General features: G+C 37.5%; 1 protein-coding gene across 3 annotated transcripts; it reads left to right on the plus strand.

The window, feature by feature from the left end:
- The first annotated feature begins 11,112 nt into the window (after positions 1 to 11,112).
- TES (testin LIM domain protein) lies at positions 11,113 to 62,259 on the plus strand. Of its 3 annotated transcripts, none has more exons than XM_025380072.1 (7): positions 11,113 to 12,627; positions 38,310 to 38,395; positions 52,858 to 53,110; positions 54,015 to 54,350; positions 55,307 to 55,522; positions 55,861 to 56,019; positions 60,768 to 62,259. In XM_025380072.1, the coding sequence occupies exons 1-7, from the start codon at positions 12,601 to 12,603 to the stop codon at positions 60,954 to 60,956; spliced, it is 1,266 nt and encodes a 421-aa protein (XP_025235857.1). In that variant the 5' UTR covers positions 11,113 to 12,600; the 3' UTR covers positions 60,957 to 62,259. The 3 variants fall into 3 exon arrangements, with proteins under 3 accessions (XP_025235857.1, XP_025235858.1, XP_025235859.1); XM_025380073.1 differs by lacking the exon at positions 11,113 to 12,627 and adding an exon at positions 24,620 to 24,842; XM_025380074.1 differs by lacking the exon at positions 11,113 to 12,627 and adding an exon at positions 31,742 to 31,765.
- Positions 62,260 to 144,179: the final 81,920 nt, after the last annotated feature.

A 144,179-nucleotide genomic window follows, 5' to 3' on the forward strand; every position in this document is an offset into this window, starting at 1 on the left:
TTTCAGAGAGACAGAAGGCCTCCTAGGTATCTTCGAGTGGACCACATAGATATTACACATTAAAAAGAAAAGGTTTCTAAGAATACTAAATGTGTTATCCAATGAAAGTTTCGCAGTTTGAGCTCAAGATAGGGAAAGAATAATCGCAAAGAGATTTGTAGGTGTAGCTTTGACCTAATAGAATGTATTATAAGTTGATACATAAGAAACTCACAAGATTTTTTTAAGTAATTGTAACAGCACAGACTCAACAGGCAGAGTCAGTACAGCTCCATCGAACAGGCAGTTCCTCTGAACTCCCAAGTTTGCAAGCTGGAAGCTGGTTAAAAGAATGACTCAGGTGTAAACATGGAGAATTTTTGGTGGAAAAAGAAGATGACTGACTCAGATATCAGAATGAAGAGCCCAGAAGGTGAAAACAAGATCCATGAAAAACAATCTTTAAAGAGCAAGAATAAACCCTAGTCAAGAAAGTGACAACACATCCCTGGCTGGATTTCAGAACTGCTGTGGAACAGTGACTGTTAGGTGCTTCCTGTTTTACCTGTATTTGAAGGGATTTTGTATAGCAGATATTCTAGGACTATCTCAGTATACGCTGAGTGTGTGTGAAGAATGGATAACTTGTCCCTTTAATTCAGAGCTTTTCAGATCAAGAGGAATGGTACTCAAGCAGCTATACTAATTAACCACACCTGAGGAGCACTGTCCACACCTAGACTTGATTCAGACGACAGGTACTAGACTGAGCTGTGGAGACTTGAAGATCTTAAAGGATGAAATCATTCTATTAGGCAGATGGAAAGAATGTGAGCTTTTGTGTTCACAGGGCAGATGGCAAAAGAGTATATTTTCCGAAGAAGATTGCAACCGTATCTCCCATTCCACATACTCTTCTTTTTCTTTTTCTTTTTTTTTTTTTTTTTTGAGACGGAGTCTCACTCTGTCGCCCAGGCTGGAGTGTGCAGTGGTGCAATCTTGGCTCACTGCAAGCTCTGCCTCCCTGGTTCACGCCATTCTCCTGCCTCAGCCTCCCGGGTAGTTGGGACTACAGGCCCGCCACCATGCCCGGCTAATTTTTTTTTGTATTTTTTAGTAGAGACGGGGTTTCACCGTGTTAGCCAGGATGGTTTCGATCTCCTGACCTCGTGATCCGCCCGTCTCGGCCTCCCAAAGTGCTGGGATTACAGGCGTGAGCCACCGCGCCCGGCCTCCATGTACTCTTCTTAAATAACGAATACTACATGGCTTTCAAAGTCATGAAATGTCATGAACTCTACTTTACTCTTTTGGAACATTTTCCTTTGAAACCCAGTCACCATTCATAAAGACACCAAAGCAACTCACAGAAGCCTAGCTGGAGAGGAAATGATGCCCCAGCTGACAGCCAGCCAGCACTAACTTGCCAATGAATTGCCCTATTTGGGCCATCTCAGCTGATGTTGTATTCAGCAGAGAAAAGATATCCTTACCTTTCCTGCCCAAACTGCAGATTTTTGAGCAAAATTAATGATTAGGGTTTTTTTTTTAATCAACTGAGTTTTGAGGTATTTCTTTAACACAACAACAGATGATCCATTTCTGGCCTCATGTATAGCAGTGGTTCTCAACTGAGGATGAGTTTGCTCTCCAGAAGACATTTGGCAATGTCTGGAGGTATTTTTGGTTGTCATAACTGGAGTGGGATGCCAGTGGCCTTTGGTGAGTTGAGGCCCAGAATGCTATTGTACATTCTACAATACACAGGACAGCTCCCCACAACAAAGATTATCTGGTCCAAAATATCATTAGTATCATGGTTGAGGAATACTTACTTAAAGGTTCCCTTGAATAAAAATGGCAGGCAAATGTTAAGTAAATCTCAAGCCTGGCAAAAGTAGCCTATATCTCATTGTATTATGGCATCCCCCAAATCCCAAATACCCAAAGGACAGGACAGGATAGGACAGTTGTTAGGATAGGACTACTCTCCAGAAGCAAAATTTCAAATGCCTCTCTGGAAGGTCATCACAGGGGACAATGGATAAAGAAGGGCATCTCAGTAGTAAGAATTCAGTGCATCCAAAATGGAAGACCAAGAACCTAACTCCACCCCTAGGAAAGTTAGCTCTTATTTTCTCAGTTCTGCCTGATATAATATTTGCTGTGAAACAGTGTGGAACAGAACAGATTGCTTTTGGTTTTTTTCCAAGAAGTTTTACTGTTGCTACCTTGCTTTTGTTTCCCCAAACAGAAGCAAGTTTATTTGTAGTGGGTTAAATAATGTCCCCCCAAAAATTCATATATGCCCAGAACTTCAGAATGTGACTTTATTTGCAAATAGGGTCTTTGCAGATATAATTAGTTAAGAGGTCATATTGAACTCGGGTGGGCCCTAAATCCAATGACTAGTGTTTTTATAAGAGAAAGGAGAGGGAGAGTCAGACACAGTCACAGACAAACATACAGAGAAGATGGTCATGTGAAGAACAAGGCAAAATTGGAGTATTGCAGCTACCCCAGTTGAGAACCACTGCTTTGCATGATGCTAGAAATGGATTGTCTGTTGTTGTGTAACAAAATACCTCAAAACTTAGTAGATTTAAACAACCAAAACTATTAATTTTGCTCATAAATCTACAGGTTAGGCAGGAAAGGCGGCAAGGATACTTTGTCTCTGCTGCATACAGCATCAGCTGAAATGGCCCAGCTGGGACCCTTCCGTGGCAAGGTGGTGCGGGCTGTCAGCTGGAGCATCAGTTCCTCTCTAGCTAGGCTTCTAGACTGGGTTTCAAAAGAAAATGTCCAAGCAGGAAAGTGGGTGACTGGGTTTCAAAAGAAAATGCCCAAGCAGGAAAGGCAAACCAAGGAATGCCAAGGATTTCCAGCAAACACTAGAAGCTAGGAAGAGGCCAAGAGAGAATTCTTTCCTAGAACCCTCAGAGGGAGCATGGCCCTTCTGATACCTTGATTTCAGACTTCTAGCTTCCTGAGTCATGAGAAAATAAATTTCTGTTATTTTAAGCCGTCTCGTTTGTAGTAATTTGTTATGGCAGCCCTTGTAAACTGATACACCCACTTTACATTGTTTAAGTTGGCTGTTGGTTATGTTTATCATTTAGCTCATTCGAACAGAATCATGATAAGCCACATATAGACCTGATTGAGACTAATTTGTATCATCCAGATATCCTGGATTTAGAGTTAGATGCAATTGTTATCTTTGAGATGTGAAGAGTTAAATTTTTGTTTATACATGAAACAGATGTATTTTGGCAAAGCTGGGGGTGCATATGAATGAAGAAAAGGCATGTTGCTGTATCAAGAACACAAGGAATAGATGTAACTGGGAATTATTATTCTTTTCTGTTTAGAGCAGAGACCCCCCATTAGCTCTCTGGGATTCCTTATTCTGTGAAGTTTGGTGAGTACGCAAGAAATCTTGTCTATTTGCTCCATCTCAATCATAAGCCCCTCCTGTCCCCATTAGTAACCATTTTCCTTATATTTTAGCCAATTACTTCCTGCATTTTTAAAGAATTTCATTATTCAATCATGTATCCCTAGACACTATGGTTTAATTTTATCCTTGCCTATTTTTAAATAATTGATATGTCTTTTTAAGTCTCCTAATCTATAGGTACTCCTTTCATCCCCTTCTTTTCCTTACAATTTTCTATTGAAGAACCAAGATGATTTGATCTGTAGAGTTTCCTGCAGTCTGGATTTTGCTGATTTGGTGTTCTTGGAGTAGTTCAATATGTTCTTCTGTCTATGGCATTTCCTGCCAATTGGCAGCTGGATACAGAGACTGGACCAAGTTCAGGTGTTATCCCTTTGGTAGACCTATGGGAGGTGTTTGATACATAATGTCAGATTGTGTCTCTTTTTATGATGGCAGCAGTCAGCGATACTGATTTTACTCATTGTTTTGAAATGGTGATATTCTAATTCTATCATTTTTTAATGCATTAATTGGAGTACTTTCTATAAAGAGGTACATTCTACTATTTGGTTATCCAGTGGTACAGTTCATATTGAAAAGACACAATAAATCCTTGATTCTTTCTCTTTACTTACTAATTCTTTAGATCATTGAATGCTTCCCTATTATTCTTCAAAGATGCCTGGTTTTTAAAATATTATTATGAATTTATAGATATTTGATGGGTTTTAATTTACTGTAATTGTTATCATTATTGAAGCTCAAGTTGACCCATTTTTGGCTAGCAAGAGACTCTTCAAGCTGGCTTAACTTCTTTTGACATGATCCCAGTAGTTTTTCATACCCTCCTTGCTCGCTTCTATGACAACATGTTTTACGCTTAACTTACACATTTTCTGCTTTAGACCTGGAATCAGTCATTTTCCATGAAGTTCTAGGTTCCTTTCAGTGAAAATTTTGTTTCAAGATCACAATCTGGGTTCTAGAGATATTCTTTGCTACTAAGTTAGTCATTGTAGTCCTTCTCTGTGGAAAAAGCTAGTAAATAGAGAGAAAGTCAAATTCAAAACTATTATAGTTTAAGGAGTTTAGATTAACTTCTTTCTTATACACCTCAAATCCTGGTTGTCAAGATTACAGGGGATGATAAAATTAGACTATCCCCTGATTACTCATTTGTCTTACTTCCTGTTATATGCATAGCAGCAGATTATGCTAATATTACCACCAATACGAATATTGAAAGTCTGTTAAAATTTTTATATGCTTTCCTCCCATTTTATTTTTATTATATCTACATTGTCAGATCATATGGTTAATATACATTACACTCTCTCCTTTTTGTTCCTCATCTAGTTTTTGTTCTATAGGAGTCATCTATAGAGTTAACACTCACCTCCTTATTTCAATATCTCTCCAGTAACTTTGGTTGTCTGAAGCTCATTCTCTATAGATTCCTCATAAAGGGCTGATGGGATCAATATTTCTTGAGTTCTCGCATGTTGATAAAAGTTTGTCTGTGTCCTTTACACTTGAAAGTCACTTCATATAAAATCATTGGCTCACAGCATCTTTCCTAAATATCTTGCTTCTCCATTTTTTTCTGAGCTAAAGGATTACTATGTCAGATGATAATATAATTTTCTTTCTAAGTTACATACATTTTAAAAAATCTAAAAACCCAAAGGATTTTTCCCCCATTCTTGAAAGTCCAGTAATTTTACTAGGTTATGCTTTGGTATTGATTTTTCTGAGTTGATAGTCTTAGGCATGTACAGCAATCGTTCAATATCTAGTTTTAAATTTTTTTTTAATTCAAGAAAGACTTCTTTAATTATAGTATGTAGTTTTTGTTTTGTTCCTTTGGTTTGGTTTTCTTCTTCAGGGATTCCTATTATCCTTGTGTTTCACATTTTTAGTCTGTTTTCAATACTTGTTACTTTCTCTAGACTATTTCTTTTTCAAATATTCTTCTTCTGTTTTACCTTCTATTGGTCTTAGCCATTATTAGTTTTTTGCTCTTTTATTCTTTTACTTTAGTCTTCATTTTGTTAATATTGTTTTCTTAATTTCTAATTTTTTCCTAAGTTCTCTCACCTCACTTCTGAGTTTTTTAAATTCCGATTTGTGTGATCCTTTACATATATTATCTTGTTAATGCCTTTTAGCTTGTTTTCAAATAATAGCTTATAGTTTTGTTTTGTGGACACATTTTTCTGATGCTCTTTCACTATCTGTAATGATGTTATGCTGCTCCTTTTTTCTCTTTTTTTGTTATGACAACTTTGTATGGAATTTTATCTTGATAATTTACTGTTGCTCATTTTCATGTGGTATTAGCTTTCCTGAACTTTTATAATAAGGCAAAGTTCAGGAAATCTTGCCCAACTCTAGAGAGCTCCATCTTTCTTTGTTTTTTATTTTATTTTATTTATGTATTTATTTATTTATTTGAGAAGGAGTTTTGCTCTTGTTGCCCAGGCTGGAGTACAATGGCGCAATTTTGGCTCACTGCAGTCTCTGCCTCCTGGGTTCAAACGATTCACCTGTCTCAGACTTTTGCGTAGCTGGGATAGTAGGCATGTACCACCATGCCTGGCTAATTTTGTATTTTGAGTAGAGACAGGGTTTCACCACGTTGGTCAGACTGGCCTTGAGCTCCTGACCTCAGGTTACCTGCCTGCCTCGGCCTCCCAAAGTGTTGGGATTACAGGCATGAGCCACCGCGCCTCACCTCTTTGTTTTTATAAAGTGCTACAAATAAAAATAAATTAAAAATACAGCAGTACTTTTGAGATTTCCTGACACTGCTCCCCTCTCTGGCTGTGGAACATTTGAAACGTGGTCAGTGTGACTGAGAAGCCAAATTTTAAATTTTAATTAATTTTAGCTAATTAAAACTTAAATAAAATTAATTAAAATTGAAATAACCACACGCAGTTAGTGGCTACCAAATTGGATGGCGCCCCTCTAGGCTTCTTTCCATTGCCTCTACGGCCCCATCCTGCTCAATTTTTATTTCTCTCTAAGCAATTTCTGATTGTGGAAACTCGTCCTAGAAGAGAGTCCTGGAGGGTCAGCTTTGACATAGCACAAGGGCTAGATGCCTTCATTCCCTCCCTTCAATCCTTTTTACTTTTCCAGCTGCTATTATAAAATTGGCCTGAAATGCTTTACAATAAATAACTGGAGGAGAGCAATCTAGTTCTTCCATCCATCAGACACCACCCCACTGTTTTCTTCCCTCCTTAAAACATAATCGTTTATGCATATATGTCTTGTGACTTTCGGTGGTTTGCCGTCATCTGTTGTGTTTTGGGGTTTATGAAGATACCTTATTACCGAGTTTTTTCTGAAGTTTGTCCCTGGGCATTTGGTTTTGCTAATTAGTGGATCTGGTTTTTGTTTGTTTGTTTCTTAATGTAGGCTTTTGTAGAGACTGAAAATTACACTGCCACTGCTCTGTCCCCCTAAAATGCTTGAAATAATATATTTTTAAATAAGGTTTTTTCTTTTAAAATAGTCATACTAATCATGGAATATTTTGAAAAGGAGGAAAGAAATCCCCATGGACCCACCAATCAAAGGCAAACTGCTGGTGACATTTTAGTGTATTTGCCTCATGTTCTTTTTCTATGCATGGTATATTTTTGTATAGCTGTGAGCATACTGTATATACAATTCCATATTATATTCTGTTCCTCTAACATTATAATTGTTTTCCATTACAAACGTTCCTAAGTATCATTGATCAGTAACTATGCTAAATCTATCATGTGGCTCATCCATTATTTACTTAGCCAATCCCCAATTTTTGGTCAATTAAAAACGTTATGGGATATTAATTTGCTCTAAGCTACATTGACACCTATTTTCTTTAAAAAAAACCAAAAAATACCCCTAGAGAACAACCTGTAATCTTATACAAGCTGCTAATGAGGAATAATAGGTGTGTCAGACTCACAAAGGCGTTCCTATGACAGGTGTTAATAACTGATTAACATATCTAAAGAGACCTCTTGGGATCACATTAATAATTGATGAGACAGGTGTATCATTTTACTCGTGAAATTTTTACCTCATCTAGCATAGAAAAGTTTTCAATAATTATTTTCCCTGGCATATGTAGTGTTTACTCTGTGTGTGTATTTATGTGTGCATATGTATATATGTTTATGTATGTGTACTTGTGTATGTAGCATCATCTGTATCTTCAGCCCGGATATTTCTTTTGTCCACCAGACTCAGATCCTATTGGCTTTGCCAAATCAATACATACGAAACAAAACCCTTATCTTTCTCAGTCAAATTTTCTTCTCCTCTTTTGTTTTTTACTTTAAGGTGTGTGTTATATCTACCAAGTTGGTGACCCAAAATAGATTTCTAAGAGATAGGAAAATAGAATCCTAATGGATTCCTTATCCTCTCCCTTTTCAAGAATCAGTCAAGTCCAATATTTTCTACCTCTTTAATATCATTGATAAATCCTTCTAACTCTCCACACTCATTCCTACTGCTTTACTTAGGCCCTCATCATATTCCTTGTGGGCTATAGCTAGAATCTCCTGATTAATTTTCCATTCCTTAGACCTGTCCCATTCATTATCCACCCCCATTCCTAGCAATAAAATAAACATCTACAACTTTTTGCCCAAGTGGGGTTTCTGTAATTTAAATAGTTTTTGAAATGTTCAGAAACATTGAGTACACCAGAACACATAGAGCAATAGACAATGGTGCCCACTTGAGGTTAGAGGGTGGGAGGAGGGTGAGGGTCAAAAAGGTACCAATTGAGTACTATGCTCACTACCTGGCTGATGAAATCATTTGTAAACCAAACCCCGGCAACATGCAATTTAATCATGTAACAAACCTGCACATGTACTCCCAAACCTATAATAAAAGTCAAGGGAAAAAAGTTCTCCAATATCGACAGAAAGAAAAATCTTCTGCTTGTACTTCCTAAGCCTCTTCCTTTGCTAATTTCCTTGTAACATCTGCAACAGAGATAGATATCCTTGGAGGCATTTGGAAAACTCTTATTACTCCCTATAAGTTTGGGCTTTAGTCTATGTGTTGTCCTTTGTGTCTCTCAACTGGCGCCAGCTTCAGCTAATTGAATCAGAAGTCTAAGCTTATCCAAGCTGGGCTATTTAAAGTCTTTCTGTTAGAGGGATTGAAATCCCAAAGTGGGTATTTTGCTTGAACTAAGGTGATGTCAACTAATGAGCTGAGACTGCCTTTATTGGTTGCCCATGTGTGCAGGAAAACAGAGTCTTCAAAGAGGAAGAGCTAAAGCTGATGGAGGCCAAGCAGCAAGATGAGAGACCACATGACTCCAGTGAAGGAGTAGATTCCTTGTTCCAGATGTTGGTAAATGCTTGGTCTAGTTGCAAATGCATCTGGCCCTGGAGTTTTGCAACATACCTCTGTATCCTTAAAATAAAATGCCACCTTTTTAAAAGTAAACTAGCTTGAGGGTTACTATTACTTGTGATATAGTTTGTATATTTGTCCCCACCCAAGTCTCATGTTGAATTGTAAGCCCTAATGCTGGAGGTGGGGCCCAATGGGAGGTGTTTGGATCATGAGTGGCTTGGGCCATCCCTTTGGTGATAAATGAGCATTCTCTCGGAGTTCACAGGGGAGCTGGTAATTTAAAATTGTGTGGCACACCTCATCCTCCTCTCCACACACATTCTCTCTCTCTTGCTCCTGCTTTTACCATGTGAAGTGCTTGCTCCCACTTTGCCTTCCGCCATGATTGTAAGCTTCCTGAGGCCTCCCCAAAAGCTGATGCAGAAGGTATGCTTCCTGTACAGCCTGTAGAACTGTGAGCTAATTAAACCTCTTTTCTTTATACATTACCCAGTCTCAGGTATTTCTGTATAGCAGTGCAAGAACAGCCTAATATAACTTGCAATCAAGGGTTTTAACTAAGACACTTACTCATCTTCCAAGACTAAGCCAAGGTTACTCTTTTCTAAAGATTTTATAAATCCCAATACCACCTTCTCCCTGACTCTCACGTGTGCTTCCCTTTACTTGTAACACTTCATTACTCTTACATGCCTGCTACTCCCATACTAATCTATAAACTGCTAAAGAACAAAGGGAATGTCTTACGTATTTTTACATCTCTCCAGTGATCGTTACAATGAAGGGTACATAAATGTTTAACACATTTCCCTCATCGGATATTATAATTTGACAGCATAGAAATTGAATTCAACCTGAATAAATATTTTGTTCTCTCTCTCTTTCTCTCCTCTGTCTCTGTGTGTGTGCATGTGTGTGTGTGCGCGCCCCTGCACACGTGCGTAAAATCTAATATTTTTATTTACTTTTCTAAGGATAACGATCTTAAGAACATTCCTTAGTATTATTCAGTATAGTATATTGATTTCCTCTCTACTTGATTCAAACAGCAGAGTTGGGCATTTATTTGGCTGATGTTTCCATAAGTTTTGTGGAAAAGTCAAGTCCAACATTGACTAAAGCACTCTGGTGGTAACAAAGTGAGATAAAATTGTAAAGTAATATCTTTCCCCACAACTTTACCAAAAATGCACTTTCCAAAGTCACCAATGATCTCCTTTTTGTTAAATCCAAAGGGCATTTGACCCTTTTCTACAATTTGACATTTGTTAACTAGTTAATTTCTTCTTCAATTTCCTTTCTTGATTTCAGGGATTTGACTCCTAATTTTTTTCTTACCCTTAATCTAGCCCTTATCTCTTTTCTGTGTTTCTCTTGCTCAGCCTTGCTCACTTGGTGTCTTTGATATTCTTCTCTTTTATTTTACTATCTCCCAGGCTCATCTGACTTCTCAGCCTTTAATTATTTATTTATGTAGGATGTGAACCCCTAAATCAGCACTCTAGTCCAGGTTTTAGGATGTATATTTGTATACTTCATTTCAATATCTCAGTCTCAAACTCAATATATTAAAAATTGGATCCTTTATGTCTACCAGCAGCGCCAAAGAAAGCACAACTGAACAAAACCCTGACTGTCATCCTATATTTTCTTTCTGAGCCATCCATAGAGGTGATCAGGATAGAAATGTGTGCCATCTTCTATTCATTCCACTATCATCAACTACATGTAGTCATCAAACCATGCCAGTTCTACCTCCTTAATAACTGTAGCTTAAAACCTGAATAACTGAACAAAAACTTGCAATTTAATTCTTTTAACACTTATCTACCTCAATTTTATTTTTATAATTTATACATAATCTATAATTACTTTTCTATAATTGGCACAGTGATAATTCCAGATAAAACTCACTGAATTTCTATTTTCATCCTTGCCAATGGTACACACACAATGTAATGCTGAGAGGGTTGGGAGGGAAGAATGGGAGAAAGGCAGAAGTTGACAGTTAAAAAAAAAATGTTTCCAGATGGTTTTCTTAGTGTCATCTCTGCAACCTCATCAAATAAGGGTCCAAAATTTATGTTACAACATTTGTTTGATGCCTTATTTAAATTGCTTTACTGGACATTTTCCATCTGTTAAGCTCTCTGAAAGAAACAAAATTGCCTTGTCATAGCTAGACCTCATGTTCCTGTACACTTATACAGAGGGCAAACTTTGCAAGGGCCCACAACTTTCAAGGTGATTTGGGAAAATGATATAGAAAAGTTTTACATCAAGTGAAAAGAAAAATGCGTAACTCATTTTGGTAATTTCAGTTTTAATTCTTAATAGGGTAAAGGAAACATGCACATTATAAATCAATGCTCTGTGTTAACAAATAATCAAGTAAGCAGAGTTGCAAGTATTGGCTAAAATGAATTTTGGATATTTTTAGCTACCAAATTTCTAGAGGCAAGGTAGACATAGATCTGGACCTGAATATCTGCATTATTGGGGAATTTTTGTTTGTTTTATATTGTTTTGTTATTTTTAAAAGTAGGTGTCAAATTATGTCACCTGCTGTCTGGGCAATGTTATTTTTTGCCATAACCACAAATTGAAGAAAATTGACCGCTCTTTTTCCTTACTCAACATGCTCTGCTTCCAGCCCCAAACATCTTTGAGAAGATGTTTAGATTCATGAGCAATGCCTCTGTCCCCAACAGGCTAAGACATTAGGCAGGTCCCTGCACCTCTGGTGTCCTCAGTTCCCCGCAAAATGAGGAAGCTAAGACTAAGTAATCTTAGGCTCCCTTCCGGACCCACCAATCTGAAGGTATTAGATGCAATTGCTCCTGAATTAGGGCATGAAATGAATTCAGCTCTGGTGCACCAATGTGATGACTGTGCGTCATCAAAGCCTGAGCACAAGATAGGCCTAGCACCATTTCACACAGCACAAAGGGCAACCCTCTACTCCCAAAGGAATGACACCTGTTTCTGAAGTGATTCACATCATGTTTACTTTTGAACAACCCAATGCTCAGGAAACAATCTAAGAATCTTCACTGACGTTAGGGATGTAAGATACGGTTTCTTGACAGTATTTGGGATTTTGCAGAAAAGCAATCGAGGAAAGGGCATCTCCACAACGCAATAGTGAATTTAGTGCCCAAGGTCCATCACAGGAATCCCTAACGATCCCTACAATCTCTCTCTTTCTCTTTTTCTTTTTTTTTTTTCTCTCTTTGCTCTGAAAATAAACTGAGAAGTTAGTTTGAAAATAAACTGAGAAGTTGGGATACCTATTCCCCTTGACCCAGATAAAAAGTCCTGGGCAAACACAGGTACAAATTGCCAAAATGGAAAAAGTTCTGCTCTATCTTCAGCTAGAGGGAGGCTGGATCCCAGCTCTTTAAAAGCGGCCCGTGGACGCCCAGAGCATCCTCTGGGGACGAGGTCAGGGTCCCCGAGCTTGCCCCGCAGGGCGCCGCCCCGGACGCGGCCCCGCCCTTCACCTTGCCAGCGCCGAGCTCGGGCCGCGAAGGTGCGTGCGGCGCTCGGTGATTGGCGGCGGCCCGGGGCTGCCCGGCTGCCATTGGCTGCCCAGCCCTCTTTGTTCCCGGGTCCCTGCCGCAGGCCGGCTGCGGCGGACTGGGCGGCGGAAGTTCGACGGCGCCGGTCGAGTGGCTGCTGGGCGGCGGCGTGGGAGTTCCGCAGGTTCCCCGTGTCCGCAGCGGAGCCGGAGGCCAGCTGAGCCCGGCCGTGGGATCCCGGACTGGAGGAGGAGGGGACCCACAGGACGCATAAACATGGACCTGGAAAACAAAGTGAAGAAGGTAGGGGGATGCTCAGGGGGGCGCTTGTGGCGGGCACTTGTGGCGGGCAGCGGCTGCTTCACCTGCGCGGGTCGAGCGGTGCGCGGCGGCCGGAGGTGCCGAGGCGGGTGGGGCTTGCGGGCCGCCTGGCGTGAGCCCGGCTCTGGGTCTGCGGTGTCCCGGGCCCAGAGACCCGGCCCCCGGGTAGAGTAGGTGCCCGCCGGCCCTGCCAGCTCCCCAAACTCGAGAGCGACAAAATTGGAAGCGCGAGCGAGGGCGGGCGCGGGGCTCTTCTCTCCCGTCTTACGGAGTCCCAGCGGTTGGAGGTGTTGGAAACTTAATACTTAAGATGTTTTAGCTCTGCCTGTGCCTCCTCAAAAGGACGAGCTTAGGGCGAGTGCGGGCGAGACCGTGACACTTCCTGGCTCAGGAAGTTCAACTTCATTAAGCCTTTGTGGTTTGGGGCTCTGCTGTGCTTTGACAGCTCTGACCTCCCTTCCAGCTGGGCTGCCTGGGGCGCTATAAAATGAGTGTTGATTTAATGCACTGCCTTCGCACCCGTGCTGGTGATAACTTCTAATGTGAATTTTTTTTTTTTTTTTTTTTGGTCATTCATTACTTGTCTACCGAAGCACTGCCTCCCTCTTAGGGAATTATCTGTCAAAGCGCGCATTCTCCCTGTTTGGCAGGGAGTCCCAAAGGGCGGTTGTCACCAGCGTCTCAGCGCAGGGAGACATTTCCAGCCTGGCTGCTGCCTCGCAGGCATTGGAACCGATGGCCTTACCTGAGCCACTCCCGGGTTATGTGGAGCCTGGTGTCGCCTGGGAGAAAAGGGTGGGGACCAGACTGTGACTCAGAAGGAATGCTGATGTCACATTCGAGTGAATTGCCCTGTGCGAAATTTCTCCTCGTTCCAGGGGATTTGCTCATATTTTACTTTGTGGTAAATTTAAGCTAGCTCTCCCTTATCGGATAGGGAAGTTTTGCAGAGAGAGGAAGGGAAAAATAAAAGTTTGTTTTTTCTCTTACTCATGGTTCCTAATATTCTTATTTTATCTTCTAAACACAAAGTTTCTGACTTGAGCATTAATTCTATTTTATGCCCAGGATTGGATTTTTGAAAATGGATAGAAAGTATTGTGTTAGGACTGCAGAGTTTTCGGTTAGGAAGCTATTGACCAATAAAAACTTGAAATGAGAAAACAGTTTTTTTCATTCCTTAGGACTGAAATTCGCAAGCACTCAAAAAGGTATCCAGGAACAGAAAAACATAAATTGTTGAGAGTAGCGTGATTGCATTCTATTCTCTTTCCATTTGGTTTCTTTCTTTTTTTCTTTTAAGTAACTGATATTTTTGGTTTGGGGGAAAAGCGGGGAAAGCATTTTTCTCGCTTAGCTTTCTGTTGATGAATACTACATTCATTTAGTTTTCAAGTGGGTAAGAGCTACTTAATTTAGTACTTGTCTAAAACTTGAGGGGTCTTGTCCTTGCTTTTAAGTATTTATTTGAAGACAACTTTGTCAAAGTAAACATATTTTGGGTTGGCCAGGAAGAACAGGTGAAGCACAGGATTTTTAGGGTAATGACCCTATTCTGTATGATACTATAAAATGGCGGATACATGTAATTATACATTAAAATCCATAGAATGTAGAACACCGAGAGTAAACCCTAATGTAAACTATGTATGTTGGGGATAATGATGTGTCAATGTGTTTCATCACTTGTGACAAATGTACAGCACTGATAACGGGATGTTGGTAGTCCGGGAGGCTGCTTGGAGATGGGGAGGCAGGGGGGAGGTACATAGGAACTTCGAATTTTCTGCTCAATTTTGCTGTGAAGCTAAAAAATGCTTTAAAAAACAAAGTCCGTTTAATAGGGGAAGAAAAATCAAAGATATTTTTGAAGCTTTTTGAGACAAGGAGTAATTCTGAGGGAAAAAAGTTCAAAGTTAAAAATTGTATGTGCTTGCAAAGGAAAAATGCAGACGTTGTTTATAAACAATTTTCTTAGAGTTTGAAAATGTGGATTATGATAAATAATGCCCTTGACATATGGTATAGTTTTCCTCCTTTATCCCCCACTTTACTTTTAAAAGTTATGTTTTCAACCAAGAATCTTAACTTCCTCTAATTCTCCTCCTCTCTGCCTTTACCACCCCAAAAAGAATTCCGTAAATTAAAGGTTTTAGAGAGAATCCCATGATACAACAAATCCCTGTTTCACTACGTTGTCTTCACTGATGATTCTTAGAACAGAATCCTCACCTGGTAAATTGGAAGCTATTAAAAAACTGCAAAGATGTCCTATTTGACTCCAGTTTGTGTGGGTCCCTTAATAGATTTGATATTCTAACAAGAAGTTTCCCAGTACAAAAGTTTGGAAATCTCAGGAATGTATTTCACAATCTTGGCCATACTCTCAAAAAGAAATTTACGTTCCTTTTAGCAATTGTTTTCTAACACATCCAAAGAAGGAAATATTACAAGACTATCTGATTTACCAGCACAGTCTTCTCACCCTATTTTGGTACCTAGTTTTCAAGTCGCCTTTCTTTTTGACTCAGTTATACAAGAAAATTAATAGTTTGAATGTACCTTGAGAAAAGGCAGATTAAAAGTTGGAACAAAGACACAACCATTTAAATACAACTAATATGACTTCTGTTTTAAGATGTGTGACATTTTTTCCTTCCAAAACTTTTACATTGTTGATTTCATGAAGAATTTCTTCCAGACAGATGAAAAGCATTATTTTTCCACATTAACATTTCATGTAAAAAGAACTAAAGAGGATTGTCTTTATTAAGCAGTGATTGAGATAGATGATACTGTTATAAAATTCTTGGCTTGTAAAAGGAAAGCTCATCCACATCAGTTGTACAGATTGGGATTAATTACCAGTTAAAACCCACCATCACAAAGACAAAGGGTTTTTATAATTAGATTTTGCTATATTTTGTTTTGTTTGAAGTAAGCGAGCTGTTGCTAGGATGTGAGAGCTGGTTTGGTTATACAAAGTTTTTGTTTTAATAATATTTTAGAACAGAATTTGATTCTGTGTCCTTGCCCTGTCTTCTGAGTTCACATCTAGACCTCTTTCTTATTGTTTAAGTCTCTTGTTAATTGGCTTTGTGTCAGTATGGTCCATGTCTGCTTGGGAAAAACAGTGGACTTTGAGAAGGAGAAACAGTCTCATTTTGCGATAAATGGTAAATCATGGCCAACAGCCAGCTGTTTTCCTCTTTCCTTTCTGTGCTACTCTCCCATGAGAATTACTTTTTTCAATTAAGAACATACCAACAGAGAAAGAGAACTTCAGTAGTTTCCCTTTTACTGCCTGGAATTGCTGCAGGGCTTTATTTTACCGTGTTCATTTTTTGTCTCCTCTCTAACGCCTTTATTTTGATTAATCCTAATATTTTGCATACTTTTCTTAAGACTCTTATTTCTTTAATTTTACTTTTTTAAAATGTGGTGCATTTTAAAGATCACGTGTTACTAAAAATCCCCTTTCTCTGTATCCAAACTGGTTTTCAAAACCTTTGTCATTAGCCAAAAAAGCATAGTGAAACCAAGTGAATACTATTGGAAAAAGGACTGAACTACAGAGATGATTTCCATTGGAAATTAGAATGAGTTATTTGCCTGAGGTGGCCCCTGGTTGAAGTGGAAAAGGCAATATATGGTGACCTGGATGCTCAAATCTACAGTTGGATTCAAGACTTGAAGCCCCTCTTGCTGCAAGAATCATTGGCAAGGCTAAGGGTAAAGGTAGGGCAGGACACATCCAGGGCTTTGCTTTAGAGGTGTTCTGCCTCTCAGAGCAAGTGCAGAAGAAAATGAATGGTCCTTGGCTGGGCTTTTATAAAACTATTCTCACCCGTGGTGTGATTCATTACATTGGTAGAATATGAAAAGTCCCTTTCTCTTAATTGTCCTGAATATTGGTTGGAGAAAAAACTATAGTAGGTTTTCTATTGATTCTGTTCCTTTATGCTGCCCTATGAAGTAGAAATAGGAATTTATATGTCTACTGGCTATTACATACTGTGTTCCATCAACTCACACCATGACTTTGCTTGTGCATGCCCATACTCCATCCATAGTTCTAAATTTTTTCCATCCTTCAAGGACCAACCCCTCACGCTGCACACTCCTCTAGGAAATCTTTCTCCATGCTGCCACCTAGATGAAAAATATTTTCTTCTTTTCTCCTGAATTCCCAAAACATGTATTGGTAACACTTAGGACACTAATAACTCTCCACCTCTGGATTATACTTACTTGTTGTATGTTTCACCTTCTTACCTTGCGTACAAACTTCTTGAGAGATGAATCCATATCCTGTTATAGTTGCATGGTTATTTTGTTTGCTGTTCAAAGCAACCTTAGGAAGTAGGCCTTAGCCCCACTTTCAGGATGAAGAAACTAAAGTTTAGATAGTGTAATCTGAAACCTTTCTATAGAGAACTTTACTATGAACTTCAACCATAATCTGAAGAAGCCATACTCCTTTCATCATGTCGACTAGCCCGAGTCTTATGTTCTTCATCTTGCTCACTAAATATATGTGGAATGGTAACTGTTATAAAAAGAGAAATAAAATAAGATACATTTCAACATTTTCACTCATGTTTTAAAGGAATTATATTTGAGGAAATGGTTTATATTCCAATAAAATCACCATCCTACTAGTTTCTGTATATTGTTTCTACTTTATCCATGTTGTATGTATTACCTTTAGTGTAAGTTGCCATTGACATTCTTTGGGCAGAGGCAAAGTATACAAAAGTACAAGTTTGTGAAAAGGAATTTCTGGGAAACTTCTACAGTCAAAGAAATAGCATAAACTCCAATAATACTCTCTACCTGTCTTCTAAGTTTCTTCCAACTTCCTGACTTTGGTGTGAGCCAATGATAATGCTGTCTCCTAACTATGTAAAATGGCCCTGGGTAACAGTGACGCTGTATTTGGCTCTCTGTTTTGTTAAGTTTAACCAATGGCATCTGGAACTATAAAGGGATACTCATGGTCTTTTCTCCCTGTTGAGCTCTGCAGTTGATAGAAAGCCTTACACATAGCATGAGTAGGCTACACCTCTTTTCCCTAGTAGGAAAGTGTTCAGAGTACCTCTGGAGTGACAGTCCAGACAGCTAAGAATAGAGCAGCTAAAAAGAAACAACAAACAAACAAACAAACAAAACCTCATAATATTGGGAGGAGAACTATTTTTTTGTTTTAATTTCCCATTCTTCATGCAGAAACATTTCTTGTGAAGCTGAGAAGCTGTGTAAAACACCACAATGATCAGATATTTCATGAGGCTCTCATGGAGCTCCAGCATGACATCCAGCATTATGAGCATGGGATCAACATCATAGCTCATCAGTGTGCAACACGAGTTACCAAGAGGGGCCTTCTTAGTGGAAAGAGAGTGATAAATTGGTAACATGGAAGCTACTTCCTGTGTTCTTTTTCTGAGAACTAGAAGAAGGAATACAAGTTGGCCCCATGCTAATGTGTATATACCTTTTTTACATACCAGTCACCAAAGTGTGTTTAGAAATTAGGAAAGGTCAGTAAGTCTCCAGTATATATAAACATCTATAGTGTATGGAAAGGTCTTCCATAATATATCAGTTTTCTCACTTCCATTTATCAGTATAATATATTTAAAGTTGCCCTAAGCTGAGAGTTGGTAGATCCAAGTCCACTGTTTTTTGTGATGCTGACCACTTTGGCTATCAATTTCTATTTATATAAAAATCAGTAGGGGAACCAGATGATTTCTGAGACGTCTGCAAGTCCTGTGACTCTTTGATCATAGGAAATAATATCAGTAGTCTACCACATGTAATGATCCACAGCGCTTTAAAATCACACAAACAAAGAACATATAAATATATGTGTAAATAAATACATAAAGGAGATGGCATAGTTTAAATGTTAGTGAATTCCATGAAGACCCTATAGATTGAACCAAATAATTTTTTCCCACAAATCTTAGCTCGTTTCAACTTGTTTGTACTTAATTTTCATAATACTTGTGGAGGTATTTGAAGATATTAGGTTAAGTTTAATTAATTTAAATCTGTAGTATAAGGCTCTGAAGGCTGTAATAGTGTGGGTCCCATAAGTCTAGGAGTGATATATTACTTACCTTGGTATTTAATTATGGGAAAATGAAAAATAATGGAGCGTTTATTTTCTTTAAAAGTTATCTCTCTCAAAATAAGGCTGTTAAAAATTTTAAAAAAAATTTTAAAAAAGAAAAAAAAACCTATATGAGTGCTTTTTTACATACCATGCACTGTTCTAGACTCTGGGATTATAGTAGTGAACAAGAATGACACTGAACTTAAGCTTATGTCATAGAATTACGCTATTACAAGTGATGATAGAGCAATGTAAATGTTGAAAGTAAGCACAACTGGGATTATACCCGTCAGTGAACTCTTTATAGGTTAGCAGTACCTACATTTCTAACACAGACAGTCAGCAATTTTGGTGGTGATCCCTGGGCTTGATTCTTGGTTTTGCAGACTTTGTAGTTAGGGGTTCTTATTTCAGTTGTTTTAAGTAATGGCAAATGTAAAAGAAATGGGAAAGCAGCTTTTATGTATTAGAATGTGAAAAAGATTATGAATGCATAAAGCTATACAAATAGACTTACACCTATAATATACACAAACTGTAAGTCTTCTCCCTGATTACAAATGCATTACAAAAGAGTCATTCTTGGATTTCCTGTTTGCAGTCATAGCTAATTTTTGTTTGGTAACTACTGCCATGGTAACCAAAATTATGATTTTAAAAGAATTGTTTATTAAATCATTAATATACAGGAAATTGTTTTACTTTTTACAAGGTGGTGGTATCCAGGGAAATTATATTATTAATTATGAAATCAACTTTTTCTAGGAGAGGAAGATAAGGAAACAAAAGACTAATCAAAAACATTTCAAAACCACAGATTTTCAGGATTTTAAAGAAAAATAATTTGGTAATTGATAACTTCACCACTGTTCTTTGAGTAAATATCCATGTTTAAAAATTGCCTCAAACACTATTAGAGGATTAAATTTAGAAGTTATGCTTTTCAACTAGCCAACTACAATCTTTGACTCTCCTACAAAAGAGCTGCAGTTTAGCGTGGTTTTGTCAATTTTCTGTTCTAAGTGCCCTGTCTGCCTAACATTCTAGTTAGTAATGGGGAATTAGAGCAATAAGGGTATGCATGACTATAATTTTCTAAGTATCACTGCATTTATTTTGGTCAAATTCAAAAAAGTAAAAGAGCGTAGTTTAGAATTGCCAATTTCTCTGTTCCTTAGTCTGTTAGAATGGTGGGGTGTCTGCTCAGATTTGAGCATGGCTTAAAGTGGGAGAGCTTTATTAGAAGCCAGCCAGTGGGGATTGCTGAGATCTTGTCTGCTGAATAACAGCAAAGTTACTACTGTGTAAATATACTTAATCTGAAATGCTGAATTATCCTCAAACTATGAGTGATTCAACTTGTGTTTATCATTGTGACATTCTGGCCACTGTGAAAAGCTGTAAACAGGAGTTTCAGGGTGTTCAATGCATAGCTTATCTGAGCAGCGAGCCCGGCAGAAAAGATGGGCTTTCAGCCTAACAGAAATGCTTTGATATGGAGTCCATTAATGCATCTCTAGCCACAGTGAACTTTTCCCTTGCCTTGTTTGATAATAAAGTGATATCATGTTTCATTGAAAAATGACCATGTAGATGTTAGGTGGATTTTTGTTTTTATATGAGTGTAATGTGACAGTCTTAACAGAATGAGTCACAAAGTAAGGATCAAGGATCTGATTTTTCCTTTATGAAATCCTGGCCTACAATAAAAATAACTTGGGGTTAAAAAAAGTTACCGTTTGTTTTTCATAGAGAATATTAAAAGTGCAGTTTAGATTTAAAACTACAGACTCTAAACTCCATATCTATCAGTATCACCTCTTGAGCAAAATATGGATGTCAGCTTTGATAGATTTAAAAAAAAAAGGAAGGAAGGAAGATGAGTGAGCAAGACAGATGTGTAAGTTAACTACAGTGCTGGATAGAATGACGTAAGTGCTATAATACACTGTTTTTCTTATCTGGGATAAGAAACCTTTTTATAAACAAAAATTTATCATGGGCTGATATTTTTAAAAACATAGTAAAAATTACTAAAACAAAAGACAAATACAGGACCAATTAAAAAATATTAAATGCAAGAGACACAAAATTACTTTAAGTGTATAGTAGTTCCTAATTGCCTACTGTCAGTTTCTCTGCCTATCTCATCACAGACAAGTGACTTACAGTTTGTGAACTGCCACTTTGAGTAGCACAGCAATAATAGAAATAAAATGGTTATGAAGTCTCAGAAGCAGAAGTAACTAACTTTAATTGTGTGGGTTGGGATTATTTTATCAAGGAAACACCTCCTATAGAATAAAGAAGCTTTCATTAGGCAAAGAAAGCATTCTATAAAGAGGAAATAGCATGAACCAAAGGTACCTGGCTGTGAAAAGTCAGTAAAACCACCATTAACATTTTCAGTTTTGTCTCTCCTAAAATAAAGCTAAAGTAGATGAGCAGCAGTAATTTGTAATTTTTCCACAGTACAGATTTGAATTAAAGAAGTGTATCACTGAGCTAGTATAAGACCGTAGGCCACAGCTGAAGAGCTTCTGATCTCCCTTGACTTGGATGATTATTTAATACATTGTGTCATCTGCTGAGAGAGAGGAGGAAATTTCACAGTAGAGTCTAGCTTATGTAGGCTGATCTGGACTCGGAGCTGTGGACTGGGACCATATTGGTGCTAGGTTTTCATCCTCCTTAGATCAGTGAAGCAAACAGTAAAGGTCATGCCCAACTAAAGGAGCACCTTTTAAGCCTCTTCTTATGCCAAAGCAGTCATATGTCCAGTCCTGAAGTCAAGGAGAGGAGAAGTCTAGTCTAGCAACTATGAGGCTGCGGCAGGGATATGATGTTGAATGCTAATATGTGGGAATGAAGGATTGGGATCATTACCTCAGTCTACCACGTGTGCTACAGAGGGACAGTTGAATGTAGGGGCTTGAGGATACTTTTCTGAAGATCTTTCATGTATCAAGAGTATTCTGAGATGATATTCTGTACAGTATCACAGACTACACATGTTTTAAAGCAGGGTAGTTTTTGGTCATTCCAAAAAACTGTAGAGGAGAGTTAACTTTGCAGTATCCCTTACTTGATTTTTAGGGTGTCCATTTTTCAATCTAGTCACTCTTCTGTTAGCTTTGAAACATAGACCTCTCCAAATTCATTCCATCCAGGTCATGTGACTTCCGTGTTACATGAAGAAATGTAAAACTCATTTATTTGGGAAATGGCAAGTTGCCTAAGGTTTTGAAGGGGAATTACAAAATATTACCTTTTATATACGGCAACAAATGGAAAATATATTCTGTAAACATTCCGATAATATGGGTTAGACTCTACTGTGGTAACGGAATAGAAGGTTATCCCAAGAGAAATAGCAGAATTTAAAGGTAAAAAGAGGCAGGACAGATTTCAGTGGCCTAACTCCACAGCTCTTTTAAGATGTCACCGGTAAACCAGTAGTGATGTTATTCATTGTTACTTTTTCATGGACCAGATGAAATTAAGCCAGAGGATAGAATTATCCTGTGGACCACCGTTGCCCACTTTTCTCTAACAGTTAGGGAATTTAAAGGGAGCAGCGCAGACTTTGACGTTTCCAGACATAGATTTGGATCCCACCTTTGATATTTACTCAGTAGTTTGGCAACAGTTGCTCCTTGGTTTCAGAGATCTAATCTGCAAAACATGGATAGTACTTCTTTATTGGATTATTGTGTACTGTAAACGTGTAGAACAGTGCCTGACATATAGCAAGTACCTGATCAGTGTTGATTATTAGTGTTCTCTGATCAGTTTTAAAGGCCCTGGCCTTTATTAGCTGTGTGAATTTGGGAAAGCTACCTAGCCCTGTAAACCTTAGTATCCTCATCTGAAATGGGTTTCAACTATCTGCCTCACAGGGTTGTAAGGATAATCAAGATGAATATTTTAAAGCACAAAGTATGGTGCCAAAACATAGACAATAAACAAATGTGTCATAATCCTCTTCAAGAAATCCAATCTAGAGGGAAGAAAATCCTGCATAGATCTTCATGCTATTTCACAGACCCCTGAATATATCATCAAGAATTTTATGATGGCATACTCTCAGTAAATTATTGCCACTTGGTGTTTTGTTGGACACAAAGAAATAGCCATTTAAAGTTGGATAACTGTGGGATATATTAACTTACTGGATTTAATATATCCTTTTGCTAATTTAAAATTTAATATATTTAATGTATCCTTTTGCTAATTTAAAAATTATTCTGATTTTTATTTTTACAATGAAATTAAAGTTTATAAATATTTCCAGAACTTGAGTACCTACCATGTGCCAATCGCTATGCAAAGGATTCAAGGCTGTGTATATTAGGTTCCCTGAGAAAGCACTTGAGTGAACACTGCAATGTATTGTGGTCCAGTATAGGAAACTGGCATGTTTCCCTGATTGGAATCTTCCTCAGAGTTTCTGAGGTAAATTACAGAAATGGTTACAATTCTTAGCAGCACCTCCCATTAAAAAGTGGAGTCTATTTTCCTTCCCTTTGAATCTGGACTGCTTTCTGACCTACTTGGACCAGTAGAATGTGGTAGAAGTGGTGTGTGAGTCCTAAGCTTGGACCTCAAGAGACCTTGCTTGCTTCTATTGCTCTGTTACGGGTATTTAAGTCTTCACAGCCTCCTACGGTGAAAGCTGTGTAAAGAGTCTTACAGAAGACTGTCCTCACTTGAATTACCCTGATATTCCTCTGTACATATGAAAGAATCAAGAATCAATGTACTGAAACTTCTCTGATTTCATTGGTGGCTTAAGACTGAACCCACTTTCTACTCTAGACGAATCTAATTTTGATTTTTGTGCTTGTTGTTCCATTAAAGTGAAGGAAAATTAAATTAACATGCAACTGCAATTTTATCTTAGTTGTAAATAGGTGGTATATGCATATTTTGAAAATTGTCTAATTTCCTTGAATCACTAGACACATTTTAAGTGATGTCTATGTACCTTCTTTAGTGGTATAGTCTAAATATAGAGCAAAAAGTATGGTAATCCAAACTACTCTCTGATACATCAGAAGTTAAAACATGGGTCAAAAAATAGTTAAGGCTCTTTGATTTATGCAGCACAACATATCAATAAACATAATTCTTTTTTTCCCCCAGAATAAGGGATGGTATGAAAAGGGTATGCAATAAATAAATAAGCAAGCATGAGGACCTGGCAGTAGGGTTCTTACATCTCTCCCTTTCTTTCCTGGTTTCCAAGACCCCTATCCTTGCTGTAAGACTGTTTTTGTTGTAAATGCCTGTGAATGCTAATTTGGGGCAAAAGAGAAAAATGAGAAGACTGTCTTTTTCCACCCCCTTTTCTGTTTTCTTTGCTGTCTCTGTTGGGCATTACTCTGTAGGTTTCCTTGGATCCTCCTCTGGACAGCCTCCTTCAGTGAAGCCTTCTGCCAATACCATGAGCGTTTTCTTTCATTCTCCAGTCTGTGAAAACACATCTGTACTGCCATCTTTATCTGCATGTGCTCCAGTTAGATAGTTAAAGAATTAGTGGCAATAAATCACTTAATTGTACAGTCACCCTACTTATACCTTCACCCATGTATTATAATGGGTTACCTCTGAAGAAATAATACCACAGCCCTTAGGCATGGCAAGAATGATCACAGTGTTCAAGTTTGGGGATAAAGAGCCTTAATTAAGACCTCTCAAAGCAGCTCTCTGTGGGATCCACCCTTTAGAAGCAGCTGTGGAGATAGTGACACAAGACCAAATTAGGAATGGTTGCCATGATCCAGATTCTTTTACGGAACTCCTACAGATGCCTTTTGGAATCAGGTTTTCAAAGTCCCTTTTATAGCAAATAAATAGGAGGTTTTGAGGGCTGTTTATGAACGCATTCCATTGCAGTGTCCTTCAGTGGAGCCAGAGCTCAGCCAATCCTAATTAAGAAGCAATTTCAGCTGCAGTCATAGCTTATTATAATAATTGTGACATTTTTATAGCCCTACATTGTCTTTCTCAAAGTAATGGATTCTGGAGGAGGCCTTTTCTGAGTAGAGTCCACAGAAGAGGTATTCTGTTAGTAAGCATTTCAAATGACTTCCTTCATACAATAGTATAAAAATAATCTGATAGCAGTCTGTTTGAAAAATGTTTATAAGGAACCAGCTTAAACTGAGCAGATGCAATATATTTTCAGCAGTTGCTTACCTAAAATAAGTACAAACCATTTTTATTTTTAAAAAGGGGGGCCTAAATTTTGCTCCTAATAATATTGTAAGGTTACATATTAGGATTCAAATAGAGAAGTAGAACTGTGAGGGAAGGAGCTGCTAACTGTAAATACTACATAATTTGAATCAAGTAATTTTGGCTCCTTTTATCACATAGAGGTACTGAAATTTATTTTATTTTACTTAATTCCATCTCCAGGTGGATTTATATAATAGAATTTAAAAGTTTATATAAATCTTTTCCAATTTTTATTCTGTGTTAACTTTAAGGACTACTGTGGCATATTATAAAAATTGTGAAAATTTCCTCCCAAATATATTTGGTATTTTAATAATCTGGTTTGCAGCTGTCTTCTGTAACACAAGTGTGTGTGTATGTGTGTGTACACAAGTGTGTGTAACTATATATTGAGAAAGAAAATGAGACTTAGAGGCTAAAAATCATATTCTACCCTGTCTTCTGAAAGATCATTTCCTGGTTCTGAGTGAACAACTAACAAATTGAGGGGAACGAGAGTATTTATGAGGAAGGAACAAAGTTCTGCTTTAGATACCCATTGGGTGAAGAGAATTTAAATATTTGAGATGGGCCGAATAAAGAGAAGTGGTAGATAAGCACCCCATATGCCCCTGTTCCCCTTTATAATATGTCTGTCTCATCACAAATCACTTAGTCTTTGAATTTAAAATCAAAACAGAAAATAGGATATAGTAGGCAGCATCTGAGCTGGTTTCCAATTACTCCCACCTACTAGTAGTCACACCCTTACGTATTGCCCTCCCATTGAGTGCAGGCTAACCTGATCAGTTGCCAAAAAATGAAATATGGCAGAAGCGATGGCGTCACTTCTAAGATTAGAGATTACAACTTCTATCTTGTGTGCTCTTGCTCTCTCTGGAATCACTTGCCCTGGGGAGAACCAGCTACCATGTCCTGAGGTACCCATGTGGGTAGGCCCATGTGAGAAATCTTAGAAGTGGGAATCTCCCTTGTCGATCCTTGCAGCCCAGCTGACCCCGATTGCAAACTTGTAAGAGACCCTAAATCTGCGCATCTACTTAAGCCACTTCCAAATTTCTGACCCACAGAAACTATGACATGATAAATGGTATTTTCAAACCCTAAGTTTTGGGGTAGTTTGCAGCTAATACAAAGGTTGTTCCATTATGAATCTAGAAGTTTAGTGATTTGAAAAATATGAAAAGAATATTTTGCTTATTATATTGCCCCTGACTACTGCATAGTGAAAACATCTTACATGTAATATAGCAGATAATTTTTAGTACTAGTCATGTCTACACGTTTTGAGTAAACGCCTTTCAACTTTGAAATAGAATTTGTTCATTTGTATTTCTTGCTCATTCTTTTAATTTTTTTTTTTTCTCTTGCTGTAACATTGAAAGAGACCTGTTTTGCATCAGGACCCTGGAGATTTTTCTTGACTCTCACCTCATCCTTCTGAGGATCCCCTTGTGTGTGAATTTATTACCTCGGGGACTTCCATGTTAGTATAGCTGGTGTGCAGACATTCAGGTTCCTCATAATAAGTCCCAGGTTTGCCTAGGACGGAGGAATTCCTGCCTAGCAAGCAACGAGCAGTCTTTCAGATCAAAATTGATTGTTCTAGAGAAGTTACAGATGAGGAATATTACTCTTTAAATTACTATTTACCTTTGAAGTTTCAGTTTGGAGGGAAAAAAGCAGTGACTTTGTAGTTAAGCGCATAGGGTTTGAGTCAGAAATGCCAAGATGCAAATCTTACTTCTGCCACTTGCTAGCTGGGTAGTCTTAGGCAAATTAATTTCTCCGAGTCTCAGTTTCCTTTTTATGAAATAGAGGTGATAATACTTTTCCAATAGGTTGTTGGGGATTAAATGTGATGGTATATGTATTTTGGCTCGTGGGTAGTAACATTTTAACAAATGGTGGTTGAGGTGTTTTTACTAACACTTCTACCATCACAACCCTCAGTGCTCATTTTTTAAAGTATAGTTAAAAACACTTCAACGTATCCTGCCAAAACAAAAATTTATTACTGTTTCCTAAAAATATAGCAGGATGTATTTCTGCTCTTCTTCAAATATGATAGCAGGATCTATTTCTGCTCTTCTTCACATATGTTACCATATTTATTGAGGTATAGATGTTTTGGGTAATCAGCTACAACTTGATTACATCTCAAACTCAAGTAGAGAAATTGTCTCGATGACAGTACCTTTGTCATTAACTTAATACTGTTACTGCCTTAAGAAGTGTAGGGACAGATTCAGTAGGAACAGTCTACTTTAATTTGTTAAAGTCCCAGAAAACTTGACCTATTACCTCCAGAATATATTTTACTATAAAATATTTAGGCAGAAAGAACACTTGTTTCCTTTTCATTCCTAACATAATAGTCTATGTGATTATTTACTGCTGTCTGTGAACAAAAAAGATTTCTGACCATTTGGCTTACAGTGGATTTCATAATAGAGATGCATACAGGGCTTCTGGCTTTATGCATCCTAAGCTGAAAAGGTAAGGGGATGTGGAAATGAATCCTAGAATCTGCAGTAAATAGTTTTATTCCTGTTTCCTTATGGATGATCTGTGTTGACAAGTGAAGACCCTTAATTGATTAGTCTATTCTTGAGCTATAATACTTGGTCTTCAGTTAAAAATTCCATTACATTCTATTTTTTTAAACGGATTTAGGAAATAGTGCTTCTTTATCAGGGCTTTCCATTTTATGACCTATCTTTAGGCACTGTTTATTGGTTAAGAGCAGTCATAGCTCTGTCTCAGTTTCTTCATGTGGATGAAAATGTGAGTAGTAATAGTATCTCAGACTCTCATAAGAGTGTTAGGAGGATAAAATGAGATAATCCATGTAAAATACTTAGAACCATGCATGGCAGTGTAAGTGCTCAGTAAAAATCAGCTGCTGCTTTTATTATCACCATCCCTTCCAGTGTCTTTTTTTGTGTGTGTAAAAGGCAGTGGAAGTTCCTTGGGGTAAAGATACGTTATGATCAAGATAGTTCGATAATTAAAACAATTAAATAAATAAAACTTTCTAGCACTCCTGTAAATCTCAGACACTGTGGCAGTACTAGCAGTTCAAATCTGAACAAGAAGTTCACAATCTAATGGGGGTAAATTGATGTACACACAATCATAGGATGGTAAGGAAGGACTTAATAACACCATTTGTGCCAAGGGGATAGTTAAAGAAAAGTATCACAGAGTTTCTGACATTAAAATTGATATATGGGCCCAATAGAGAGAATGACTTTGGCAGATGGAGAAGAGGAGGAACAGAGATTCAAGCAAAGCGAAAAGCTCCCCTTTAAACAGAGAATGGCTGGAGGGGAGTGATGTGAGGAAGGCAGGCGGTGCCAGGCTTTAAAGGATCTTCTTTGCATGCTAAGAAAAGTGAAATTCATTGAACTTATTAAAATCATCTAGCAAGAGGAGTGTTATGATTATCTTTAGGTTTATCAAAATAATTTTGAGAATAGCAATACAACATCATACAAAATGATCAGTTAAGAGAGCGTGGTCTCAGGATGATATGATGTGAGTTTAAACATGAACCCTGGAGTGCAGATGAGGGAGGAGACTGTGTGACTTTTAGAAAAGAGACACTAGAATTTGGAGCATAATAAACATGCTAGACAAGGACAAGGAGGCCTCTGGGCCCCAGGTTGGGTGACCAAGTGGGTGATGACAACTTTGTCTTCAGTCTTCTTCTCATGTATTTCAGACTTGAGTAACTGAGAGATGGGAAGTTTTTGTTTCTATTAGCAAAGAAAGAGAAATGTAGCAGCTTTACTAGGAATGACTAATTGTAGCTCTTAATCACACTAGTTCTTTGTATTCTTACCTAAGAAAGTGGGCAAACTAATAAAGTGTGCAACTATTTTTGTATTTAAGTTTGGTTATCTGTGTAACCTACACTTTTCATTTTATTTATTTATTTATTTATTTATTTATTTATTTACTTTTTGGAGATGGAGTCTCACTCTCTCACCCAGGCTGGAGTGCAGTGGCATGATCTCAGCTCATTGCAGCCTCCACCCCCTGAGTTCAAGCATTCTCCTGCCTCAGCCTCTCGAGTAGCTGGGATTACAGGCACCTACCACTGTGCTCGGCTAATTTTTGTATTTTTTTTAGTAGAGACGGGGTTTCATGATCTTGGCCAGGCCGGTCTTGAACTCTCGACCTCGTGATCCACCCACCTCAGCCTCCCAAAGTGCTGGGATTACAGGCATGAGCCACCGCGTCTGGCCAACCTACACTTTTTTGGTAATGCAAATCTTGTTAGAGATTTGGAAACAGGCAATGAACTAAAAATTTCAAATAATTTTAAATCTTGTATCAGATCTTAGTAAAAATATATTCCTTGGGTGGGGGACTTCACAGATCACACTAGATTTCTAAGGGAGCCATTTGCTAAGATGAATTATTTAGATATGTAGTTCCTTTGTCCAGAATATTTATCTGGATGAACAAAAATCTAAAATGCTTCTTTAGGAGTGTAATATGAGTATATATGTGTGTGTATGTACATGCATATGTGTGTGTATATGTGATAGGTAGATAAACATGCATGCACATACACACTGAGAAAGGGGGAGTGGGAGAGAGATACGTATATTTCATATGATCTACCTTCATTCCAATATTATTAAAGAAGTCTTAGTAACACTTGCTTGTTTAGTAACCACATAGGATTCTTTACTCCAGAGGGAATTTGGTTATGAAAACAGCATGAATCAGATGATCTCACCCTGAATACTGCATAATATCTTCCAGACCCAAATTGTCTCCAAATCAATTCAGACCATGTTTGAAATACCAGATGTTCCATACTCTTTTTTTCCTTTCTTTTTTTTTTAAAAAAGTATCTGACATGCAATACCTTTTTCTGGGTCAGAAGGGTGACCTGAAATGTTGCCAACCTATTTGACTGCTTAAAATTATGAATATGGATAAATTGATTCCATTTCGTTTTCTTATTCTAAAATAAGCAGGGTATAAAAGAGTGTTTGGAGGCACAGATCATGTGAATATAAATTCAGTTTGTGGAGCCTGCAGTTAAAGATACTTAAGTCCTGTTTGTCTGTGATTCCTGTTTCATAGTAAATATTATATAGTCACTTTTATTTTTTTCTTAGGATATTGATAGATATTCCCAAAGCCTGACTATACTTTCTTCCAATATAGTCAATCCAAAGGACCTGTTTTCTTGGATGCTGAAGAAAAAAAATTATTCTGTCATATCCTTTTATTGATGCTGACCAGAATGTGTTACTAAAATGATATGAAGTAGACAGCTTTGAGACTTTTGTGCTTATGAAAAACATGTGTTTTTAGGCACTAAGTGTTGAGTCTGCAGGGAATACCGTATCACATTTGCTGTTGAAATAATTACGTGCAACAGGCCTGAGTTTTATCATTCACAATTTAAGTCTTTTGTTTCCTATGCATACTTTGTAAAACTACTCCACCAAACTCAGTTCCAAGTGATTCTGACTTCTCAGAGTCATTAATATATTAGCTTTTTCAAATAATTATTTTCTATTTAGTGATTAAACTTTGAGCAGTTGACCATGCTGAATAATAACCAAACTAAGAGTTAATCTGACACGATTTTCAATAAAATTAAAAGGTATCTTGGAACCAATCTAGTTTAATTTCTTCATTATCTAGATGAAGCCTGAAGAAGAAAGATCACTTTCAAAATCCCTGAACTCACCAGTGACACTCTGGGACCAGATCGCAGTTTTCCTGACTCTCCTCTAGGGATCTTTCTACATTTTCAAAGTTCCCCATTAGCTCACTAGTATCTGTAACTATATATATATTTTATCATTTCCTTAACATTTGGTAATTCTCACAACATACATATGACATACAGGCACACGTATCTTGATTATATTAGTCCAAGGATCTAGATTTCACTTTCTAAACAGCCAGTTTGCCTTAGCTGAGGAGCTAACCCTCTCTGGGCTCCCCTTCCTCCCTACCACTCTCTCTCTCACATACCCCTGTGTGAACCCTGGGCATCATTAAATAACATTTTCCTTATTTATATCCCTCGCCAAGAGTTTTCTCCAGCCCAGTCATCTGGGCAGAGACTAACCTACAAGATTTGGATGTTCAAGAATAATAATAGCCTTGGCTCTTCAGGAAAGCAGAAGGACCCTAAGGAGAAGGTGTGGTCTATGCTGAGGGTAAAGAGAAGGGATGAGAAGAATTCTGGGTCCTGGACTTCAGGGAATCTTGAATACAAAGTGAATAATGGAGAGAAATTAGAGAAGCCCTTAGAGTAGATGGGGTTCCAGATCCTTGAACTGAAACCAAGAGGAGTTGAGGAACCTCAGTTCTTGTGACACTTTGCCCAAAATAGGCCCTAAGAAACTGTGCTTGGGGCAGTTCTGGCTATGAAACTCCTCTTACCACAGATTAGAGTCCATATGCTTTCCTTCATCTGATGCACGTTTGACTTACGAAGGGGAGAATAGCAGATGATTAGATGCCTCAGTTGGAGTGGGAACAGAGCAGAAGAAATTTGCCTCACACTGGTAGAGGTATGTCTGCTACCATGCAATTTTATAATATAAATTGGATTTAACAACTGCATTCTAAATTATAATTCAGTCTGAAACTAGGCACATCCTAAACAAGGAAAACACTAGAGTGTGAATCATGTATCTTCTTTCTTGGAGAGGCATTGTGCTTGTTTCCTAACAGAGGGTTGATAAAGAGAATAAAAATATGGAAAAAGTTCTCACCCAATAATGTGGCATAAGTCAGAGATCTTCCGTGCTGGTGTCAATGAGATTTAAGTTTTGTAGCTGTATACTTGTAGCTATAAAATAAGTTTCTTACTGAAATGTTCTCAGGGAAATAAGTTTATTGCCAGTCTGAAACTCTAATTGCTCTAGCTGTTAAAAGTGATTTTGAAAACTTGGTGTCATTTTTGTTTGTGTTTTGTGTGTGTGTTTTTAATTAGGACTGTTTCCATTAGGTTATGGTAGGGGAAAGTGTATCATATTGCCGTGACCCATTCCACTCTCTTTCACTTACTTGCTCTCTGTCTGTGATGTTTAAAAGTTCCCTCACACTTAAGTCTGAGCACATGGGGAAGATGAAAGTGTTTGTGTTTGGAAAGGTAGAGGGGCACTTTCTCCAGGCAATCACAAGTCTAACTGGAAAGAGTCCATAAAGAGATTAAGTTGGCCTTCCAGGCAGGGCCCAAGGGCAAAAGAACCCTGGAACAATACTTTCTGGGTTTTCCAGGGCAGCCTACAGAGACAGTTTCTCAAGTTACTGCTTTTCCCAAGGCCTGGTCTCCTGGTCTCTGTGAGGGCTGCCTGAGCTTCTGCTAGCAGAGCTTGAGAGGTGCTCCTGCTCCTCACTCTCCCCTGTTGCCCTGTGGCTTTCCTTTTTACCAGTCTCTCCTATCTCTGAGGATGTCATCCTCTGTTAAGCCAGTAGCCTAAGGCATGGCATTGAATGCTTCATGAAGTTTAGTTTCTTCCTTGGGAAAATGAAAAGGAAAACAAAACAAAATACTCCACCTGCTACAAGGCCAGCCCTGTCACCCTGCAAGTGCTTTACAGTTTTTTGGCTCTTCCCTTGCCCTCTTCTGCCACAGGACTTGTGTATGGTGTTTCCTCTCCCCTGAATGCACTTCTCTGAGCCAAATTAGATACTGGTCATCCTTTCCATTGTAATTCATACACCTCTCCTTCAACAAAGCTTCCCCAGCCTTCCTTATTTAACTTACTTGTCTTCCTTTTTAAAGCTCTCAGAAAGTCATCTACACTTAGAGATGGTGCAAGAGTGTTTCTGGATTGGTAGTGCTTTTCCTTGGGGCAGAAATTAGCTAGTGACTCTCTTTGAAAGACAAGAGCTCCCGTTTGACACTCTAGTCATCTGCCCCAAAAGAACAGTAGAGCAGGAGCCAGATGCTGAGTTTTAGGTCTGGTTTGCTGTTTAGTAGCCGTGCAACCAGGAGCAAATTCCTCATCCTCTCTTGATTCTATTTTCTTGATCTCTTACATGAGGGAGATGCCTAGTCCTGTTCAGAATAAGAATATGTGGGACACTTTAAAAGAGCAGCAGTTCATGAAATACCACCAGCTCTAGTAATTATAATAAATAAACCAATAGCTATTTTAAGAACATATTGATGTAAAGAGTCAAACTCTGTAAAAGTATTTGAAAATCTTATTCTGAGCCAAATATGAGTGATCAATGGCCTGTGACACAGCCCTGAGGAGACTCTGAGAACATGTGCCCAAGGTGGTCAGGCTACAACTTGGTTTTATACATATTACAGAGATGCAAGACATCCGTCAATACGTGAAAGATGTACATTCCTTCAGTCTGGAAAGACAGGACAGCTGGAGGTAGGGAGCAGTCCTTCCAGGTCATGGGCAGCTTCACAGATTTTCTAATTGGTGATTAGTTGAAAGCCTTATTATCTAAAGACCTGAAATCAATAGAAAGAAATGTCTGGGTTATTGTAAGGGGGCTTGTAAGGACCAAGGTTTTATCATGCAGATGAAGTCTCCTGGTAGCAGGTGTCAGAATAGATTGTAAATGTTTCTTATCAGAGTCTGTTCTGTCAGTCTTAGGTCTCTGTGTTTATGCTAATGCTGGTCATCTGTGAAGCAGCATGCACCGCGCCCCCCCACCGCCCCGCCTCAACTCCCCATTTCCTATCATGGCCTGAACTGGTTTTTCAGGTTCACTTTGGAATGACCTTGGCCAAGAGGTGAGGTCCATTCAGATGCTTCTTGGGTTTATAATTTTATTTTTGATTTACAAAGATAAAAAGTTGGTAGGAAAAAACAACTTGCCCCTTTGCAAGATTGACTTTGTAACAGTAGTGAGCTACTCCAAAGCCTTAGTGTAAAAACTCTGCTGACTCATGGAGGTTCTAGTTACATGAGCTGAACTTTCAAGTTGCATTCAGAAATAGAGAATGAGATGGTATTGTTCCAGGATGTTTGCAGTCTTTTACAAGCCCAGCGTTGTTCAGACCAGGCAATTCTAATTTGAAGGCATGCAAGAATTTAAGTGGCCATTTAATTTAGAGGCAGAAGCATATTTCTAGATATTATCTGTCCGCAAATATCAGGATTTTATACACACATATAAGTTTGTATGTGTATATGCAAGTTCTATGTCATGAGGTAAAATGTATTCCATGTTGTGAATTACATAAAAGAGAGTTTAAAAACATCTGATTTAAGCTAAGCTATGTGATTAAGGCTTAATAATATAATCAAAATTTTCATTTGGGATTAGAGTTTATTTAGCAGGAGATGCATGAACATAGTATGAATCATATCCATACTCCAGGCACATTCAGAACTAACTCTTCTGTAATGGAAAATTAGAAAGGGCTTGAAAAAGAATACACTTTTTTGGATTTGCTTTTCATTTTACTATGGATATTGTAATAGAGAAAACATGTAATTGTGCTTCTTACACAAGACCAGAAAACAGTCTCTCTCTGTCTTTTGTTTAACCTACATTATTTCCATACTGTGTGAACTGTGATCATCAGTGACAAGGAAACAATTTGTTTTAAAAAAAAGCTTAGTGTTGACGTTAAATATACAATTTAAAGACTTTCATTTCTTTTGAAAATTGGTAATATGGACATGGCAAAGATGATAAAGCTTAACTAATGCTGGGCAGGTGTTTATTCTTTAGAGAGTACACTTTATATGGTCTAACTTAAAAGTAATGTGGGTTCCCTTAAGCAGCTGGGTGGACCAGCTGGGTTTGAATATGGCCTTAATTATGGAAAAAGGATGTGGTCATTTTCTTTAGAACAAAAGGAAAGGCTTCACTTCAACTTCAGGGCATGTCAGACTGATCTTTCAAGGAACAAGTTACAATGTGGTTTTGATTGCATAGTGACAAATAGAACTTGGTAAAGTTACAAAAGAGGGCCATTGAAAAATATCCATTACTTGTCCAGCTTGAACTGCTACTCTAGGCACTAACCAGTAACCAATTCCTCATGGTCACTGATGTGATATTTAAAACATGGAATAATCTGGTTACTGGTGGTTTGCCACTGTACTGATGTAAGACTGGCTACTCTTTTTTTTTTTTTTTCCAATATCGGTAGTTGGGTAAAACAGCTTAATTACCATCTTGTGTCCTCTGCCATCTGCACCCCACTCCTTCCACATATTAGGCCATGTCTCAGCAAGTTCTCAAAGACTATTGTTTAATATGGTGAAGAAGAAAAGATGGTTTACTATAGCAAGGGTTGTAATACAGCTCTCCACTCCTCGCCTCCCTACAGCCTCAGGCAGAAGAGCGCAGGCCTTGGAGTCAGAAAGACCTGAACTCAAATCTCTACTCTACCATTTATTAACACTTTGATCTTAAGCAAATTCCATAATCTCTGAGTTTCAGCAAAAACGTGTCAAAAATGGCAAATAATATTGCCTGCTCTGTAAGTATTTTATATGGTTCTGTAAGATTTTTTTTATAAATTACATTCTATATAAAAATATTGTCTAAACAAAAAACACTGAGAAAAGTAACATTTTTACGAGAAAACCCTCTAATAGACAACATCTAGATTCTCATATCTGCTATAGAATTCTCTGTTCTGATATGCCGTTTTGGTTGACGTACATGAAGAAAAGTTGGTTTAACTCAAATATGTAACTGCTAAAAGATAAAGTATATATTAATTTTATTATCTTTAAGTTCTAGGGTACATGTGCACAACGTGCAGGTTTGTTACATATGTATACATGTGCCATGTTGGTGTGCTGCACCCATTAACTCGTCATTTACATTAGGTATATCTCCTAATGCTATCCCTTCCCCCACCCACTCCCCACAATAGGACCCGGTGTGTGATGATCCCCTTCCTGTGTCCAAGTGATCTCGTTGTTCAATTCCCACCTATGAGTGAGAACATGCGGTGTTTGGTTTTCTGTTCTTGCGATAGTTTCCTGAGAATGATGGTTTCCAGCTGCATCCATGTCCCGACAAAGGACATGAACTCATCTGTTTTTATGGCTGCATAGTATTCCATGGTGTATATGTACCACATTTTCTTAATCCAGTCTGTCATTGATGGACATTTGGGTTGATTCCAAGTCTTTGCTATTGTGAATAGTACTGCAATAAACATACATGTGCATGTGTCTTTATAGCAGCATGACTTATAATCTTTTGGGTATATCCCCAGTAATGGGATGGCTGGGTCAAATGGTATTTCTAGTTCTAGATCCTTGAGGAATCCCCACACTGTTTTCCACAATGGTTGAACTAGTTTACAGTCCCACCAACAGTGTAAAAGTGTTCCTATTTCTCCACATCCTCTCCAGCACCTGTTGTTTCCTGATTTTTTAATGATTGCCATTCTAACTGGTGTGAGATGGTATCTCATTGTGGTTTTGATTTGCATTTCTCTGATGGCGAGTGATGATGAGCATTTTTTCATGTCTGTTGGCTGTATGAATGTCTTCTTTTGAGAAGTGTCTGTTCATATCCTGACCTCTTCAAAGAGAACTACAAACCACTGCTCAGTGAAATAAAAGAGGGCACAAACAAATGGAAGAACATACCATGCTCATGCATAGGAAGAATCAATATTGTGAAAATGACCATACTGCCCAAGGTAATTTATAGATTCAATGCCATCCCCATTAAGCTACCAATGACTTTTTTCACAGAATTGGAAAAAACTGCTTTAAAAAGTTCATGTGGAACAAAAAAAGACCCCACATTGCCAAGACAATCCTAAGCCAAAAGAACAAAGCTGGAGGCATCACGCTACCTGACTTCAAACTATACTACAAGGCTACAGTAACCAAAACAGCATGGTACTGGTACCAAAACAGAGATATAGACCAATGGAACAGAACAGAGGCCTCAGAAATAATACCACGCATCTAGAGTCATCTGATCTTTAACAAACCTGACAAAAATAAGAAATGGGGAAAGGATTCCCTGTTTAATAAATGGTGCTGGGAAAATTGGCTAGCCATAAGTAGAAAGCTGAAACTGGATCCTTTTCTTACTCCTTATACGAAAATTAATTCAAGATGGATTAGAGACTTAAATGTTAGACCTAAAACCATAAAAACCCTAGAAGAAAACCTAGGTAATACCATTCAGGACATAGGCACGGGCAAGGACTTCATGTCTAAAACACCAAAAGCAACAGCAACAAAAGCCAAATTGACAAATGGGATCTAATTAAACTAAAGAGCTTCTGCACAGCAAAAGAAACTACCATCAGAGTGAACAGGCAACCTACAGAATGGGAGAAAATTTTTGCAATCTACTCATCTGACAAAGGGCTAATATCAAGAACCTATAAAGAATTCAGTCAAATTTACAAGAAAAAAACAATCCCATCAAAAAGTGGGCAAAGGTTCTGTAAGATTTTAGTGAGATATAAGTAAAGTACTTGCCTCTATTCCTCGTGTCTTAGTCTATTCCTGCTGCCATAACAAAATACCTTAGACTGGGTAATTTATAAATAATAGAAATTTATTTCTTAAGTTCTGGGGGCTGGGAAGTTCAAGATCAAGGCACTGGCAGATTCAGTGTCTGGTGTGGGCTTGCTTCCTGCTTCCAAGATGATGGCACCTTGTTGCTGCATCTTCACATGGAGGAAGTTTCAGAAGAGATGGAAGAGAGGAAGCCCCATCAATGAAGGTGGAGCCATCATTGCCTAACTACCTAATCATTTCATGAAGGCCCAGCTTCATGATATTGGTACATTGGGGATTAAGTTGCCACATGAATTTTGGAGGAGCACAAACGTTAAAACCATAGCACTGGCATTCAATAAGTGTATATTGTAGCTATTAATATTTATCATAATAAAAATAATATTACTTCAGTTGTAATTCCTAAAATCTTTAATGCCTTGTTTGATGCAAAATATGTTATTCAGGATGAGACTTGCTTTTTAAGCTATGGTTTTCTGAGTGTTGTACCTATTGTACTACAGGGCTGTACTACGAAGCATGTAGTGGCCGAAGACATAAGTTCATGACTTTTTGCTATTTGCAATATTTGTAGTTTTCTATACGGTTATATTCTGATGCTTTTCTTTCTATGATAAAAGGCAATCAGAATATAAAATATGTTATGTATGTACTTGGAACTGCCATGTACATACCTGGGTATCATCACTGATTAAACGTAAGATTTGTTTGAAAGTTATATCAACACAAGTGGTAAGTGGAATTAAAACTGCAATTTATTGAATTTTTAGATTTGTAAAGAATGTAATAATAGATTCGCGATGTTTTCTTTTTAACAGATGGGCTTAGGTCACGAGCAAGGATTTGGAGCCCCTTGTTTAAAATGCAAAGAAAAATGTGAAGGATTCGAACTGCACTTCTGGAGGTATTGTTTTGAAAGCTGCCAACCACATTAGTAATTTATACTTTTTGCAATACTTCCTTAGACAGTGGAAATATCTTCAAGTTCTCCAGCATGCTTGCTAAGTTGCAGACCTGTTATTGTTTTTTCTGAGAAATGAATACAACATAAAGTGTTCTTACTGTCATTAAGTTTGACTTAGTAAATTGGACCATAATAACTATATTTAGAGTTGTTGGATTTGCTTGCTGTCTTTAGGATTTCTTTTGAGCCTGAAATACTGAATATATCTTTCTGGTAGTAAATAAGTTTGTAGTAATCCTCCAGGACTGTTTATTAATTTATTTATTTATTTTATTATTTATTTTTTGAGATGAACTCTCATTCTGTCACCTAGACTGGAGTGCAGTGGTGTGAACTCAGCTCACTGCAACCTCTGCTTTCTGGTTCAAGCAGTTCTCTTGCCTTAGCCTCCTGAATAGCTGAGATTACAGGCTTGTGCCACGACGCCTAGCTAATTTTTCTTTTTTGTATTTTTAGTAGAGATGGGGTTTCACCATGTTGGCAAGGCTGGTCTCAAACTCCTGACCTCAAGTGATCAGCCCACCTCAACCTCCCAAAGTGCTAGGATTACAGGCGTGAGCCACCACGCCTGGCCCTGTTTAATAATTTAATTATTTTCTTCTTAAAAATTAGTAACTTCACATCTCATCTCTACATTTTCAGTAAACAAATATGAATACTGAATTGAGAATTTATATGTTAGTTATCAGGGAATGAAATTGAATTTAGGTCTCTTTAAAATTTTCAGCTGTAAGTTACCAATGAAAAACATTGAAACACTTGAATATTTTTTTAAGAAAAAAATTAGTTGTAGTGTCTTGGTTTGAATGAAGTGCAAATATACACAAGACAAATGTTAGTGGGTCAAAAATGTGAATTTTATATAGATCTTATCTTTAGGTTGTTTTGAAAGTACTACTGCATATCATATAAATCTAAAATCAGTATTTGAAACCTGTGCTTATGAATGACTGTCAAGTCCGTAATGGTAGTTCACAAGTCTGCTCAAAGTTAGAATTAGCAGGAAAAAAAATAAAGATAACTATACAATTTTAGGATGGCAGCTAGCTATCTTGTTAGGATGACTGTCATTTGAGAGCCACTTCTGTGCTGCAAATTTCCACCGGAAACCCTTTAGAATACATACTTTCATCAGCTCTTGGAAATGTGTACAGTGTAATTAAAGGAGATTATAAACAAATAAAATTTTAGAAATTAAGCTCTTTTAAAAACTATTTATTGAATCAGTTTTCAGAAACAAAGGTAAATGTGTAAAATAGCAAAGTCAGTAGAAACCTGCTAGAACTGATACAATTCTTCAGTTTTAGGGAGCTCAGGTTTTCCAGGAATTTTTTTTACAAGACTTAAACAGCTCTCCCTTGTGCTGTCTCTTCAAGGGATGTAGAAGTGAGGCAGTATGTCTCTCATGTTTTAAAAAGGTAAAGTGACTTAACACAAAATAGTTTTCGTGGATTAGAACGTCTCTGCTCTTAATGCTCACACTGTTTTCTATTGTCCCTATCAGTTAACTTTACGGAAGGCTGCACTGCCCTCTCCTGGGCGTAGTTTTTACCTTGCAATCTTATAATACCTAAAATCCAAAATCCAAAATGCTCCAAAACCAAAACTTCTTGAGTGTCAACATGATGCCACAAGTGGAAAATTTCACATACCTGACCGTGTGACAGGTCGCAGTCAAAATGCATTCAAACCTTTGTGTCTTGTACAAAATTATTTAAAATATGTATAAGATTACCATCAGGCTATGTACATAAGCTGTATATGGAATAGAAATGAATTTTATGTTTAAACTTGGGCCCTATACCCAAGATAGCTCATTGTGTTTATGCAAATATTCCAAAATGTAAAAAAAATCGAAATCTGATACACTTCTGTTTTATTTTACTTCTGAAGAATTTTGGGTAAGAGATACTTAACCTGTATTCTTTTTGGTTCTGCTATGCAGTTGCCAAAAACTGCTCATGAGATTTTAAAGCTCATTCCTAAGAGATATCATCTTTTCTCTAAAGCAAGTCATAGTCATTTTTGTTATGTCTATATTAATCATTTTAATCTGATACTTTCAGATGAAAATATATCCGACAAGAGCACATCTCCATGGCATGATGGCATGAAAATAACCTTTTTTTTTTTTTTTTTCAATTTTACACACAGACTCATTTAATCAACTGAGTATAGTCTGAAAATCTAAGAGCCATAATAGTCTAGGGCTTTGCATATGGCCTGTCATTCAGCTGGGGTTGATAACAGTCCACCCCGTTGGTATTTCTTAGTAGTTCTGACATCTTCCTGGCATGAGTCCAGTCACGTTTCTCTCAGAATTCTTGATAATTCCCTGACTTTTTCACCATAGCTAAAAGAGCTGAAGCAGGTGCCTTTGACCTCCATATGTAGCCCCTTTCAGTACAGTCTTTGAAGTAAAATACTCTAGACTGGCTGTCCTGAGTGTAACAAAGATTCCAGGTCTTGTCTAGGGCCACAGAACTTCTGTGGGTGAGGTAGACATGGGATTCCATGACCCTGCCCACTTAGCCTCCTCCTCCAGCTTCATGGTGATCCTTGACTTAGGACCCTGAGGGCTCCACTGGGTACATTTCAAAAATCAGAGTTAAATTTTCTCTACCTCTTTATTAGTCTGGCCCCTCACACAACCACATAAATGGTCTTTTGAACATGGATACTATTATATACTTCTGATGACTTAAGAACCCTCAGTAGTTTCCCACTGGACTTCTTTTAGGCAAATTTCTTGACCTTTGATGTTAAACCCCAACATCTGGCCTCTGCTTGCTTTTCCAGCCTCTTCCACTGCCCTTCCAAGCACCCTATGCTCCAAGTGCTTGATACATACTATTCCCTGAAATTTTGTGCCTTATTGATGGTATTCTCTGCCTGGAAAACCCTACCTCCCACCAGTAGGAAACAAAAAGTCTCAGCTCAAGAAATACCTCTGAGAATTCTTCCCTGCCCATGTATGTCTTTTCAGGCCGCCATAACAAAATATCACAGACCTGGTAGTTTAAACAAAATGTACTTTCTCCCAGTTCTACAGGCTGGAAAGTTCAAGATCAGGTGCTTGATCAATCAACATGGTTGAGTTCTGGTGAGGTCTCCCTTCCAGGCTTACAGATGGCTGCCTTCTCACCATGTGCTTACATGGCCTTTCCTTGGTGTGTGTGTGCATGTGCGTGTGTGCATGTTTGTGTGTGTGTCTGGAGAGGAAGAGATCTCTCTCCCTTTTCTTATAAGGTCACCTATTCCAATGGATTGTGACCTTCACCTTGTGACCTCTTTTAACTTTACTTCCTAAAAGCCCCTGCTTTTACAGTCACATTAGGGGTTTGGGCTTCAGCATATAACTGAGGAAATACAGTTCAGTCCACAGCACCCCCTTCCCCTGCTTCCACGTACCCCCAAAGTTGTTAGGAATCATTTTCCTTTTTATCACCTTGTATACTTATAGGAAGCCAGGAGATAAATACCCAGACCTCATTCTTCTTCATCATTCTGATTTCCTGCTGGCACCTCCCATTGTCCCATTGCCAGTGCAAGGGAACCCATGGTGTAGTCCTTAAGGGTCAGCCTTCTGGGAAGTAGCACAGAGTACTGAGGCATGGAGAGTGAATCTGGAGAGGTGAATGGAAGATGCCGGATCAAGGTTTATCACCATAGTTGCAGGAGACTAAAAATGAATTATTAGAAATTTAGAGTGGAACTTGTAACTTAACTAGTCGAACCTTATTTTACAGATCAAAGAACTAAAACCAAAGGAAGTTAAAATGACTTGTTTGAGCCCATGAGTTATTAATAATATAATTTGTGAATGATTTCTATGTGTCACACACCAGTGAGCACTTGTAATAATTTTCTACTACTGCATAACAAATTACTACAAACTTTGCAAGTTAAAACAACAACTGTTAACTCAACATCCATTATTATTATTATTATATTATTACTTTTTTTTTTGAGACGGGGTTTCACCCTTTTTGCCCAGGCTGGAGTGCAGTGGTGCAATCTCGGCTCACTGCAACCTCTGCCTCCTAGATTCAAGTGATTCTCCTGCCTGCCTCCTGAGTAGCTGGGATTACAGGCGCCCACCACCACACTCACCTGATTTTTTGTATTCTTAGTAGAGACAGGGTTTCACCATGTTGGCCAGGCTGGTCTCAAACCACTGATGTCAGCTGATCCACCCGCCTCAGCCTCCCAAAGTGCTAGGATTACAGGCGTGAGCCACTGTGTCTGGCCAGCATCTATTATCTTTCAGATTAGAAGTCTGAGGTAGTGGGGCTGGCTTAGCTGGATTCTATGCTTAGCACCTCAAAAAGCTGAAATGAAGGTGTTGGCCAGGCTAAGTTCTCACCTTTAAGTTCTGGGGAAAAATCTGCTTTCAAGCTCATTCTTGTTGGTAGAATTCATTTTCTGTGGTTGGAGAACCAAGGTCCCTGTTTCCTCGTTGCTCTCAGCTGGGGGCTGGCTACTCTCAGCTTCTAGAAGCCACTCGCATTCATTGAGGTACAGCCCCTTCCATCTTCAAAGCCAGCAACACTCCTTAGAATCCTTCCTGAACCTCACACGCCTCCAACTTCCCCTTCTGCTCCCAGCCAGAGAAAATTCATTGCTTTTTAAGGGCTCACATGATTAGATTAGGCACGCCTGGAAAATTTCCCATTTGCCATATAAAAGTAACATCATCATGAAAGTAACACTGGGGACAGAATTCATAGGAGCCATCTTAAAATTCTGCTTACCACAGCACTTTATATACCTGATTGTACCTAATACTCCTAATATTTATTTTATTATTTATGATAAATCAAAGACTTAGGAAAGTTAAACAACTTACCAAAGTTAGGGCTTACAGATGGCAGAGCTGAATTTGAATTCAGAGTTTGCCAAAACCTTTCTCCATGGCAGAGTAGATACTAGAATGTGCATTTTTCACTCTCAGGGCCAGTGAACTTTGAACTGCACCAGGCTGTCGCCTCTGAGGTGTGATTGTTGTGATACAGACATCCTTGTGGACAAAGGTGTACTTTTACTGTGAGCTCTCTCCTTTTTCAGTGTGCCCGTGATTACAATAGTAGAGGAAAATAAAAGGTTCAGGAAGCCTGATAATGACCCAATAAGAAACACTATCTGCTGGGCGTGCTTTCAAGTAATATTTCGAGAGAATGAGTGTTTATTGAAACGTATGACACGGACCCAAGGTTTCCAGTTTATAGCCAGTTATTTCATATTGAAGTATAGTTAATATAATTGCAACCATGTCATTTATCATATTAAGTAACATAATTATTAGTTTTGCCTTATCTTTGTTAAAGTCTCCCAATAAAACAGTTGCAATTTATTGAAAATGTATTACTTGGTTATAACATACATCTGTTCAGAATTTCTGATTGATTTAGAGCTGAGTGAAAACTGAAAATTCCCTACCATAAATGGATTAATACTTGTGTTGAATTCTATCACAGAGGCCCACGCTTAAATCCATATATGTATATCCCTGTTATAAAAGGGCAGCTTCCAACCCTTTTAAATTATGGTTTGTAGCAATGCCATGGCCATGCTTTTAAATCACTGCGAATGCTGGCAGCATGTCAAAGCACTCTAGTTTCTACTACTTGCCTTGGAAAAATAGTAAGTTTTACAAATAGTGATACAAAGAAATTTCTTTTGGTAGAATAAAGGATAGTTTCTTGGTTGCTTTCAGCTTGAAACTGTAAATATGTTTATTTGTCTGAGGCAATACTTTTGGTAGTTTGGTTCTTGTACTTGCTATCCCAGGCTGTCTCTTTCTCTCCCTCTCTCCCTCCTTTCCTCCCCCTCGCTCCTCCCTTTCCTTCACCAGTTAGATTTAACTGTAGAACTCTTAAGTTGTAATGTAAAGTTTTGAGTGCACAATTTTGATTTGCCATACATATTAATGTTTGCATATATATGTGTTAATGGTGCTAAACTCTTTTTGTACAAACAGCGTTTAATACAAATAACCCTCCTCCATCCCCACACCTTAGAGCTTTCCAATCTGCCAGTCCACCTTTGCATCTTTTTAAAAGAATCATGAAAAAGACTTTTAAACTAACTTAATTCTGAATCCCCTTCCCTTTTCTTTTCCCCATAGAACTTTTCTTAACATCCTGTGGAGAGTCTGGAGAGAGAACTGCTCAATAGGACAGTTTAGAAAATTTAGAGGTTTGAAAACTGTGCTAAATATGGGAACTGATTTATATACTCTCTTAAAACTGTCAACTCAGTATAGCACAAATAAATTTAATAAACAAGCTGTTTAAATCTATATATGTCATCAAAAGTTACTTATGGATCATCTGAAGAAAGATAATCCACACACCGCACAAACAGCCCCTTGCACGTGGATATTGTGCTCACCAATACCCCGTTTTTGTTTTTGTTTTAGGTTTGCATAAAACCACGTTTTTAAAGTTCTTCATTTTCTTAAGGGTAGAATCTGGGTTATTTTAGGCTGAAATTGAATATGAGATAAACATCCCACTTATTCTCAGGCCACTCTCTGATAACAAGATCACAGTGGCATCCTTTTCTTCTTCAATTCCACAACAAGGTTTTTCTTTTAATAAATTTGTTGGATTGCTTCCAAATGATTTTAAAAGTTTGTATAGGTATTTCTAAAAGTAAAATGTTTTAGTTTAAATGTGGGAGATTCAAATATAAAACACTGTAGATTAGAACTCTAAGAAAAAGATTTTAAAACCTAAAAGTAGGTAAGTGGTAATAGCACAGATCTCCACAATAGATAGCTCCTGGCACCTGGTGCTGGTTTTATAGTATGCTTTCTTGCAGAGTGGTTTGTAGCTGGCTCTTTTCCTTGTAGAAATGGAGCTCCAGTGTAAGGCAACTGGAAGGGATGTGGTCATCCCAGCTGTTTCAGTGATGACAGCTCTAGTTGAAGAACCATCCCACCCTTCTTGGGTCACATTCTTACCAAGGACTCTGTCACCACAATTCACCATATTGGAGTGAGGATGCAGATGAGGCTTTTAATGTAGTCATGATTTATTAAATTATAATGAATCAATCATAGGTTTTCTCTACTTAGGAAACTGTTAATTATATGGCATAGTATGACTTAGGTATTTCTTCTTTCTCACCACTACTGCTATTGGTATGTTGTTTTAACCTGATTTTACTTACTTATTAATAAAGGTATATTGGGTGGTTAAAGGCATTGGTAGAAAAGCAGAGGCTTCCTGAGATTGTGAATTCTTCTAATTGTCAAGACAAATAATAATTTTTAAAAATACAGAGTTGGTTCTTCTATAATTAGTGAATTTAACTCTTTATATTTAACACTTTCATAGTAAATATAACTTTTTAACCAAGCCACAGCTCACCATAGTTTATTCATGCTTCAGAAACCTTCAGGCTTTATTTCACTTGTATCTTTTACTATTTATCTTTCAGATTCTAAAATCTGACCCTTCTTATTTTGTGGTTTTCATGTTGTACTGGTGTAGAACTTAGATTGTAAAAATTTCCAAAGTCCAGTATTTATTATACAGCCTTGATCCTTTAAGATACCACTTTACTAATTACTGGGATGCACGCTGTAGCTCACAGCCATAGAAGGATCTATTTAGCTATATTAAGAACTAAATTCCCACTTCACCTTTTTCCCCCCTCAGGAAGATATAATTTTAAACTTGATCCAAAAGCAGTGTGATAGTATAATTACGTTGTTGTTAACCAAAGAATAAAAGTAAAGAACATACTGTAGTAGGATAACTTGCTGCTTTCCACTAGATGGGAGTATGAGATAACCAGATGTTAGAAAGATTCTTTTATAGCTGAACTAGAATATGCAAGTTCTTCAACAAATTCTTACCAAATAAAGATTTCTGACTAGCGTGCACAAGGAAAGCAATTTGCCTCTTCACCACCAGTCTCTCTCTCTCTCTTTCTCTCTCTCTGTATCTCTCAGAATATACAAGTCAAATCTAATATTTTCAGTTTGCATACTGAAAAGTGTTTTAAGAACATTCAGAATGTAACAACCTAAAATCTATAATTAATAATGTATTATTTGGCAATGAGATTCATTTGGGTTTTTAGTTGTTGTTTTTTCTGTTTCTGATGTAGAGAAATTCCATCACTTATATTAATTTTAAATTTAGAAAACTTATTAAACTCTTTTTAATGCTAATTAATACATTGCATTTCTCTGTGATCATTCATAGCATCTATGAATAGCAACAGTTTAGTTTTTTTCTTTCTGATGAATTCTTGTAACTTTTTTTCACACTGCTCTGATTAGTATCTTCAGAACAATATGATTAGAATTGGTGATAGCAAGGTTGCTTTCTTGCTTCACATCTTAAAACTAATGCAGTAAGTATGATCTATGCTGAGTGTCTGGGTTTGTTCCCCCCCGTGCCCCACCCTGCAGAAACTCTTTCTAGAATTGTTTCTATTTCCCTTTACTAGTTTCTTCTATTCTCTTTATTTTCCTTCCTTTTACTTCAGACTTATTATGCCTTTTTCCTAACTTCCTGAATTGAACACTTAGTACTTTATTCTTTCCTTTTTTCTAATTTGAGTGTTTTAAAGTATAAGTTTTTTATTTAGTTATCTAGTTATTTCAACATGCATACTTAACCTAACTATCTAAAGTTAATCCATGTTTATATAGACTGAACAATGTAAGTATCTTTAGAATGTGTTTTAAAACACTCGGATCGCTAATCTTAATTTTATGCTGTCGTTGCGTTGTATATTAGTTCCAGCTTAAATTTTTAACACCACTCCCTACTACTCTGTTTTTCTCTGTCACCTTTTCCAGCTTCTTTTCCTCTGCCAGACTCTTTCTTGAGTCCTTACTTTTTCCCTCTACACTTTCGCCAAGAGGCACAGATGATCTCTTTAACTCATAGTCATTATATTGTTCTCTGACCACCAAATTTATATTTCCTACCAGGCTACAGTGTTTAACCTGAGAGTTATATATCCTACACTCTGTGATACCTTTACCTTGTCTCACCGGCATATCAGATTTATCAGTGGTTTCATTTTGGAGGCTTCCATCAGCCTTCCCCACTCCATACTGCAAAACTGTTCATCTTTTGAATAAACTGTCTTAATATATTATATTCCTTCTACTAATTTACTCATCTCAGAAACTCGGTTTTATTTTTCGAGGGACTGAGTGTATTAGTCTGCTCTCATGCTGCTAATAAAGACATACTCAGGACTGGGTAACTTATAAAGGAAAGAGGTTTAATTGACTCACAGTTCAGCATGGCTGAGAAGGCCTCAGGAATCTTACAATCATGGCAAAAGGGGAAGCAAACACATCCTTCTTCACATGGTGGCAGCACAAAGTGCCTAGGAAAATGGAGAAAAGCCCCTTATAAAACCATCAGATCTCATGAGAACTCACTCACCATCACAAGAAGAGTATGAGGGTAACAGCTCCCATGATTCAGTTACCTCCCACCATGTCCCTCCCACAACACGTGGGATTATGGGAAATACAATTCAAGATGAGATTTGGGTGGGGACACAGCCAAACCATATCATTCTGCCCCTGGCCCCTCCCAACTCTCATGTCCTCACATTTCAAAATACAATCATGCCCTTCCAACAGTCTCCCAAAGTCTTAACTCATTCCAGCATTAACTCAAAAGTCCAAGTCCAAAGTCTTATCTGAGACAAGGCAAGTCCCTTCTGCCTGTGAGCCAGTAAAATCAAAAGCAAGTTAGTTACTTCCTAGGTACAATGAGGGTACAGGCATTGGGTAAATATGCCATTCCAAATGGGAGAAACTGGCCAAAACAAAGGGGCTATAGGCCCCATGAGTCGGAAATCCAATAGGGCAGTCATTAAACCTTAAAGTTCCAAAATGATCTCCTTTGACTTCATGTCTCACATCCAGGGCGTGCTAATGCAAAAAAGGTGGGCTCCCCATGACCTTGGGCAGCTCCATCCTTGTGGCTTTGCAGGGTACAGTCCCACTCCCAGCTGCTTTCACAGGCTAGTGTTAAGTGCCTGCGGCTGTCCTTGGATCTACCATTCTGGGGTCTAGAGGATGGTGGCCCTCTTCTTATAGCTCCATGAGGCAGTGCTTTGTGAGGATGCTGTGTGGGGGCTCTGACCCCACATTTCCCTTCCACACTACCCTAGCAGAGGTTCTCCATGAGGACTCTGCCCCTGCAACAAACATCTGCCTGGACATCCAGGCATTTTCATACATCCTCCAAAATCTAGGCGGAGGTTCCCAAACATGTCTTCTGCATACCTGCAGGACCAATACCTTATGGAAGCTGCCAAGGCTTGGGGCTTGCACCCTCTGAAGCAATGGCCCAAGCTATACCTTGGCCCCTTTTAGCCACCACTGGAGCTGAAGAAGCTGGGATGCAGGGCAGCATGTCCCAAGGCTGCATAGAGCAAGGGGGCCCTGGGCCTGGTCCACGAAAGCATTTTTCCCTCCTAGGCCTTCAGGCCTGTGATGGGAGGGGCTGCTGTGAAGCTCTCTGACAGGCCCTGGGACATTTTCTCCATTGTATTGGTGATTAACATCTGGGCACCTTGTTACTTATGGAAATTTCTGTAACGAGTTTGAATTCCTTCCCAGAAAATGGCTTTTTCTTTTGTATCGCATTGTCAGGCTGCAAATTTTTCAAACTTTTATCCTCCATCACCTCTTGAATGCTTTGCTGCTTAAAAATTTCTCCTACCAGATACCCTAAATCACCTCTCTCAAGTTCGAAGTTTTGCCCCTGCCTACAGATTCTAGGGCAGGAGCAAAATACCACCAGTCTCTTTGAATAGCCAGAGTGACCCTTATACCAGTTCCAGCAAGTTCCTTATCTCCATCTGAGACCACCTCAGCCTGGACTTCATTGTCTTCATCAGTATTTTGGTAAAAGTCATTCAACAAGTCTCTAGGAAGTTCCAAACTTTCCCACATCTTCCTGTCTTCTGAACCCTCCAAGTTTCTAGGAATTTCCAAACTTTCTCACATCAACGTGTTTTATTAGCCCTCCAGACTTTTCTAACCTCTGCCTGTTACCCAGTTCCAAAATCACTTCCACATTTTCAGGTATCCTTATAGCAGCACCCCACTCTTTGCAGTACCAATTTACTATATTAGTCCATTCTCATGCTGCTAATAAAGACATACCTGAGACTGGGTAATTTATAAAGGAAAGAGATTTAATTGACTCACAGTTCAGCATGACTGGGAGGCCTCAGGAAACTTACAAACATGACTGAATGGGAAGCAAACACATTCTTCACATTGTGGCAGGAAGGAGAAGTGCCAAGCAAAAGGGGGAAAAGTCCCTTATAAAACCATCAGATCTCGTGAGAACTCACTCACTATCATGAGAATAGCATGAGGGTAACAGCCCTCATGATTCAATTATCTCCTACCACATCCCTCCCATGACACATGGGAATTATGGGAACTACGATTCAAGATGAGATTTGGGTGGGGTCACAGCCAAACCATATCACTGAGCCTTCCCTTTACCATCACTATATCCAAATCACAAAGTTTAGTGAGGTTTTTGTTCGAGGAGACCTCAAATTTCCTCCTTTCTTTTCATCTCTACTGTTGAATACTCTAATCTAAGCCATAGAATATTTTATCTGGACCACAACAATAACCCTCCAAGATATAAATTCCATTTGTGAAGTAGTGGCAGTATCCTGTTACTTAGAACCATGCCATTGCAAACTGGATGCATAATTAACATGTTAACTTGTCTCCCTATTTCCAGTTATGTTTCACTCCTAATCCATTTACCACATGGCAGATATTGTGATATTTATAATTACAGATCCGATCATTTTATTCCATTACCAAAAAGCCTTTGCTGCCTCCTGATTGCTCTTATGATGAAGCCCAAATTCCTTAATGTGTTCTATGAGCCCCTGCATAACTTCATGCCTATCCCTCCAGCCTTGCCACCCTCCCACTGACTCATCTTCCTACAGTCATACCAACCTCCCCTGGTTATGACACCTAAGGGGACAATTTCTTTCCTAATTCAGGACCACTGCAGGTATTCCTCTTTATACCCAGACACTAGAGACTTTTCTTTTTCTTCCTTTTCTCCTTCCCAGATACGCACCCACATACACAGTTTACACCTATGTTTCATACATCATCCAGATCTCAACCTAAATGTCACCTTCTTATGGAGTCCCTTCTTCACTAGTTTGAAGTCAAAATTACACCCTCTCAAGGGACCCTGTACTTGACTTTCCTATCACAAATGAAATTGTGTGTGTGTGCTTGATTATTTAATGTCTGTCTCCCACCAGACAGTAAGTTCTACAAGTCAGAGACTAGGACCTTTTTTTTTTTTTTTTGTAGCACTATGTCCTAGTGTGAAGTACATTGCTTGGCACATGGGCACTCATGTATGTTGCTTGAATGAATGAATGTGTGTGTGCCAAACCAGAGTGAAAAAGAGAACATTGTCCTTGAACTATAAAAAACACCATGATGGCAGAGAGCACATGGTAGGTGGCAATAAGTGTTTGAAGAAATAAAATAAGGGAAGGAAAGAGAAAGGAAAACAAAAGGGAAGAAAATGGAGGGCAAAAGAAATTGAGAAGAAAATGAGAAAGGTTGTAGTCTTTGATGGGAAAACTTTCCCTATCCCTCACTAAAAAAAAAAAACAAACACGAAACCTTGGATAATGGCTATAAAATGTTAACATGCAATAAAATACAAAGCCTGTGGCTTAAATAAAATAAGGAAATGCATATAATTTTTGTGGTTTTATTTAATTCATTTCTTTTTCTTTATTATTTATTTACTATTTGGTGACAGCATAAGGAATATCAGATGGGGTTACACTCAGACATGTACCTTTAAGTGTGTACTTTTTAATCGCAGTCTTTTATTTTTTTTAATGGTACAATTGAAGATGTCTGTTATTGGGGCCATCACCACTTCTTTCAGTGAATTAATTGAAAAAATCTTGGTTGGTTTTGATAAAAATCAAATGAATAATTGCTTCTCCTGATCATATCAGAAATGCAGATGCACGTTTGGTTGACAAAACATACTGAATTTGTTAAAACACTTTGAAAATTCAGTTGAAACATTATAGTACCATCAAAATCACAAAACTTAATTCAGTAATTTCCAAAAATACATTATTAGTGATTGATAATTCTGCTGCTTTCCTCTTTTTTTTCAACTTCCATTTTAGATTCAGAATGTACATGTGCAGTACAGGTATTTTACATGGGTAAATTGCATGTTACTAAGGTTTGGGGTACAAGTGATCCCATCACCCAGGTAGTGACCATAGTACCTGAGAGTTAGCTTTTCAAACATTGCTCCCTCTCACCCTCCTCACTCTAATAGTCCCCAATGTCTATTAGTCCCATCTTTGTGTCCATGTGTAGTCAATATTTAGCTCCCACTTATAAGTGAGAATATGTAGTATTTGGTTTTCTGTTCCTGTATTAATTCACTTAAGATAATGGCTTCCAGCTGCATTCATTTTGCTTCAAAGGACATGATTTCATTCTTTTTTATGGCTGCATAGTATTCCATGGTGAATATGTTCCACATTTTCTTTATCCAGTCTACCATTGATGGGCATCTAGGTTGATTCCACTATGTCTTTCCTATTGTGAATACTACTGTGATAAACATACGAGTGCATTGTCTAAATTTTGGAAGAACAATGCATTTTCCTTTGGGATTGCTGGGTTGAATGGTAGTTCTAAGTTCTTTGAGAAATCTCCAAACTGGTTTCCACAGTGGCTGAACTAATTTACATTCTCACCAACAGTGTATAAGCATTCCCTTTTTTCCACAACATCTGTTATTTTTTGACTTTTTAGTAATAGCTATTCTGATTGATGGGAGATGGCATCTCATCATGGTTTTGATTTGCATTCCTTAATTATTAGTGATATTGAGCATGTTTTCATATATTTGTTGGCCATATGTGTATCTTCTTTTGAGAAGTGTCTGTTCATGTCCTTTTCCCATTTTTTTAATGGGGTTGCCTTTTGCTTGATGAATTGTTCCTTATAGATTCTGAATATTAGACCTTTATTCGATGTAGGGTTTGCAAATATTTTCTTCCATTCTGTAGGTTGTCTGTCTGTCCTGTTGCCAGTTTCTTTTGCTTTGTAGAAGCTCTTCAGTTTAATTGGGTCCCTCTTGTCAATTTTTACAACCTAGCTCTTAAAAGCCTTATCAAGCAAAGTTGTGTTTTGTTTCCTTCTTGCAACTTTATGGATACATATTCTCCCTTGTAAAAAAGAACTTGCCTTTGCATACTATGCTATAGAATATGCCTAAAAGTATTTTATGAACTGTAAATGTATCAACATAAATATCGATTAAGTACGATTAATCATTTTCTACTTATTTTCAAAATTATAGAAAAATATGTCGTAACTGCAAGTGTGGCCAAGAAGAACATGATGTCCTCTTGAGCAATGAAGAGGATCGAAAAGTGGGAAAACTTTTTGAAGACACCAAGTATACCACCCTGATTGCAAAACTAAAGTCAGATGGAATTCCCATGTATAAACGCAATGTTATGATATTGACCAATCCAGTTGCTGCCAAGAAGAATGTCTCCATCAATACAGTTACCTATGAGTGGGCACCTCCTGTCCAGAATCAGGCATTGGTAAATAATATGGGGACAGAGAGTTCCTTTATTGAAGTTCCTGAAGCATTTATTTGGGGCAGTTTCTTTGGTGACCTAATCAACTTCACACATCCCAGATCTATTATTCTTCCGGGGTTCTCATTACTTTGACTTCTGATTCCTTTTCTAGTCTTTTGAATGTCAGACTAAATACTTCATAAAATTTTTCCAACTCCCTAGATATGTTTACCTTTTTGAGGGAATGGTCTAACATTCTTAATAATTAGATGGAAATAATGTTTTATATCAATCTAGTAACTCTTCTAGCTTACTCTTGAGAGGATTTCTCTTAAGATGATAAAGAAGAGAATTTTTGTCATAGTTTAGAACTAAAAAAAAAAAAATACTCAACATTATCTTTCTGTGTTTTTTCTTCATTTTATTTTCTTCATTAATATTATATAAGACCAAAAAGATCGCAGTTTTATATCAAGTGCCTTCCACTATTATAACAACTAAATGAAACATTTGAAAGTCTTTTAAGGTTAGTTAAATCATTAAAGTGAATTTTGCGATGTCATTTTTTATGTGATAAAAATGTTCCTGGTCCTGTAGACCATTCCAAACATGTCGCCTAAAAGTTTGTGTGTTCTTTCAACTGTACATTTGTTTATTTAGCTTAAGTAAACAGTAGTAAGCCAGATCTTCCAAACTGAAAAAATATGTAATTTCATGGAGAAAAAGTGTTACTTTTTACCCAACTAAATCTATTTCGTGTACCGTTTTTGAGTTTTAACTTCTTAATATACTGTGAAGGTGAGTTGCTACTGTTGGATAGAACCCACTTCTTTCTTAAGTAACTTGCTTCTGATGTGTGTTCTAAAACATCACACTGCCTAATGGCCAATCCCAGTTAACATTGGCCTCCTTCCTTGTGGTTCAGGCCAGGCAGTACATGCAGATGCTACCCAAGGAAAAGCAGCCAGTAGCAGGCTCAGAGGGGGCACAGTACCGGAAGAAGCAGCTGGCAAAGCAGCTCCCTGCACATGACCAGGACCCTTCAAAGTGCCATGAGTTGTCTCCTAGAGAGGTGAAGGAGATGGAGCAGTTTGTAAAGAAATATAAGAGCGAAGCTCTGGGAGTAGGAGATGTCAAACTTCCCTGTGAGATGGATGCCCAAGGCCCGAAACAAATGAACATTCCTGGAGGGGACAGAAGCACCCCAGCAGCAGTGGGGGCCATGGAGGACAAGTCTGCTGAGCACAAAAGAACTCAGTATGTAAGTAGAGTGGTCACACTGCTGGCCCGATTTGTATACTTTACAAAGTTTTTTCCCTTTCTTTGAACTTTTTTGGGGACTATTCCTCTGAGTTTCCAAAAGGGAATAGGTATGGGGAATAAACAGAATTAAGATTCACTTTAGACTTCCCACAGAGGGTCATCATGTTTGAAACTTCTATCTAAAGCCAAATTTTCTATGCATTTATTATCAAGGATAATTGTGAGTTTTATATACAGACAGTAGTTGGTATTGGCATGCTAATCAAGGACAGTGTATTATTCTATAGTCTGTTTCTAAACATGCTCTTGGTATTAATTGCTTATCTCTGCCCATAAATAAGAATATATGCTTAGGTTAATTCAGTTTTGCTTGTGAGAACATGCCTAAAATTCAAACTTAAATTTAATTTTTGTGGATATATAGTGAAGCTCTTTTTTAAGTCTCTTCTAAAGGGAGAAATTGAAGTATTTTGCTAATGACTTGAAGGTAGGAGGCAATTAGGACACAGATGAACAGACATAAGAACTAAACCTGCTGTAATATATTCCTCATAGCTCCAGTTAGCACACCAACCAATAAGGCTTAGTCCTGAAAAAAGAGCACTAATAAGCCCTGAGGTGATCGTTTTAGAGAATCTGCTTAAAATTGAGCTGAAAATTACTATTTTCCTTTTTCCATAAGTGACCTTAATTCAGGAAATAATGCCCTGTTACACACAGTGTGAATGAAGTAGATTTGAGTAGCCTGGAGAAAGCTGAGATTCCATTTCACAGAAGTATTAATATGTTATTATCTACAGAAGTTTTAATATGTTATTATCTACGTCGACAAATTTGTAATTTCAGTAGAAATTATCTCTCTTCAAAGTTGTTTCTCTGAATTTCTACTGAAGCCAATGATAAGAAATGGCAGTCTTCTAATGACTACGTTGTTCTGGATGGCTTCCCTTTCAGTCCTGCTATTGCTGCAAACTGAGTATGAAAGAAGGCGACCCTGCCATCTATGCCGAAAGGGCTGGCTATGATAAACTCTGGCACCCGGCTTGTTTTGTCTGCAGCACCTGCCATGAACTCCTGGTTGACATGATTTATTTTTGGAAGAATGAGAAGCTATATTGTGGCAGACATTACTGTGACAGCGAGAAACCCCGATGTGCTGGCTGTGACGAGGTATGTTCTATGGGACCACCTGCATGCTGGTGCCCTCTTAGACCCTCATACGGTCCCGTTACCTAGAAGGCAACAAGACTTAACCAAACAGCAATTGCTCTGTTTACGTCCACAGAAGTTTTAAAAAATTAACTTTTGATATCATTCATTCTGTCTGTGTTAATTGGGTTAACAAATGAAAGACTAGAAATACAAAAGATTGATTTAGACTAAATTAAATGATAGCATAAGTTCAAGCTTTAGGTTATCATTTTCAAAGTTTAGACCTGAGAAAGTATGTTGTTACAGATGTAAATTATTATATTAAAAAAATTTTTTTATTTTTATCTTCTTCCTAGCTGATATTCAGCAATGAGTATACCCAGGCAGAAAACCAGAATTGGCACCTGAAACACTTCTGCTGCTTTGACTGTGATAGCATTCTAGCTGGGGAAATATACGTGATGGTCAATGACAAGCCCGTGTGCAAGCCCTGCTATGTGAAGAATCACGCTGTGGTGAGAAGTGTTCTAAGGAGATGGTTTTGCCTCAGCCTGCTTTAGGACTTGAGTTTTTACTTTTCTTAAAGCCTCTTATAAATGGGAAACAGAAAGCACTCCTCCTAAGTAGAAAGCAAATTATTCCTACCACAGGGTGTTAAAATCAAGGCAGTTCAAAAACAATACGGGCATTGACTATGAGCCACCTCAAGATTTCTACTTGTGAAGTTTATAGTATCAATTATAGGTACTGCTTAGTAATAAAATCCTCACTTAAAAAATTCTTAATGGGAATGAGATTGTTTTATTCTCATGGTTAGCAATCAGATTCCATTTCAATAACGGTGTCTAGGGGCTATTGATATTCTTTAGCTCTATTTGAATATGATGCTTTCTGTTCGTGTTACTGGACCATCCACTGGAATTTTGTTTTTGCTACCTGGAGATTGTAAGATACCTATTTCTTAAACCCTTATTGAATTGATTTGGCATAACAAAATTTGGCCTGCATATTTAGATTTTTATGTGGGCAAACATTCCAATGTGAAAGTATATTTTTTTCTTGTATTTATTCTGCTTACACAGAGCTGCTATTGTATAATGGCCAAGTGATGGTAATGTAGATAAAGGGTAAAAAGTTGACCATAGATGGTAAAGTGTGTAAGCCAGGAGTATCCAAAAAGACATTTACTTCTTTATATGCAGCAAAACAAATACGTGTTAATGGTCCCCTGAGCTATAAATAAAGTAAAAGAGATTCCTGGCTAAGGAATGAAATTACATATAGTTTATATAGTTATGAGTGTGGTACTTTGAAGATAACGTAACAAGATTTGATGTCACTGCCAGTTTTCAGCGTTTATTCCCCCGATACAGTTATTCATTTTCTGTCAACTGTGTCTCACCAATATATTTCACATTCTCATAATTACAACCGCTCTACTTCAGACCTTTTTTTTTTTGTCATTTTGACTATTGCAGTGGCCTCAAATTTCGTTCCTCCACTTTCATTCATCTTGCTCAAAAGCTAACCACCATAATGATGGAAAATGATCTTCCTGTAATGCAAATTATTAAACTTTTAATAGATCTGGCCCCTTCTTGCCTCTCCTGTCCCTTGTACTAGTTATCCAACCCAAATCATACATTTCCACATGCTCACCAGCATTTTCTAGTTTACACACTGTTCTTTGTCTTTTGCTTACTCTTTATAGTTTTTCTAACACACCCTACTTTTCCCTGTTTCACCTGACTGTACCTACACATTTATTCCTTTAGATTCAGTTTAGCCTTTTTTCAGAACACCTTTCCTGATTCCCTGTGTCCAAACTCCATCATTGTCTCCAGGCTCTCTGTGTTCCCAATGGTGTGTGTCGGGGGGCGTGTGTGTGTGAATGTCACTCATCTGTCTCCTTCACTAGACTGTAAGCAGCTGGAGGGTAGAGCTTGCCTTACTATTTCTGTATCTTCAGTGTCGGCACTTAGAAAATGTTTGAGTGACTGACTTGTGTTCTTAATATTTCTAGCTTTGGGGCTACCGTGGGCCTTCCTTTACCTGGGGAACAAGATGTTAAATCACCATGTAACCTGATACATTATTTAGCTAAAAACTGCTTCAATGAATATTGTTGCAACAGTTTTTCTACAGACTAAAGGTATTATCATGTATACCTTTTTTTGCTGCTGTCTGACTTTTAGTCTCAAGGACTAGAATGTAACTCCATCAGGGCAGGGATTTTTTTATCTGCCTTTTCTGTTCTGTTCCCAACACTAGGACAACATAGGTGCTCAATAAAAATATATTGAAACAGATAAAACTGCTGTTACAAGCTTCTCTGTATTACATTGTTGCTAATCAATGGCAGAGAATAACCACAGATATGATTTTTTAAAATAGAATAATTTTTAAATTATTTAGTTTTATAATATAGCATCATTTTGGCCAGGCGTGGTGGCTCACACCTGTAATCCCAGCACTTTGAGAGGCCAAGGCAGGCGAATCATGAGGTCAGGAGTTCGAGACCAGCCTGGCCAACATGGTGAAACCCTGTCTCTACTAAAAATACAAAAAAATTAGCTGGGCATGGTGGCGAGTGCCTGTAATTCCAGCTACTTGGGAGGCAGAGGCAGGAGAACTGCTTGAACCCGGGAGGTGAAGGTTATAATGAGCTGAGATCCTGCCATTGCACCCCAGCCCAGGTGACAGTGTGAGACTCCGTTTCAAAAACAAAACAAAACAATAGATATATAGCATCATTTCTTTCATGTTTACTTTCTCAGTGGGATATACCATTGGCCTTTGCCTAATATTAAAATGAGCATACATATCCATCACCAGAACAAGTTCCAGCTAACAGCAAAGAGAGCTACCCACACAGCATGCTACATTATATAAAATTTGGAGAAGTTTATCTAGTTCAGGACATTGATCTGCTTAGATCTTTTAATTTTAAAAAAGAGAGAGAGAAAATACAAATTATTTTTAGACTTGAAATCAAGTGCTCAACTCCAAACAACATTTCTGAGAAAAAAAAAAATTACCTGGAAGGAAAAAAAATGGGAAATGCAGCTACTTTGTCTCTGTGTAGTCACTGGAACGCCATAGTTACCCCCAGAATTCACATCCACCAGATTCACAGGACACTCCTGCAGAGAGCTCATTCCAACAGATGTCATTAGCTGTTTTACATCCTGTGTACAAATAAAAAGAGGGATTGACAGAAATAAGAATTCTTTGAAATATTAAAGGTTTAGGAACATGGGAAAATCAAATGGCAGGTGGAAAGTGGTGAAGCACATCATCTTCCTGAAGGGTTCTGCTGTCCCCAGGCCCTCGGTGCAGCCTGGGCCAATTTTAGATTTTCAAAGAATTAGGGATCAATAGATTCGACCTGTGATTACATGTCAGATTTTGAGTTTATGGTAATCAAATTATTAATAAAATGAAATTTTATGAAACCACAAACCTTAATTCTCTATACCACTTATGTGTACTAATTACCTTTTTACTTAATTTTCTTAATTTCATGTGTAATTGAACATTAGTTATCTCTTTTTTGTAAACTGCAACTGAAAATGTGTGTTTTGGGTAATTATAAAAAGATCCACAAATACTATTATAGGTCTGAGAAAAAGTAGATAGATCATGGTCTAAAAGCAAGGGAATAAAACACAGTGTATTTTACGAGAACACATTCAAAATGCTTATACAAACAAGAAATACTGAAAGATTGAATGTTCTTATCACAAGGAAATCATATAATGTTTAAGGAGAGGGATATCCTAATTACCCTGATTTGATCACTACACTATGTATACATGTATTGAAACATCACATAGTACACCCATAAATATGTACAATTATGTGTTGATCATAAATTTTAAAATGGAAAGATTAATATTAAATGTGGAAAACAATAAGACAACGTTCTAAATGAATAATAAAGCTATAAAAATACATACAAAAAGCAGTTGCTTGCGTGGTGCAGCTACACATTAGAAATGTGCTTGCAATTGAAACATTCATTTTTGTTGTATTCAGGAATAGTATATTGATCACACAAAGTATTTTCCTTGTATCTCAGGGAAGACTGGGTTGACCTAATTTATAGATTACAGAGCTATAATCTCTGTAATCAGAAGCAATATAACTAAAAATATGCAGGTCTGAAATGGACATATATAACAGGCCTCGCTTCACTGCCTAAACCAATTATCCAGTGAGTAGCAGCCACATTTTGAAGTCTTTTTGAGTAAGGAGGCTCAAGCTGAATGACCTCCACCCACCTGTTCCTGCCCCTTATCCCTCAGTAATTCCTGACAATCACATTACGAGGCGAAGGGTGCTTAAGATTAGTCACTGTGATACCAGACAGTCTTGTTAGCTTCTTCACTTGTTATGAAATATTTAAAACAAAAACTTTAAGACAGTCATATTCATTCAGAACATGTATAAACCAGAACGGCATGGACTATAGAGGTCTGAACTGGTGTGCTGTTTTCTGCTATAACATAGGCCATTTACATGTTTGAATAAGAAAATTTTGTGTAAATGTGTGTGTGTGTGTGTGTGTATATACATGTTTGTATGTCATATATATATTCATCCATAACACATAGTGAATGGTACAGGGATTGCAAGTATTCATGTTCTACAATATTAGATTACACATAAATCATGACTGATCTTATGACAGAATAGAAGCCAATTAACTACAAGTTATCTTCTTAGTGCAAATTCATTATTCTCAAACACTGTCAGTATTTTTAATTGAGTCCTTAATTACTTTGAACATGATTTTAATTTACTAGTGTCTAGAAATTAGTGGTGTTAATAATCTCATGTGTCATAGGTAAGACAGGTAAAATTACCACTTCAAAGCTTTAATGAACAAGGAAAAATCATCTCATAAACTTCTGTGTAATTACAAATGTGCGATCTAATAAAATACATCAGAACTAAGCGCACTGCTTTGGAACTTCCCATCAACACTTTCTGCCTTGAACGCCATGAAGTTATCTCACGTGCACCACATCACCTGTTTGGCCTTCACCCATTGTTTCTCAGGATGTTCAGTATATTAACCTCTCTTAACAGTTGGCCAAAAAGGTTAGCTAGAAGGCCACCCTCCATCGTGTATTTCCGAGGTTGTCATCATGAGTTGTAATTTGTCATCTAAAGAAACGTGTTCAGTTTGTCCTAAGGTGAAAATGTTACCATTACAGCTTGATCTCTCACCCTCTTCTCTTGTGTTATTTCTTGATAGGTGTGTCAGGGATGCCACAATGCCATCGACCCAGAAGTGCAGCGGGTGAGCTATAACAACTTCAGCTGGCATGCATCCACAGAGTGCTTTCTGTGCTCCTGCTGCAGCAAGTGCCTCATTGGGCAGAAGTTCATGCCAGTAGAAGGGATGGTTTTCTGTTCAGTGGAATGTAAGAAGATGATGTCTTAGGAGGAGGGCACCCAGAAGTATCGAGCCATAGCTAGCCAAAGTGGTCTGCATTTCTACTGTAAAATGCAATTTGAAAAAAAATAAAAGGCAAAAAAAAGAAACTGTAAAGGAAACCAAGAGATTTTGTTTAATTTTTTTGGCCATTTTTTCTTGATCAATTTTTTTTTTCTGTCTCAGCTTTTAAACTTGATTTAAGCATTTGATTTGTAAAACAGTAAATAATTTTATCTTTCCATAGCTTTTCCAGTGTGAAATCATTTAGTTGGAAGCTTGGATCTCATTAAACTTCATGTCTCTATTCCATTTGTGCCAAACACTTAAAAGTTAATGTACTGAATGGAAAGATGCGCATTTCTAGTTCTACACTCCTTTTTTTCCCCTCATGTGTAAAATGAAAAGGAAACTAAATTTGCCCTAATATCAAGGCGCTACATTTATTGCCTCATCTTATTCACTGACCTTTGTAATAATACACAGTGAATTCTTTTTGACAGAGAAATGAAGTGTAGTATGCAAAGTTGCTGTTTTAATGCCTATGCATTTACTCTTTCCTGATTTAGGCAGAGGTGGCATTTTCTTTATTGCATTTCTCTTTTTTTTTTTTTTTTATGTACCCTACCTCTCAGTATTCTCTTTGTAAGTGGGTGACTTCCGTCTGTGGCCTTGAATATTTTATCACATGTGGCATAACAGTATCCACACTTTTTCAATTTTTTTTTAAATTTTGAGCAATTCTCCTGCCTCAGCTTCCCAAATAACTGGGATTACAGGTGCATGCCACCATGCCCAGCTAATTTTTGTATTTTTAGTAGAGACAGGTTTTCACCATGTTAGCCAGGCTGGTCTCAAACTCCTGACCTCAGATGATCCGCCCGTCTTGGCCTCCCAAAGTGCTGGGATTACAGGCGTGGGAGCCACCATGCTTGACCTACACACTTTTTACTTCTATACATGATTTTTGGCTTGGACATAAAAAGCCAAGCCACCCATTTGCTTTTAATCCAAAGAACATGTATACTTTTTGTACCCAGAAACTACGATTCATATTGATTGCACGTGCCTGCCATGATTTAGATAAGATTTTTTTTTGCATGGTTTTTATGCTTTTCTAACGGATCCTGTTTTATAATACTTCCAAGCCTATCCATGGATATATCAAATGTCTTCACTTGTGTATTTTCATGGCTAGGTATTTCTAATGTTTATTTTTCCCTGTGTACTTCTACACATAGCTATGCACTATGAAAATTAAATGGAATGAATGATATGTATATTACTCAAAATAAAGTTTATTTCACTTTAATAATCATTGTCTCTTTTTATTCATATCCTTTTTTGAGTGAAAAATGCTTCTGCAACTAAGCATGTGTTACAGCAGGGGGCGATGTCTCCAAGGATAAAAATTACCCAAAAGACAATAAAGGCTGCCTCTTGACAGGACAGAACAGAATCTAGATGTTTCATTCTGAAAAAAGATAAGGTTTATGAAACTTTAAAATCAGGACTTTTATGTTGTTTTTGGTCATGCAGGAGTTTTTTTTCTTTTTCAAAGAAAGGGAAAGTGTAATTTTAAAATTTGGGAGAACTTTATTTTCTATTCAGTTGGATCTAACAAGCTTTTTATATTTGGGTTTCAACTCTGGTTTCTTTATATGTAAAAATTTTAAAAGAATTTTTTCCTGACAACTTATCATGAGACAGAAAGCAAATGGGGAATAGTGGTAGATTCATTCTTCCTAATGTTAGCAGGCCATAATACTTTTTTCCCTCAATCTACAATTATTTCTGTCCCAGTCGGAGTAGCAGTTTTCTCTGACACATACCCAGAATAACTTGACTTTTTTTTTTTCCAGCTCCTGTTTGGCCAATAGTACTTCTCTTTACATTCCACTTCTCCACTCCCCTCCACCACACACACACGCACATGTGCATACCAGGCATACAAATTTATTCCTTCTGCACTATGCCTTTTTCGACCATGCAGAAGTAACTTTTGGAGCTTGGGTATGTGTCACCTTATGTAAAGTAACCTAATTCTGCATACAATTTTATAAGCTAATATCACAAGTATCATTACTGTCCATAAAGATCACTTTACGATTGCTCATATCTTTATCTTAAATGGCAACAAATATATTTTCCACAGCATATTGTCCACAAAGTTGTACAACTTAACTTTTCCCAGACATGGCTAAGTGAGAATAAACTGAAACAGAACCCATCTGCTACCAACATGGCCAATTCCCTTAGGAAATGTGGGTTGCTCTTGAGACGTTCTGGCCTTCATATGTGTTGCATATCTCCCTTTCTTCCTTTCTTTTTTCTTTAAGCCGGGGGCTGGGCGGGGGGGGGGGGGGGCGACAAATGAGGGGCTAGGGATTGTTCTTTCTTTTCATTGACTCTAGCTGAAACTTCTATTACCGAAGTCTTCAAGCATAGATTTCCAAATTTAACTTTGAATTATTTCAGCCCAGTTTCACCAAAGGCAAGGGATTCATCACTGATTCATTCTCAAGGAATTTCCAACACATAGTGTTTAAGCTTATACAACTTCACCATAGTTACCAAAGAGACACCAGCACCCAAGAGCAGCATTCAGCCTTTGTCTTGAGATGCCTCGGCATATCTGAACTTGTCTTCTGGGTATTCACTTAATTCTTTGGAAAACTTGGGATTCTGTCAATGTCTCCATAAAAAGGTGCTTTCCCACAATTTCTTACTCATCTGTCCCTTCTTGGCCTCTGTTGATTTAAATGCTCACCAATAACTTTGATGACTGTACTGAATGCCCACATGTATGCAAAGAACCCACTGTGCTGGGATATGTGTATGTGCTTTGACCACACAAAACACATTCTGGCTTGATTAATAGATTAATAGGATTTTTTTCCATATATTTAGTTGATGCTTAAGTAGCTTTGGCTAATTATTTTGTTCTTTCACAGAGAACACGTCATTGTAGCTTCTATTTGATCTGATAATATAAATTGAAGCACTCAAAATAAGATGTCATTACCTTTTGATGCTTGTTTTGAATGACATTTATGAAGGCTGCTATCAATATTTTTTCAGTAATACTCCTCACCAGGGTGTCTTGCCCCTCAGCCAATAACAAAACCAACTTGTACCCAGTTATCTTTACTAGAGTCAGCCATGAGTGAATATAGAGACTAATATTAGAGTTGATTTCTCCATAAATATTGATGGACTGTGAAGGCATCATGTTATAATTCCAGGGAGATCTGGATTTAATAATCTAGACAGACACTTTCTGGCCACATCCCATTGATTCTCCTCCTCTCCCATTACAATAGGATGGAGGACGTTGGATTTGAAGAGTAAGAAATACCAGGCCCAAGTGTTGAATGGACATCATGTATTGAAGTCATCAAGATTAACCACAGGGAAAATGGGGGAGAGAAGAGTAAGCCAGAGCTAAAGTTATCAAAGTATGTGGAGAAGTATTGTGGCATCTGATAGAAGATGGAAACTCAGGGTGGAGATGGGTGATAAAGTCTAAGTCCATGTGCTACACCTAAAAGAGCTGTGAGTGTTAGGAAACAAACAGCCTTTAATGGGAAAAACAGTAGACAGTGAGGGAGACACGCACCCCACAGGGATTGTGCCAGACTCTACTTGAAATACTACAGAAGAAGCAGACTTTGGGGATAACTAGGTGTCAGTTGGAGAAGATGATGAAGAGTTTGAGAGTACAAAGGAGTCTGCAGTTCACAGACATTGGATGTCAGTGGGTACAGAGATAAGAGTATAGGAAGAGATAGGGCCAGATTCAAAGTACAAAGCAGAATGGGTATCAGGTTTCCAGTAAGGCTGAAAAATCTAGAGGCCAGGGGTAATAAACAGGACCGAGAGGCAGGCTAAGGTTAGTTCTGGTAGTTTCCTAGGGAAAGGTGGGTTATCAGGAATGCTTTTGGCTGTAAGTTACTAAAAACCTAACTAAGAGTGGTTTTAAGACAAGATGGAGGCTAACCCAAATTTGGCTCTGACAAGTTTATTTAATCTCTCTATTCTTCCACCCTCTATGTGTTGTTGCCTTCTATCCTCATTTGTCCCTTCATTCAAGCACCATTCCCTCATATGACATCATCCAAAATAATAAAGAAGATAAGTGGCAAAAGCGTATTTTACCTCTAGAAAAGGAAGATCTTTCCCAGGGGCCGCCAGTTGATTCACCTGCCATTCCACTTAATTGGCCAGAAATATGCCACCTGCTCATCCTCATCAAAGGCAGAGGGAAACGGAGTTTCTATGGTGGACTTATCCAAGCACAATTCATACCATGAGGTCTGGGCACATGCTGCCCAGAACAAAATTATTTTGCTAATGTGTGATTGTTTAGATTCAGCATTGTTTAGATAACTAAAAGGTATGTTTGTAAATAAGCATGAATCTAAAGTTTGGGGTTTCTGTTGGCTTGTGAGATGAGTCAGGAACATCATTTGGGGACACCTTTCTTAGGTAACATTTCACTTTTCATGGCCAGCAATAATGTGAAGTCAGGGCAGGAAACACTAACATCCTTGGGGTTCTGGTTACTAGACTCTGCTTGGCTTGCTTCTCCTAGCATCTCATTCTGTCTGATCCGTTCTCAAAGCCACAGGTCACTGTTATATGTCTACCAAGCACTGCCCCTACCTCTCTCTCAGAAGTGATGATGACTTATTCCTTGGTGCTCCTACCACTCTGACTTAATCTGGCCATCTGAAACACTTATTTGAATCTGTCTATGCCTGCTTCTACATTACTATAACCAATACTTTGGCTAAAAAACTTGGCATTTCTCACCAGGTATATTGTAAATTCCTATCAGATCCCTTGTTCTAATGCAGTGGTTCTCAGACTTTAACATGCATCAAATGTACCTGCAGGGCTTGTTAAATACAGACTACTGGACTCCACTCCCCAGAGTGTCTGATTCAGTAGATCTTATACAGGGCCTGATAATTTGTATTCTGAACAAATTCCCAGGTGACGCTTACACTTTAAGAAATATTGTTCTAATCCTGAGAACATCGAGGAAAAAATTAAACTCATTTTCTCCTACTTCACTCTCACCAACACATTTCTTTTCCTCTTTTTCTTTTTCTTTTTTTTTTTTTTTTTGAAACAGAGTTTCACTCTTGTTGCCCAGGCTAGAGTGCAGTGGCATAATCTGGGCTCACTGCAACCTCTGCCTCCCAGGTTCAAGCCATTCTCCTGCCTCAGCCTCCCGAGTAACTGGGATTACAGGTGCTCGCCATCATGCTCAGCTAATTTTTTGAATTTTAGTAGAGACGGGGTTTCACCATGTTGGCCAGGCTGGTCTCGAACTCCTGACTTCAGGTGATCCACCCGCCTTGGTCTTCCAAAGTGCAGGGATTCAGGTGTGAGCCACCACACCCAGCCCAGCCTTCACCAACACATTTCTAACACCAGACGTAAGGGGGTGTTTCCCTACCCACCAAACAATCAGCAAATTCTGCAGCAGACACAAGCTGGGTGCCCTCCAGTTTACTTCTGATGCTATCTACCTGGAGGCTGTGTTAGATCCCACAGGTTGAGAGCTCACTTTCACAAGATTGTTCCCCATTTCCAATACCAATCTCAAGCCTCAGGTTGCTTTACCTGTGCTTCTGGTCAACTGGCTATAAATCAGGCTTTCCACAACCCCTTATTCAGGTTCTACTAACTTGCTAGAGCTGCTCACAACAGAACTCAGGGACACAATTTACTTATATTTCACAGTTTATTATAAAGAATATTGCAAAGGATACAGATGGAAAGACACATAAGGCAAGGCATGTGAGAAGGGGTGCCATTCCCTCTCTGATGTACCACCCTCCAGGAACCAGAACGTGTTCAGCTATTTGGAAGCTCCAAGAATCCGGTCATTTGGGGTTTTTATGGAGGTTTCATTACATAAGTACGATTGATGAAATTATTGGTCATTGTTGATCAGTTTAGCCTTCAGCCACTCTTCTCTCCCTGGAAGGTGGGTAGCGGGGAGCTGAAAGTCCCAACCCCACCTCTTATCCTGCCTTGGTCTTTCTGGTGACCAGCCCCTATCCTGAAGCTACCTAGGGGCTGCCAGCCATCAGTCAACTCATTCACATACAAAAACACATTATTACTAATAGATTACATCTATTACTTTGGAGAGTCCATGATTTTAGAAGTTAATGCCAGGAAATGGGAAGAAAGGTCAAATATGTATTTTATACTATCAGATTCATTCTCTTTTCTTCTGCCAGAGTGCAATACAGAGAAGATATTAGTATTCCTTACTGAAAAAAATCTAACAGTGATTCAGCCTCTTTTCCCACCCTTTTCACATATACACATGGTCATCTAGCCATAACTGAATGCTTGCAGTTTTCTGAAGTTAGTAGCTTCCTTCATACCTCCATGACTTTGCAAAGATAGTTACCTCTAAGAAGCTGATCGATGACCATTCCACACCCCCTCACGCTTGAAACTCATCTTTGCTTACATACATCTTGACCTATACTACTAGTTCACTGATATCATTGCCCTACTTAAGTGCAGAAATATAATTTTTTCATGTTTATTTCCTTAAAACCAAATATAGCACTTAACACATGATACGTGCCCCCAAAATGGTGAATAACAAAAAGAATTAAGTGGCATCTGAATAAGCCATAATAAATCAGGTAAGAGTTTTACTAATTGAGATGGAACTCATTTGACCAAGTTTCTAAAGGACAGAGCAAAAGAAGAAACAGAGCTCAGTAACCATAAGTATTTTTTTAATTAAAAAATCACTTGTGTTTTAAAAAATGACAGTACAAGGATCCAATTACATAATCCTCAGCAACACTTATTAAAATTCCCTCTTCTCTGCTACCTGCCTTTCTCATACCTCCAGCTGCTCTCTCCACAAGTCCCCCAAACCTCAATCCTGCCCAATTTCTTTTCTCTCACACTCTGCCATCTCCACTTCTCTCCATTGTTTCATTCATTCATTCATTCATTTGCTTAGTCAATCAATCAATATTTATTATCTGCTATGTGTCAGGAATGGTTGCAGGCACTGGGACCAAGTGATGTGAACAAGATAAACAAGATCCCTGTTCTCATGGTGTTTTACATTCGATAGAGAATAGGACTGAAGTAAATAATTCTAACAGAAAATGAAATGCTGACCAAATGGGGGCGGGGAGGGGATAGGTCCAGAACAGAGGATATATTAGTAACAACAGAAGGCCAAGGCTATTAAAAATATGTTATAAGGGCCTGCATAATACCTAGAATGGAGATTCAAATTTTCTTCTCAGATTCTTAGCATTGCTCTTCACCTGGACATGTGAAAACTGGGTTTCTCTTTGAAAGTCTGGAAGGATTGAGGGAAGGCTATGATCTCTCACATATGAATCATTTTTACCTGCTTAAGAAATTACTATTAGATCTTAATACTAACAGAGCTTCACTCCCCAAAGAAAGGTGTATATTTCCTCCTTTCTGAAACTGACAGTAATGTCAATAACTGTATCTTTTTTTCTACATTTTGACTTCCAGGAAGCTTTGAGGAAAATCTTACCCTTCACTAACATAGCAATTATGATTTAAATCTTTTTTCCAGACAACGTTGTTGTATGAACTCTCATTTCAGCCTGCTTCAAATTCTTTGTGGAATTTGGCAGGGGATCTTCTTGGTTAGGATTATTTATCTTTTCAAAGTATCAAAAAACATTGATCATTGTAAGGGTACAGGCAGGAATATAGGAATTAGCCTACAGATGGAACAGAAGCCAGGGCTGGGCAGCCACCAGGTCCTTTTCCCCTCCCTCCAAGTTCCTCCCTGAACATCTGCTTCATTTTTCTTTCCCTGCAGGCACAGTCTCTCTGCTCCTTAGTCTGCATGATCAGTTAGTAAAGATGGGTACTCTAAAATTTCTGAGTTCATAGGTTACAAATATTGTCACACTGAGAGACTGACTGGCTGCCTCTTGATTCTGATTCCAAATTCCCCAGGGGAAAAAAAAAAATCTGATTGTCTCCAATTGTTTTACACATAGACAAACCAATTTATGAACAGGGGACAGAGTCATGCAACCTAAGCAAAACAGTTAAAAATCTCATCAAACGAAGTTTGAGAGGGCAACACAGTGGAAATAAGTGAGAGTGAATCAAGGAGCTTAGGGGGATCATTGTGATCAGAAAGACACTCTGCCAGTTTATTATTATAATTGTAAATAGAGAGTTAGAAGGATAGCATGGCAGACACTGGCTAGATGATCTCCAAGCTTATTTCCAGTGTAACTATATTTCCCAGCGTCCACTGTAGTTGTGTGGAGTTTTCTGATTGAGTTTTGGCCAAGAGACCATGGAAAGAAGCGATGTAGTCTCCTTCAGGCTTTGCCGTGACAACTCGGGTAAGATGGTGCAGCCAAGAGATAAATGAGCTTTCTCCTTTGCACTGTTGTGCACGGAAACATGATGTGGGCAAGAAATATGCATTTATTGGTTCAAGCCAGTGATATTGGGCTTGTTGGTCATAGGAGTTAAACTTCCCTAACTAGTACAGATAAATAAATAATGAAGATCACGTGTTCATCCTGAAAATATCCCTTTAGTAAGTCGTAAGTCATATTGGGATGCTGGGGAACTGAGGGTGAATAGAACAGAAACTTCTGCTGTCAGTTGTTCAGAGGTTCATGGAGGAGACAAGCAGGTAACAGCAAATGAAAGTAACAAAGACCTGTCACTGACAGGAGACAATGGAAGTGATGCTGAAGCAGCTGTTTGTCATATCAAAATATCTTCTCTAGTATGAGAGGCTGCTTTCACTGTTACCCTAGGTAAGTGGATGGATAAAAGGGAACACTGCAAAAATGGAATCTATGAGATATTATCACAATGGGACTGAAGGACAGGGAGGAGTCAAAGACAACCCTGCCAATTGGAAGAATGGCGGTGACCTCAACAGAAATGAGAAATCCACTTAGGGAAGAGCTACGTTGAGAGAAAAAATGATAACTTCACTGGGGAGAATGTGGAGCTTGAGGCAAGTGGAGGAGTACAGCAGGCAGTTTGGGACCTGAAAGTGGATGCTCAAGAGAAACCTCTGGCTAGAGATATAGATAAAGAAGTCAATAGACAAAAGTTACCATTCACATCTGATAATAGCTTACCAAAAAGGGCTCCAGTCTCCTTATCAAATGTGACATGTCAAAGACAGTTTTGAAATGATTTTTACGTTACTCTATTTTTCCCCAGGTGGCAATGACAAGTTTAGTGTATTTTCTCCTTTTTGGTGAAATTATATCAGCAGTTTTTGTATTTCCACAATAGATATTGAAAGTTCTGAGACCTAAAAAATTCTGAGTACTTGTATTGCAAAGGTTGTCAAGGATCTGCTTATCTGACAACAAACTACAGAAAAGGTTATAGTATTAAATGTTTCAGCAATGCCAATTCCTTATCTTCCCCTTTCCCGTAGCACCTCTGAAATCTCAGGTCCCAGTTTGCACATTGATTTTCTTGTACTATTATGAGCCACTAATTGCTGTTTCCATTAACTTCATCTATACATAAACCATGCAGTAGATGACAGCATATCACCCATTCCTCTCTTCTTCCTTATCTTTCTTTTTCATTTTATTTTGCCTTTATGAATTTTTCTCCTAAACTTTTCTTTCTCTAAATGTTACTTTCTTTCCCAAACTTACTCCTGATTTATTCTCTTCTTTCTCTATTTGATATATTAATTATTTATAGGTTTCTTCATTCATTAATAAAAATCCATCAAAGAGTAATTAAATGTTTACCATAATCCAGATATGGATAAAAAGAAAATATAAATATATTTCATGTATATTACATTGAATCAGTCTAAATACTGCAGCCCAATGACTCATTAGCTACAGTTTCATTCTGCATTCATTAGCTTCATTAGCTACAGTTACTTTCATTACTTCTATTAGCTACAGTTTCATTAGTTATTCTTACAAGTTGAAGGAGATTCTTCATTAGCTGCACTGCTTTCACTTGGATCCTATAAATGACAGACACCTTATATTCCCATTTTATTGACAGAGAAGAGGACCATTAACAAAAGCAGACCCATACAGAGAAAAATAATTCCTAGACAAATTAGCTTTGTTTATTTTTCAAAACCTACATCTATTATATCTTAAAGAATCATGAACTTCTCCAGGGTAGTAGTTACTCCTTTGAACATCAGCTTTTTCCTTTGTGAGAAGGTAAAAGGAAATATATTGACTTGCTGCTTTTCCTGAAAAAAAAAAATTATTCCATTCTATTGTCTATTTAAATTGTAGCCAGTAAGGTCCATATATTAGACAATAGTGTTATATAATATTTAATTTCCTGCTGTGATCATTCAAGGGAATGTCTTTGTTTTAAAGAAATACACACTGAAATAAGCATTTGGGGGTAAAGGAGTATCGTATCTGCAACCTACACATAAATGTTTTAGAAAAAATACTGTAGAGAGAGAATGAGAAAGCAAATGTGGCAAAATGTTAACAGCTAAGAAATCTGGGTGAAGGATAAACAAATTCTTTGTAATATTGTTTGCAGTTTTTCTATAAGCCTGAAATTATTTCAAAATACAAAGTTTTAAAAGTTATCAGCTCATAGTTCAGGGGAAACTTGGAATGGAATTTTATTATAATTTTCTCTTATGAATGTTCTCAGTTTAAAATACCATGTTTCATAAGAAGTCTCATAATTATATTTTACCAACTGAAAGAAGAAAATACATCTCATCAAGTCATTCATCTCTTCACATAAGTGGAGCGTTTGTGTGAAGATTTGGCTCTCCATAGTTACAGTGTAGTGACAAAATTATATTGCTAAATCAAAAAAACTGGATTGAAGTGTGAACTCCCAACTTACCAGCTGTGGGGACGTGAATAACCATTTAAGCTGTGCCTCAATTTCTCACCTACAAAACAGGACTATCAATCCCTAGAAGGCAGCTTATATTTTCACAAATGGTCACAGCAATATTTCTGGTCACATGTTCTTACAGAACCTTGTCGACAATCATCTGGAGTCTATCTTCTCTCTCCTTGAAACTGAGGGGAACTTTGTTACTGCCTGGACTAACAGACTGCAGCATGTCTGTCTGGCTAGGCTAAGTCATCAGAGGTGATAGGAGCTCTCCAGGATCACTCTCACCTCTCTCTTTCTCTCTCTGTCTCTCCCTTTCTCTCTCCCCCACCATCTACCCTGGCAATGCCTGTCTTTGAAACCCATTCATAATATTGTGGAGAAACCCAAAGTTTTCTACCCAGAGAGTCCATGTGGAAAGACACATGTGGAGAGGAACTGAGGCTCCCAGCCCAATGCCAGCATTGACTGCCAGAAACCTGGGTGAACAAATCTTCAAACAGTTCCAATCCTGGGCCTCTAGTCTTCCAACTGAAGCCCGTGACATCAGCAGAAAAACCTGAACCCACTGCATTCAGTTCAAATTCCTAAACCACAGAATCTGTAAGCATAATAAATGGTTGTTTTATACTGCTGAATTTGGGGTCGTCTGTTATGTGGCCAAGATATCTAACACCTACTGAACAGAATTATTAGATGATAACTCTGTTATTATGTAATAGATACATAAAAGAGAATTTCTATAAAACACATACATTTGCTCTGGATGCTATAAAATGTTATTTATACAAATTCATACAATTTGTTACTTACACAAATTCATTTTTTATATTAACTTTCATCTTCTCATCTACCTTTCTTCTTCCTTTGCTTTGGGATTTATACAGTTGTGCAGTCTTAAGAAACTTAATTCTATAAACTCTATTTGAGAGTTTATAAACATCAGGAATATTTATGATATTCTAGACTCAGAAATTCTGGTGAGCACTATTTTCAGGACAGTACATTCCAGAGGTTAGGATCACAGTCATGGAGCAAACAGAAGGCCTATATTTTCACAGAGAGTCTTCAGTTCTTGAATTTCTATGCTGAACAAATGGAATCCTCAACACTCCAGGTGCTAAAGTGAGAAACACCTTTAGTGCTGCTAAAGATTCAGTGGGAAAGAACTTAGAATACAGGACCTTGTTTGTTCTCCAGATTCTATGAAATAAAGGACATTTATTTAAGGAAGATTGGGGGAAGTCGGGATTTATTAGTCACCCATGAACTCCAGAGTACTATGGGTACAAACTTTTATACAACGTAGACCTTGGCCTCAAGAAGTTTACAGTGTCATATCTCATAAACGAGAGAGGTATTTAAACAAACTGGCAATCCATTGTGATAAATGCAATAGTAGAGAGAAAATCTAGTGCTTAGTCCTGAAGTTTGTGAATATGTACAGTTTTCCAAAGAAAGATGGTACGCGATAGTATTCGTAATTAGTGACTTACCTGATTTCTTACTCTTTTGTGTCAAATTTTTAAATAAATTACTACTTTTTAATTGAAACTGAAAAAATTTAGGAAAGATACCTTCGAACAATTTAAGTGTTTGTAAGAGAGAATTGTAAGGAAGGAGGTGAGAGTGTTGGCAGCTCTGCTTGACAAAGTCATATAGTACATTCTTTTTTTTTTCCCCACACACATTTTCTCTCTTTTCCCTTGTTCCAAACAAAGTTCTGCTATAGGTATGAAATGGGAGCTAGGAAGAGAGGAGCTGGAGGACAGCATAGGTCCACAGCAACTTGAGGTGCTTTCATTTTGATTTGACTTTCCATGCCATGCTCCTTTTTTCACCAAATAGCACAGCACTCGGCATTTGCCTCTACTGGGAAATATTGCATGCTGTTTTGCAAGATCTGTAAGGTAACGAACTATAAAACACTACTATGAATTATCATCATCACTCAATCTTTATTAAGCATTCTCCTCTGCCCATTCCAATGGCTGGCATATGACACCAAAATGGCAGGTGAAGCCCCTGCTTTAAAGGGGTGGCACCTCAGAGGGAAGATTCAGTATCCTCATTGAAGGTTGAGATGGGTTCTTGATTCTTAACTTATAAAATGAAATGGAATTTCTATGACTTATTCCCATCCAGATGATCTTTGCAGGATAATTATAGGACCTTTTCCAAAATCCTTATAGAATTTTACAAATAGGAGAGGAAAAAAAACATTAGAATGACCTCTTTATCGTCTCTTGCATGCATATGTGTGAGCAAGTGTGTGTGTGTGTGTGCAAGAGTGTGTGTGAGCATGTGTGTGAGCCGTGTGTGTGTGTGTGAGAGCAATCAAGTGTGTGTGTGTGTGTTGGGGCAAGTGTTATCATGTGAGAGTAAATTTACTGGAAACCTTTTAAAGATACAGTTTATTCTTACTCTGTTCTATTTAAAATTTTCTTAGCATTATTTCAAGAAGTAGCTCTAGTCAATGTTAAATCTACTTTATACATACAAACTCACTTAATCCTCACAACAACCGTTCGAAGTAGGTACTTTATTATATCATTTTACAGATAGAATAATTGAGGACAGTGGAATTATTATGATTATGTAATTTGGAAAGCCATCAAGCTAAGAACTGAAAGACCCTGACAATCAAGGCCTAAAGTGTGAACTTGTGTTCACCACGCTATACTAAATATTGAATGTATATCTTCTTCCCTTTCATGTGAACTATGTCAGGTCACAATGTCAGCACCACATAAAAATAGATTTCTTTTGCTCGCTTGCCCTTTCACAGAGATTTCTTCCATGTGCCTTTGCAGCTTCCAAAAGCTGTAGCCTGTTCTTTGAGAAAACTCTTCTCTCCTTAAGGAGTTGCCCCACATCAGACTGATTCTGGGCCATGCCTCATGTCAGCTTGCAAAAGACAAAACCCTTTCTGTTTCTAATGAAATCTCTCATATTTTGAAATGAAAGCAAGAACTGCTCTGCGGAGGTGCCAAGGGAAACATACTTCCATTATGAAGTGTTTCTAACAAAATGTTTTGGAGATTTTAAAGGAGTAGCTTTCTAAATATCCAAGGCATCTGCAAACAACCAGACATGCAGGCCCGCTTCTCAGCCCAAACACTGTTCCTGGGTTGTATCATTTTTTTCCCTGAAAATCAGCACAGCTGTTGCAATGTCCCTTTATCAATGGTCCAATGATCCCAACAAATTTTTTTCCAAGAGTGAATAATCAAAATGGTATTACAGGTCTTTGATTTTGAAATATATGCACTGTTAATATAATTTTGGCCTTCTTTAGCAGAATTTCAAAGGGGAATCAAAGGTTTATATTTATAAAGTTTATAATCATTCCACAAAGTTCAAGACATTTGGCAGTGCTTGGGAAACTTAAAAACAGTAATAAAAGGTTACTGCGGGGAATTCAAAGCTGCCTTGTATGGTAATGCTGATTCAAGCCACCACATAGTGCAAGCATGACAAGTTTAGCTGTGATTTGGGGATTGGATCAGAACTGTGTAGCTGTAGAGATATTGAAATGGCTTACCCATTAACAACAAACAAAGGACTTTGGAAAATTTACAAATATTTCCTCTTTGAAAACACATTAGGAGTACGCGGGGGGAGAAAATCGTGCATTCTTAGCCTGATTTACTAAGCCTCTATCAGCCTCCTTGACTGTTCTCAAGCACCAATCTTGCCTTGCAATTGTAAACTGTGCACTTTTGCCAACCTGGAATGCACACTCTGTCCCTGCCCGGCTCCAGCTCATTCTGCATCTGTGCTTGCTCAAACTCTGGTAACCCAGGCTCTTCATTTGTTGGCAGCTGGTAAAAGGGGTTTCCTTATGAGTCACAGTGTGGAGGGCGGCTGAGTAATATACCCTATCCTGTGCTACAATCTGTGTGGAATGTATTTGAAATAAAACTCAACCTAGAGTTTAGTTCGACATCTGATTTCAAACACATTCTTGAAAAATTGGAGTGCAATCGGGAAAAAAATCACAGTGTCTCTCCTGCTATGGAAAAGTTTATTCCCTACAATTGTCTCCAAAGGGACAGGAACTAAGTTGCACTCGTTCAGGCTCTGAGGTCTCTGATGAGGAAAGAGTCCACAGCTTGGCTTTTTAAGATGATCCTGCTTTCCTGTTATGGCAGTAAAGTAGCTGGTCCCATGGTGAATGAAAGTGGGAAAATATGAAGTTGAGAACGCACAGGTGTCACAGGCTAAGGCTTTTGTCAATGCTGCTTAACAAATGTAAGCATCTGACAGATCATATCTTTAACTGCAAGAAGGTAAAGAACATTACAAGATAAGTTGTGTTTATAAAAATCATAGGTGATGCAAGAACACTGTTTATCACCATATATTCACCTGTTTACAGTAAGTTGAAGAAAATGGGTTTTCTTATTATTAAATGCAGTAACATGCATTTATCGAGAAAAACGAATTAAGACTAGCTATGAAGGTCTAAATTTAATTTCAAAGAAACTACAGACACTGTACTAACCAAATGTTATATTTTTTTCTTTTTAAATATCATTAGATACCAAATATCTGAAATGAAAAAAAGATTAGTGATGACATGAGGAATGAATAGAAAAACTGGAAAATTTGTGGCTAGAAACTTAGAATTATCCTATAAGCTAAATGTATCAAATTCACATATTCTTCTAAACTAGAGAATTAGTTATGCTTCAGAAATATAAAATACATATATACCAGAAAGTTTGCTCTGGTTACTAAGAATAAAATAATCATATCTTCTTAATTTATGAATCTTATAAAGTAAATGAGATGGAAATATGTCTGTTATCTGCTGCTTTTGACTAATATTCAAATAAAAGAATCAAGTTATTTCCTTCATATAATTTGTAACACACACTTCTAAATACAGGTGAGTTGCATGAGAAAACGAGAATGAAAAATAAAAAATTTCTGGGCCAGGCACCATGGCTCACTCCTGTAATCCCAGCACTTTGGGAAGCCAAGGCGGATGGATCACAAGGTCAGGAGATTGAGACTATCATGGCTAACACGGTGAAACTGCGTCTCTACTAAAAATACAAAAAAATTAGCCGGGTGTGGTGGCGGGCGCCTGTAGTCCCAGCTACTCAGGAGGCTGAGGCAGGAGAATGGTGTGAACCCGGGAGACAGAGCTTGTAGTAAGCCGAGATCTCACCACTGCACTCCAGGCTGGGTGACAGAGTGAGACTCCATCTCAAAAAGAAAACAAAAAACAAACAAACAAAAAAATTCTATTTGGTTACTTATAATTTGGGTTTGATACAAAAATTCCTTCAGTACCAACAATCTGATAGGGTCATCAGGTATAGCCGATGTTAACAAATCCACCAGATTAAATCAGTATGTAGAAAATGTCAAGTCTATGTTTACTCAGTTATTCCACAGTCAACACTCAGAGCTTACCAAATACCATGATATTTACAAGGCATATAAGAAGCTCATCAAGTGAGGACAGGGGCAGACATGCAAACAAGTAATTGTCATGGATGTGGTCTGAATGTTTGTGTCCCCTCAAAATTCATATGCCAAAATCCTCACCCCTAAGGTGATGGTTATTAAAAGGTGGGCCTTTGGGAAGTGATTAGGTCATGGTGGAGGATGGGGGAACCCTCATGGATAGCATTAGCACCCTCATAAAGGAAGTCTGAGAGAGATCCCTTGCCCCTTCCACCCTGTGAGGCTAGAGAGAGAAGATGACTATCTATGAGGAAGTGGGCCCTCACCAGGTAGTGAATCTGCCAGAGCCTTGATCTTGGACTTTCCAGATTCTAGAACTAGGAGAAATAAATTTCTGTTGTCTATAAGTCACTCAGTTTATGGTATTTTGTTATAGCAGCTCTAACAGACTAGGATCATCATATGCAATGTGATAAGCCCTCAACAGAGGGACACAGAAAGGGAGGAGAGAAGAAGACAGCAGACAAGACTTGGGGGAGGAGGGCACCCTTTGAACTGGGTCTTAATAAGAGAATAAGTGACCCAGGAGGAGAAGGGTGGGAGGTGGGATAGCAAAGAGCATTCCAAACATAGTTTCACAACAGTCTTGTAGACAGAAGGCATTATGTAGTAAGAAGACTTGAGCATCAGGGAGAAGTAACAGTTCTGACCGATGATAAGAGAGATATTGGCAGGAAGAGTAACGGACTTTGAGTTGGTGAAGAAGGGAGGCGGGGTATGAATATCACTGTAAGGTTAGCCGAAGAGTATGACTATACAATGACATTTTCCCAAAGGTGTTTTATAAAATATTAACTCCATATACCACTTATTTATTGGATTATTTATGGGGACTAGCAAACAAAAGTTTTCTTTTTCAAAGAAAGGATGAGAAATCTTGATTTTTTTTTTCTGTAAAACTTTTCACAGTCTTCAATGTGCTAATGTATGTGGTTCCGCGAGATATATGTAAATAAAGATAAAATTTCCCAAACTTATTTCACCAAATATCCCTTTAGCTGCACGGATATTTTGAAAAGTTAGTGTTCCATATAAGATAGTTTGGGAATGCTACTATAAGGAATCGATTAGAATGGAAAGTCTTAATTAATAAAGATGTGAAAAATTCACGGCCAAATTTGTATTTTAAAAACGCAACTTTGGCAAGAATGTGGAAGAAGGGTTTGTAAGTGAGACATAGTTGGGAAACTAGTGTCCAGGCAAAGCCCATGGGAAAAAGGAGAATATCTGAATTTGGTAGAATTTCAGAATTAAACATCCAGGTGTTCATGGCGAGTGAAGATGTGAATGAGGGGAAAATGTCAATATATTACCTAACCAAGTGACCAAAGGTAACATAATTCGTAATGAGACAGATATCATGAGCCTCTTGTTGTGATGCACTGAGAACACTACATTACTTATGTTACATTCCTGTCAACAATGCATAAGCTGAAACTAGTCTTGAAAATCATTCTATCAAATCAATGGACTGTACTGTAAAAAAAAAAAAAATCAATGTTATAAAAGACAAAGAAAAGCCAAAGAACCACCCCAGATCAAGGAAGACTCAAGATATTTGAAAACCAAGTGCAACTGTGATTCTTCATGGCATTGTGGACCTGTAAAATACATGCTATGAAAGACATCAAAGGGACTATTAGAATAAATTGAATAGATCTTATGAATTAGATAACAGTATAATATCAATATTAACTTTTATGATTTTGAAAATTTTACTGTGATTTCATAGGAGAATTTTTTTTCTTGGAAAATAACACAATATTTCAGGGAAAAGAAGCATGAGCTTTGTAACTTACTCTCGAATGAAACAGAACAAAATATATAAATATTATATATAAAATATATATATTTATATAATTGGTCAGGTTTGGTTGCTATGTGTGTGTTTGTGTGTATATGTACATATATACACTATATATATTTATACATATATATGTATAGAGAGAGAATGCTAAAGCAAAGCAAATATGAGAAAATGTTAAAATATGGTAACCAATTTGGGTGAAGGGCATATGCAAAAACATTAGTATATTTTTGCAAATTTTCTGTAAGTTTGAAGTTATTTGAAAATAAAAAGTTAAAAAAATAATTCAGTAACTGCATTTGGAATTCATCTTAAAAAGCAAAGCCAACAGGTACAAAATATGAGTCAATGACAATTCTGCAGTTTCTAGCTTCAGTAATAGATGAGCATATGGAGAGCACAGGCTAGGGAGGAACAGGATTTGAAACAGGAAGATGGTGAGTTCTGTTTGAGGAATGTATTTTCAAAATGTCAATATCATCTCCAGGGGGACATTACTAGTAAGACATGCCTGGAGTTCTTAAAAGAAGCAGCACTGGAGTTTGAGATTTTGAAGACATATTTACAAGAGATCTTCTCTGTTCAGGGATTCAGTTTCCTCCTTGTTCAATCTTGGGGGGTTGTATATTTCCAGGAATGTATCATTTCTTTTAGGTTTTCTAACTTGAGTGCATAGAGGTGTTCATTAACAGTTTCTGGGAGTTTTTGTATTTCTGTGGAGTTAGCGGTAATGTTCCCTTTGTCATTTCTGATTGTGTTTATTTGGAACTTCTCTCTTTTCTTATTAGTCTAACTAGTGGTCTATCCTTAATTCTTTCAAAGACTCACCTCCTGGATTCATTGATCTTTTGTATGGTTTTTCGCATCTCAACTTCCTTCAGTTCAGCTCTGATTTTGGTGATTTCTTGTCTTCTGCTAGCTTTGGGGTTGATTTGTGATGTTAAGTTCTTAATTTGAGATCTTTCTTTTTGTTGTAGGCATTTAGTGCTATAAACTTCCTTCTTAACACTGCGTTAGCTATGTCCCAGAGATTCTGGTATATTGTAGCTTTGTTTGCTTTGGTTTCAAAGAATTTCTTGATTTCTGCCCGAATTTCATTATTTACCCAAAAGTCATTCAAGAGCAGGTTGTTTAATTTCTATGTAATTGTGTAGTTTTGAGTGATATTCTTAGTCTTGATTTCTACTTCTATTGCCCTGTGGTCCAAGGGTGTGGCTGGTATAATTTCAGGTTTTTTGTTTTTTTTTTTTTTAAATTTGCTGAGGACTGTTTTAAGTCTATTGCGTGGTTGATTTTAGAGTACGTGCCATGTGCAGATGAGAAGAACGTATATTCAATTGTTTTTGGGTGGAGAGTTCTGTTGACATCTATTAGATCCATTTGGTCAAGCATCGAGTTCAGGTCCTGAATATCTTTGTTAGTTTTCTGCCTCAATAATCTAATATTGTCAGTGGGGTGTTGAAATTCTCCCACTATTATTGTGCGATTATCTAAGTCATTTCCTAGGTCTCTAAGAACTTGCTTTATAATCTGGGTGCTCTTGTGTTGGGTACATATATATTTAGGATTATTAGGTCTGCTTGTCGAATTGAGCCTTTTGCCATTATGTAATGCCCTTCTGTGTCTTTTTTTATCTTTGTTGACTTAAAGTCTGTTTTGTCTGAAATTAGATTAGCAACTCCTCCTTTTTTCTGTTTTCTGTTTGTTGGTAGATTTTTCTCCATCCTTTTACTTTGAGCCTATGGACATCATTGCATATAAGATGGGTCTTTTGAAGACAGCATACTATTGAGTCTTGCTTGTTTATCCAACTTCCCACTCCGTGAGTGTTAATTGAGCATTTAGCCCATTTACATTCAAGGCTAGTATTTACACATGCATATTTGATCCTGTCATCATGTTGTTATCTAGTTTTTTATTTTTTTTATTTTTTTTATTTTATTTTTTTAAATTTATTTATTATTATTATACTGTAAGTTGTAGGGTACATGTGCATAACGTGCAGGTTTGTTACATATGTATACTTGTGCCTTGTTGGTGTGCTGCACCCATCAACTCGTCATTTACATCAGGTATAACTCCCAATGCAATCCCTCCCCCCGCCCCCCTCCCCATGATAGGCCCCGGTGTGTGATGTTCCCCTTCCCGAGTCCAAGTGATCTCATTGTTCAGTTCCCACCTATGAGTGAGAACATGCGGTGTTTGGTTTTCTGTTCTTGTGATAGTTTGCTAAGAATGATGGATTCCAGCTGCATCCATGTCCCTACAAAGGACACAAACTCATCCTTTTTTATGGCTGCATAGTATTCCATGGTGTATATATGCCACATTTTCTTAATCCAATCTGTCACTGATGGACATTTGGGTTGATTCCAAGTCTTTGCTATTGTGAATAGTGCTGCAATAAACATACGTGTGCATGTGTCTTTATAGCAGCATAATTTATAATCCTTTGGGTATATCCCCAGTAATGGGATGGCTGGGTCATATGGTACATCTAGTTCTAGATCCTTGAGGAATCGCCATACTGTTTTCCATAATGGTTGAACTAGTTTACAATCCCACCAACAGTGTAAAAGTGTTCCTATTTCTCCACATCCTCTCCAGCACCTGTTGTTTCCTGACTTTTGAATGATCGCCATTCTAACTGGTGTGAGATGGTATCTCATTGTGGTTTTGATTTGCATTTCTCTGATGGCCAGTGATGATGAGCATTTTTTCATGTGTTTGTTGGCTGTATGAATGTCTTCTTTTGAGAAATGTCTATTCATATCCTTTGCCCACTTTTTGATGGGGTTGTTTGTTTTTTTCTTGTAAATTTGTTGGAGTTCTTTGTAGGTTCTGGATATTAGCCCTTTGTCAGATGAGTAGATTGCAAAAATTTTCTCCCATTCTGTAGGTTGCCTGTTCACTCTGATGGTAGTTTCTTTTGCTGTGCAGAAGCTCTTTAGTTTAATGAGATCCCATTTGTCAATTTTGGCTTTTGCTGCCGTTGCTTTTGGTGTTTTAGACATGAAGTCTTTGCCCATGCCTATGTCCTGAATGGTACTACCTAGATTTTCCTCTAGGATTTTTATGGTATTAGGTCTAACATTTAAGTCTCTAATCCATCTTGAATTAATTTTCGTATAAGGAGTAAGGAAAGGATCCAGTTTCAGCTTTCTACTTATGGCTAGCCAATTTTCCCAGCACCATTTATTAAATAGGGAATCCTTTCCCCATTTCTTGTTTCTCTCAGGTTTGTCAAAGATCAGATGGCTGTAGATGTGTGGTATTATTTCTGAGGACTCTGTTCTGTTCCATTGGTCTATATCTCTGTTTTGGTACCAGTACCATGCTGTTTTGGTTACTGTAGCCTTGTAGTATAGTTTGAAGTCAGGTAGCGTGATGCCTCCAGCTTTGTTCTTTTGACTTAGGATTGTCTTGGAGATGCGGGCTCTTTTTTGGTTCCATATGAACTTTAAAGCAGTTTTTTCCAATTCTGTGAAGAAACTCATTGGTAGCTTGATGGGGATGGCATTGAATCTATAAATTACCTTGGGCAGTATGGCCATTTTCACGATATTGATTCTTCCTATCCATGAGCATGGTATGTTCTTCCATTTGTTTGTGTCCTCTTTTATTTCACTGAGCAGTGGTTTGTAGTTCTCCTTGAAGAGGTCCTTTACATCCCTTGTAAGTTGGATTCCTAGGTATTTGATTCTCTTTGAAGCAATTGTGAATGGAAGTTCATTCATGATTTGGCTCTCTGTTTGTCTGTTACTAGTGTATAAGAATGCTTGTGATTTTTGCACATTAATTTTGTATCCTGAGACTTTGCTGAAGTTGCTTATCAGCTTAAGGAGATTTTGGGCTGAGACAATGGGGTTTTCTAAATATACAATCATGTCATCTGCAAAGAGGGACAATTTGACTTCTTCTTTTCCTAACTGAATACCCTTGATTTCTTTCTCTTGCCTGATTGCCCTAGCCAGAACTTCCAACACTATGTTGAATAGGAGTGGTGAGAGAGGGCATCCCTGTCTTGTGCCAGTTTTCAAAGGGAATTTTTCCAGTTTTTGCCCATTCAGTATGATATTGGCTGTGGGTTTGTCATAAATAGCTCTTATGATTTTGAGGTACGTTCCATCAATACCGAATTTATTGAGCGTTTTTAGCATGAAGGGCTGTTGAATTTTGTCAAAAGCCTTTTCTGCATCTATTGAAATAATCATGTGGTTCTTGTCTTTGGTTCTGTTTATATGCTGGATTATGTTTATTGATTTGCGAATGTTGAACCAGCCTTGCATCCCAGGGATGAAGCCCACTTGATCATGGTGGATAAGCTTTTTGATGTGTTGCTGAATCCGGTTTGCCAGTATTTTATTGAGGATTTTTGCATCGATGTTCATCAGGGATATTGGTCTAAAATTCTCTTTTTTTGTTGTATCTCTGCCAGGCTTTGGTATCAGGATGATGTTGGCCTCATAAAATGAGTTAGGGAGGATTCCCTCTTTTTCTATTGATTGGAATAGTTTCAGAAGGAATGGTACCAACTCCTCCTTGTACCTCTGGTAGAATTCAGCTGTGAATCCATCTGGTCCTGGACTTTTTTTGGTTGGTAGGCTATTAATTGTTGCCTCAATTTCAGAGCCTGCTATTGGTCTATTCAGGGATTCAACTTCTTCCTGGTTTAGTCTTGGAAGAGTGTAAGTGTCCAGGAAATTATCCATTTCTTCTAGATTTTCCAGTTTATTTGCGTAGAGGTGTTTATAGTATTCTCTGATGGTAGTTTGTATTTCTGTGGGGTCGGTGGTGATATCCCCTTTTTCATTTTTAATTGCGTCAATTTGATTCTTCTCTCTTTTCTTCTTTATTAGTCTTGCTAGTGGTCTGTCAATTTTGTTGATCTTTTCAAAAAACCAACTCCTGGATTCATTGATTTTTTGGAGGGTTTTTTGTGTCTCTATCTCCTTCAGTTCTGCTCTGATCTTAGTTATTTCTAGCCTTCTGCTAGCTTTCGAATGTGTTTGCTCTTGCTTCTCTAGTTCTTTTAATTGCGATGTTAGAGTGTCAATTTTAGATCTTTCCTGCTTTCTCTTGTGGGCATTTAGTGCTATAAATTTCCCTCTACACACTGCTTTAAATGTGTCCCAGAGATTCTGGTATGTTGTATCTTTGTTCTCATTGGTTTCAAAGAACATCTTTATTTCTGCCTTCATTTCGTTATGTACCCAGTAGTCATTCAGGAGCAGGTTGTTCAGTTTCCATGTAGTTGAGCGGTTTTGATTGAGTTTCTTAGTCCTGAGTTCTAGTTTGATTGCACTGTGGTCTGAGAGACAGTTTGTTATAATTTCTGTTCTTGTACATTTGCTGAAGAGTGCTTTACTTCCAATTACGTGGTCAATTTTGGAATAAGTACGATGTGGTGCTGAGAAGAATGTATATTCTGTAGATTTGGGGTGGAGAGTTCTATAGATGTCTATTAGGTCTGCTTGCTGCAGAGATGAGTTCAATTCCTGGATATCCTTGTTAACTTTCTGTCTCGTTGATCTGTCTAATGTTGACAATGGAGTGTTGAAGTCTCCCATTATTATTGTATGGGAGTCTAAGTCTCTTTGTAAGTCTCTAAGGACTTGCTTTATGAATCTGGGTGCTCCTGTATTGGGTGCATATATATTTAGGATAGTTAGCTCTTCCTGTTGAATTGATCCCTTTACCATTATGTAATGGCCTTCTTTGTCTCTTTTGATCTTTGATGGTTTAAAGTCTGTTTTATCAGAGACTAGTATTGCAACCCCCGCTTTTTTTTGTTCTCCATTTGCTTGGTAAATCTTCCTCCATCCCTTTATTTTGAGCCTATGTATGTCTCTGCGTGTGAGATGGGTCTCCTGAATACAGCAGACTGATGGGTCTTGACTCTTTATCCAGTTTGCCAGTCTGTGTCTCTTAATTGGAGCATTTAGTCCATTTACATTTAAGGTTAAGATTGTTATGTGTGAACTTGATCCTGCCATTATGATATTAACTGGTTATTTTGCTCATTAGTTGATGCAGTTTCTTCCTAGCCTCGATGGTCTTTACATTTTGGCATGTTTTTGAGATGGCTGGTACCGGTTGTTCCTTTCCATGTTGAGTGCTTCCTTCAGGGTCTCTTGTAAGGCAGGCCTAGTGGTGACAAAATCTCTAAGCATTTGCTTATCTGTAAAGGATTTTATTTCTCCTTCACTTATGAAACTTAGTTTGGCTGGATATGAAATTCTGGGTTGAAAATTCTTTTCTTTAAGAATGTTGAATATTGGCCCCCACTCTCTTCTGGCTTGGAGAGTTTCTGCCGAGAGATCTGCTGTGAGTCTGATGGGCTTCCCTTTGTGGGTAACCCGACCTTTCTCTCTGGCTGCCCTTAAGATTTTTTCCTTCATTTCAACTTTGGTGAATCTGGCAATTATGTGCCTTGGAGTTGCTCTTCTCGAGGAGTATCTTTGTGGCGTTCTCTGTATTTCCTGGATTTGAATGTTGGCCTGCCCTACTAGGTTGGGGAAGTTCTCCTGGATGATATCCTGAAGAGTGTTTTCCAACTTGGTTCCATTTTCCCCCTCACTTTCAGGCACCCCAATCAGACGTAGATTTGGTCTTTTTACATAATCCCATACTTCTTGCAGGCTTTGTTCATTTCTTTTTCTTCTTTTTTCTTTTGGTTTCTCTTCTCGCTTCATTTCATTCATTTGATCCTCAATTGCTGATACTCTTTCTTCCAGTTGATCGAGTCGGTTACTGAAGCTTGTGCATTTGTCACGTATTTCTCGTGTCATGGTTTTCATCTCTTTCATTTCGTTTATGACCTTCTCTGCATTAATTAGTCTAGCCGTCAATTCTTCCACTTTTTTTTCAAGATTTTTAGTTTCTTTGCGCTGGGTACGTAATTCCTCCTTTAGCTCTGAGAAATTTGATGGACTGAAGCCTTCTTCTCTCATCTCGTCAAAGTCATTCTCCGTCCAGCTTTGATCCGTTGCTGGCGATGAGCTGCGCTCCTTTGCCGGGGGAGATGCCCTCTTGTTTTTTGAATTTCCAGCTTTTCTGCCCTGCTTTTTCCCCATCTTTGTGGTTTTATCTGCCTCTGGTCTTTGATGATGGTGATGTACTGATGGGGTTTTGGTGTAGGTGTCCTTCCTGTTTGATAGTTTTCCTTCTAACAGTCAGGACCCTCAGCTGTAGGTCTGTTGGAGATTGCTTGAGGTCCACTCCAGACCCTGTTTGCCTGGGTAACAGCAGCAGAGGCTGCAGAAGATAGAATATTTCTGAACAGCAAGTGTACCTGTCTGATTCTTGCTTTGGAAGCTTCCTCTCAGGGGTGTACTCCACCCTGTGAGGTGTGGGGTGTCAGACTGCCCCTAGTGGGGGATGTCTCCCAGTTAGGCTACTCAGGGGTCAGGGACCCGCTTGAGCAGGGAGTCTGTCCCTTCTCAGATCTCAACCTCCGTGTTGGGAGATCCACTGCTCTCTTCAAAGCTGTCAGACAGAGTCGTTTGCGTCTGCAGAGGTGTCTGCTGCTTTGTTATTGTTTTCTGTGCCCTGCCCCCAGAGGTGGAGTCTACAGAGACAGGCAGGTTTCCTTGAGCTGCTGTGAGCTCCACCCAGTTCGAGCTTCCCAGCAGCTTTGTTTACCTACTTAAGCCTCAGCAATGGCGGGCGCCCCTCCCCCAGCCTCGCTGCTGCCTTGCCGGTAGATCACAGACTGCTGTAATAGCAATGAGGGAGGCTCCGTGGGTGTGGGACCCTCCCGGCCAGGTGTGGGATATGATCTCCTGGTGTGCCTGTTTGCTCAAAGCGCAGTATTGGGGTGGGAGTTACCCGATTCTCCAGGTGTTGTGTGTCTCAGTTCCCCTGGCTAGGAAAAGGGATTCCCTTCCCCCTTGCGCTTCTCAGGTGAGGCAATGCCTCGCCCTGCTTCAGCTCTCGCTGGTCGGGCTGCAGCAGCTGACCAGTACCGATCGTCCGGCACTCCCCAGTGAGATGAACCCAGTACCTCAGTTGAAAATGCCGAAATCACCGGTCTTCTGTGTCGCTGGCGCTGGGAGTTGAAGACTGGAGCTGCTCCTATTCGGCCATCTTGCTCCGCCCCCCCCCGTTATCTAGTTATTACGCAGACTTCTTTGTGTGGTTGCTTTATAGTGTCACTGGTGCATGTACCGAAAGTGCGTGCTTGTAGTGGCTGGTAACATTCTTTCTATATTTAGCACTCCCTTTGGGACCTCTTGGAAGGCAGTTTATATTTAGCACTCCTTCTAAAACCTCTTGTAAGGCAGGTCTGGTGGCAAATATTTTATGACAAAGATGCCAAAAGCAACTGCAACAAAAACAAAAGTGGGTAAATGGGATCTAATTAAACTAAAGACCTTTTGCAAAACAAAAATTATCAGCAGAGTAAACAGAGAGAATGGAAGAAAATATTTGCAAACTATGCATCCAACAAAGGTCTAATATCCAAAATCTATAAGGATGATAAACAAATCAACAAGCGAAAAACAAACAAAAAAATCGATAATTTTGTAATGCCCTTCTGTGTCTTTTTTGATCTTCGTTGGCTTAAAGTCTGTTTTGTCTGAAATTAGATCAGCAACTCCTCCTTTTTTCTGTTTTCTGTTTGCTTGGTAGGTTTTTCTCCATCCTTTTACTTTGAGCCTATGGACATCACTGCATATAAGATGGGTCTTCTGAAGACAGCATACTGCTGTGTCTTGCTTCTTTATCCAACACGAACATATACTTTTCAAAGAAGATATACAACAGACCAACAATCATATGAAAAAATACTCGACACCATTAATCATTACAGAAAAGCAAATCAAAACCACAATGAGATACCATCTCACACCAGTCAGAATGGCTATTACTAAAAAGTCAAAAAATAATAGATGCTGGCAAGATTGCAGAGAAAAGGCAATGCCTATATACTGCTGGTAGGAATATAAATTAGTTGAGCCATTATGGAAAGCAGTTTGATGATTTCTCAAATAACTCAAAGCAGAATTACCATTCAACCTAGTAATCCCATTATTGGGTATATACCCAAAGGAATACAGATCCTTCTACCATAAAGACACATGCATGCACGATTCACAATTACAAAGACATAGAATCAGCCTAGATGCCCCTCAATGGTAGACTAAATTTTTAAAATGTGGTACATATACACCATGGAATACTATGCACGCATAAAGAGAATGAGATTATATCCTTTGCAGCAACATGGATGGCGCTGGAGACCATTATCCTAAGTAAACTAACACAGGAACAGAAAATCAAATTGTGCATATTCTCACTTATAAGTGAAAGCTAAACACTGAGTACCTACGGACACAAAGAATGGGATAAGAGATACCAGGGTCTATTTGAGGGTGGAGGGAGGGAGGGTAAGGATCAAAAACCACCTATCAGATAGTATGCTTATTACCTGGGTGGTGAGAAAATCTGTACACCAAATCCCCGTGACACACAATTTACCTATATAACCTGAACATGTACCCCTGGATATAAAATAAAGGTTTTAAAAAAAGATATTCTCCACTTTCTGGTGTTTTTAATTAACCGACAATTTCTCTCTTCATTTAAACAACTTTTCCAGTGCAAACTTGCAACTTTGTCTTGGGCTTAATATAATACATGAAATTTTCCTTTTTTATGAGCTAGACTCTCCTAGAAAAAATAGTGACATAAACCATTTATAATTAAGTTTAGAAGAAAAATTCAAGTATATTATATTAAATAAGTATCAATTGATAGTAGCGATCTAGCAATAGCCACAACCTGGCATTGCAGACATCAACGGCAATGAAGAAAATTTTGTATATGTTCCAAAAATTGATTGAAAATGATATTAGTTGAGGTTTTAAAATTCCTCAAGAAAATCAACCACATATTTTAAACCTTCCTAAACTTCACAATCTCCAGAGCTTATGTTCTAGGGGTCACCTTGGATACTAGTTTGGTTAAGCTAAACAACCTATCTGCAAAAACATTTGCCTTGATAAAGACTTCCCGTTCAAATAAAACTCAAAATCTACTTAGAAAATGAAGAATGCTGACGCTAAAATAGATTACACTAATTTAAGACTAAGAAAATGTAAGGTTTTCCAAACCTCAAGGTATAAGAGTGACAGACTCAAAATGTTTTGCTAAAATAAATACCATCTCAATCTTGTGTACCCAGGCAATTTCAACTTTTCCAAGGCAGAATGCTAGATATTCTTGCCTGACCCTGGTCTGTTGTAAAATGCCAGAGATACCCTCCCATCATCCTGTGACAGTAGCTCATTCTGACATGTAAATATCTCACACATAATTTATTCCATTTCTTGGAGCAATGATTTGAATAAAAGCAAAACAGTTTTTCTGCTGTCTTTACTGTAAATGCTAATCTAATAATACCAAACAGAGTGTCTAGCCAGACTGCCTGGGTTTGAGTCTGAGTCTGCCACTTATTAACTGTGATCTTGTACAAGGTATGGAATCTCTTTGTGCCTTGTTTTCCCATGTACAAGATGGAGCAATGACATTACTTAGAGCTTTGGTCACATTATGTGCCACATCAATTTGCCAAAGGAAAATAAATCCTACCTGCCTAGATGAACAGAGTTTCATCTTCCTCCAGAATCTAATTCTTGGTCAAGAAACTACTGAGGGGTTTATTCCTATCCGAAGGGTCAGCCTTAGGACTTCTTAGCTACAATGCAGATAGTATTTCTTGAGATGAAAGGACTCCACCAGCACTATTCATAAGCTGGCAGTACCAGAAACGAATGCCCTCTGTGCTGCTGCTATGGCTGCTGTCACCTGCCATCACCCTAGGAAGTTTCTAGAAGTGAGTGTGGTCACTGTTCATACTCTGCCTGTGTACTGTTTAATATCACCATGCTCTGGTCTAGAAGAAGGAAACCCACCTTTTGTCTCTCTCCCTCTGCCTCAACAACTGTGGAATCTGTAAGCTTATCATTAAAGTTCAAGAACCCTAAAAGCTGGTCGATCACTAATTTTAAATAATCAAATTGTCTATTTTGGTATTTTCCTTGTAAGTTTTTTCAGTAAATTATGGCCACAGGTTATCCTGGGTAAAACGCTTGTCCCAATTCCTTAGAATATCATCTGAGGCTAGGAATAGCCACGGTTGTGCATGGATGTGGCATCATGTGCAGATTGTAGAATATCACTGCAAAGCCCAATTTAGACTCCATGGGTGAGATCATTCTACCTTATACAATACATAAAAATGCTCAGGGTATACACACTTTGCAAAATGCTTTGAGGAAACATTGTTATGCAGCATGGTCTCCGCTGAACAGTTTTGACGGAACAGAGCACTTAAAAGCAGCTGTTGGCCAGGCGCGGTGGCTCACACCTGTAATCCCAGCACTTTGGCAGGCCAAGGCAGGTGGATCACCTGAGGTCAGGAGTTTGAGACCAGCCTGGTCAACATGGCAAAACCCCATCTATACTAAAGATACAAAAAATAGCTAGGCATGGTAGCACATGCCTATAATCCCAGTTACTCAGGAGGATGAGGCAGGAGAATTGCTTGAACTTGGGAGGCAGAGTTTGCAGTGAGCCGAGATTGTACCACGACACTCCAGCTAGGGTGATAGAGCGCAAACAAAACAAAACAAAACAAAACAAAACAAAACAAAAAGCTCCTGTTACAGGAAAATAAATAACAATTTAAATCCATCTCTTGATAACTCAGGTGACTGTATGTTCATGAAAAGCACCCTCTTCAAAGGTATGATCTCTCTGAACCAAATAAATTATTTCTTCAAATGTCTTTTACATGTCCCGTTAATTGTTTCAGTAAGATTATAGGAGACAGAAACGATGAGGTAATGTTCAGGGAAGCAGACACAAAGAGGCAGGGGAAGTATTCACTGAGCAGGACCACATATAATGCAGAGGAAGGAACTGCAAAGAGCAAACTGGGATCTGAAGTGGGTTGAAGGAAACTTCTCACAAATTCTGTTATAGCTCAACAAAGAATATGTTTGATATTTAATTAAAATGAAGCTCAAAAAGACTACTGCATGAATTTAGAATAATTCCAAACCCAACTAGAGAAAGCAGTAAGGGTTTCTACCCATGCACCACCCCTCAAGTGTCTTTTGTATTCTGTTCAAGGAATGCTTTTAATAAAAAACAGAATAAAATTAGAAATATTTTCTGATGAGTGATTTTCCTAGTACTAATTTATGATGAACCTATACTTTTCTACCAGAACTATGGATTTTCTTTTTACACGTAACAGTTTGCCTTTTCAACACAGAGTTAGTAACCCTAATGAGAAGAAATCACAGGCAGAGGATGAGCTTACTGCGAGCAGCAACCCTAGGTTACACACTCAGGACAGTGTCTCCATAGGGGCTGAGCTGCTGTGCCATAATTGCTGAGACCCTCAGCCCTGGGGCAGCAAGGCCCAGGGTGGCAGAACTTCATCTGGGCTCTTCGGAGGGCAGCCTGAGGCATGCTGTGGGCCACACAGGTAGGGAACCCCAAGATGGCCACTCCTGCCACTTTGCCCAGGTGGGATGCAACGGCCACCTCCCAAGTGCCTATGGCCCATTGTAGACAAGGTTCCTATATTAGTTTCCTATAGCTATTGTAATAAATTCCCAAAAACTTAGTGACTTAAAAGAACAAAACAATTATCATCTTGCAGTGCTAGAGTCCAGAAGTCTGAAATTAAGGTGTCAATAGGGGTTATGTTCCTTATGGAAGCTCTAGGAGAGTCTTTGTCTCTTCTAGTTTCTGGTGGCTTTTGGTATTCTTTGACTTGTGGCCTCGTGGCTGCATCACTCCAATCTCTGCCTCCGAGGCTATATCACCTCTGCCACTTCTGCCGAATCTGCTATTATGGACTCATTGTGTATGCTCCCCATTCATATATGTTGAAACCCTGTGATGGTATATGCAGATAGGGACTTATGAGATGAGTGGAGCCCTCGTGAATGAGATTAGTGCCCTTAAAAGAAGAGGCCAGAAAACTACCTTGCTCTTTTTTCAGTCATGTGAAGAAACAAAAAAAAGTTGGCAGCCTACAACCTGGAAGTGGGCTCACACCAGAATCTGACCGTGGTGGCACCCTGATCTTAGACTTCCAACCTCCAGAACTGTGAGAAATAATTTCCTATTGTTTACAAGCCACCCAGACTATGATATTCTGCTATAATGCCCTGAAGTGTCTAAGCAGTCTTCCCAGTGCATTTCTTATAAATAACTTGTCAGTGAATTTAGAGCCACACAGATAATCCAGGATGATCTCCTCATCTCAAGCTCCTTAATTTAATTATATCTGCAAAGTTCCTTTTTCCAAGTAAGATAATAGTCACAGATTCTGGTAATTTGGACATGGGCATATTTTTTGAGGCCCACTATTCAACTCACTACAGAGTCAATGAGACTGCCAAGGGAGTTGCTGTTCAAGATGTTTGATAGCTTAAGGTGAGCCTGGTTGGGGAAGGGATGGGAGTAGGGAAGGAAGAGGCAGAAAGCTCAGGTGGGTACTGGGAAAGAGGTGACTCCAAGCAGTGGCCCCTACATTCTGGCATCACAAATATTGAACATTTCTGTTTTCTCATCCAAGTTGGTTGCACAGTAGCTCTTCTAACACACAGACCTGTTCCCAAATTAAATTGTCGTCATTATTTCAAAATTCTTGGCATTAAAAAAATTATTGGATTCAAAGATCTATTCTTTTTAGAAAGGGAAATTTTAATTTAACAGTTGTTTTTGAAAAAAAGGCAGAAGCTGCTAAATTTTTCAAATACACTAACTGTTATATGTTAATGGTTTTAATTTTTTATAACTTATGCAAAAAAGTGTCTTATCAATGAGGATTGTTAAGACCTTGCAGGAGTCATCATTAACAAGATTTGACTAGGAAGTGTTTAACCATTTCAGGCATAAAAATATAATACTCAAAGAAAAAATGGTCAGGAAAGCATACTGAAGTCTCATTTTAAAAACTGCAAAGATTTGACTGTTTAAATATGCAACCTTTTCATTAATATTTGTGTTTTTATCATAATGATATTGATAAAGTACACATAATATGTTTTCTCAACAGGTCCCATGCAGATGCCTCCAAATACCCTTTAGTTTACTCCAGTGTTAAACAGTTAGAAAGAATTGTCATATGAAATAAGCATGAAAAATGCTTTTTCTCTTTTCCTCTGATATAAAATTATATATAATAGCAGAGGAATATATAACATATATATAATAGCAGAGGAAAAGAGTTTGTGTGTGTTACTACATATAGCATATATAGTAACACAAACATTTTATATATACATAATTTCCATAATATATATTATGTATATAATATATATATAATAGCAGAGGAATTCAAGAAAGAATGAGCAAGAAGAGCAAGAAGGGAATTGTGATTGAATTTGCCTCAGAGCCAGCAATCTTTTACGGAAATTTAATGACTGTAAGCCACAAAAAGGAGCAGTCAGAAGTGAATATAAGGGGCAAGAAGAAGACCTAAAGGAAAACTGATCAGGAAGGGGAGGGCATCAATTAAGTATGAAAATATTTTCCAACTTCCTAGCAAATAGAGATTGGTCATCAAAAATGAATCCAAACCTACAAACATTATTGACTTTAAAAACTTAGTGTCACTGTATTTACACAGTGGAATATTATAGCATTAAAAGTGAGCAACATAACAGCATAACACCATAAAATTCTACATAATGCTGAGTGAAAGAAGCCTGGCCCACAAAATAATACATACTGTACAATATCATTTACATAAAATATGAATTCATTTATGGTGTTGAAAGTCACGATAGTGGTGACCCTTAGAAAGTCATAAACTATAAGAGGGGTCTGAGTTGTTGATTACATTTTATTTCTTGATCTGGGGAGGGCAGGTTACAGAAGTGTGGTCAGTTTGTGAAGATTCATTGAACTGTACACTTAGGATATATGCGCTAATCTAGATGCATATTTTCTTCAATTCAATTTAAAAACAGCAGAATAAATTGTAAAATAAATGCCTCTCCTACCTTTCTTTCTGATGTGTTCTTATATTTTTAAAAATAAAACACCATTCTATTCTATTTGTTGAAATAGAACACCATTGCTGTCAACTAAAATAACAGCAATACACCAAGGGCTTGTATGTTCTTCAACAACAACAAAAAATCCATTTAAAATTAGGTGCTATAATGTAATTGTAGATATGATTGAAAACATGGCTGACTTGAGCATGATTTCTGATGGAAAATTAAAAATGCTGTTTCCTCTACTGAGTTTGAGGTGAATAGAACATAGAGATTTGTTGGACTCCAAGACCTGTGTTTTTTCAGCTACTCTGAGAGTGGTAGAGGCTGTTGCTCCCTGCATCCCCCAGCCTCTCTTAGAGTTAGGGCAAGGCCACTTGACCAATTATAGCCAATGGTCAGAAATGGAAATGGCACATGTCACTTGGGGCCAGGCATTTACGAGGCCAGCACGACTCTTCTACCTCTCTTCCTAACACATGTTAGAATAAAGAATTTTATGTAATAGAAACTGAGAACAAGGTGGGATAAATTTAAGGAAATCACCACTTATTCACATTAAAATGTAACCAGAAAGGTTAGTGCAAACCAAAAAAGGCATTATTATACAATTACACACATTTTAATATATATGATAATTCAAAAAAGTTTTTCCAGTATCTCTCTTTCTCCCTCTCTCTCTCACACACATTCTTTTTCTACATTTATTCTTAATCTTATTAAAAAATCTGATACCACTATAAGAAAGTTTGACAAAAAGTCTAAATAAGTCAAAATCCATATTACCTATGGATTGTTAATTGATAATAACACAGCATTAGTACGATTCAGTAATCAAAATTACTCTTTAATTAGAAAAGTCAAAGATAAATATGTGGGAATTGGGGAATGGGAAGAAAGAAGAGAAAAGAAAGGAAATAATTTGGGTTTAAGTAAGGCTGAGAGGGTTAAAAATGAGAAAGTACAAGTGTTTAGAAAAAAAAAAGGATATTTGCAAAGAAAGTCATGCAGCTAAAAGGGACCCATTATGAAAAGTATTTGGTTTATAGTTTAAAGCCTATTCTTCAGTCTACTTATTTGCGAATTTGTTTATTCTACTTCACTCACAAGCTGGCTCTCAAAATTGTACCACTCTCCTCAGGCATGCGGATAAAGTACGGACAGATAACTAGGAAACAGTCCAGGACTTTTATATTGCTTGTCACAGCAGTACCTCTTGTAACAATTTTTTCATGTGTGTATAATAAAAATATGTAGGCCAGTGGTTTCTTCAGACAAAAGCAGTCTTCACATTCCAGAAACTCAGGGGGAGGTTGTTGAAAGAACAAGTTGTGCACACCTGAAGAATCAGCCATTCCCTGTACTGGAACTTTAACTCTGTTTTGAAATAGCTGAGTTGATGTTGACCTCCCTGGAAAAGACTGTGAGTAAACCCCAAGAAGGTCATTCACCTTGGGAGCTCGGGTCAGAGTAGATTTGGTCAATCAGTTCATGGCCATATTCTTATTCAATGTTGTTGGTTCCGCAGTGGGTGGGACTTGCGTTTTAACACCCAAGGAAACAGCAAGTGAAGACATCAATTTAAGAAGAAGAAGAAAAAAAAAAAAAACATGACTACTAGGAGAAATTAAAGACTTGGTTGTGCACAAACAGAATGCCAGGGATTGGCATAGTATGGGGTGGCGAAAGTTGACCAGAGCTGGAAGTCAGAGCCCTGTACACTAGTTTGCAACCACTGCAAGTCACTTTTCATGTTGGATCCTCATTTTTCTCATCTGTAAAGACGGAATATTTTATTAAACGATTTATGAAGTTTCCTCTCATCTAATTCTACAAATGCTCTGTGAATAGCTTCTGATTGGCTAAAAAGTCTCACTCAGTATAACTTAGAGAGTGTGATTTTGTTCTGGTTTGTCCTTGATCCTGGAGCATTCAGGAAGCTTGGAACAATTTCTCTATGACCCTTCACTCCTTCAGTGATGCAACTTGCCACAACACAGTACACATACCTCGATCCCTATTTTTATTACCAGGGATTTGGCTCTAACTTTTCCCAACTCTCAGGTGATGCTAACCTCTGGAGATTTCCCTGACCTCCACATTTTCTGTAGAGAACTAAACCCTAGTGCTAGATGGGGTTTGGATGCTCACTTTCTTTACCTGATCCTTAAAATATTACAGCAAATATTTCTGATTTAAGATAAAATTATTAATATGATATGTTAACATTTGTTTCTGGGGTGTTATTATAGCAATTAATGAGTTATGTAGGAGTTCCAAAATAGCAATTCAGAAACAGATATTACTGAGTAAGCAGTAAAATAAATATCAGAGTTCTAATGATTACCAGCTTTTCGTAAATCATGCCAGTCTAGGAAATAGAAGTGTTTATGATACTGCTGAACTAACTATATAAGCCCCCCAACAATTCAAGCCATATTAATTTGAAAGCAGTTAGTAGATATAAGAAACTTAGTTATAATATAATATATAAATAATATATATAATATAACTTAGTAAATATAAGAAAATAGATCAGTAGATCTTCATCATGACTGAATGTTAGACCCATTAAGAGAGTTTTTAAAAATTAGCTTCCTCTGTTCCCTTTTCTACCCAACCAATTAAATTGGGCTCTCTGTGATGCAGCCAAGGTGTTAATATTTGTGTTGAGTTCCCTAAGTACCAATAATTTTTCAACAGACAGGGCTGAGAAACATTGCAGTCTATTACTTCCTCTGGGGCCTTATAGGGCACTTCCATAGAGTAAAATTGAAACAAAGAGGTTTGAGTGCAAAGTATGACTCATCCAACTTCTCTTAGCCTCAATTTCCCCAGCTATAAGCAAAGAGACAATATCTGCTCCACCAAATTGTTGAGAAAGTTAAATAAGTTATATTTCAAAGTATTTGATATACAGTAGATGCTCAAAAGGTATTGACTGAATGTTGAATTTATTTTTGACAACTTTTGTTAGCTTAATGTTAGGTGTTGACAGACAGTGATGATCTCAGTGTTAATATGGTGACCATAGTAAATAAGGTGCCTATAAAATATATGTGAAGAATAAATGTAGACATTGATTTTTCTTCTTACACACATACATACAGATGAGGAGTATGGGATTTTAAGTTTATTTTATATACTTTAATAACTCATTAAGTTCATTATATATATATCTATTTATATATCTATTAATTGATCTAGGTATAGATGAGGAATAGGGCACATTATATTCATTTTAAAAATGTGTAAAATCATGAATTCAAATATAAACTACAGCAGAAATAAAACAACAATACAGAAATAAAACAACAGCATGACATTAAAGGGGATCTCATCAGCTAGATATGAGCTTTAAGAGGCAGGAGGCCAACCTGCCCCCTGCTCAGCCTCAGGCCTGTCACTACCAAGCTGCACCTTGGAGCTCAGCCCAGAGGGTCTCCATCACTCACTTGAAGTTGAATCTAAACCCCCTCTGTAACAGAACGCCAGTCTGGGGAACTCTGAAGTACTTTGACTACAGGTTCACAGGTAGAGATTGCTTAACTGGAAGAAAAGTAAGGAAAAAAATCAATGTCTACATTCATTCCTCACATATTCCTCAATAGATCTATATATCTATTGATTGAGGGGTCATATTTCTACATCTTGTTCATTTGTAACTTGGATATTGTATAGTAAAATCTGATTGCCATCCTTGCCATCTCTTGTAGGACAATTTGGGTCTAATTTTGAAAGCTGGATATTATTTTCTTTCCACTTTCTGTAAACTGAGGGTAGGAAGGAGAAGAAAGGGAAAACTCCAATGAAGCTCCATACTTCCTTTCTGAAACACTGTTAAAGATAGTGCGGCAGGTCCCCCTGCACCCAGCCGGGGGTGTATTCACTCCTTTATCATATACAGGTAGGCTTCTGCTCTACCCATCTTGGTATGAAGCCCTGGAAATAAGCAAATTCTTATATAGTGGGATCATGCAGCAAGAGTCTATGCACTCAAAAGTGTTCACTAAAATTTTCTCTGGACCTTCCAAGGGTACCTCATCATTCCACCTGTCTCCCCATGGAAGATGCGAGCAAGAATGCCATGACTCTGTGACCTCAAAATACTAACAGAATATTGCTTCTGCAGGATGGGACCACGGCTAGAACTCTATGCCACACCAGAATTCACTTATTCAACGCACATTTCTGAGTGTCAACTCTGTGCCAAGTATCGTTTCAATTTTACAGCAGCGAACAAAATATACAATGTGCCGACCTATGAATATTACTATTGTTGACATGACAACAATGAATGAACAACAAAACAGATTTATATAAGCCAGGTTATGTAAGTGTTATGTAAGGTTATGTAAGTATTATGAAATAAGTAAGTGTTTAGCCAGGGTTCTCTAGAGGGACAGAACTAATAGGATAGATGTATGAAGGGGAGTTTATTAAAGATTATTGACTCACACAATCACAAGGTCCCACAAAAGGCCGTCTGCAAGCTGAGGAACAAGGTAGCCAGTCCAAGTCCCTAGTCTTTGAGACGGAGTTTTGGTCTGTCGCCCAGGCTGGAGTGCAGTGGTGTGATCTCGGCTCACTGCAAGCTCTACCTCCTGCGTTCACGCCATTCTCCTGCCTCAGCCTCCCAGGTAGCTGGGACTACAGGTGCCGGCCACCAAGTCCAGCTAATTTTTTTTTTTGTATTTTTAGTAGAGACGGGTTTTCACCATGTTAGCCAAAATGGTCTCCATCTCCTGATCTCGTGATCCACCCGCCTCGGCCTCCCAAAGTGCTGGGATTACAGGCATGAGCCACCGCACCTGGCCAAATCAAGAAATTTAAAAAGCATAATATGCCACTGTATTTCTTTTCTTATGAAAAACGATAATGCTAAATTTACAGGCATAATGTTGTATTGGCATTAAAGAAGGGCTACCAGTCCATTAAAATAATCAACATGTTATTTGTGATGCTGAATGTATACACAAAAGTTTTCAACTATCTGAAAAAGAGGATCTTCTGATAAATATTCATTATATCCTGATTTTTTAAATTGGTGTACTTCAAATTTAGATGTTAAGTTAAATAAAAAACTCTAAATTCTCACACATGAAACCTGATCTTGGCTCTGATGTTTACTTTTTTGAAGTAAGTAGAAATAATTGAGTACAGAAGAAACAGCTAGATTTGTTAAAATCTGGTTAAATGTTGTTTTAATTATCACGGACGATGTAAAGAAATGTGTAATTTTATGGATTATTTATAGAATAGTGGGCAAAACCAATTAGGTATTAAGTAAGAAGTGAACCTTGAATTTATGCATTTTTGTAATAGAACCTCTAGCTGTACTAAATACAAACTAAATTTTTGGAGGATAAACACTAAAAAAACTCTTTCATTACTCTCAAGATATATGATTTATCATATTAATAAGCTTCTTGTGTCATACATTGTGTATCATTATCGTGGTTATTTTTGTCAACAATTTTTATTAAATGAGTTCTAATTTTTGGTGGAGAAATTTTGACAACTACACAAAGAATGTACCAATTATCACTTCTGAAAGCTATACATATGAACTTTTTAAAACCTATAAATTACTCTTCTCTGATTTGGCTGAAGTTAGAGGAGTATTGTTAAATAATATTTAGTAAACACTTTTTTAAAAAAAATTTATGTGTGTTTTCATAATGTGTTTTGATTTAAAAGAAAGTTGTTATTATTATTGAAAACATGTTTTGTAATGAGGCACTAAAGTCGTCAAAATTAAAATGAATCATACTATTGAAAATATACATTTGATACACTTTTTTTCTCTGAGCAGGCAAACACATTTAAGACCTTTATGTAAGATCAGAAAATCATAAGACAGCATTAAAAAGTACTATGCAGGAGGAGATGGAACAAGATGGCCAAATAGAAGCCTCCAGGAATCATCTCCCCCTAAAGGATTGAACAATTGTCTAAACAAAATTCAACAACTATCTAAACAAAAAAAGTACCTTCATAAAAAGATGAGTGATCACAGTACCTGCTTTTAACATCATATTAAGGAAAGAGGCACTGAAGAGGACAGGAAAGGCAGACTTGAATTGCCTACACCACTCTTCCCCTATCCCCAGGTAGCAGCCCCTCACTGATGCAGAGAGAGAATCTGTGTGCTTGAGGGAGGGACAGTGCAGTGACTGGAATTTTGCATTGGAATTCAGTGCTGCTCTGTCACAGCAGAAAGCAACACAGGTCAGAACTCAGCCAGTGCCCATAGAGGGAGCATTTAAACCAACCCTAGCTAGAGGGAAATAGCCCATCCCAGTGGCAGAACTTCAGTTTTGGCAAGTCCCACCAACACAGGCTAAAGTGCTCTGGGGTTGGGGTGCATCAATCAATCAATGGGCTTGGGGTACATACAACTTAGTGAGACATTAGCTGGGGTGGCCAAAGGAATGCTTGTGTCACCCCTCCCCAAATCCAGGCAGTGAAGCTTGCAACTTCAGGAGAGAACCCTCCTTCCACTTGAGAGGAAAAGGGAGAGTAAAGAGTATTTTTCTTGCAACTTGGATACCACCTCAGCCACAGTAGGATAGAGCACAGGGCAGAGTCCAAGGCTCCCATTCCAGGGTCTAGCTCCCAGATGACATTTCTATATATACCCTGGGTCAGAAGGGAACACATAACCTCGAAGGGAAGGACCTAGTCCTGGAAAGATTTATCACCTGCTGACTAAGGAACCCTTGGTCCCTGAACAATCAGCAGTGGTAGCTAGGTAGTACTTACCATGGATTTTGGGTGAGATTCAGAGCCATGACCCAGTACATTCTCAGTTTTTGTGACTATGAGGAGAAACTCCTTCTACTTGAAGAAAAGAGAGGGCAGAATAAACAGGACTTTGTCTTGTAGTTTGGGTACCGTGGGGTAGAGCAGCAAGCATATCCTTGTCCCTGATTCCAGGCCTTGGCTCTTAGATGACATTTCTGGACCTGCCATTGACCAGAGGAGAGCTGACTGCCCTGAAGCAGGAGTCCCAGGCCTGGCAGCATTTACCATAACTGACTGAAGACTGCTTGGACCTTGAGTGAACATCAGCAGTAGCCAGGCAGTTCTCACGGTCAGTGGTAGCCATGAGGAGAGACTCCTCTGCTTGTGAAAAGAGAAGAGAAGAGAAAAGTGAAAGAATTTTTTCTTGTGGCTTGGGTGCCAGCTCAGCCACAGTAGAATAGAGCACCAGGTAGATTTCTAAGGTTTCCAACTCCAGGCCCTGTCTCCTAGACAGAATCTCTGGACTTGCACAGGGCTGGGGGAACTCACCACCCTGAAAAGGACACAGACTGTCTGGCTTTGCCACTTGCTGATTGTAGAGCCTCAGAGCCTTGAGCAAACGTAGGTGGTAGCCAGGCAGTTTCACAACTGGCTTTGAGTGAAACCCAATGCTGTGCTGGTTTCAGGTCTGAAGCACTGTCCTAGTGGTGGTGAGTACAGGGTTGTTTGTGTCATCCCTCTTCTAGTTCCAAGAAATTCAGCACAGAGACAGACAGACAGACTCCATTTGTTTGGGAGAAAGTAAGGGAGGAGAACAAGAGTCTCTGTCAGGTAGTCCAGAGAATTCTTTTGTATCTTATTCTAGACCATCAAAGCAATACCTCTATGAGTCTGCAAGAGCCACAGCATTACTGGGCTTGGAGTGGCTCCTAATGCAGACACAGCTACAGTAACCAAAAACTTAGATAACAATACTGAAGTTTCTTCAAATACCTGAAAAGCCTTTCCAAGAAGGACAGGCACAAACAAGCCAGGACTGCAAAGACTGCAATAAATACCTTATCCTAACTCTTCAATGCCCAGACACTGAAAAAGTTCCAGGAAAATGGCCTCACCAAATGAACTAAATAAGGCACAGGGGTCAGTCCTAGGGAGACAGAGATATGTGACCTTTCAGAGAACTCAAAATAGCTGTTTTGAAGAAATGCAACAAAATTCAAGTTAAAACAGAGAAAGAATTCAGAATCCTAACAGATAAGTCTAACAAACAGATCGAAGTAATTTAAAAGAATCAAGCAGACGTTCTGGAGTTGAAAAATGCAATTGACATACTGAAGAATGCATCAAAGTCTCTTAACAAAATTGATTAAGCAGAAGAAAAAATTAGTGAGCCTGAAGACAAGCTATTTAAAAATACACAGTCAAAGGAGACAAAATAAACAAGAATTTTTAAAAAGAAGCATGCAAATCACCTAGAAAATAGCCTCACAGGGCAAACCTAAGAGTCATTGACCTTAAAGAGGAGGTGGAGAGAGAAAGAGGTAAAATGTTTATTCAAAGGGATAATAACAAAGAACTTCTCAAACCTAAAGAAACACATCAATATTCAAGTACAAGTTTAACCCAAATAAGATTACCTCAAGACATGTAATAATCAAACTCCCAAAGGTCAAGGATAAAGAAAGGATCCTAAAAGCAGCAAGACAAAAGAAATAAATAACACACAATGGAGTTCCAACACATCTAGCAGCATACTTTTCAGTGGAAACCCTACAGGCAAGCAGGAGAGTTGCAGGACATATTTAAAGTGTTGAAGGATAAAGACGGTAACTTCAGAGTAATATATCTGGTGAAAATATCCTTCAGACATGGAGGAGAAATAAAGACACCCAGACAAGCAAAAGCTTAGGAATTTCATCAACACCAGTCCTATCCTACAAGAAATAGTAAAGGGAATTCTTTAATCTGAAAGAAAAGGACATAAATGAGTAATAAGAAATATTCCGAAAGTACAAAACTCACTAGTAATGGTAAGCACACAGAAAAACACAGAATATTATAATACTGTAATTGTGGTGTGTAAACTACTCATATCTTGAGAAGAAGGACTAAAAGATAAACCTATAAAAAATAACTATAACCATGTTTCAAGATATAAACAGTATTATAAGATATAAATAGAAAAAGCAAAAAGTTTAAAAGCAGGGAGATGAAGTGAAAATATGGAGTTTTTAATTACTTTTCTCTTTTCTTGTTAGTTGTTTGATTATGCAATCAGTGTTAAGTTGTCATTAGTCTAAAATAATGAGTTATAAGATGGTATTTGCAAGCGTCATGGTAATCTCAAATAAAAACCATGCAAAAGATACGCAAAAAAATAAAAAGCAAGAAATTAAAATGTACCACCAGAGAAAATATCCATCACTAAAAGGAAGACAGGAAGGAATAAAAGAAGGAAGAGAAGACCATGAAACAACCAGAAAACAAATAACAAAATTAAAGGAGTAAGTCCTTACTTACCAATAATCACATTGAAAGTGAATGAACTGAACTCTCCAATCAAAAGACATAGAGTGGCTGAATAGAAGTTTTAAAAAGACTAAATGATATGTTGCCTACAAGAAACACACTTCACCTATAAAGACAACTATAGACTGAAAATAAAGGGATGGAAAAGATATTCCATGCCAATAGAAATGAAAAAAGAACAGGATTTGCTACATTTATATAAGAAAAAATCGGTTTTCCTGACTGTATTAGTCTGTTCTCATGCTGCTAATAAAGACATATCAGAAACTGGGTAATTTATACATAAAAGAGGTTTAATTGACTCAAAGTTCCACATGGCTGGGGAGGCCTCAAAATCATGGCTGAAGGTGAACAAGGAACAAAGTCATGTCTTACATGGCAGCAGGCAGGAGGTCATGTGCAGGGGAACTCACCTTTATAAAACCATCAAATCTCCTGAAACTTATTCACTATCACAAGAAAAGCACAAGAAAGAGCCACCCCTGTGATTCAGTTGCCTCCCACCAGGACCCTCCCATGACACATGGGAATTATGCAAGCTACAAGTCAAGATGAGATTTGGGTGAGACACGGCCAAACAATATCACTGACAAAAACTGTAAAAAGAGTAAAAGAAGGTCATTATATAACAATAAAGGGATCAATTCATCAAGAAGATAGAGCAATTATAAATATATATGATAGAGCAATTGTAAATATATATTCACCTAAATATATATGCATCCAGATATAAAAAGCAAATACTATTAGAGATAGAGAGACAGAAAATCCAATATAATAGTAGCTGGTGATTTCAACACCCCACTTTCAGCATTGAAAGATCATCCAGACAAAATTAACAGAGCAACTATGGATTTAATTTGCACTATAGCACAAATGGACCTAGTAGATATCTACAGAACACTTCATCCAATGGCTGCAGAATACACGTTCTCCTCAGCACACAGATCATTATCAGGGATAGACCACATGTTAGGTCACAAAACAAGTCTTAAAACATTAAAAAATTACAATAATATCAAGCATCTTCTCTGAGCACAATGGAATAAAACTAGAAATCAATAACAAGAGGAATTTTGGAAATGATGCCAATACATACAAATTAAACAATATGCTCCTGAATGACCAGTGGATTAATTAATAAATTAAAAATGAAATTTAAAATTTCTTAAAACAAATGGTAATGGAACCACAATATACCAAAACCTTGGGATAGAGTGAAAGTTGTACTAAGAGGAAAGTTTATAGCTATACATGTCTACATCACAAAAAGTAGAAAAACTTCAAAAAACAACCTAACAATGCATTTTAAAGAACTAGAAAAGCAAGACTAAATCAAACCCAAGATTAGTAGAAGAAAAGAAATAATAAAGATCAGAGCAGAGATAAATGAAATTGAAATGAAAAAGACACAAAAAACCAATGAAATGAAAAGTTGGTTTTTAGAAAAGATAAAATTGACCAATCTTTAGCCAGACTAAGAAAAATAGAGAGAAGACCCAAATAAATAAAATGAGATGAAAAAAGAAAACATTACAGCTGATACCACAGAAATTCAAAGGATCATTAGAGGCTACTATGAGCAACTATATGCCAATAAATTGAAAACCTAGAAGAAATCAATAAATTCCTATACACATACATCCTACCAAGATTGAACTATGAAGGAATTCAAAACCTAAACAGACTAATACAAGTAACAAGATCAAAGCCATAATAATATGTCTCCCAGCAAAGAAAAGCCTGGGACCTGATGGCTTCATTGCTGAATTTTACCAAACATTTAAAGAAGAAATAATACCAACCCAATTGAAACTATTCCAATGAATAGAGGAGGAGGAGATACTTCCAAATTCTTTCTACAAGACCAGTATTAGTGTATTTTCATACTGCTATAAGAAATATTGAAGATTGGTTAATTTATAAAGAAAAAGAGGTTTAATGAACTCACAGTTCCACATGACCAGGGAGGCCTCACAATCATGGCAGAAGGCAAAGGAGGAGCAAAGGCACATCTTATATGGCAGCAGGCAAGAGAGTGTGTGCAGGGAAACTTCCCTTTATAAAACCATCAGCTCTCGTGAGACTTATTCACTGTCATGAGAACAGCACAGTAAAAACTTGCCCCCATGATTCAATTACCTCCCACTGGGTCCCTCCCACAACAAGTGATGATAATGGGAGCTATAATTCAAGATGAGATTTGGGTGGGGACATAGCCAAACTATATCAATTACCCTAATATCAAAATTAGGTAAAGACATATCAAAAACAAACAAACAAAAAACTATTGGACAATATCCTTGATGAACATTCACATGAAAATCCTCAGTAAAATACTAGCATACTAAATTCAGTAACACATTAAAAAAATCATTCTTTATGACCAAGTGGGATTTATCCCAGGGATGCAAGCATGGTTCAGCATACACAAATCAATCAATGTGATACATCATATCAACAGAATGAAGGACAAAAATCATATGATCATTTTAACTGATGCACAAAAAGCATTTGATAGAATTCAACATCCCTTCATGATTAAAAGAAAAACTCTCAAAAAAGTGTTTATAGAAGGAACATATGTCAACACAACAAAAGCCGTATGCAACATATCCACAGCTAGTCTTACACTGACTGAGGAAATACTGAAAGCCTTTCCTCTAAGATATGCAACGCAAGGATGCCCACTTTCACCACTGTAATTCAGCATAATACTGGAAGTCCTAGCTAGAACAATTAGACAAGAGAAAGAAATAGAGTGTTTACATTGAAAAGGAAGAAGTCAAATTATCCTTATTTGCAGATGATATAATCTTATATTTGAAAAAAAACAAAAGACTTCACAAGAAAACTATTGGAACTGATAAACGAATTCATTACAGTTGTAAGATACAAAAACAACATACAAAAATCAGTAACATTTCTAGATGCTAACATTGAACAGTCTGAAAAAGAAATCAAGAAAGCAATCCCACTTACAGTAACCACAAATAAAATTAAATACCTAGGAATTAACCAAAGGAGTGAAAGATTTCTACATTGATGCAAGATATTGAAAAGGACACAAAAAATGTAAAGATATTTCATGTTCATGGATTGGAAGAATCAGTATTGTCAAAATGTCCACACTACCCAAAGCAATCTACAGATTCAGTGCAATCTCTATCAAAATACCAATGGTATTCTTCACAGAAATAGAATAAACAATCCCAAAATTTATATAAAACTACAAAAGACCCAGAATAACTAAAGCTATCCTAAGCAAAAAGAACAAAATTGGAGGAATCACATTACCTGATTTCAAATTATACTACAGAGCTATAGTAACCAAAACAGCATGGTACTGGCATAAAAACAGACACATAGATCAATGGAACAGAATAGAGAACTTAGAGATAAATATATGTATATTCAGTGAACTCATTTTTCAACAAGGTTTCAAGAACATGAATTGGAGAAAAGACAGTCTCTTCAATGTACGTGCTGGGAAAACTGGATATCCATATGCAGAAGAATGATACTGAAACCTAAGACCTCAAAATGTGAAACTACTAGAAGAAAACATTAAGAAAACTCTCCAGAACATTGTTCTGGGTAATGATTTCTTGAGTAATATTCCACAAGCACAGGCAACCAAAGCAAAAATGGACAAGTGGTATCACATCAAGGTTGAAAGCTTCTGCACAGCAAAGGAAACAATCAACAAAGTGAAGAGACAATCCACAGAATGGGAGAAAATATTTGCAAACTACCCCTCTGACCACAAATTAATAAGCAGAATAGATAAGGAGCTCAAACAACTCTATGGGAAAAAATATAATAATTTGGTTAAAAAGTAGTCAAAATATCTCAGTAGACATTTCTCAAAAGAAGACATACAAATGGCAAACAAGTATATGAAAAGGTGCTCAACATCATTGATCATCAGAGAGATGAAAATCAAACCTATTTGTGAGATACCATCTCACCTCAGTTATAATGGTTTTCATTCAAAGACAGGAAATAATGGATGCTGGAGAGGATATGCAGAAAGGGGAATGCTTGCACCCTGTTGGTGGAAATGTAAATTAGTAAAACCACTATGGAGAACAATTTAGAGGTGCCTCAGAAACTAAAAATAGAACTGCCATATGATCCAGCTGATATAGTTTGGCTGTGTTCCCACCCAAATCTCATCTTGAATTGTTGCTCCCATAATTCCCTTCTGTTGTGGAAGGGACCCAGTGGGAGATAATTGAATCGGGGTGGTTTCCCCTATACTGTTCTCGTGGCAGTAAATAAGTCTCCCAAGATCTGATGGTTTTATAAGGTGAAACCCCTTTTGTTTGGCTCTCATTTCTCTCATCTGGTGCCATGTGAGACTGCTTTTTGCCTTCTGCCATGATTGTGAGTCCTCCCCAGCCATGTGAAACTTGAGTTCATTAAACTTCTTTCTTTTGTAAATTGCCCAGTCTCGGGTATGTCTTTATCAGCAGTGTGAAAATGGACTAATAGACCAGCAATCCCATTTCTAGGCATATACCCAAAAGAAAGCAAATCAATATATTAAAGAGATATCTACACTCTCATGTTAATTGCAGTACTATTCACAATGGCCAAGATTTGGAAGCATCTTCAGTGTCCATCAACAGATGAATGGATAAAGAAATGTTGTACTTATACACAGTGGAATACTATTCAGCCATCAAAAAGAATGAGATCCTGTCATTTGCAACAATATGGATGGATCTGGAAGACATTATGTTAAGTGAAATAAACCAGGCACAGAAAGACAACCTTCACATGTTCTCCCTTATTGGTAGTAGCTAAACATTAAAACCATTGAACTCATGGAGATGGAGAGTAGAATGATAGTTAGTTGAGTCTGGGAAGGGTAGTAACTGGGCTGGAGGGAAGTGGGGATGGTTAATGAATACAAAAATATAGTAGATAAAATGAATAAGATCTAGTATCTGATGGCACAATGGGGTGACGACCATCAACAATAATTTGTTGTACATTTCAAAGTAACCAAAGAGTATAGTTGAGTTGTTTATAATACAAAGAATGCTAAATGCTTGAAGTGATGATTACTGCATTTACCCTGATGTGATTATTACACAATGTATGACTGTATCGAAATATCTCATGTACCCCGTAAATATACACACCGACTATATACCTACAATATTTTTTCTAATATACCCTATTCTAAAAAAAAATACTATGCAAAGCAAAAATGTAAAACAAAAATGAAGGACAGCCAGTATTTCTACCCATATCTTGTCCCTATTTTAAATAAAATTTTAAGAAAAACACCAGAAAAAAAGATATTATAACAACAGGAAAAAATTGAGAATCAATATTCTCATCACTTGTTATTAGTTGAGGTCTCTACCAAGAAGTATTGCAAACATTTCCATGAGAAATTTTGTCACGTTTCTCATGGCTCATAAATTTCCCTTTCTATTTAAAAATTCCAGAGTTTCATATACACTTAAGTATAAAGTAAGCCAAGCATAGTGAAGTTATAAATCTATTGTACTAGCTATAGATACAGAAATATGCAGTAGGTTCACCAAAGTCATGAATGGGAAATGTCTCATAAAATAATTCAAAATAGTGACATATCTCCTGCTAGTTTCTTCTAACTTTCAGCTCACTCTTGTCTGAAACAGTATTCATATATAAATAGGCTAATGGATGCTTCATTACAGTATTCCCTAAAGTGCCTAAGTCTCAAATCTGATTGATAGTTAGACAACAAAGCAAATCCTCAAGAGAGGCAATGCCTACTGATTCAGTATTTATTCATGATTCCTACTTTTATCTGATTTCTAGTTACTGAATACAAATGTACTCTTAGCTTCTGTATTACTTATATATTATTCTCCTTTTTACATTTTAGGATTAATGCTTATATTATTTGTTTTTATTGTTTTTGTTTAATAATAAAATTTTAATGTATTCAATTTATCTTTAGTTACAACTTTAACACCATTCCATAGAGCTTTATAGGTAGTGATTTTATTAATACTCTTTTCTGGGTAATTGCTAATTTTTATTTCCTCTTTGTCCCTACTGTTATTGAGAATAATAGTTTTCAGTGTTTGAGTGATTCATCTTTTCTAATATCTCTTTATAATGACTTTTTATGTTTACTGCATTGTTGTCAGAGATTGCAGCTCTTACAATGTCTTATAAGTTTGACAGATGCAATATTTGTTCTCTGTGCATAGGGCACAGAGCCTGATTTAGTTTTGTAAAGTAACATAATCATCTTATTCATATCCCATATATTATTACATAATATCACTTAAAGTAGCAATTCCAGTAGCGGTCCTAAATACCTTTTTAAGGCTAAGAGCAATGGGGTAGGTGCCAAGCATCCTTGCATGCCAATTCAAGGGGCTGGATGGCCTAGATGATAAATATCAAGAGATTATAAAGCCAGTTCTTCCAACATCAGCAAGTCACTGTGGGTTTGCTGCAAATTAATGAAGATTAAGCTTCAGGTCCTCTTCTCTTGCACAGAGCCCTTTCTAGACTATAAATAATGTCAATTAAAAGAGTATTTAATATTACTGAACCAGAAAACTTGAAACATCCTGGGATTTTATAACTCATACATGAAAAAAACTTAATAGTAATTTTGCATGTTACAATAATTTGTAAGAATTTTACAAGAAACCCAAAAATTTATATGGCAGTTCTAATAGAGATGTATAAAGGTAGAAAGAACTTCTAAACTAATAAAAAATGTGATAAACCATGCCAGAGCAAAAATCGAAAAACCTTCCTATTATGTGTATTGAAAAATCACATTTCTTGCTCATGTACCCCGAACCTAAAACAAAAGTTAAAGAAAAAAGAAAATCATATTTCTAAATCACTGGAATATGAAGAGGAGATCAAAGAATAGACAGCCAAAAATTATATGACTTTAGAGGTATGTCAGGCGGTTAGTTAATAAAAAAATACGTATTTTTTATCTTGTGAGATTTATAGTAGTTGTGACATTTTCAAAATTTGTAACTAGTTCTGATTTCTTTTTACCTTTTTTTTTTTTTTTTCTTTTTTGAGACGAGTCTTGCTCTGTCGTCCAGGCTGGAGTGCAGTGGCTTGATCTTGTCTCACCACAACCTCCACCTCCTGATTTCAAGCAATTCTTTGCATCAACTTCCCAAGTGGCTGGGATTACAGGTGCCCGCCACCACACCCAGCTAATTTTTTTTTTTTTTTGTATTTTTAGTAGAGATGGGGTTTCACCATCTTGGCCAGGATGGTCTTGAACTCCTGACCTTGTGATCTACCTGCCTTGGCCTCCCAAAGTGCTGGGATTACAGGTGTGAGCCACCGCGCCCACCCTCTTTTTATCTTCTAAATGAGAATTCACATTCATTCTTAATTTTTATTTGTTACTTTGGATTTCTTTTAAGGCTTCTTCAAAACTGTATCAGCCTCATGCCCCACAAAAGGTAGACAATTCACTAGTGGTCATATACTTTGAATGGCAAAAGATGATGTGCTGAAGAGTTGAAAGAGAAGATGTGTTTGTATCCCCTCACCTCAAGCCAAATGACTACAAGTTTGTTGGATACAGAAGTTGGGGAAACTGTTAAATCACTGTGTATCCCCACCTCCCTTTACCTACTGCCAACTGTGAGGAAGGGTTTCCCCATCACTTCAGCCAGGTGAGAAGGGCTGTGAGAGAATCATAGCAAGACATCAGCATGTCCCCTGGAGAAATTGGTGTCTGACACTTCCTTCGAGATTTCTAAAGACTGGAGTTGTCTCTTTTTAGAAGTAAAAGAAAATCAGAGAGCTTGGGCACAAACTGCTCTTCCAAGGAATAGGGCAAGGAGGCCCAAGTTTCTCAAGAGTCAAGTTGCTCCCAGAAAGTGGGCATACTTGAGAAATTTTAAAGTCCCCACTCAACGGAATTACTTGGAGAGGCAAAAAGACCCCAACAGAGAGAAGCTGTATTGGGTGACCCCACCTCCTGCCTCATTTTTGGGGAAGGAGAGAAAGTTTGCATTTAAATGAAATTTGGAGATCTGATTATTGCATTGGACTGGATGTTTTAATTATTGAATTGTGATTGCTTTTGTGGCTGAATGACTTGTCCGAGATATCATTCAACACTGAGGAAAGACCTAACTGAGTTTGAAAGGAGTAAAAGAACACAGTTGCTTTATAGTGTGTACCGTAATGAGCCCAAATTATTCAAGAATAGTTACACCCCATTTACCTTTAACCTTCTTAATTTAACAAGGACTTAGATACTTATGTTAAAACCTCTCTATTTTTTTTCTTTAGAGCTTCTTTTCTATTTTAACAAATATTTTAAAAAATTATTTTAAGGCTACATTACATAGTACATAAAGGCTTATTATGTTTTAATTTCAACAAACATATAGACATAAATAGTGTCTCCTTCTTTCTTTTTATTTAGCATTGACCTAACTAAATTCAGCTTTGAGAGAAGAAGATGTAGTCTGAGTAATTTCTATGGTTTGGAATTTTTAAAATTTTTTGTTGTCTTAAAAAATATTTTAGACAAAAGTGATATGTGGCATTTGAAAGAAATATATATTCACTGTTTAAAGAAGGCAAGTTTTTTTCTATAGCTACATCTATGTTATCCATATCTATAGTGTGATATAAAGTAAAATTATTTTTTCTCAAAAAAAATCAATCAGAATAAAGAAAGTACCTTCCTTATATCTGAAACCCATAGCAAGTTCCAAGAGGAGAAAAGGACAGAGTATAAAATTTGTTATACTGAACAGTGGAGCTGATTTTCTCTAGGTCTTTAAGCCTATTTATGTATCCAAAAAAGGATGAAGATGACAGAGTTCCTCAATGTGATGACTCTATATGCTCTCCCCAGAGCCCCTGCAACATCATAGAACTTTGCTAAGCCCATATTATACTAGGAATGTGATCAACAAGGCAAAGATTTTGGGGAGAGGTCAAAAATTATTTCAGATATACTGGAGAACCAGAGTGGGGAGAAAACAGAACGGCACTCCCAAGCTGGCCGAATTTATGCAAGCTAAAAATACTTATTATCCTTCGGGCTAGCAGTTCCACTTATTAAGGTCTATCTTGAAAAAAAAAATTGTACATCTACATTAAAAAAGTATGAACAAGAATTTTCATGGAGCATTGTTTTAAGAGGAAAAAAAAAGGCAATCATCCAAATGCCCACCAATAGAAAGCTAACTAATTTATGCTACACTCATACCATGAAATACTGTAAGTAAAACTTATATACTGACATGTGAGAGGCACAAGACCCTGTAAAAATGTTTAAATGAAGTTGCAAAAATGTATAAAGTCTGATCACATTTGTGAAAATATGTTTGTGTATGGTTTTGAACAAATACATAGGAAAGGTTTTGGAGGGATATAAAACAAACTCTTCATGCTATACTTTTGGGAGGCAAATGGGGCTAGGGAGAGTGTGCTGAAGCGATGTTGAAGGTAAACTTCTCAACTGATTAAACTTTACAATGAGAATATGTTCATGTATTAATGATATAAAAGATTATAATAGGAATATGGAAATCATCCCTTTACAACTTAGAAGTTTGGATTTTTGTAACCCACAGAGCAAGCAAGTGAAGCTGAACTCAATATGGATTATAAAGCTTTAGAATTTTGCATTTCCATTTTATCATATAATACTAAAAAAAATTGACTGTCTTTCAATGCCACTAAAAATTTTATAGTAAAAAAAGTTCTTACCCATTAACAAAGGTGCTAGATTATAGATGCTACTAATAAATAAAGAAATCATTGGGTCAACATCCATAAATCAGTAAGTATTTATTAAACACAGGATACATTTCTGGTACTGTATTACACACAAATATCACAAAGCATCTTGGAACTTAAGAAGGTAGAATGTAGTTGCGTTGTATCTGGTCTAATCAAAGAGATTTTTACAAATTACCATATATGTTTACTTTCAATATTATCATAGTTGACTGCTCAAATAAATGACAGTTAACTTCTGTTGTATTTGCCAGTCCTTATATTCATAATAAAATAAAAAATGCTAATAAAAATATTACACTGAATAAATAATATTGTCACTATTTCAAAACATGAGGAGCTGACAGTAAGACTTTGCTTGCGGCTACCAGGCAAATAAATGTCAGAATCACAATGTAATTCTGTTTCTAATGGGGCTATATATTTTATATCTTTCCACTCTTTCAAAATACCTCCTCCCCACCCATGTGGCAATTTAGAAAGGATTGCAAGAAAATACGATGGAGTGCTCCTCTCCATTTAATTTTTTAAGTTTTAGAGCTGAAATAGTAAGTTTCAAGAACTGTTAAATTTGCTAGCCCAGAACATTGCATTGCTCATAAATATTAGAAATCAATTACTGTAAAATGATCTAGTACATGTATTTTAATTCTTTTTTAAAAACAATTCAGATTTAGTCTTTTCTGGCCTTTTCTTGTTTTTTAAAAAAAATCTTGCAGAAAAAATTTATTCTTTATACTTTCTGAAATTTTTCCACCTTAAGGTTTAACAAGTATTATTTTAGAGAGGCCAATACTCCTGAGTAGTTCAGATATTTGAGCTTTAACATTAATTATGCCCTTTAGTTGGATTGCTTCTATTTTAGGCTCTAGTTGAGGTCGTAGCCAATAGCATTGTGGATGGGGCATAGAGTTGTTGTTAGAGGAATGAGAAAAGGTAAAAATGATTTTAAAAAGGTAATTTTAGAGCATAGACACTGTGAAAGACCTGATACAGATGTCTGTCATCAGCCATAGGAGGCTGGGGGTCAGGAAGTATCAGGAAACAGGAAAGATGTAAAGAAATGGCAGTGAAAGTGAACTTGATTATAAAAATAATATTGATAACATCATTATTAGAAATGTCACTACCAGTAATGATTGGCATTTAAGTGTGCTTTACCAAGTGCCAGGCACTGATAAGCACTTTACATATGTTATTTCACTTAATCCTTACAAAAATCTTACAATATATTTTTATGCCCATTCTATAGATGAAGAAATGTTGGCTTAGAGATGTTGAGCAACTTGACCAGTTTACACATTAATAAGTAAACTGATTCATCCAGAATAATTTTTAATATTTCTAGGAGGATCAGATCTCATATACAATGTGGAAATCCTCCAAGTTAATTCCATGAAATGTGGATTCATTTTGTGCTCAGAAATATAAGTAGAAATCTATAGCTAGACTTCCATTCCATGGCTGAAATTTTATTTTCTTCTAAGTGCCCCTCAAGAGGACTTAGAGCACAAAGCAACAAATGATCTATGAAGGTCAAGGAAAAACTGACAGTTGATACCATAATTCCTACTCTAATGCCTTCCCATGACTTTGCATTTCATATGAACATCTCTCTGCTTGTCTCTCTTCTGTCTCTGTCTCTCTCTCTCTTTCTCTCTCACACTCCCTTCTCTCTCCTCCCTTCCTCTTATTTTTCCTTGCTTTGAAGATTAAGTATCTCCATCTCAGTCCCTCTACTTCCCTTACTATTTTAGTTTTCATGTGGTTTGGGTTCACTACGGCTTTGATTTCAGCTTGGACTCTACATGACCTTATTGTAAGCTCATCGCTGTTACCTGGCATAGGTGTGTCAATGTCAAATTTCCAAGATCCTGCATTCCAAGGAGCCTGAATTGCATCACTTTTCCACTTATGGTGCAATCGGTTGTTGTCGTGGCCCATATAATAATGGAGCTGCCTCCTTTGAGGGCTTGTAATTGGGATGTCTTTGCTAAGAAAAGAGCATGAATAGGAAAGAAATAATTTGTATTTTTACAACAATAGCATTGAAGCAGTAGGAGGAGAAGCCAAACTTTTGAAAGGAGAGGAGCCTTTCAGTTAGGAAATAACCTGTGAGAACAGCCAGAAGAGCAAAGGCTCTTCTCATCTTATGCGGTCTCATCTTGTTATTTTTATGTCTTCTGCTTTTTCTTTGCTTCATTTAATTACTAAAACTTTTATTTTTAACCTTCTCATTATTAAGGAATTTGTCAAGAGAAAGTAGATCTTTGTTTAACATCACTAAACTATGGGTAACTAAAAGGGAGGGACTCTTGTTATTTAACTCTGCGTCCTTAGCAACCAGCACAGGGCCTGGGTTCTTGCAGTTATTTAATAAATATTTGCTGAATGACTCAGTCCTGGAGCAGACCACCCCAGGTAGGCAGATGTTGTGTTAGTAGAAGCAGACCATGATCTAGGGCAGAGGTTACTGGGCAATCAGGGCAGGCAGTGAAAGAGAATTTCAGAAGCTTACAAATTACCTGTAAATATGACTTTAGCATTTCTGAGCACATAGTAGCCAGATGAAACTGAGAATAGATAGACTATGCTGCTTGGCGTGAAGCGTAAGCACTTAATAGAACAAAATTGTTTATTCCAGTACTACCAGCAATAGCTCAGAACTCAAAGGGCTTTGTAGTGCTTTAAACCTTTCTTTAAAACTCTGCAACTATGACTGATAGTAACACAGTATACTCTTTTCATTCAGGCAATTGGCTCACACCCTCATTCTATCTTATTCCCACCACTGAGCATCTAAGACGCCTCCTTGTGAGTGGCTAGCTATAGGCTTTTCTCCTGACACTCTTGCCAAATTACAAAACAATAGTATACTAAAGAGATAGCATGGGCCAAATAGAGATAAATGATGTTTTTTACCAAGTTACCTGAATCCATTAAAAATGTGGTGTGTGTACGTCTGTGCTATATATCACATTTTAATAATATATACATTATATAATAATTAAATATTATATATATTATATACAATGGAATATTGCTAAATATATAATGGAATGTTATATATATAAAATAGTCCATTCTATTCATATAAAATATATGATTTCATTCTTTTCATGGCTGAATATAATATGCCATTATATTATTCAGCAATGAAAAGAATGAAATCATATATTTTGCAGCAACATGGACGAAACTGGAAGTCACTATCTTAAGTGAAGCAAGCCCAGCACAGAAAGTCAGATATTGCACCCTCTCACCCATAGGTGGATCCTAAGAAATGTATAACATGGATGTAGAGAGTGGAATTATAGACAAGGGAGACTTGGAAGGGTGAGGGGGTGGGAGGAGGGTGGACGATGAGAAATTAGTTATGGGTATAATGTACATTATTTGGGTGATGGATACCCTAAAAGCCCTGACTTGACCACTACATGATCTATGCACATAAAAAATTACACAAGTACCCAATACATTTGTACAAATAAATATTTTATAAAAAGCTTTGCCTCCAATCCATAGCAATCTCTTTTGATTTGTGGAAGAGTCAAAATGAATGGTAAAGATAGATTTTCTTTTCACAATCTTTTACTTGGTAACTAAGTGGGCTAGGAAAGCAAGGGGAACCATGACTAAATCATTCTGTTTCAGTCTCTGCCTATTTTACTTTAACATAAATTTATCCAATCATCTCCTTCACATTATTTCAAGAAGTACCATTTCTCTCCATCAGTATACTGACAAAAAATTATCCCCCATAAAAATATGGGAAATGAGTATACGTTTTAAAAAGGCCTGATGTTCACAAGTAGTTAATTTAATCGTAATACTTAATTTACAAAAAAGGTGACTCACTTTCTGAATGTCCCTTTAGAGATTTTGATTAATGTCTTACTATGGAAGGTACAGCCTTTGAAATAGCTCGTGATCTTGCATTCCATGGGGTCAGGTGACACTTCAGTTTATCAGAGAGCCAAATTTCATTCTGACAATGAAAGTGACTTCTTGGGCACCTCATGCTTTTCCTTTAAAAAGCCTCTGCTTTTTCTAAATTACATACTTGGCTCCTGTGTTACTCTTATCTCTTTTAATGCAGGGCTTGGCTCTAATGCAACTATCGCAGGTGGACCAGGACCTGCCCTTGCCTGGCAAGAGCCTGTGGAACTTCAAATTCACACTTTAGGAAAATTTCATTCTCCCCTCATATGAATTGTGATGTCAGACTCAAAATATTTCCCAGCTCCAGGGTGAGATGTTTTCTTTTCCCCCCACAGTCCCTCTCCCTAGTCCAGTATTATGGGACTAAAACTACACATGCTGCCAAATCCCTTAAAATATGAGACATTGACATGGAGCATCTGCTGACATAGCTGGGTGATGTTTAAACAAATAATATAACAATCTTCACTGAACTTCTCCTACCTGTAAAAAAAATACATGTTATAGGGGATACAGAGATATATAGGGCCTAGCTGCGTTTATAGTGTAATGGGATGACGTATGTACAAGAACTACTGGCATGTAGTGTAAGGCAAGGCAAGATATGTGCCAAATCAATGTCATGAGCAGCAAATGCTAATAGATGAACAAAAGGTACAAATCCCTACAGGTAGAGAGTTTTGGAGATACGTTCTGGTTTGAGTAAAGAAAGATGGGCAGGGTAGTTGGAATGGAGCTGGTAAGGGCATGAATAAGTTTACGGGTGACAACGAAACAACACATTGGTTAGTGGAGCATGTGCTGGAGAAAAGTTTGGGACATTAGTCTGGAAATTTGATAGTGGGGCCAGTCTGTGGAAGGCAAACTGAGGATTGCAAAATAAGTTTCATGGTGATATACTACTACTGAAAATGTTTGAGCAGTTATGTGATATAGTGAATACATTAAGCTCTAGGAAGAGTATTATGGCACCTGTGTGAACCCTTCAACTAGGATATACATTGTATGAATGGACTGTCATTCATGCTTCTCATGATATTCTATGACACATGGTACATGTCTAGTAGAATATATGTTGAGTAACTGAAATAAAGAAGAAAATGCCTGGAGGAACTGATTCAATAAGTCATGTATTTTTCTTGGACCAGAGGAAATAAGCTTATGTTCCAGAACAATGGTTCCCAAATGGAGGTGATTTAGCCTCCCAAGAGACATTTAGCAATATTTGTAGACATTTTTTTTCACAACTCAGGGAGTGTTACTGGCATCTGGTAGGTAAAAAGCAAGGATGATGCTAACTGTTCTACAAAGCACAAAATAGCCCCTCATGACAAAGAATTATCCACCCCCAAGTGTGCAGAGTGCCAGGGTTGAGTGGACCAGATCTAGAAGGAAGGTTGTCAAAAGAGAAAAAATAGAGATAAGACAAATGACAGATGTAAGAACTGGGTGACTGCTTTCATACAGAGGAGCAAAGGACAACAAAGGCCAGAGATTACATGGGAATTCTCTTCTGGGTCACTCTGGAATCACGACACTACAGGTAAAACTGGAGCCCAGAAAAGAGGCCAAATTGTTCACGTCTGTGTGTTGATGAGTTTGGGTTTAGATTTGCAGAACTTATGAAAAAGGTAAAATCTACAAATAGAATTGTCAATTGGAAACTGGGGATGCTGGACTAGAAGTCAGGGGAAAAGTTAGGACTAATGTTCTAGATATGGTGGCTGACAAAGCTCATATGAGTCTTACTTTCATGGGGAGTTTAGTGAAGGAGGTGGGCATTAAATGGACAGTCTCTAGTATATCAGTATAATTGGAAATCGTAAGTTCTGTAAAAGAAATGTATAGTTTCTATGTGAGAGCGTAACAGGCATCATCAGGACATATCTGTGGATTGGGAAATGCCTCTCTTAGCAAATGACATTTACATTGAACAATGAGTATGAATTTGCCACTAGGCAAAGAACAGGGAAAAAATACTGAAAGTGGTTGAAATGGCATGGGTGAAGACTATTAGGCAGACAAAAATAGGTGGGTTTAAGGAACAGAAGGAAGTGACTGAGCTGCAGAGAGAAAGGGGTGGGAAGTACAAGAGGTTGAAGAAATAGGCAGGGGATCAGCCCAGAGTTCATGCTAAAACTTCTGAATATAATCCAGCCGTAATAGGAAATGATTGAAAAATTTAAGCAGAGAAGTGAGAAAATTCATTTTACATTTTTAAAAGAATGTATTTTACATTTTTACAAATTTAAAATTGGTTATTATTCATATATGGAGAATAAATTAGAGGATCCAAGAGCAGAAACAGGGAGATAAAGAGTTGGCTATTGCAGTTGGCAAGGCAAGAGATAATGGCAGCTTGGACTAAAGTGATAAATTGTTGGAAGAGAAATTTGAGAAAAGTCACATTATTCAAGTGACATTCTCGAGGCAGAATTCTTGGGGAGGTGATGGATTGGATGAGAAGAATAACAGAAAGGGGAGTATTCAAGTTGACGGCTCTATTAGTCTCCTGAGGCTGCTGTAACAAATGACCACAAACTGGGTGGCTTACAACAACTGAAATTTATCTTCTCACAGTTCCAAAGGACAGACATCCAAACTCCAGGTGTCAGCAGGGCCACACTTCCACTGAAGGCTCTAGGAGGGAACTCTTCCTTGCTTCTTTCAGCTTCTAGTGGCTCCAGGCATTCCTTGGCTTGTGACTGGAAAACTCCAACTTTCTCCTCTGTCTACACACAGTCTTCTCCTCTTCTCTCACTTAAATCTTTCTCAGCTTTTCTCCCAAGAAATCACTTGTCATTGGATTTAGGATCTACCTAAATAACCAGGATGATATAATCTTGAGATACTTAATTATATCTGAAAAGACCCTTTTTCCAAATAAAGTCATATTCATGGTTCGGGGATATGGACATATCTTTTAGGGGACATATCCCTATTCACCCCACTACAATGGCTATGTATCTGGCTTTAATAATTGCGTAGGATAAGATTGAAGAAGAAGTAAAGTTTAGGGGAAGGATCAAGAGTTCATTTAGATACATTATATTGAGATGTCTGTGAAATAGTAAAAAGAAGCCGGGTGTGGTGGCTCACACTTGTAATCCCAGCACTTTGGGAAGCCAAGGCAGGTGGATCACTTGAGGTCAGGCCAGCCTGGCCAATATGGTGAAACCCCTTCTCTATGAAAAATAAAAAAATCAACCCAGCATGGTGGCGCATGCCTGTAGTCCCAGCTACTCAGAAGGCTGAGGCAGGAGAGTGGCACTCCAGCCTGGGTGACAAAGCAAGACTCTGTCTCAAAAACAAAACAAAACAAAACAAAACAAAACAAAACTAAGGAGAGATGTCAAGTAGACAGTTTAATAAATAGTTCAGAAGAGGGTGATGTTTGTTATTCACTTGTGTATTGTTAGTATTCAAAGCTTGGGATGGGTGAGATTGCTGAGGGCAATTATTTAGTGAGAAGGTAAACCATGATTGTTATTTGAAAATTCCAAGTTTTAGACATATGGTGGAAGACTTGGAGCTAGCAAAAGAGTTAAAAAATGAACTGCCAGGGATGTGGAAGAGAAAAGGAGACTGGAGTACTTGAATGGTAGTGAGTAAAGGTGAACAATCAGGTTTATACAAAGTTTCGTCAGGTATGTATGTAAGGAAAGAAAATTGAGAGTATTTTAAGAAAAGAGGAGTTATTCCTAAAGAGGGAAAATTTAACATATTCAGCATATTCATATTCAGCAATTGTAATAGTGATTGATTACAATTACCAATAGAAAGAGGCAAGATTAGATTCTTGACTATTGAACCCTGGTTTATATCTGTATTTTGGTATCAAAATTAATCATTAAAAAGGAGAAAGAGAAATCACAGGGGTGCAGTATCAATAAGGTAGAACTCCTAAATTTAAGGGATGTAAAGATAACTTCTACATATACTAGTAAAATGTTAAAATTAGATTTCTAAGGAGAATGGTGAAATAAATGTGAATAACATTAAAGTAAGGTGTGAAACGTGGAGCTGCTCTTCAAGTTAATTACATACCCTAAAGGTGGGTGTTTTATTACGAAAATATATTGCAGACAAGAACTCCAGTAAGTACAGTATCATGATGGGCTGAGCACTGGAACCCTGGGGCTCTCTGCTTCTCTGCCATGAACTTTCTGTGTGACTTTGGGTAATTCATTTCACTTTTCTGACCCTGACTCAGTTTCTGCCTCCATACACAGTTTTGAGCAACATAATCTCTGAAGTTCTCTTGAGTTCTAGATACGATGACTCACTGTCACTTTCAGGCCTTCTATTTGGCTGTATTTGGATATATTTCTATGAGGCCCTTTCAAGTTCTAAGGTTCAGAGGCATAGGAATCTGTCAGCCTGATGCGCAGACTCAGGCTGGATGGTGAGCTGTGTTCTTTCCTCTGGCTATGGCCATAGGCACTGGGACAATGTCCATTGCCATGGTCATTCTCCCTTCTCATTGGGGCACAGCCTCTTCCAAGTCACAATAGAATCATCAACAAAAGACAGATTTAAATTATGTGATTGTCGAGATCACATTCAGGCTTAACCTTGTATGAAACTACGGTTTAAAGTAAATTAATTGTCTCTTGGCTTATCCACAGACTGACTGTGTCATAGGAAAGGGTTTCCAAAGTAGGGTAAATAGGTAAAATGCTTGCTTCTTGGCAAAACAAACCAAAAACTCAAACCTTTCAATTTAGTGGTGTTCAAATACGTAAGTTTATTATTCAATATAAAAATGAGTCATGCAACCAAACACCTAACTTCCTAACTTGGGTGTATGGGTACTTAATTGGTATTTCAAATTTCATCTTGATTCTGCCCAATGACCCAATCCTCTTCCTCCTTATTCTTCTCTCTCCTTTCCTGGTAAATCACAATTCCATTCTTCCTCTTGCTCAGGCCAAATTTCCTAAAGTCTTCCCTTTCTTCCGTGTTTCTCTTATACTCTACATCTGATTTGTCAGCAAGTCTTGTCAAACTTACCTTCCAAATACTTCTGGAATATATAACCAACACCAAATTCTTGCAAACCATCTTGCATTTGAATTATTGCAAAAGCCTTCTAACAGATCCCCCTACTTTCACCCCCGCCCCCACTCCTTACATTTCTTCTTTCTGTAGAATGCAAATAATTTTTCTAAAACATAAATCAGATCACGTTACTCCTCAGCATGAACTCTTCTGATCATTTCCCATCCTAGTGAAATTCATGGCAGTCTTCAGCCCATACAGTCTCACTTGGCCTTACCTGGGCTACCACTCTGACCTCTATCCCACATCTCTCCCTGAATTTCCTCAGCTCCAGCCACATTGGCCATCTTGTTTCTAAAACATGCTGTCCACTTCTCCCTCATTGATTTACTCCCAGATACTAGCTTTCTCAGCTTCTTCAGGTCTCTGCTCTCATGTCACCTTCTCAAGAAAGATGTCTCAGGCCTCAGGCCACCCTATTTAAATTAACAGTCATTTATATCACTCCAGGTTACCTACTCCCAACCTCATCTGTCTTCATATTACAATTCGACACATTACTTATTGTCCGTCTTGTCAGTAGCATGGAAATTCCATGAAGGTAGGAACTGTATTTTTTGTCTGGTGCTGTATCTCCATATGAAGTATAGCATTTGGCACAGAGTAGGCACTCAATAATTTTTATTAAGTAAATGCATGACTTGCAGAAGAATGTATAAGAAAAGATCCTATGCTTGTGTCCATTTATAATGTAATGCCCCATATGTTATTTTAGGGTAATTGAAGCTAGCAAAGGTGATGCACATTGAAAAACAAAGGAACATATTTTAAGTTGATCATAACAGAGAAGATGAATACATCCAATTTTATTAAAGGTATTTTAGACATAACACACTATTAGTTTGCAAAAGTAACCAAATTGCTTTCCTTTGCAAGTTAGATTATAGATTTTCATATACCTTGTCTGAATTATAATACTTAAAAATGGAAAAACACTAGTAAAGTTTTTTATACCCTATGACCAAACAATTCTATGTATATACCCAACAGAAATGTGTTCGTATGTTCACCAAAAGACATATATAAATGTTCATGGCAGCACAATTTATAATATCCCATACCACAGGTGACTCAAATGATCAACAGTAGAATACACAATACTGTACAATTCAATACTTTACAGAAGTGAGAATAAATGACTAGATTCTCATGCAACATTATGAATTAATTTCACAAAATAAACTGAGTTAAAGAAATCAGATACAAAATAATACATACTGCATTGTTCCTTTTATATATAATTTTAAAGTCAAAATTAATATGAGATTATACATAGTATAAAATGTGATTGTAACATGTGATGTAATATATCATAATGTATCAGATGTCAAGATTGTGATCATGGATGAGGGGGTGGTTATGAGGGGAAGAGGAAATGAGAGGTCTCTGGGATACAGTCAATGCTCTGTTTCTTATTTTGGGTGCTAGTTTCACATGTCTTCAATTTGCAAAAACTCATTGAGCTGTTCATTTACCATACATTCTCTTTGATTTATGTGTATTTTATTTAAATAAATATTTCAAAAATCAATAAAGCAGTATGTTCAATTAAATCTGAATATTATGCTGACCCAACTACAGCTTCTGTTTTGCTTTTCATTCTGCAAATTGTTCCCCCAAAACTTTTAGGTTTACCTTTTATACATACCTAAATCCTTTCCAACAAATGTTAATTAAATTTATCTCCTCTCGTAGGTGTTAGCTTCCTTAATTAAAACAAAGCCATTCCTTCCAAGGTTTGAACAGAAGAGAGTTCCAAAAGCTCTCCAGTTATATAAGCAGCCTCTGACTCTCGCCCTGGCTTTGCCCTCCTCTTAGAAGGCTGGTACTTGATTGCTCCTGACACGACTAACTCCCAACTTTTTACCACTTGGCTACAGCGCAGACAAAATTCTTTCAGTTGCTTCCATATAGAAAAGCTAAGACAGGCTGACATTTTCTAAATAAATTCTAGGAAATATGTATAAAGAAGTACAAACAGAAATCCTGAAAAAAATTAAACCTGCATAGATACAGGTGTGTCTCTAATATAGATTTCTCATCCTATTCTAACTATGCTATTTTTCAAAGTCTGGTCCAAATTTAGAAATGGATCAAATCTATCTTCCTCCTAGCTCCATATTTTTTTTTTGGATTATAAAGATCTCAGGCCGAGACCATGCTTTCAAATCAGAACTAATCTATTTCATGAGTAAATAAAAGAATCACATCTCAAATTTTTTTTTCTTAAAAGTGATGCTTTTAATTCACCTAATTATTTTTATGGATATAAATGATTGAATTACATGCTAGAATTAAATTCTGGCTACAAAGGAGACTGGGGAATATAGTTATGGCTTCCCAAAGTATAGAACAGGTATTCAAAAAATATAGGTCAGTCACAAAAGCAGGTGGGGGAGGATTAAAAACTATAGTTCAGCTATTAACTATTCTCTGCTGCCCAACATCAACACTTACCATTCTTTCAATTTTAAATTTCTAAACAATATTTTTTTCATCCAACATTATGCAACTATTGATCATACAAATAAAACACACTCACTCTGTGTTCAGTGAAATGATCAAAACCTCATTAGTTACCACATCTAATTTCAAGTTACAATCCCTCCATAATATTAATTCCCTTTCTAGTTCTAACATGTCTTGATATTTATAAGCTACGGACTAAAATATTAATGTTACCCACTACCAACCCTTCCCCATATGAAATAGAAAAATGGAAGTGGCAGTGGAAGAGAAATGTATTAATGAATACATGACACTGAAAGGAGAAAATATGGGTAAATATTATAGTCTTCTACTACTGGAAATGACACTAGGTATACATGATTTCCTTCATATACATTATCACAAAAAATTAATTCATGGCCTCATATTTGAATTTAGTATGGGCCATTGGTAACTCCAAGTTTTCGCCAAAAAACTAAAGAACTAATGCCACTTCCAGCTGCTTGAGTTTGAATATTGAATAAAGAAATTCTGACACGCATGCTTTAAATTAGCAAATTCAGCCTGATTTAAAATTACGTCTCCCCTCTTAGTCGAGCCTCTTCAGCATTCATTCACACATATATTCTGTAGATGTTTGCCATCACAAATTAACAGTGTTTCAAATTATCTGGTTTATAAGCATTCTATTCTCTGTTTTAAACTGGTACCCTGTGGTATGCGGATGATACCTGATGTTGGTGATACTGACTGCAATGAGAGGTGGTACAGGCAGACATGAAGAAAAGTGGCTTCCCTTTACGAGGTAACCGTCTTAGGCAAGGTTGTTATTAGTTTCCAAGGAATCAGTGGAGAGGCTCATGACAAAGGAAAGAAGGGGCTGCTTCTGCTTACAGAGAAAATTCTGTGGAATTTGGGATTTTTATATACTTTTATAATCTGACTCCTCCCATTTAACTGTATTTTTTTTTCATTTATTTGTTTATTTATTTATTTAAGATGGAGTCTCACTCTGTCACCCAGGCTGGAGTGCAGTGGCACCATCTTGGCTCACTGCAACCTCCGCCTCCCAGGTTCAAGCGATTCTCCAGCCTCAGCCTCCCGTGTAGCTGGGATTACAGGCACCCGCCACCATGCCCGACTAATATTTGTATTTTTGTAGAGACTGGATTTCACATGTTGGCCAGGCTGGTCTCAAACTCCTAACCTAATGTGATCTGCCCTTGGCCTTCCAAAGTGCTGGGATTACAGGAGTGAGCCACTGCCTCTAGCCTACATGAACCACTTCTGAGACTTCAAAAATTGTCTCACTGTTTTTATGCATTATGACACAATATTTTTCAGAAGCACAATTATTAAAAGAAGAGAAAAGACTATTTGAAAAGGTTAAAGATATAGGCTTATTTTAATAAGGGGAGAATGAGAAACAGCCAATATGAATGTTTATATGTATGAGAGAATACTTTACAGGGAATTAAAGCAGATGATTTTGTTTTCAACTGATGTAAAAAATTAGGAGATAGTCTTTCATTTTAAAGTGGAGGCATATGTTTGACTTAGAGAAAATGTTGACTGTAGAATGTTACCAAAGGAGTTTGTAGAATCTCCTTTTTCAGATTATTATTATTATTAATTATTATTTTACTTTATTTTATTTTATTTTTCTGAGATAGAGTCTCACTCTGTCGCCCAGGCTGGAGTGCACTGGTGCGATCTGGGCTCACTGCAAGCTCCGCCTCCAGGTTCACACCATTCTCCTGCCTCAGCCTCCCGAGTAGCTGGGACTACAGGTGCCCGCCACCACGCCCGGCTAATTTTTTGTATTTTTAGTAGAGATGGGGTTTCACCGTGTTAGCCAAGATGGTCTCGTTTTCCTGACCTTTTGATCTGCCCACCTCGGCCTCCCATGTAGAGTTCAAGTTCTGAAACACTGAGCCAGCCAGTCAGAATCTGAGAGGAGACAAGTAAGGTTGGTGAGGGGAATGGGAATTGAAAGGGATGAGGAAAGCCTTCTGGAGGAGAAGCCATTTCAACAGAGTTTTGAATGAGTAGGAGTTGGGCCAGGTCTATTTTATCCAGGGGACTGGTAGTGGAGGAGAAGACATGCTAGGCAGATAAAGCAGCTGTGGAAGGGTCTGAATTTCAGTCACTTGTTATTTAGCTAAAGACACTGTCATTCTAAAGTCCCCACTGAGTTCTTGCACACTGATACCAGGGTTTTCAATGAGTAGTGCTGTTTATAAGAGTTAAGAAGTCATCATTTGTTTTCTTAGTCCAAGTGAAAATAATACTCCACCTGAAATCTGCATATGAGTGGCTCTGCCTGTCTTTGGTCAAACCATTTTCCACTCCCTTTACTTGTCCCTTCTTTCCCTCCAGCCTCTAACTCTCTTAGTCCTTCCTTCTTTTCTCTGAAGTGAAGCTCTCTCCTACCCATAGAGAACACTCCCTCCTCCGGTTCACTGGGAAGATTTTTTGGGCACAGCCTCATGGCCTCTCATAGAGATGGATCCTTATTTAAAGCCTGAAATCGATTTCCCTTGGTCTGGAATCTGATTTTACTACATGGCATAACGATATCTATGGCCATGCTTCCCTCTCAAACATGTGCATTTACTTTCTTTTGGAAGGAGAGAGGAGCAAAATTCATAATTCTTTTCTTCTTTCAGGCTTCTTAACAGTTTCAGTTCTTCTCTGGTCAGTTTATCCCCATTTAGTGGATTCTTCAGCTCCCTGCAGCCTGATTCTCTTTTATACGGCTGCCTTTCTGATATCATACAATAGTACAAACAAATAAACATACAGAGGTTTGCTTTTTCTTTTTTCAGTTTGTTTCTTCTCAGGAAAAGAAATTCTATATAATTTTTCTGACTTAGATATACCTCTTGCATGTCATAGAATCTTGTTTTATAATCAGCTATTGGAGCTTTAGCAGGGTCTACAAACGACCATTTCCTTTCCTAACGAAATTCAGAACCAATTGAAAAAGAGAAGAGGAGTCAGCCCACTGCCTCAGAGAGAGTGGATTTTAAAATGTGGCTTTAGATCTGCAGTCATCCCTGGCCCCTAACACGTAACCCCTGAAAGAGACTGTCAGAGCACTGATGCCAAGGCAGAGCCAGGGAATGACAGGCCTTCCCCAGACAGTCCCCACAGGGGCAGAGTCAGCCTGGTGAGCTCATTCCCTCTAGGGAGGAGTGAATCAGGATAGCTAGAGCTGGGACTGACATGTTGAAGCAAGTTTCTGCACACAGAAATGGGAGGCCAGAGGTAAAGGAAAATCCTCCATGTTGAGATGTGGAAAGAAACCTGATTTTTGTTTGTCTCCCTTTATAATGTTAATTCCTGTTCCTTTCAGAATCGACTTTCATGTGTTATTTGTCGTTTATATAATGCTTTTGAATATAATTATTTAAACCTTTTTCTGTCTGTCTCACATGTCTCAGATGAGATATTCTCATTTTCCTCTTAAGGATATTTTATTGTTCTTGTGTAACTACTGTTGAAAAGTAAAAATTTCAACAAATTTAGTTTAATGATCTAATTGGTTTTCATTAGCGATTCATTAATCAGACAGTATCCTGTCGATGAAACAGAAAAACACGCTGGTAAGCTGAGCAGAGGCAGTGGGCTTTATGGGCAGAAAAGCCTGAAGAAAGCAGAAACAGGAACAGAAAGCAGATTGGTTGTTTCAAAGTTACTTTCTTTAAAGAGATAAAGCAGAGCGGGGGGACTTTCTTATTATGTCGGCTCAGGTTGACTGGGCCCCTTTTATTTTATTTTATTTTATTTTATTTTTAATTTACTTTTTATTATTATTATACTTTAAGTTCTAGGGTACATGTGCATAACGTGCAGGTTTGTTACATATGTATACTTGTGCCATGTTGCTGTGCTGCACCCATCAACTCATCAGCACCCATCAACTCGTCATTTACATCAGGTATAACTCCCAGTGCAATCCCTCCCCCCTCCCCCCTCCCCATGCTAGGCCCCCGTGTGTGATGTTCCCCTTCCCGAGTCCAAGTGATCTCATTGTTCCCCTTTTAATTGATTGCTGTGATTCCGTTTTTTGTTTGTTTGTTTGTTTGCTTTTTAACTGGCTGATTTTAAAGTCCAGTTTGGGGACCTAGCACTAGTAATTCCATTCTGGTTTGGTCTGTTCTGTTGGGCCTAGTGCAAGAGCTTAGTCCAAAACAATAGTCTCCCATAAATTTTATTTAACACTACTCTCAGTAAAAATAACCATTGGTATTTTTATAGCATGGCTTTTAATAACGCTCATATTCTCATATTTGCAGAGTGCATTTTCCTGAGTTGATTTTATCAGTGACTTTACTTCCAAAATAATTTCCTTTTAGGACAATATCAGAATGGCACATACAAGTATCCCCAGGTCATATCTGGAATAAGATCACTTGGGAACACAAGTCAAAGAAGGTATGTAACCAGCTCCCTCATCTAATGGAACAGGTTTCCCTGGGCAAGCATAAGATTGTTGTGCATTGTTCAAAGATTTCAAGACAGAGAGCACAGATTTCAAGAATGTCAAACATAAGGCAGAGAGGAGTCCGCTGGGATGTTTTCCTGAATTGTGGCTTGTCTCTCTCTCTGGTCTTCTAATGAACTCCTGCATACCCCTAACAAGAGAAAAGATGAGAGATGAAAGAAAGAGAGAGAGAGACCTTCTTGTAATTAATCTAATAGGCATTTTTAAAATTGAACACTTGGACTTCCTCCAACTGGCATCTTTAAAACACCCATTGATTAACAGGCAAATGGGATGAGTGAATTCATTATAAGAAGTGAATCCTTTTCTTCCACCAGATTCTTTCGCCTTCATTGTCATCAAAGTTCTTGGGCTCACTCACTGGCTATCATCCCTCTCACTCATCTTTGAAATGGTTTCAACATCCCCTCTGTGCGGTCCAGTTTCCTCACCTAATTTGCATCAAGCTGATTCGTTCATTCCTCAGCAGGGTTATTTGGTGTGCTTTCTTCCCAGTGGCATGCATGTGTAAAGCTGTTTCTCACTGGCTCTTATCACAGTCAGATTCAAAATGCTCATTTCAGAAAGACTGCAAGTCTTAATAGAAGGTACGGAATTTAACAAAATGAACACAGTGAGAGTTTAAGAATGGTTTCTGGAATACCTGAAATCTATTCTGCTTATATTAAAATGGCCTTCGGCAGAGGGTGAAAAACCCTGCCGGCAATCAGAGCATTCTGTGACATTCAGGTCTGCCCAGAGTCAGCAGCCAAGCAGCGTGCTCTCTGATCTACAGATTTGCATTGTTCACTAACCTTTCTGTGCCAAAAACACTCAGTTGCTCCCTTTCACCAGCCTCTAAGGTCACAAGACAGACAGTTCTTTCTTGATTACTCAAACAAATACACGTCTGATTCAGAGCGGGGAAAAAAGAGTTGCCAACAGTCAAGGCTTAGAAAGGCCAGGGCTGCTTGTACTTAGAAGCCAGCCTGATGAATCACCACATCCATGACTAATCGTGGGGTTCAAGTATGCCCAGTTATAGAGCCTGTTTTTTAGAAAGGAAAATGCTAAAGAAGACACATAGAAATGTGGAAGAAAACCAGACACTTTTGTGTGACTGCACAGATGGGCCGTGGTCATAACAGGCTTGATACATACCTCTCTATATATTCTTTCTTTCTTTCTTTTCTTTTTTTTTTTTGAGACAGAGTTTCACTCTTGTTGCCCAGGCTAGAGTGCAATGGTGCAATCTTGGTTCACCAAAACCTCCACCTCCCGGGTTCAAGCAATTCTCCTGCCTCAGCCTCCCGAGTAACTAGGATTACAGGCATGCGCCACCATGCCCGACTAATTTTGTATTTTTAGTAGAGACGGGGTTTCTCCATGTTGGTCAGGCTGGTCTCGAACTCCCAACCTCAGGTGATCCGCCTGCCTCGGCCTCCCAAAGTGCTGGGATTAGAGGTGTAAGCCACTGCACCCAGTCCTCTCTCTATATTCTTTCAGTTAAGCCCCAGGAAATGTAGAAATACCATTGCCCTCAACCTGGCTTTCCTCACAAAAGTAAACTTCATGGGCTTAAAAAAATATTCCAAACATTTTTAAAATCTCATAAGGTTAAGAAAGGGTAGTCAGCTTCAATAAATTAATGATGCTGATGATTTTTGTTTTAAAGAACTGGCAAAAACAGACTTTTACATATATATGACTATCACATATGACTTTGACATATATGTATATAGGTGAATTACTTATATACCTATATGTACATAAGTACATAGTTACATGTATATGTTAAAGTATGTATATACATATCTAATGTACCTATATCTTCACTGCATGCTTGTGTAATAGATGCAATGTGTAAATATGTGTAAATCCATGTTTTATTGTATAGATACCAAGGATATGATAATAAAAATGACATAGGTCTTGTCCTCAATTGTATAGTCTGTTGGGAAAGAAAACACATAAACAGAAAAAATTTTAATGTAGAGAATGTTTAATATTCTCTACATGCTGCTATAAAATCAATAGTAGTCACGCACAGGGTATTGCGGGCATGAGGGAGGAAATCTTGAAAAAGCAGTACATGTTAGGGAAAGCTTTGGGAAAGTGAGAGAGGAGCTGATCTGAAAGCACTTGTAGTAGTGACTCTTGTTGAGGGGGATGGAGGGGTAGGCAATGAGTGAAGGGAATCCCAGGTAGAGGAAAAAGTGTACCAGAATAGCCGCACATTTATTTAAGAAATTGAAATGATAGTTAAAAACCTCCACACATAAAACTCCAGGCACCAAAGTTTTCATGGTTAAATTGTACCAAACCTTTAAGAAATAAATAAAACCAATTATATACAAACTCTTCCAGAAAATTTAAGACAAGGAAATACTTCCCACTTTATCTAGGAGACCTGCCTTACCTTAACCCAAAATCTAGATGTTACAAGAAAAGATAACTACACAACATTAAATATCCCACATAAACATAGGTACAAAAAACCTTGAGAAAATTCTAGCAAATGAAATTTAACAATAGAAAGAATAATACATCATGAATAAATGAGGTTTATGATAAGAGTGCAGGGCAAACATTTGGAAGTAAATTGATGTAATTCACCATATAAGAAAAAGATGAACATCTCAATAGGTGCAGAAAATATAATTGACAAAATTCTATATAGATTCACGATAGAATGAATAGCACTCAGTAATCTAGGAATAGATAGGAATTCCCTTAACCTGACAAAGGCATCCATTTAAAAAACAAATAACCAAAATATTATAGCTAGCATCACACTGAATGGGAAAGGGTAATTCAGTGCAGAAACAATTGGTGTTGAAATACGTCCCCTTCAAAATCTAGGTGTTAAAACTTAATGGCCAATGTAATGACATTAAAAGGTGGGTCTTCTAAGAGGTGATTAGGTAATGAGGGCTCCTCCCCTTATAAGTGGGATTAAGGCTCTCATAAAAGGAGCTTCACTCAGCATTTGACCCTCTTGCCCCCTGCCTTCCACCATATAAGGACACATATGCAGCAACAAGGCACAATCTTGGAATCAGAGGGCAGCCCTCACCAGACAACTAATTCTGCAGACACCTTGATCTTGGACTTCCCAGCCTCCAGAACTGTAAGAAATAGATTTCTGTTCTTTACACATCATCCAGTCTTGGGTGTTCTATCATAGCAACACTAGTAAACTAAGACAATATGCAAAGAGAGAAAAAGAGAGAAAGGAAGGAAGGAGGGAGGGAAGGAGGAACAAAAGAAAGAGAAATCATTAAGGCATACTTTACATACAAATATTTACTCAAAATGGATCAATACCTAAAAGTGAAATCTAAATTAAATTATTGTGCCTTTTGAAAAAATAAGCCACAGAATAGGAGAAAATGCTTGCAAATCTTTTATCTGATAAAGAACTTATAACAAAGATATATAAGGATGTTTCAAAACTCAATACTAAGAAAACAACAATGTAATACAAAAAGGACAAAATTTCTTTTCGTTTGGTCACTTTTTAAAAATTTTGCTTTAAAGATCTGGGATACATTTGCAGAATGTGCAGGTTTGTGACATAGGTATACATGAGTTGACACTTCACCAAAGAAGATATTCATATAACAAATAATTACATGTAAAGACCCTTGAGTTCATTAGTTATGAAGCAAATGAAAAATCCTAATGACATACTACTACATGCCTATTACAATTACTAAAATCAAAAGAACTGACAATATTGATGATCATATAGAGAAAGCGAAACTCTCATACATTCCTAATGGAAATGCAAAATAGTATTGTCACTTTAGAAAAACAGTTTAGCAGCTTCTTAAAAAGTTAAGTATTTACTTACAATACAATCTAGCATTGCCACTTCAAAGATGAAAGTTGTATTTACATAAAAGCAGAGATAGAAAAGTTTATACAGCTTTATTTGTAATCTTCCAACACTGGAACAACACAAATGTTCTTCAAAGGTGAATGGATAACCAAATTATGGTACATCCATACAATGGAATACTATTCAGGATTAAAAAGGAATGAACTACTGATACACAAAACATGGCCAAGTGCATTATGCCAAGCAAAAAAAAAAAAAAAAAAAAAAAAAAAGCCAGATTTAAAAGACTACATACTGGCTGGGCATAGTGGCCCAAGCCTGTAATCCCAGCACTTTGGGAGGCCAAGGCAGGTGGATCACTTGAGGTCAACAGTTCAAGACTGGCCTGGCCAACATGATGAAACCCCATCTCTACTAAAAATACAAAATTAGCTGGGCCTGGTAGTGGGCACCGGTAATCCCAGCTACTGGGGAGGCTGAGGCAGGAGAATTGCTTAAACCTGCAAGGTAGAGGTTACTGTGAGCCGAGACAGTGCCACTACACTCCAACCTGGGTGACAGAGTAAGACACTGCCTCAAAAATAAATAAAATAAAATAAAATATTGCATACTTTTACTTGATTCCAGTTGTATGACATTCTGAAAAAAAGTAAAACTCTATAGGGACACAAAACAGAACTATACATTAGAAGAGGTAAATTTATTGTATGTAAAGTGTATCTTAAAGCATGAAGAAAACTTAAAATGTCCTCCATAATAAGAAAATTATTTAACATAAATGAATTACCACATCTTAAAACTAAATCATAAAATTTAATGTATTAAAATTTTACTATTTTTTCATTTTAATTTGTTGTAATATGGAAAATTATCTAGATCAACCCTCCTGCTGAAACCAGCTAATAATCCTGAGTAAATATATATTCTTAAAAGTAATTATTGAACTGACAGCATCATAAAGCATTTTTAGCAGAAATCCAGAAGGTACGTGGAATTCTGCAGCCAACTTTCATTTTTATGGCATTTGCTAATTAGGATGAATTTGATCTACAATATTTTAGCTTCACGTGGCGCAAAGAACAAAAGACAAAAAGTCCAAAGCAGTTTATAAGAGACAAGTTTGAAATCTAAATATTCAGAACATTTGGAAGTAAAATGGTTCAATAAATCCTATGCATGAATCAAAATCTAAGCAATTCGCAGGTATTAGCATCACTCTAATAGCATCACTCTAAATAGATTTACTAACTAAAGCATTAGGAGATTAAAATGATCACTACACGATGCTAAAACATTTAATAACTCAAGAAGATATAACAGTTCTAAACCTGTATGTACCTATCAACAGAGCCTTAAAATATGTAAACCAAAAATTGAGAGAAAGACAAGAAAAAATAAATGCAAATAATAGTGAGGGATGTTGGTATATTCCTCTCATAGCTAAAGAAACAGCTGACAAAATAAAATTAACATGATTGATGATTTTTAAAACATGATTCAATGAATAATTGGACATATATAGAACACTATATCCACACATGTAAATTACAAAAACTTTTGAAACATACAGAAAACATCTTATCAAATTTGCCACATTTTGATCCAAAAGCAGCTCTCAACAAAGTTTAAAGAACTAAGTCATGCATGTCACATTCTCTATGATTAAATGTAGTTAAAAATCAAAACAAAAAGATAACTAGAAAAAAACACAATATTTGGAAGAAAATCACAACTAAATAACCCATAAGCCAAGGATAAAATCATAATATTACAAAATATTCAGAGTCAAATAATAACGAACATATTATACATAAAAACTCACAGGACATGGTTAAAATAACATATATCTCCATTTCAGTGATACTAGAAAAAAACAAACGCTCAGAATTCAAGCTAAGCAACCATCTAAAAAGTAAGAAATAAACCAGAAAACCAGGGTAAAATTTTTAATAGAAAAAATATATAATAGAATCAAAAGAGCCAAATGATGGTTCTTTGTGAAGATAAATAAAATTGATTAAATTTTGATGAGATTAAAGAAGAGAAAAGGTAGAAGCAGTCAAAATTAGGAATGAAAATGGAGGCATAGCTACAGTTGATGTAGACAGTTGAAAGACTGTAGGAAAATGTAACAAATAACTTTATTCCTGTAAAATCACTATAGATTAACACATTATGTTTCTATTAACTCAACCGGGAAAATGTATCTATCCTCTTCTCTGTAGGATTCCTAACATTTGGTGATGCTGTCAGACAGGACCAGCAACATCATAAGGAATGTGGCTTTTCAGGGTGAGATAAGAAACTTTGGGAAGTTTTTGTAGAGGGGTAACATAATCTCACTTTCATTTTGTATAGGTCTTTCTGGCAACTGTCTAAACATAAACCAGAGAAGGGTAAGGCAGACTCAGGAAGGACAAATAGAAGGCTGTTTTCATAAATCAGGTCAGAGATGGTGGCATGGACTCAAGTGGTAGGGGTGAAGGTGGAGAGAAGTAATTAGTTCTAGATATTTTAGAAGGTAGAGCCAAAGGATTTACTGGTGAATTGAATATGGAACATGAGAGAAAGTAAATACAATGAGGTCAAAAGAGTGATTTCTCCAATGTTGTTTTGTTTTTTCTTTTGTTTGTTTCTTTGTCTAAGTGATGAGAATAACATATTCCATTTCCTGAGATGAAAAAATCCTTAGGAAGAGAAAGTTTTAAGGAAACCAAGAGTTCCATTATGGACAAAGTAGGTTTGAAGTTCCTATACAGGTGGACTTGTTTACAGTGTGCTTTGCTTTATTGTGCTTCACAGATATTGCAATTTTTACAAATTGAAAGTCTGTAGCAACCCCGCATTGAGCAAGTGTATCGGTGCCATTTTTCTAACAGCGTGTGCTTGCGTGGTGTCTCTATGTCATGTTTTGGTAATTCTGGCAATATTTCAAACTTTTTCATTATTATTGTTTCTGTTATGGAGATCTGTGATCAGTGATCTTTGATTATTGTAACTGTAATTGTTTAGCAGTCCCACTAACCATGCCCATATCAAATGACAAACTTAAATGTTAAATGTTAAGTGTGTTCTGACTGCTCCACTGGCAAGCTGTTCCCTTGTCTTTCTCCCCCGCCCGGGGCCTCCCTATTCCCTGAGACACAACACTATTGAAATTAGGCCAATTAATAATTCCACAATGGCCTCTAAGTATTTAAGTGATAGGAAGAGTCACACATCTGTCACTTTAAATCAAAAGATAGAAATGATGAAGCTTAGTGAAGAAGGCATGTTGAAAGCCACAATAGGAAGTCCTCTTATGCCCAACAGCCAGGTTTTGAATGCAAAGGAAAGGTTCTTGAAGGAAATTAAAAGTGCTACTCCAGTGAACACACAAATGATAAGAAAGTGAAATAGCCTACTGCTGATATGGAGAAAGTTTTTGTGATTTGGATAGAAAATCAAATTAGCCACAACATATCCTTAAGCCAAATCCTAATCCAGAGGAAGACCCTGACTCTTCAATTCTATGAATGCTGAGAGAGGTGAGGAAGCTGCAGAAGAAATGTTGGAAGCTAGCAGAGGTTGATTCATGAGGTTTAAGGAAAGAAGCCACCTCCACAATACAAAAGTGAAAGGTGAAACAGCAAGTGCTGATATAAAAGCTGCAGCAAATTATCCAGAAGATCTAGCTACGTTCATTGATGAAGGTACCTACACCTTTAGTATATTCCCCTCATAGCTAAAGAAACTGCTGATAAAATAAAATTAACATGATATTGACGATTTTAAAAACATGATTAACTAAATGAATAATATACATAGAAAATAACATACATAGAAAACTACACCCACCCCGATTTTGAATGTAGATGAAACAGCCTTCTATTGGAAGATGTTACTTAGGACTATTGTAGCTACAGAGAGAAGCCAATGCCTGGAAGCTTCAAAGGACAGGCTGATTCTCTTGTTAGGGACTAACACAGCTGGTGACTTTAAGTTGAAACCAATGCTAGAGACCATTCCAAAATCCTGGGGCCCTTAAGAATTTTGCTAAATCTACGCTGCCTGTGCTTTATAAATGGAAAAACGCTTGAATAACAGCACAACTGTTTACAGCATGGTTTGCTGAATATTTTGCGTTCACTGTTAAGACCTACTGCTCAGAAAAAAGAATCCTTTCAGAGATAACTACTCTGTATTAGTCCTTTTTCACACTGCTATGAAGAACTACCTGACCCTGGGTAATTTATGAAGAAAAGGGGTTTAATTGACTCACAGTTCTTCAGGATTAACAGGAAGCATGGCTCAGAGGCTTCAGGAAACTTACAATCATGGCGGAAGGTAAAGGGGAAGCAAACACATCTTACCATGGCAGAGCAGGAGACAGAGAGACAGAGAGCACTAAAGGGGAAATGCCACACACTTTCAAACAACCAGATATTTTGAGAACACACTCACGATTACAAGAACAGCAAGGGAGAAATCGGCCCCACGATTCAATCACTTCCCACCAGGCTATTCCCCAGACACATGTGGATTACAATTAGAAATGAGATTTGGGTGGGGACACAGAGTCAAACCATGTCATGCTCATTGACAATGCACCTGGCCACCCAAGAGCTCTGATAGAAATGTACAAGGAGATGAATGTTGTTTTCATGCCTGCTAACACAATATCCATTCTGCAGCCCATAAATCAAGGTGTAATTTCTATTTTCAAGTTGTCTAATTTAACAAATGCATTTTGTAAGGCTATAGTTGTCATACATAGTGATTCCTCTGATGGATCTGGAGAAAGAAAACAGAAAATCTTCTGGAAAGGATTAATCATTCCAGATGCCACTAGGAACATTTGTGATTCATGGGAAGAGGTAAAAATATTAACATGAATGGGAATTTAGAAGAAGTTGATTCCAATCCCCATGGAAAACTAATTTAGAGGGGTTTAAGACTTCATTGGAGGGAGTAACTGCAGCTGTGGTGGAAACAGCAAGAAACTACAATTAAAAGCAGAGCCTGAACATATGACTGAATTGCTGCAATCTCATGACAAAACTTGAATAGATTGGGAATTTCTTCTTATGGACGAGCAAAGAAAGTGTTTTCTTGAGATCAAATCTATTCCTGGTGAAGATGCTATGAACAGTGTTGAAATGACAATAAAAGATTTAGAATATTGCATAAACTTCGTTGTTAAAGTAGCAGCAGGATTTGAGACAATTTCCTCCAATTTTGAAAGAAGTTCTACTGTGAGTATAATGCTATCACACAGCATCACATGCTACAGAGAAATTCTTTGTGAAAGGAAGAGTCAATTGATACAGTAAACTTCAGTGTTGTCTTATTTTAAGTAATTGTCACAGTCACCCAACCTTCAGCAGCCCCCACCCTGGTTAGCTGCCATCAATACTGAGGCAAGTCCCTCTACCAGCAAAAAGAATATGACTCACTGAAGATTCGGATGATCATTAGCATTTTTCAGTAATAAACAATTTTTTTAATAAACAATTTTTACACTAAGATATGTCCATTGTTTTTTAGTACATAATGCTATTTTACACTGAACAGACTACAGTATAGTGTAAACATATAACTTTTATATGCACTGGGAAATCGAAAACATGTATCTGGCTCACTTTATTGTGGTAGTCTGGAACAGAACTTGTGACATCTCCAAGGTATGCCTGTATTTCATTTAGGTGAAGATACGAAAGCAGCAGTTTAATATACAAATCTGTAATTCATGAGACTGCTCAGTGTTGGAGATATAATTTGGGTTCATCCATCTATAGATATATTTAAAAAGCAGAGGCCTGAATAAAGATACCTAGGGAACAAAGGTAGAGAGAGCACATAAAGCCTGACCTGCAGCATTCCAGTGTTTAGAGGTCAAAAAATAAGATAGAGTAGTGGACTAGTGGCCAAGTAATAAACAGGGTCAAAAATGAAGAATGAAGAATACCAGTGGATTTTGCAATGTGGGGGTTTTAAGGGACCTTGGTAACAGAACTTTTAGTACAGTTGTTAGGACAAGACAGGCCTAGAGTTTAGTCTTAAAAGGGAACAGAGAAATAACATGGTTGTTGGAGGAGACCATAGAGACAAAGAAGGTTCATATATTCATTTTTATGTTTAAGACAGGAGGTAATTGTCCTATGTTGTATGATGATGGAAATGGCCCAGTAGAGACAGAAATATTGATGGTTCCTATTTTTTTCCATCTTGTTTGGTTTTGTCTTTCAGAATTTAATACCTAATGAATGACTTTTTTTAACTTTTATTTTAGTTTCAGGGGTACATGTGCAGGTTGGTTCTGTAAATAAATTGCATGTTGCAGGAGTTTGGTGTACATATTATTTTGTCACCCAGGTAAAAGCATAGTACCTGACATGTAGTTTTTCAATCTTCACCCTTCACCCGCCCTCCATCCTCAAGAAGGTCCCAGTGTCTATTGTTCTCTTCTTTGTATCCATGTGCACTCAATCTTTAACTCCCAATTATAAGTAAGAACATGCGGTGTTTGGTTTTCTGTTTCTGCATTAATTCATTTATGATAATGGCCTCCAGTTCCATCCATGTTGCTGCAAAGGACATGTTCTCATTATTTTTTATGACTGTATAGTATTTCATGGTGTATGTGTACCACATTTTCTTTATCCAGTCTACTGTTGATGGACATTTAGGTTGATTCCATGTCTTTGCTATCGTGAATAGTGCTGCAGTGAACATATGTGTGCATGTGTCTTTACGGTAGAATGATTTATATTCCTTTGGATGTATACCCAGTAATGAGATTGCTGGGTCAAGTGGTAATTCTTTGAGTTCTTTAAGAAATCTCAAGACTGCTTTCCACAATGGCTGAACTAACTTACATTCCAGCCAGCAGTGTATGAGTGTCCCTTTCCTCTGCAGCCTCGCCAGCATTTGTTATTTTTTGACTTTTTAATAATGGCCTGAATGACATATTTGAATTAATTAGTTTGACAAGAGTTTTAAATATCAAAACACTTTCCCACAGTGTTCATTTTGTTTATATTTGCTTATCTCAGAAAATTGTCTACATGTAGAAATGAAAGCTTAAATGTACAATAAGCCCTATCTGTGCATTTATTCAAAGACTTTAGGGGTCAAATTTGCTTATTAAACTGTGTGACAACCAGTTCTATTTTTGAAATGTTTAAAATTTATCTTAATGTCCACTTTAGGTTCTAAATAATTGAGACTGGCTATCTATAAACCCTGCATTCACCAGATAATGGCCTCAGTATATCCTGCACTTGGTCATGAATTAACATTCAGTCTATAATTATTTACTTATGGAAGATTTATGTTTTATAAGTAAAAACAGAGAGTATTGGTTTTAGAAATATATGATGTAGTTAACAAAATCCAAGAAAAGCATTAATTAATACTAGAGAAAAAATCACTCAGTTATTGAAAGCATCCTGCATGATGGGTGCTGTGCTGCAATCTACATTCATGCTCTCATTTACTCCCCTCAGCAGTTCTCTCTGGTGGTAGCCACTGATTCTATTTTACAGACCAGGAAGTTGAGTCATTACAGAGGGCAAATGACTTGCTGAACGGTACACAGCTGGGAAGTGGTGTAGCTAGAATTTGAGGTCATGCTTTCCATAGTCATAGTACACGACTACTTAAGCAGGCTAGCATATGGATGGAAGCAAGAGAATGCTTCCCTTTCATACCTATGTCTTTATGTATGAAAAGCAAAGTTATGTGGATCATATTAGGAATCAGGGTGAGTAATTTCTATTTCACCATGAAAATGATGAATTAGCAAATTATTTTAATGTAGCAAAATTCTTCAACTGAAAGAATTAGACAAAACTCCACCATATATTCCCTGTGCATTTGGAAGGAGGAAGCCAAAAACTGAAAACTCTGAAAGCAATTTTATGAGGCAGACAGAATTCCTTTGGGACTTCATATTAAGCTATTTTCAGTAGGGAGTACAAATATTTTGTTGAAAATGCTAAGAAACTCCTTTAAAACATTTCCTAATAGGGTCATAGTGGCTTGTTGTAAAGAACAGAAATCAATTTGCCTCATGCCTGACATATTGTTCAGTATTTACTGTTAATTTTGTTCTAACAATAGCCTACCTGAGATCAATAAATACAAATGCTGTAAAAAATAAATTTTATAAAGATTACATTTTTTCATTTGATGTAAAAGTACTTTTCACACTTTTTGGTAATTCATTAGGATGGCGACTTCGTTTTAAGATTAGCTTTCCCTTTCCTTTTGTGTTACCTGTATTGCAAACTGGCTATTACCATATGTACTTCTTTACATTTTCTGCAGCATGTAATTAAGAGCTAAACTGATATATTTGTTGCCCTTTTTCACCTAATGAAAATACTTCCAAGGCTTATAGAGAGAAACAAACCATTCAAACCACTTCTGTTATTTTGTTTGTTTGTTTTGTTTTTGAGATGGAGTCTCGCTCTGTCGCCCAGGCTGTAGTGTAGTGGCACAACCTTGGCTCACTGCAACCTCTGCCTCTCAGGTTCAAGCAATTCTCCTGCCTCAGCCTCCTAGGTAGCTGGGACGTCAGGAGTCCACCATCGCACCTGGCTAATTTTTGTATTTTTAGTAGAGATGGGGTTTCACCATGTTGGCCAGGCTGGTCTTGAACTCCCGACCTTAGGTGATCCGCCCGCCTTGCCCAAAGTGCTGGGATTACAGGCATGAGCCACCACACCTAGCCTCATTCAAACCACTTTTGAGGACTCTCCTATACTCTGGGTACTTAACTATGAAGTCTAAAGTTGTGGGGTGTATAAACCACCTATAAAGCTAGACAGGCTGACTCTAAAGCAAAGGGTAACATTCTCCACCTACTATTTTATCTGGCTGTCCTTCCCTCTGGACTGTCCTTCTTATACCTATAGGGATGTCTAGTGTCTGCTATCAAAATTTGCTAATTGAATAGACTCTGATATCAGTCATTTCCACCTTAGTGAAAATTAAAACTGCTGTGTATTCTTTCCCTAAAGGAATGTTCTTTGAGGCCTTGTTTATAATGTGACATGGGAAGCATTTCCTCTCCCACCTCCTACCTCCTTTAAATATATTTTGAGTATCAGGGATTAAGTAGAAAAGATATTAGTGAAGATAGAGTAGCCTTGAGAAGCTTAGGCATCTCAGATAACACAAATCTATCCATAGCTATGCATAGCTAGTCCCAAAGTAAACCACAATAAATTGCATGAAATAATCAATGAATCTGAGGTGCTTGAATAATAGAGTCTTAGAACTGGTTGGTACCTAAGGATTCGTTGTACTCTTCCCTCCCACCCGATGCAGCAATCTTCTCTGTAAGAGCAGTAACAGATGGTCAAGAACTTGTACCACTATTTTGGTTTTTCTTATTAAAATGGCTAGATTTCAGAACTTCTTGGCAAGCTGCTATTCAAATGCAGAAATGCATCTGCTTAGAAACTCAGAAATAAACATGTTTTCCAAAGGAATCAAGTATGTTCTATAAAATCCTAGCCTGTCATAGGATGTGGTAAGCATGAATTTCATTACAAGTTCATTCTACCATGATGGTAGTGAGGTTCTTTGTTCCAAACTAAGAAGTGTTGAGTGCGGTTGGTGATGGTTGGAACGAAGGGGAGGGAGCTGAGAACTGACAGATGTATGCTCAAATCCTGGATGTGTCCTGGCATCAAATTTCAGAAAGTTAAGAAATAATGTTTTGTAAGGCAGTTTCATCTCATAATTTTAAATTACTGTACTCATTCTACATGAAATCCATCATTATACTCAGATACCAAATCCAGTAGAGTAAATCAGGACCAAATACAGCCTGTAATAGGCAGAGCCAGTGAGGTTGGGCAGCCTCTGTGTGAGTTCCAGACACATTGGCACTCAGCTAGGGATTCCAGACACTCAAACTTAGCAAGAAATAGGACAGGAAGCATGGAGCATGACTTAACATTAGTCTGTGTGCATTTCTATATGGAGCAATACATTTGCAATGCTTCTTAAAATGTAATGATGCCACAAAGTTTTATTTTTACAAACAGTCGTTAACTTTCAAATATATTCAGCAGAAGATATGACTACACATATTGGGATTTGGTATATAACCTTTCAGTCCTTTTGACAGAGAGTGATAACACTGATAATCTCCATATTGCTTAATGTTTCTTTGCTCTCCCTCCTTTTGGAAATTCTCTGACTCTTTTAATGAGAAGAGATTCCATTAATATTCAATGATACATGAACAAGCAATTAAAATAATTTCTATTTTAATCTGGAAATAAAACAAAGTATTTTGTATCTAGCATTAAAGAAATGCTATATTTATGAGCTATGTGGGTATTGTAGGCAGAAATTAGTTTCAAAAATGAGACAATTACACTGTGCCACATTATAGATTGATTTGAACCACATAAATTTCATGTTTAAGAATTACTTTGATTATGTTGTATATTTTATCATTTTAGAGATGTTTCCTTGTGATCCTAACTCAAAATAACCTGTTTTCACTCTTTATCTATCCTTCCAACAATCTCTTCCCAACAAACTGCACCACCACCACCACCAAAAAAAAAAAAAGGTTCCCAAAGGTTTTTGGAATTCAAATGGGTCTTACAAAACTTTTGGATAATTCAAGTGTAAACTAATCAGAAACACATGGGATTGAATTCCCTTTGAGATTTACAATCAGGGTGAAAGGACTTGGCAAACTATAATGGTTTAACAACAAAAAAAATCAAGAATTTTCAGCCTCACAAGTCTACGCATTTCCTCCCAATTCATTTATATTTAAAAGGGAAGCATATGCTAGAGGCTAGAGTTTGGAAAACTGCCTGGTTATCTGATCTAGTGTTCTTCATCAGCACCTCATCCACCACCCATCACCTTAAATTTATCTTCTCAACCTGCATGATTTTGAGTGAAAGGGGAGCCACAAGTGATGTATGGTCATCCTACTAATAGTTCACATCTGTTCTGAGACTGATTAGCTCTGAAAATTCTTGTGATAGAAAAATAATTTATTAAACTCCCTCTTAAAACCTGAAGCAAAAATTAGCAGGCTTCTATTTTTATAATGCAATTTTCTTCCAGAAACATTCTGATCTGTGTACTCATTATTTTCTAAAGTACATATTTACTTCACATCAGGCATAACATGGTGGACAAAAGGGGGCCGCCTTTCTTCCCCACATGGAGCTTACAG

The sequence above is a fragment of the Theropithecus gelada genome, chromosome 3 (assembly GCF_003255815.1).
Source record: "Theropithecus gelada isolate Dixy chromosome 3, Tgel_1.0, whole genome shotgun sequence".
Lineage (NCBI taxonomy): Eukaryota > Metazoa > Chordata > Mammalia > Primates > Cercopithecidae > Theropithecus > Theropithecus gelada.

Bases quoted from the DNA above. Each gene is read 5' to 3' on its own strand.
- TES (XM_025380072.1), top strand. From the start codon at position 12,601: ATGGACCTGGAAAACAAAGTGAAGAAG. The intron at 38,396-52,857 runs GTATTGTTTTGA...TCAAAATTATAG, and splicing joins TTCGAACTGCACTTCTGGAG to AAAAATATGTCGTAACTGCA. The intron at 56,020-60,767 runs GTGAGAAGTGTT...ATTTCTTGATAG, and splicing joins ATGTGAAGAATCACGCTGTG to GTGTGTCAGGGATGCCACAA.